A 131,350-nucleotide genomic window follows, 5' to 3' on the forward strand; every position below is an offset into this window, starting at 1 on the left:
CTTGGAGCCAGCAGGTAATACTTGTTTGAGTCCAGTTCTCATACAGATAGATAACTTGGATAGATCATCCGCATCAGGAGAAATTCAGCTGTCCAGTACACATTACACATACAACAATCAAAACTGGAAGTAAAATATAATAAACAATAAAATGCTTCCTAAAAAGATATTATAAAAACTCATGAAATGCTTGACAAAATCTAATTACTTATTCTAATTCCTTTTAGCGGCTGGGATAAAACGTCTGCGGAACCTTTCAGTTCTACAATGCAGTGAAATAAAACCTGTAACTACGGCTGCTTCTCAGAGACATCAAAGTCCTGTGCAGTAGGTGATCTGCATTGTCGAGGATAGCCTGCAACCTGCTCTTCATATACAGACAGTGGTGATGGACTGCCCCCATGACCTCCTTAAGTTATTCCAGTCTGAGATTTCCTTGCATTGGGGTTTTAGAATGTCCTCCGACAGAAAGGAGCCAAATCCCAACAAGGTCATTTCAGAGACCCAGAAAAAGCCGCTACAGCAAAGTCGTTCTCAGAAAATACACCTAACTCACATTTTGACTTCAAGACCATGATTTTGGAAAAGTTTAAAAAGGGGTAGAAAGATGCTTAAACTGTGTCAAAAAAAACAACAGCATTTGAGCACCCATTAATTCTGTCCACAAACATGCATGAACTGAAAAACCCCACAGTGCTTCTGGAAGAACCTGCCCCTAAAGTGCAGCAGTTACCTGGTGGAACCAGTGCAGGTGTTGCAGCAGCTGCGAGGCTCTCACCGTTAGCCTGGGGTAATGCGGTCCTCTCTGATGCAGATACGGCCGTCTGTTGGGAAACGTGTGCATTTAAAAACAGGCAGAGATGTTCTTCAGAAAGTTCTTTAAAAAGTTCCCTCTCTGCAAGAACAATTCTAAGTCTCTGAGGGAAAACACAGACTGGGGGTCTAAAGCACTTGTCAAATGTAGCTCAGAGGTCTACAAGCCTGGTCCTGGAGAGCCCCCACCCCCTGCTCGTTTTCCAGCTATCCCTGCTCTTCTTGCTTGCTGACTGAACACACCTAATCTTGTTATCAGCAGCAAGTACAGCGGGAAGATCTGGAAAACAAACTCGGTGGCCTTCCTGGATCAGGGCTGGACATCAGGTCTGTCATAGCATTTAAATGCTATGATGTCAGACCAAACTGACATGCATTATTTAAAGGAATGTGTTGGTTAAGCTGACCTGAGGAGGGGTTGGAGTAGAGCCAGTCCGGCCCCCTGACATAATCTCTTCTGTGATGTCTTGGCCTCCCCGGTTAGGGTCTCTTATTCTGATCTGTGGAGTCAAGAAAGAAAGACGTCAGATAAAGAGAGAATTGTTCGAATAAGAGCTACAGCAGAAACCAAACAAGAACAGAGCAGATTATGAGAAGAATGCAACATCTTCACCCAAGATGGTCCACACTTTCACAGTTTGTAGAAACCACAACACCATCTGGTTTACACAACAAATCAACAGCTTTATGTTAAACTGATCATCTTGAAGACAAAATGTTCGAGTGCCCTGCTGCTTTAAGCCGGCGTGAAAATGCCAGACTCTTTCAAAGACAATCAAAGGCAGCAGCACCCCATGTGTACACAACACTGCAAATAACAACAGCTGGGAGCATCTCTGCAGCCTTAACTGCGTCTTTTCTCTTTCAAATGCTCTGTAAAGGTCTGTAAACTCTGCTATGTAGGTGAGTGAAGCTAACACGCTGCTAACAGAGATCAACATTCAACAGCAGAAGCTGACGCTCCTGAGCTTTTGGACTCCGTCCTGCTGTGAACTTTAATGGAACTTTGTTTGCTCAACATGAATGACCTTTCCCTGATCGGACTGTTAGCAGCTCCTCTCTGGAAGCTCTACCAACCTCAACGGGCCTCTTTCATCCTGAAGTAGCAGCTTTGGAAGGCGTGGACTCAGATCCAGCGTAGTTCCACCCAAGTTTCCCTCACATGGTGATCTTCCAGAGTAGAGCAGGACTTAACGTCTGACACCCCAGCAACCTGACGACTCCCCCTTCTCACACACTAAGCAGAACAGGCGGGGAGAAAAGCAGCAAGCGACTGGCCTTGTAAAGCTCTGCTTAAGGAATGCGCACCCCCGCCCACTAACAGACAGTTAAAGGGGGTCAGAAACCGAGGGAGGGGCATGCTGAGGGAATGGGAGTGATTCCAGGGAGAAACACTTCATCAAATGAGCACTCGGTTTCAGGAGAAACTCCCCTCTGTCTGTTTCTGCTGCTAAGACGAGTTTAACTCTAATCTCCGTTTGTTTCCACCAAAGCCTCAACGATGTTCAGGAAACCAGCTCTCAGTAAGGGGGGGGCGCTGCCACAGCAGCAGAAGGAAGCTCGCCCTCCCTGCTGCCAGGTGGGAGGAGACCAGTGGCCACGTGGAGCTAAACTATGTGCTGACACGTCCCTGGCTTCCCTCCCCTCCTGATGTTCTCTTCACCATGGGGAGGGGTTGGGAGCCATACAGAATCAGAGTTCACTCAGTTTTTTCAGTCATCTGAAAAAAACAGAGCAGAGGGACTGATCCTGCTGACAGAAAATATCTTTCTCTTTATGCGCCGTGACGCTCCTGCAGGTCAGCCAAACACTACCACTTTGATAGTGGGTGATAATGGGAGAGGGGCATCTACACAATTATTTCCAGTGGTCTTTTCATTATGATTATGCTGTTTTTACCCCCCCCCCCCCCCCCCCAAAAAAAAAAACAACAACTCACTTTCTAGAACATAGTTTCTGCAGAGCAGCAGAAGTTCATCAGAAATTAGAATATCGCCCTTTGAGTTGTGGGCGGGACCGTTGGCACGGAGCAACCCCCCCCCCCCCCCCCATCCTTCCCCTCCCTATGGCACAGACCTCTCTGTTTATGCAGCCTCCCGCTAGCTTATTGCTCCTCACAACCCCAACCTAACATTACCAGTGCAACCAAAATGGTCAGCAATATTGCAGTCATCCAGACGTACAGTTTGGAGCCAAATACCAGCCCAGAGGAAGAAACAAAGACGTACATGAATCTAATCGTCTGCTAGCGATGCATCAGAGTGGAGTGGATTTTCTACATCACAAATAAGCTCTTTTTTAAACTGATTTTTTTTGTCCTCATCCTGATTCCTGCTTAAATTAATAATAATACTTAAAAAAGGCCAATTTTATCTTTATTTTCTTTATATATGTCCTCCATCGTGAAAAAAACGCTACAGAAACACTAAAAAACACTATTTTAATCAGGATGGGTTGTTGAAGAAATGCTGATCTTTGTCTGTAGATTTTGAAACAAATTCAAACTGAACTTTCTCGTTAGAAAAACATTAAATTTAAAAACTCTATTCTCAATAAAGTCTAGACCAGGGGTCGGCAACCTGTACCTCTCAAAGAGCCAATTGGATCAGTTTCCCACAGAAATGAAAGCACTGGGAGCCGCAACACTAGTGGTGTTAGAAAAAAAATTGTTTCGCCGAAATATTGCGATAGTTTATTTGGGAATACTTGTATTGATTCAAAATGCTGTCAGGATATTTATTTAATTATTTAATTTAATTATTTATGAGCGTGATGTGTCCTTTGATCTTTTGTCCATTTTCCACAACCTTGAATAGACTTTCGCGTCTGTCAAACACCCAGAGTTAAGATGAATGAGATGATGGAAACAAATTCACTTTGATGCAGACTCCTTTCTATTTTTTCTTCTTTAAATCCAGTAAACCTCATAAATTATAATAATTTTATGGATGACAACTATTTTTTATTAGGAAGCAGCTGTTAGTTTGTTGCGGGTCTGGAATCATAAGCGGTGAGTCTAAGCCCCGCCCCCGCCTCTCTACCTGTTCACACCTCTGCAGCTCCAAGTTGTTTTCCCCCGTGTGCAACCCCCCCCTCCAGCGTGAACTACACAGACAGCGCAACATACGGTCATCATAGCAGCAAGTTGACAGGATAGTAGGGGCGCCTTAACTAAATTTAATTTATTTTACGCGGAAATGGGTGGTTTTTGTCTAGGAACAAAATTTATTTTTTTGGGCCGCTCATGTGCCGCCTACAAGAATGTCACTCTTTTTAGAAGAACTTTCCATCCCATAACAGACTCTTGTCGGCGTTCACAGCTGCAGACACGCCCCCTTTGCACTCTCTTCCTTCTGCCCGCTTGCACTACTCGACGGTGTTAAAGGCACCACAACAATCGGAGAACATGATAGTTATTTTACAAAAACACGCAGGCCACAGCATTCGGCTCTGGAGCCGCAGGTTACCGACCCCTGGTCTAGACAAATAGCCCATCAGAGGTCAAAAATTCACATTTAACATAATTTCAGAACATCACAGCAAGACAAAGATGCTCTTTGATTTTTAACTGATCCCACACTGAGCCTGAACGGAGCAACAGGAATGATGGGCCATGAGAGGAAGCTTCCAGGCACAACTTTAAAGCTGCAGCTCAAATACTCAACTTTGTTTTTGTTCCAATATATTAATGATGTTCATCAAATCAATAGTGAAACTAAAATCAGGCCAAACAGAGCAGAAATTAAACAGCTTTGTTTCAGTTCCACCCATACATCAGAGGTGAATCATCAATGAAGACCTTCAGCAGAAACCTTTGCACCATCAAACGCTGCCAGGCATACCAAACAAGGTCAGAAGCATCACGATGTTCTGTGCAGCATTTTCCCCGATGCTGCTTCTGCTGGAGAGAAGCAGACCAAGCTGGTTCTGCAGGGAGACCAGCTCAAAGTGATAACCAGACAAATGAGATGCATTCCTACACCAAACCTTTAAAACTGGTGAAAATTATTGCAGCTTTACAATGACATAAATGCCATCATATTTTGAACAAAGACTGTATTCCCTCACTTTTGTGGGAATTGCATTTTTTAAATCTCCCACAAAAAATGAAATCTGCGAGGTATTCATCTTTATATCTTAGGATAATTGTTTTAAGGCAATAAAACCCATCACTTCACACTTTCTACACCTTTATCCAACAGACATGAACATTTTTACACATTTGTCTTTTCTTCAAACTCTCAAAGTTCAAACCTTCATAGAAATGAAAATGAAATAGAATGAAAACTAAGATAATCTCTGCAAGCTGATCAGATTTTGTTCAGGAGACACGGGACGGAGGACACTCACTGTCAATAGTCTACTACAGCCAATCAGGACGCAGAACACAATGCACGATTGAGAAAAAAGCATACACAGCTGCAAAACAAAACAAAAAATGTGTGAAACTGCGTGGCAGCATAGGGTGAACCACGTTATAGCGGGGGACCACTGTACATTAAAAAAGTGTCAGAGGGAAAAAGCTAAAAGATAATGTCTGTTAAAAAATGCACCCAAAGGAATTTTCATCTGACTCAACAGAACAATACTTAAGGATTTCAAAATGTGAACAACTGACAATGATAATGAGTTCTTATCATTATGAGCTACTAAAGTATTTTACAGATTGTTTTATAAAAAACAAAAACAAAAAGTGAAAGTGTCCTTTCCCTAAAGTTGGACTCATTTTCCTTTTAAAATCAATCTGGACTAGTTTATTTACTATTGGACACGTGTAAAACTCAGGAGACAACACTTCAGGAAATATGTAAAAAGAGTTCTGTGCTGCACAGGAACACCTGTACCTGTTTGCGTTCCCGCTTGGTTGAGATGTGCTGGGGGGGCTGGGGTGGTTGCTGTTGCTGAGGAGCTGGGTTCATGATCACCGGCCCAGCCTGAACGGGGGGGGGGAACTGAGGCTGAGCGGGGTAAAACGCCCCTGTTTTGGATGAAAAAGAGAAAAGGCACCAACATGTACACAGCTGTGGTTCTACTGTGGTTCTGATGCGTTTTCCAGAACAAACGTTCTTGGAATTTCTTTGGTTAAAAACTAAGGGGGTGTAACAATTGATTAATAAATCAATTTATATTCCTGGAATCAAACCCGACTGATCTGTCCTAGGCAAGTTATCAATCGCATCACATTATAAAATCCCTTCAAAATGAAATGAATGGATTATATTGAAATTGGAAAATACTATTTGGATTGAGACATGGTAAGTTTATTTACTATAACGTAAATAAAAATCAAGTGCATCACAGCAGACAACACACATGTGATGTGTAATGTTCTAAAAATGTTCCTTCTGTGTTAAGTTAATTTGATGTGGAAAACCAGTGGGCTGAACTTCATGAAACTACAATGTGAATGGATTTGCTGTTAATTCTTGTTTACTTGTTTTTTTGTACACATTTAATTTACACTTGATTGTCTTGCAAGAAATCTGGAAAACATCCGCCATACTGTTCAGTATCCAGGCATTTATCTCTGCGGCGCACTGGATGAAGTTTTGGCTAAAGATGTCCTGGATCGATTTTACCTCAGTAATTGAATCCAATTAGATCGTGAAGAATGAACCAATAACAACAGTGAATCATATTGTTAACCACAAATTATGATATGAATACATTTTTGGGTAAAATGAATCATCATACCCCTAGGAAGAAAAAAAAAGAGTTTACTGCCCTTTTCTCACAGACAAAAAATATTAATTGATTTGATTAAATAATTTGTTTATTTCTATTAATTTGAGCAAACAAAAAAAGGAAAAAGATAATAATAAAAAATACATATATTAAATCTATTTAAATATTAATTCATATATTGATGAGACAACTTCTTGATAATATAATTACTGCTAATCACAAATAAACATTTTTGCACATATTTGTACACATACACTGAATCTAATAAATATGATTATCCAATAGAGTTGAATTAATTACTTGAAAGGGAGTGGAAGTGGTGAATTTATATAATCCCACCCTTATTATGTTTTGTTGTGCAAGCATGCATGACATTTAATGTGCAAATGAAAAAGTCAGTCAACCCAATGCAGTATAACTTAGAGGCAGTGATCTCTGTGTCACATATTTAAAGGACCTACCATATATCATGCCTTTGCTAAGCTTTTCAAAGTAAACTATCTCCATATATGTGATATTATATCACTAAATAAGCCAAGTGGAAAAATGGCAGCAGTTTACTTACAGAGCATGACACAGCAGTCAGTGTTTGCTCAGACCTGCTTTGCTGACCCTCACCTCTTATGGCCATAGACTTATCACATCCACAGCCCCCGTTTTAGCCAGCCTGGTGAATAATGTCAACAATCCATGCAGCAGTTGAATGACATTACCTGCTGACTGCTCAGCATTTCAAAAAGAAGAAGATTCTAAAAGGCCTTTTTTCTTTAAGCAGGAGCTTGTCGCTGCTTCTTTGCCCTTCTGCGTTCAACTCGGTCTAACTCATGTTACTGAGTCTGCATTGTTGACCAGGAACTCAAGCCTAAATATAGTCAAAAAACCCACCGAGGTTCCTGGACACCGGAGTGCAACAGAAAAAGAAGAGAAGGGAGAAGGGGAGCGTTTTCTAACCCTCTTCTTAGACGGGGCCCCAATGTTGTAAATAAGATCCTTAAAACTTTACTCACAAACCACTGAAGCCCAAAGTTTGGGAGATCTGAAAAACGGGCATGTTGCCTACCCTGGGGGCCCTGCTGCTCCTGAGACCCGCGGTTGCCCATGAGGAATTCCTGCTGAGTGAAAACCAGCGTTTAGATGAAAAACAGAGAGGGGGGTTCCTTCGCAAACCCCCTCTCTACCTGCTGTCCTCAGTACCTCTCTACCTTTCAGGATTCTTTTTGGGTTGAGCCCGCCCCCTGACAGCATGGCTCCATTTTGCTCCTCCCCTGACCTTTCTTGGTTCCTCCCACCATTTCCTCCTTTGTGGCATGATGGAGTAAAACTGAACAGTCGGTCCAAGCTTTTACAGTCCAAGAGCCCCACCCCCCACCCCTACCTACAAAAGTCAGTCCATCCGTTATCTGATCTGCAATGTTTGGGACATAAAGATGCCGTATCCGAACTTTGTATTTGCATTTCTTTTAAAAATAAAATGCATCAACTCATCACAAAATATAACACAAACTAATGGCAAACATGAAAGTTTCATTTTGAAGTCTTAAGAAAAGAAGCTGATGTGTTTTGCAGGGGTGCCGATGGGCAGATCAGAGTTAAAAATAAAGCAGTAGTCACGTGATCATGCTACTAAATATTAAGTTACGGGTACCATCATTTATGTTCAGGCTCGTTTCTAGAAGGATTTAAAACGTTTTACAAATAAACATTTTCAGTAAATGTTTATCACAACTTTTCTCTCATTCAAGTTTAATGACTTTTGTGGGTTTTTTTCTAATTAACAGAGGAACACAAACTATTTCGTTCACGCGTGTTCACGTGTGCATTACTGCTTCAGATGTTCTATGACAACATCTCGCCTAACAAAGGTGGCGAAGCTCCACGAAGCAGTTCATGAGTCAGGAAGAATCTGTGTGTCCTTATAGAGACCGGGGCTGAGGAGCTGAAATGAAACCAACTAAAGGACGTGTTTGACATTCTTGCCTGTCCAATCACAGAGCTCCGTCTTTCCTCTGTTACTCCCTCCCTCCCTGAAATGTAAGACTGCTCAGCTACGGCACAAACTCACAAGGCAGCAGAGAAAGAAAACAGCACAGGAGCTTTTGTGATGACCTCATCCACCTCAGACTTTCTCCACCTTCAAAGTAAACTTTGAAGGTCAATTATAGATATATGAATATAAATTATAGATATTTTTTTGTTACTGACAAACGTGACTGTAATCTAGTAAAAAAAAACATCATTCAAAGATTAACTGCCTTTAAGTGTCATTGTTCTTCCTGCCTTAAAGGGACAGAGCAGGACATGAAAGAGTAAAATGGGTTTTTGTGTTGACCGGTCTGTCTGTGAGCATTGCTGATGAACCATGGGTCAACAAATAGTTCACATGCCTGCCAGTAAAGGTCAGGGAGTTTACCGTCTGACCTACTGTCACCTCTAGAGGGAGATGTAACACAAGTTTGCAAGACGACTGCATCAAGGTAAAGAAACAGTCCGACATATTAACAGATGTTGGTTTGTGTTATTTCATGTTGTTAAATACATTGAACTGACAGACTAGCAGATTCCGATGTTTGTGTTATTTAAAATCCCTGCATGACTTACAGTCTTCATTTACTTCTAGAATTTGGTTTTACAGGATAAACTGCATTACCTTCAAATCCTGTCATTTGATCCAAAGTAAAAATGTGGCATGAATGCAAAAGTACTGCAGGTTTCACTTCAATCTATAACCTTGGAGTTGACCTTAACTGTCCTCATGTAGACTGAAACGGGATTAGTAAAGCTTTAGGGCCAGTTTATACTTCATATCAATTGGCCATTGCATCAATCATTTCGCGATCCTCCTGGAATCGTGCAGTTTAGTTCGTACTAACTTAACGTACTAACTTACCCATACGAAGCCCATTGAGACGACTGTTATTGTGAATTTGGGCTATACAAATAAAATTGAATTGAAAATTGAATTGAATTGCATACTAAGTTAGCTGGCAACTGTTCTCAATACCTGCAACAAACTTCTGAGTGGTGTTTATCCTTTTCCAGCCTGATGGATTATCTCCAGCATTTCAGTGGTTTGGTATTTTATTTATAGTGAAAGCGTATGTAGAGATCTTTGAGATAGTACAACAGTGTTTTTTTCAAATGCCTCAACATACCAGATAACTTTACTTTTAAACAAAAGGTCATTTGAAATTATCCAAAATACCAAAAGTTGCATTATAAAGTAAATGTGTAGTGAGATTCTTGTGTTTCTTTTTTTAAACTGAGTCAGAATGACATAATAACCAACCCCTCATGTATTTAGAACGTGGTTTAGAAATCCTGGGATGTGGAAACAGCAATTTTCTGGATCAAGTTTGCTCCAAAGTCGTGTCTTCTAATTGCATGAAATAAGTTCTGGTTAAATGTTCACAATTGCACTATGGGCATTAAATTCAAATCTTAATTAATGTAATGAGTTTGTATCACAATTGCAGCAATTTGAGCAATCCCCTTCCTATGGCCTTGCAACCAACGCAACCCAAGCGATTACAAATCACTATGAAGTTTAAACTGGACCTTAGTCCTAACTGTCCTTAAAAGGGGCATACGGGTCGTCTGCGAGTGAAAAATGGTCAGACCTGTATGGGGCACGCACAGTATAACAAGGTGGTAGACTGCTCTGTGACCACGTAGGGAGAAAATGTTCATGCCCATTTTTTTCTGCATTGGTCGCAGTGAACACTTATACAACACATAAGGGAGTAAGGGTGATGTAGGTGAGACGCTGGCGTATTTTCACTTTTTCACCCCCCCCCCCCCCCCCCAAATCCTGCAGACTGCAAAAGGAGCCCATGTGGGAGTGCCTTCCGTGCAGCGAGCATTTGTGAACAGTCAGTAAGGAACCAGTACTAGCACCTTACTAACAACAAGAGTAGCATAAGGACACTGTACAACACCATAAGAACTCATCGTCCGTTTGTCATAAGTGCGTGCAACTTCCTCTAGCCTTACAAATACTTCATGATACACTTACCACACGCACGATAATGGTACGGTCCCTTTTTTTTCCATCCCTTGAGGTGGCTGTATAGGCCCCAAGACACACTTGCACTCCTCTTAGATGGGACCACTCCTCTCTATGGCCAGGCTGTTTGAAAACTACCGTAATTTCCGGACTATAAGCCGCTACCTTTTTCCTGCGCTTACAGCCCTGCGGCTTATTCAGTGACGCGGCTAATTTATGGATTAATTGGCGGCCGCCATGTACGTACTTTCGGACTCAGTGAATGGTTTGAATTCTCTATCTAACATCAAGCACAAGTCAATTGTTTTTCAACACACCTATCAGCAGCCAAACAGCATGGTGTTGACTTCAGGTCTTAGACATTTCAGTCATGGTTCAACAAAACGAAACACGCATGCCCGGCCGCATCCCAGAATCCTTTGGTGCCATTAGACCCAACGTGCACGTGATTGCCGCTACAATATGATGAAGCTTTCAAGTTAAAAGCAATCGTTAAAAGCAGCGTCAAAAAATCCACCATCACCAACGGGTTTGGAAAAGCCGGTTAGCTGCGTGACACTTTTAGCCCCTAAGACTCATGGGAAATGGGGAATCGCGGATGTAAATTTCCTCATCATAACTGAGGGATGTAATGTTGATTATATGGTTACTGTTTGTAATTTTATGTATGATACCTAGATTGTCAATAAGTAAAAAAAACAAAAAAAATAAAATAAAAAAACATAACTGAGGAACTTGTGAACAGAATAGAGGTCCATGCTGTTTGGCAGATGTAGGTGCACTCAAATACATGAGCCTGAGGCAATGCTGGCTCCACCCACAGTGTGCCAATGCATCACACTTACTCTGGGAGTCAGAATGTGATTTGTCAGGATGTCAATGCTGCCTAGTACATGCAGCTTGTATTCCGATGCGGCTTGTGTATGTATAAAAGTAGTTGAACACGTGAAACTGGGTGGGTGCGGCTTATAATCGGGTGCGCTTTATAGTCCAGAATTTACGGTAGGTCTTCCTCAAAACTCACCAAAATGAAAAAAAGCTTTATTTTGTGAAAAAAACTGAAAACTATAGAGAGCGGTGATAAAAACTGAAACCCAGTTTTGAAAGTCATTGTTGGGGTTCACGTACCGTAGGTATCATTTCCTTACACGCTATTTTCACCAGAAAATGATTGCGTCTCAGTTCTGTCTTTCAGTAAAAGAACAAAACACTGACGTGCTAGGTGCTGACTGTACAAGATATGATGTTCCTGTTCTGCCTGCTTGAATGACCCACTTTCATGTTATCAACCCCAGCCACTGGTTACACTGGGAAGACAGAACTCCTCTGTCGCAGTTAGCGCCGTGACAGAAAGGCTTCTAATCTAATTTCCTGTGTGGTTCTTCTCTTTGTTAAGGAAAAGTCATAACCCTGACAGTCATTAATATCCATAACTATAAAAGACCCCCCCCCCCTAAAAAAAAAAAGATTGGACATGTTATTTACATGCAGGTTTGCTGTTATAGTCTACTAATGTGAGTAATAAAAACGTGTTTTTCTTTTTAATGGATGTGTTTTGGTGAATAAGTGACAAAAGTGAGGCCCTGGGCAGAGCCTCTTACCAAAAGTACCATATTCAGCGGGGCTGGTTCCAGGGTAGAAGCCTGGAGTTCCTGCTGGGACTGGGTACTGCTGGGGTGTCGTCATATAAGCGGCTGACCGGTACTAAGAAAAATAGAACACAAAAAGGAAGGAAGGAAGACAGAAGCAGAGTCATTAAAATCCTGTTTTGCAGGTCAGAAAAGGCTGACCTCATTTTGGATGCCTTGCTCACCTGCCCAGGTATGAAGTAGGCCGGACCCTGAGGTGAGCTGGGGAAGGACAGCTGTTGCTGAGGAATCATCATCATTTGGGAGCCAGGGCCTGCTTGGTACACATGGGTGGGAGTCACGGCACGGGGGGCACTGCTGGGGGGGATTCCACGAGAGCCAGTGCTGGGAGCCAGCCCTGTCCTGCTGGTGTAGAATGGCTGAGGAGGTATTAGGAGACAAAGGAAGAAGAAAAAAACAATAGAATTTAAAATGGAGATGAGGAGAAGTGTGGAGAAACCAAAGACTGAAAAGCAAAAAAAAAAATCCAGGGGTGATGGCAGAACATGGACACGTAAAGGATAATGCCAGAGGAGTGTCAGAAACTGATATACATCATGGATGGTTGGTTCCACAAAGTCCATTAATTTCTGACACCTCAAAGGGCCTAGTTCTGGTTATCCCATGGTCCCTTACAAAAGAACAAAATATTACATCTATCATTAGTACTTTAATTTAGTTTTTTTAAATGTTTAAATCGTCTCCATAAGAAACAAACTATTGTGGTGAGACACGTGATGGTAATCTGCTGCACGCTCTGCTGCAGCTGGTGGATGAGGACTAACCAGTGGGGGGAAGTTGTATATGTGCTAAAGGTCATGTTAGGTGGACAAAACCAAGGGGTAAGAGGTGAACTTTCCCTTTAAATGATGGTTTTAGTCACATAGCATGACGTTAAGCTTATATACCACTATCTTCCGGTGCTTATACCGGCTGCAGTAGAGCGTGGTTGTTTCTGGCTCGGTAACAGTTACCATGACAATGCATCACAACGCATATCAAATAGTCTGCTTATTGTGAAAAACTATTTAAATGTTAAAATAACAAGATTAATAAAGTAGTATCTTAATAAATATGCTACATCCAATTATTTAATTTCATTACTTTAATGGTTGGCTGCAGGGTGTCCAATAAGTAAGGTATAATGTATCTTACTTAATGGACACCTTGCAGCCAATCAGAATTGAGTACAGTGGTCCTTTGCTGGTTTTTTTTTCTGTTTTTGTCAGTTTTTTTGCATGCTATTTTGCATGCTTTTCTTTTTTTCACAGAGTACTGTGTTCTGCATCCCTATTGGCTGTTGATCTTCACAAACAATCTCCTCCATACAGTGTCCCCTGTACAGAATGCGCTCAGTTTGTCACATATACATAAATCTTCAATCGTGATCAGGGGCCTCATTTATAAAACTTTGCGTAGGATTTGCGTCAGAAGTGGCGTACGGATGAAACATAGGACGTGCTTACGCACAAAAATATTCGGATTTATAAAACCGTGCGCACGCACATCCTACGCATCTTTCCCTTAATAAATCACAACCAATTCTAAATGCTGCGCAGCTTTTGCGGCTTCATGACACACCTATAGTTGCCCATAAATAGTCCGTGAAACGCCCACAAATTAATATTCATGTCTTGCGAGATCATAGCAAACACAGGGAGGAAATCAAAAAAACGTAACTTCACTCAATGTGAAGTACAAGTTATCGTTGGCGAGGTGGAAAAGAGGAGAAAAGTGTTGTTTGGAGGGCACAGTGTGGGCATTACTAATGCCAAAAAGGCAGACGCCGTAAATGCTGTAGCCTCACAACCTCGGACCGTGGCCGAAATGAAAAAGAAATGGTCGGACATCAAAGTCGAGGCAAAAAAACGTCTGGAGCTGCATCGCCAGAGTGTGTCTGCCACGGGGTGGGGGTGGGGTGGGGGGGCACCGGAGCGCCAGATGCACCGGGTGACACGCGTGGTTCCTCCGAGTGCTCCTCTGTAACGGCGGGCCCAAAAGCCGGCAGAGGTCCAAGAGGACGGCTCGAGGAAGTCGGAACCGGCTCATAAGCCACTCGTCCTCGTTTGCCAGCAAGTCTTCTTGTCTAAAGATGCGTTCTCTCCGAATTCTTCCATTTGCCACATCTTCTAAGAGCGCAAGATCAGCCATTGTGCGTCATTACGCATTGTGATGGGGCATTTTATTTCCCTCCATTTAATTGCATCTGACAAGCTACAGATGTCGGTAATAATCAACGTGGAAATGGTAAATTTTTCAGCGCAATTGTAATTTCTTGTTGCTTTGTGAATGGTTGAAAAATACGCCATACATTGTTTTATCAAAGATAAAAAAAACTAAAGGCATATGTATGAATACCATAATTCCATAGCTTATGAAGAAATGTTTTAATATGAAAAGAACTTTCCCCAGTGGACAATTAGTACGTCTGTCCGTCCGTCCGCACGCCCGCACCTATGTCTGCTCCGCCAGACGGACACACTGACGAGAACATCAGTTTTGTACATTATTTCGTTCTGTTAACTATTATTTATGAGGATGAATTGCACAACATGCCAATATTGCTGAACATATTTCACTTTTCTTTCTGCAAATAAGTGTTCATTTGAATTTCTGTTGTAATTTTCGTTTGATTTTTTTTTGTTTGTTTCACTGCTGATCGATCAAACGGGTGTTCGTGTAGGCTGTTAATTGTAAGACTTGCTTTGTGAGGTCGTCATGTTATTTCTGAGAGGCAGTATTGTCATTGTCACTTTCACGCGTTTCTTCCATCTGCCGACGGTGTCGCCGTTTCTCATTTCACCCGTTTTTGTGCGTACGCCTGGGTCAGAGCTTGCGTGAAGGACCGCACATTTTCCCATCAAGTTTGCTTTTTATAAATATCAACTACTGCGTAGAGAGTGGCGTACGCCTTCTTTTGTGCGTACGCAACGTTTATAAATGAGGCCCCAGATCTTTGTTTTTATTTTATACAAATATTTCATTCATTGAAAATACTGGACCTAGTTTTCAATTAAGATTTAAATTTTGATAGTTTCAACAAGAGAGAAAAGTGGGAAAATGGTCACGTCTGTCTGAGAAAAGTGTATAAAGTGTGTAATGGGGAGTTTTAAAACCTTAAAACATCTATATGCACAGGCTATTTATGGAATGTAACCTCCACTGTGACGAGGGACCACTGTTTTCACCCAGACCATGGTATAAAGTTGGATAAACCAGTAAAGGCTATCCAAAAGAGGCTCATACTAATTCCTGTTCATGCTGGGATGTTTTACAGATGAGAGGGAACCTTTGCTCGTTGTATGTCGAGGAATTTGTGGCTCGATGGTCACTAAAACAAGATGTGCCTGCCTATCAGCTGCTTCTTTCTTTCTCCTCATTGGCATTCTGCTGCCAGACTGAGAGCTAACCATCACTGCCAACAAACCCACATCGAGCCAACAAAGCACAGCACTGCATGCATATGCATGGTTGAGGGGGGATTGGACAGGAGAAGGGGAAGATAGAGAAAGCAGAGTTACCTGCAGAGACCTGAAGCTTCCCTTCAGCAGCACACAGACAAAAATCATATGAAAACAAGAAGAGGGTTCAAAGAGAAGGACTGAGGTGAGACAGTAGCACAGTCAGTCAGAGAAAGAGCCCAGAAAACAGCAAGTCTGTGCCAAGCAGTAAATAAAGGAGCAGCATGCAGGGAACAACAGACAACCCTGGTTCAGTCTGTGCAGCTGCACTGTAAAAACAAGTATGCTTACATTTCCAGAAGCTATTTTGGGGCCAGCTAACCACTTTAATGTTTCAACATTTCATGGTTTGCTTTTTTTTAACTTACTTTCAAGAAGTTAAAATCTAGTTCAGGTAGTGAGAAAAGACAACGGCTGTGTCCAGATGCACTCCATAACCCCTGAAGGACTACATAGTGGAGGACTATCAAATTCAGACAAACGCAAACTACTTTCTTTTTTAAACTCCAACTATGATGTCAACCATTTGCTGAATTAAAAACTATGAAAAATTTATGAAAACTCTTTAAGAATCCACTGGGTTCTGATGATAAAAACGTGGTTGTTTTAAATAAGTATTTTAAATGTAATTCAAATACTTTTTTTCAAATGACAAAAACTCAATGCAAACTTTAGTGAACATCAATGCATACTATTTTTTGCACAGAATTCTGGGAAATTTCCAGGGCACGTGATTTTGGAATTGTAGATTCGGAAACCATAAAACAAAATGGCGAATCCACAATAAAGTGCACTAACCGGGGAGGAGCAAGTGAATTCGGACACAACCAATGTTTTGTTGGTTAAAAATTTTGAACTTTTCCCCAAAAAAACAAAGAACAAATTTGGTTAGACAAGATTCCCTTTGGGCTAAAGGTGTTTGTTTGTAAACACCATCTTCAGACCACTAGCTTCCATGTTTCACTCTGCTCCAGCGCTTCCGAACATGAACTTAGGGACAGACAAACAGCCTCATTGACTGCTGTTAGGGAGCTGTTAGTACCTGTTGGTGTAAAGCGCGAGGCCCTGGAGCAAACTGGAGGAAAAGCAGAAAAAAGAAAAGCTCAGGGTTCATGCTTCCACTCACAAACTTCTACGATTTGGCACTTTTGAACCCTTCTGCTAAAAAGTTAACCGTAAAGGCTAACTGTCAAAAGACAACACATTCTACATTAATACTTTTCATGAAGGCTTTTGTTTTATAGAACTGAAAGCTCCACGACCTTTAAGGATATATTCAGACTGGGAAAACCGTTTGTTACGGAGCCAATATGCTTAAATTGGTACGGATCGAGTCCTGTACCTTGCGTTTGGTGTTTATTCAGACTACTGTCACACGGCCTTTCCTGGGTGGTATTCCAAAAGGCAGGTTATGCTAGTTACCACTGTAAGTTTGAGGCTAAGGAAGTGGATAACCTCAGCTTTCGGTTCCAAAAATGGAGGTATGTTTCAGGGTATGTCAAGTTGCCATAGCAACTCATGCTCTGAACATAACCTGGTCTGGAGCAGGTTTAGTTGAAGGTTAGTTTGTTTTCAGAGAGGTGAAGCAGCATGGCGTGTCTATTTGAAGATGATTTAGTGCAGTGTTTTTCAACCTTTTTTGAGCCACGGCACACCTTGACAAAAATCCCGCGGCACACCAGCATCCAAAAAATAAAAAAATAAAAGGAGAAACTCAGTCTGTATTGATCTACAGCCCCTCCACAATCTCACATACATTTTTGTGATAATTGTGGGAGAAAAAGCTGGAAGCTGCCGCTGTTTTTTCTAAAAGATGTAATAAAAGTTAAGTTAGAAGATTTAAAACTGTTTGATGTGTGTTCGTTGTGGTTTCAAGACGTTAAGAGGAGAGACTCATTCGCTGTTACTTTAACCCAATGCATCATAGGAGATTTAGTGCAAAAATACGCCGAACGCAGAAAGACTAGCGTCTCTGGGCTTCATTGTTTTGTTCACTTTTTCTACGGTCTGACACCGGATTCTGTGGAAAACTACACCACAGAAGATGAGTTTTAGCTTGTATTTTTGTTGGAACTGAGCGACTTTATCAGCAGAATTCAGAACAAGGAAGTGAAGACTTTAACCACTTCTGATTGGTCAGACTGATGACGTGATTAAGATTCCAAGAATGATTGGCGGAGACAGTTAAAGGGGCGAGACTTTTCAGAAAACAGTTATAGCTGCAGCTAAATCACGGTACCGTCATTCTTCTCAAAATGTCTTTAATAGAATCAAATAAACACAAAGAAAAAAGTATTTTCCGATCTTTCATATTCCTAATTTCTCAGTGTTTTGTCAGGGCGTGTTTGGATGAAAAAAGAACTGATATCCTGGAGATGGAAAATGTTGTTAAATCAGTTAATGAGGGAAATTTATTTCCCACGGCACACTTGACCATCTCCCACTGGTTGAAAAACACTGATTTAGTGGATGAAGAAGCTCAGATAATACTTTTTCCATGATAAGACCTTGTATGGATGTTGGAAAGATAAACTTTTGATCTAACATTGATCTAACTTAATTATTTTCTTCATTTAAGATAAATCATTTTTTTGAGTTCGGCCAACTTAAAAATAACATGTAGTTATCAGACAGTTATTTTTCTTTCATTCAAATTAATTCAATTAAGTAGGTGTAACTGTGGTGCTGCGGTTAGATTGGCACCGCAAGGAATTGTGGGATACCATTCCCTTTGCCTGTCTGGACGGATTTAGGTTTAAGTGTGGCTTTTTGACCAAATGTGTTTAGTTGTTTAGATGTTTTACTGTGTTTTGCGTAGTTATTTGTCCCGTTATATTTAATTCTTTCTGCACCATGAGTGAGAGGGAGGGAGAGGATGATGAGTTTATTTAGAAGCCCTACTGTATAGTGGTGTAATGATAAATTCAGAGATATGGTAAATGGTTTTATGTTGCAATTCCATTTTGTTTCATTCATTTTACTGTTATAAAAATGAGAATATCTGCAGGTTCAAACTAAGACATACGAGGGTTCTAGAAGTACAATAAATTAAGAAGAAAAAACATTTAATTGAATTGGACTAATATGACATTTAGTTAGATAAATATGTAAATTTGAGTTGTAAAAAAATATTGAGTTGGATAGACGTAAGAAATTAGATTGAGTAAATTTAACTCAATTACTTGTTACCAATAGAAGTAATTCATTTAAGTTGGATATGGGATATAATCCCATCAGATTGAAAAATTGTTCCGGATTATCGGGGGAAACGAACTCTGGTTCACTTTAAGCAAACCCAATGTGTTCAACTACTTAAGCAGCTCACTGCTTATGTCAGATGACCTGCAGACATCTTCAGTGCTCCAACTCTGACAGGAGGTTACACCAACAATAGGAGTTAAAGTGCAGAAGAAGAAAACCTGAGTGATCAGAAGTTCGGTCAGTCTCACCCCAGAAGACTTTAGCAGCATGACGGAGAAATTTTCTTTTGATGCTAACTCTTTTAAAATAAGGCCAATAAAAAATGTCTGGATAAACATCAAACCCCAGCACCTACAGGAGCGGGAGGCTCACCTGTCGGGCCTGCGGTGTGGGGTTCATTTGTGGCTGTGGTGAGGGTGCAAACAGAACAGAAGGGGGTTGGCCAGGGGGAAACGGTGGCTATAAGAGACAGAAAGAGTAGAATGAAAGAAAGCTGTTAACTGCAGAAGATTAAAAAAAAAAGTCATAAACAATAATATCCCAGCATCCTGTGCATTATTGTTAATGGAGAAAATTGTTCTTGAAGTGCTTTAACTGTTAATTATTTAACTTAATTGTCTTGAAAAAGACTAAACTGTCAAAAAATGTCTTTAATTTAGTGAATTAAATCATTAAGGATGTTAAACAACATCCTACAAGGATTTATTGGGCATAAGCTCAGTACGGAACGGAAGCTGTCTAATGGGAGCATAGATGGATCATGTGCTTTTCTTGAACTTCAGAATTCAGCGAAGCTGCGATTTCTATTCAAATCTGGTGAAAAATAGTGTCTGTAGTGGGTGGATGGATGGATGGATGTCCATACAGGAAGTAAAAGGTAATTCCTGGTATTTAAAGTTAAAGTCATGTTAGTTGTAATGCACCTGGGTGTGTGAAAGTTGTTCTTTGCATTTGACCTATTCTCTGGGGGAGCAGTGAGCTGCAGACAACACTGCACTTGAGAACCCTTCCTTTAGTGGTTTAACCCCCAAATCTAACCCGTTAAAGCTGAGTGACAAGCAGGGAGGCATTGGGACCCATTTTTAGAGTCTCTGGTATGACTCAAACCCACAACCTTCCAGTCTCAGGGAGGACACTCTCCCACTAGGCCACTGAGGTGGTTACTGTCATTTTAACTCTGACTAAGTCCATAAACCTGCCTGAAAGCATTTGCAGAAGCAGGGAAGTCCCTGTGTTCACCAACCCACCAATGATCATCTTCCCTTTCAGACTTTTCATCTGCATGGAACACCGTCACTCTTCAATGTTAAACACAGCACATCTTACCTGTGAAAGACCGGGCGAGGGGGCTGGATGGGGGGCGGAGGGGGGTCCCGTAAGAGGTTGTGGTGCTTTATTCATTTCACGGGGGTCTGCATGGGGAGGCAGATGTGGACCTGTGCACGACTAAGACAGGACAGAAGTGAGTAGAACTTCAGAGGTCTGGAGCAGACCTTCTGAAGATGTTCAACCTTACACAGAGGAATCCTTTAAGGTCCCAAGAACAGAAACACCAGCTAAAACACAAAGTAAGTAGCTTGTTTAACATCAAACATGTTAAAACACATTGAAGCACTAAATAACCTGTTATGTAAGCCTTAAATTACGGGGAGTACTACTATACAGAATCTCTAAGAAGATTTAAAAAAAACTGATTATAAACAAATATTAATAAATAACACAATTTCATATAGTAAACTCTGTTTTTTAGATGATGGTATCTTCCTAAACCAGTAAACAATGTAAATAGCTTTATGAAGGGAAATGACATTCAAAAACACCAGAGGTTTCATGTCTGTACACACAACAGAGATCGTTTACCTAACATTAAACAGCAGCTCCACCATCAAGACCATTTGAGCCAACAGAAATCTGCCCATCACCAAACAGGGAACAATCTCCGCCATCAGCTCAAAGCCAAGCTTCATGAAAATCTCAGAAATCAGCAAAAGGTCAGCCCATCCCGGAACTCCAACATCCTCCTGTCAGCTACATACTATAGGCAATTTCATCAATCAGGGTTCGTACATTTTTTAGCAATAGTTTTCCATAACTTTTACCATAACCTTTCACAGAATTTCAAAATTTTCAAAAATAAACATTCAGTCAGACTACTGTAGTCAGTGCCGCAAAATCAAACCATGACACATTCTGATACATCCAAGTTTGTCTCCCTTGTCGTTTAAATTGCAGCCAGAACTGATCACATTGATCAAATTCTTACTTCCAATTATTTCTCATTTCTCTCCATTTTCTTTTTGTTTGTTTCTCATTACCCAGCTGCACACATGTAAACAAAACACTCAGTGCACACAGGAGTTGGAAAATGTCGTTTCTGGACTTCAGATGCTCCTTTTCAAAGAAAATGTAACTTATCGCATCAAAAGGTTGAAGGTTTTGACACGAAAGGCTACAGTAGAAGAAATCCTGAAAGGAGCTCCATGACTCTGGTCCACTCCTCCATCACCTTTAGGTGTCTGCAAATCTCTGCCGAGTCCATTAACCCTGTGCGGTTCTAAATTATTGATCAAGAAAAGTAATCAGCAAATAAAACGAGCCAATAATCAATACTATTGTTCAGCTTTAAAGTGCTGATCAGAGCTTCTCCTCTGTGGGTCAATTATTCAGAACGTGGCTTTAGAGTAATTGTTGGTCTTAAGGAAAGCTGAAATGGTTGCATGAGAAGCTCAATCACCAGTAATCATGTAATAATCATTCTTTTAATAGAGTAAAAACATGGAAACATCTGCAGTCAAGGGACAAGGGGAGACATGGCATTTGTTCAGAGATGCACAGGAAATGACAATACAAGCGAAAGATCAGAGAGCAAAGGACCATCCAAAGTATGGATTCACGAGACCTTGGACTGTTATGAAATGACCCGATTCAAATGGTGTTTATAGTTAAGAATTTACAGTCATCCATACCCCCCCCCCGGTTATCACACAGAGGAAACTGGATGAAAGCCCGAGTCATGATGAGTCAGCGTTTTTTAGCATGAACTTAAATTACTCAAACAAAACATGACCAGTTATCAGGAAAACTGGAGGATAAAAGCCACCTTGAGGACAGACAGACTGACATCGGTTCAAAGACTTAAGTAAGGACAAGGACTGCAGGCATCAATAAGAACAGCTCATGCAAGATGATCATTAGGTGAGGAGAGAACTGTCTGAGGATAGATGTGACCTTTACTACACTCCCTTGAGTTCATGGAAACAACAAGAAAAATCTGTGACAGTAACATTTTTCTACCAACATTATGCACTTCCGGTGAACTCATGCAAAGCAGCCATACAGCTTAAATGTGAAACTTCGCCCTTTGAGTCTGAGAACTATGCAGCAGAAAACATATCCACAAACATCCCTGCACTGTAACAACCACTGATAAAAGCTCTATCAGTAGAGCTGAAACCACATTGACCTGTTCACACATTCTTTTAGTTTATACTTCACCTTTATTGATTTCTACTCAAAGAGATTGTATGTTAAGCTTAGATTCACACTCGTATCACGCAAACCAATCACCAGCGCTGGTGCTGAGCTGCAGTAAAGCCTTTGCTGCTGCTGTAGGTTATGTCAACTCCAGACTAAAACTCAGCTTTTAACAGTCAGAAATAAGCCTTTCACTGTAGAACACTAATATTAAATCTATGATATACCCATGATTAGACCTGCACAATAAATCCCAAATTTATCGTTATCACGATATCAAGCTGTCCAATACGCAAATCGCAAAAGTCTGCGTAAACTGTGATAAATGGTACAATGTTATTGCAGCTTAAAGTATTTAAAAAATCTAATAAATCCCTTTATGCATTTGACCAATCGGATGGACTCCTTTAATGTTAGATGGTCGCCTCTTAGGAAGACGAGGGTCATTTGGAATGTGATTTAAGGTATGTTGACTCCTATTTAAATTAAACTGTTGCAGTGAAATTGAAATGATCCATTGAGTTGTTTTGTTATTTGTTCATCATGTATCACAAATAACAATCGTCATCGCAATATTGATCATTAATATCGCAAATCGCGCGTTTTCCTCATTTCGTGCAGACCTGTGATACATCTATGCTACACCTATAATACATCTAAAAAACACATAGACCTATCCATAATACACATTATCAGCCATGACACATTTATAATACATCTATAATTTCTCATACACATAATACACCCATAATATAACCGTAGAAATATAGCAGCTGGATGGTTCAGATGGCTGCGGGTAGTACTGGCACATGGGAAAACAGGGGAACCAAGTCTGTGCTGGTCCCCAGCCTGGATAAAATACAAGGTTGTGTCAGAAAGGGCAGCCAACGTAAAAATCTCTACCAAACCACCTGTACAAAATAGTGAAAAGCTGACTCACTGTGCTGACCCCTGAAAGGATTTGACGAAAAGTGAACACATAAACCTAAAATGCACCCCTAATGATAATAATAAAAATGGAGTGGATTTATATGCGCTTATCCAGACGCTCAAAGCTCTTACAATGTGTCCATTCTTCATTCACTCCTCATTCATACTTGGTGATGGTAAGCTACTGATGTAGCCACAGCTGCCCTGGGGGACACTGTCAGGGGCATGGCTGCCAGTGTCCACCTCTGACCATCACCGTGACATTCACACGCATTCACACACCAGTGGAGCTACACTGGAGGCAGGAAGGGTGAAGTGTCTTGCCTAAGGACACAATAAAAGTTGACTGGGGAGAAGTGGGGATCGAACTGCAGACCTTTTGATCATTGGACGTTAGGGCTGCACGATATGAGGAAAACTTGCGATATGCGATATTAGTGATCAATATTGCGATAACGATAAATTTGCGGTAAATAAACAAATAGAAAAATAAACAAAAACATCATTCCCATTTCATTGCAACAGTTTAAAAATTATACTCCAAATGACCCTCATCGACATGGGGGACAAACGTCAGGGTGGCTAACCCTGGTCCTCAAGAGCCTCAACCCTGTCTGTTTTCCAATTCTACCTAGACTGCTCGATAATGATAACCAAAATCAGGTGTGTTCAGTCAATCAGGATGTGAAATCACTTGAGTCAGCCAATCAACAGCAAGCTGGTTAAGGAGAGCTGGAAAACAGGCAGGGTTGAGGCTCTTCAGGACCAGGGTTAACATAATAGGCCTCCATCTGATTGGTCAACAATGGGAAGGCGTCCATCTGATTGGTCAAAGCATAAAGGGATTTATTTGATTCGTTAAATGCTTCAAGCTGCTAGAAGATTGTTTTAACACATTTTGGGTTTGCGATTTATTGCGATATTCGCCGTCTTTTGCGATATGCATATTGCAGAGCTGGATATTGCGATAACGATAAATTTGCGGTATATTGTGCAGGCCTATTGGACGTCCTGCTCAACCGCCTGAGCAACTGCAGCCTAGAATATACCAAATAATACACCTACAGTGTCTTCAATGAGAGTTAAGTAGATTAAACAGCTATGTATTACTTAAACCATATTTTCCAATCATTTAGTTCAGTGGTGTTTAAGTCATGTTCAGTTTTGGCCCACATAAACCAGGCTGTGATCTGAACAGTCAAAGCTTTCCATCCCAGACTCCAGCGTTCTGACCCAAAGCAGACAGCCATGTTCAGAAGAACACCCACAACCTTCATTATGATGCACAGCTTTCATCCTTTAACCCCTCTTTAAACACACTATAATGATTCATACTCTGATAGTTTTCATCCTTGAATTGCTCACCGGTGTTCAGCTGTTGTGTGATTGCTGGATGGAACCGCTGAGCCTCTTTTTGCCTTTTTGTTAAAGTCCGGGTAGTTTAAACATGCTTTCTGGAATACCCCCCTAAATAAGAATTAAAAACTGTTGACCAAACAATATCCCACCATTATGGTATCTCTTAAATAAGCTGATATGACTTTGCATAGTTAAGGACACAAGTTTGTATTCAATTCTTTAAAAATCAAACAATGTGATTTACTGGATTCTTTGTTTACAATCTGTCTCTCACAGTTGAAGTGTATCTATGAAAAACATTACAGACCAACAACTTTTAGAACCAATGACTAACAAACCTGGCTGAGGCTGTTTTGCATGAACCCCTGAAGTAATGCAGTGTTGACAAGAAGAAGACATGGATGTTTCATAAAGACGTTCAGTTCTTACTAGACTATTGTTGCTATTCACAGGACTCTGAGAGTCAGGTGAGTTTGTTGGTCAATCAATGAATCGCTCAGAACAGGAAGTGGTTGTTTAGGTAGTGGGGGAAAGTGTCAGGTTGGAATATGAAATCACTATTTTCCAGAGAGTAGCCTCCCTGACATAGGCAGTGAGGAACTCCGGTAATTGGTCTGGATTCTTGCGCACAGAAGAACATCCTTCTATCCTTCAAACCAATAACCAGGAGGAAGAAATACAGGTCTGTGTGCACATTTAGAACCAATAAAGACCTTTTTGAGGAAACTAAGATGTTCTGTCATGCACCTGAACATGTCAAGCATGACCAGCAGCATCCATTTCTGACCCACGTGTTCACATGTTCTAAGCATGCGTTGCCTTGAGCAACATTCATCATGCATTGTGCATTATGATCAAGAACACCAGCCTTTAATTTTAAGGAACAGCACGTGTGTTTTGTGTGTGGGTGGGGGGGGGGGGGGGGGGGGGTCCAATGACTCCCTCCTCACCCCAGACTGCCGTCTGTTATGACACAGGGGCGTGTCCTTCTGTTTACTCACTCACCCACGCGACAAACCCGAAATCAGACTAAACATGTCCCTGAAAGGTTTAGTTCTGTAACAGTGCGGGTCAGGTGTGTAGCTAACTGTCTTAGGCCTGACCACCCGGGTTTAACTACATGGTTACACGTGCCATTGCCTCGTGGAACGGTGTCAGTAGCCGCAGACAGCCGGCCGGTGCGGCCGCAGCATCACTGATGCAGCGGGAACATGCACGTGCACGTGGGCTGTGGTGATGCTCGACCTTCACTGCAGTGGCTGACCTGCACGGAGTCAGTCCGGGAGACGTTCTGGGCTGCTTCTGTCACATCAGCATCCACTGCAGCAGGTTCTCCAGGAGAACCGTCACAGCTGCTGCTAGTTTTTCCCGGCGAACCATGACGCTGTGCTGTCAGACCGTAAAACCCTTCCGCGGGCATGTTACTAACTAGGGTACCGAACAGGTATCAAACTCTCTACTTTACTTAGAAACAGCTGTACGGCATCAAACCCCCTGCTTTCCGCTCCACGTCTAACCGTTTGCTAGTTGGAGCATCTTCTAACCAGCTGCAGCAGACCTGTCGGCCAGAATGAACGGTTACCGGTGTAAACACCTGCTCCCAGGCGCATGTTCTAGCAGCTGATACGGGCCAGAGCTGCGGCGTGAACCGGCTCCCCCCAGTCACGCTTTGGGGGAGACGGAACTCCCGCGGCGCCTCATCCTGGATGCTAGCAGCAGAGCTACGGCTAATCCCTGAAAACACAGCGGGAGCAGCCCCGGAGCGCGCGGCAAAAGTCCCAACAACAGGTCCGCGCGAGAGCCTCCGCAGTCCCCGCGAGCCCACGCCGCGCTTCCGCTGCACCGACAGCGAACATTTCACCGGAGGTTTGGGCTTAGGACGGCGGCGTTACCTTTCTCTCCTTGAGTCCGCAAAGACGGACGGACGGAAGCGCTTCCCGGAAGCCGGTATCTTGTAATTCCGGCAGGATCCCGTCACGTGCGGCTCGCGCCTTCACGTTCTTGGATGTGAGTCCTCCAGCATGCAAGAAAACAAACTCTGGTGCTCTATGGAACAAAACTGTTTAGATGTTACTGACGTTTCAGGTTTGGAATCAAATGAAATTTAAAAAAAAAAAAAAGTAAATTAAATTAATTGTTATTTGTGGCTTTTTTAACCCTCCTCTTATCTTTGGGGTCAATTTGACCCCAATTCAATGTTTGTCATCAAAAAATAATGGTTAACCTTTTTCTTTTTACTTCATATTTCATGACTTTTCCTAATTTGATCGGAACAACTGATTAAGCATAAATTATCATGATGAAATTTTTTTCAATGTGCTAAACACAAATGGCACACATTGGTGTTCCGCTGGGGTCAATTTGACCCCAGGCTGTTTTAGCTGTGTAAAACTTGTCTGTCTGTGTGTGTGACCTAGCATCCCCACACTTGCAGATGCGGAGTTGATACTTTTGCGTTGATACATAACAGGGGGGTAGGGAAAGCAACTATTCCCACTAGAACTTTGATATTTCTCATGGTGTGGTGTGAAATCCTGCCAAAATGAGGAAGCCAATGTAGGCTTGTGAGTTGATCACATCCAAGTCTTTCCAACACATGCTTCCCCACTAAAATTATCATCTCAAGTAAAATATTTTCAATTGATGGTTATATATTTTATTATATATATATATATATATATATATATATATATATATATATATATATATATATATATATATATTTATAAAAACGCCCCTCTCACCCTCCGCGGGTGGTTTCTCCTCCAAGCTCGGGTCCTCTACCAGAGGCCTGGGAGCTTGAGGGTCCTGCGCAGTATCTTAGCTGTTCCTAGCACTGCGCTTTTCTGGACTGAGAGGTCTGAGGTCTTTCCAGGGATCTGTTGTAGCCACTCCTCCAGCTTGGGGGTTACTGCCCCGAGTGCTCCAATTACCACAGGCACCACTGTTACCTTCACTTTCCATGCTTTCTCCAGTTCTTCTCTGAGTCCCTGGTATTTCTCCAGTTTGTCATGTTCCTTCTTCCTGATGTTCCCATCGCTTGGCACTGCCACATTCACCACAACAGCTTTCCTCTGTTCTTTATCCACCACTACAATGTCTGGTTGGTTTGCCATTACCATCCTATCAGTCTGGATCTGGAAGTCCCACAGGATCTTTGCTCTCTCATTCTCTACTACCTTCGGAGGTGTTTCCCATTTTGACCTTGGGGTTTTCTGTCCATATTCTGCACAAATGTTCCTGTGTATTATTCTAGCCACTTGATTGTGGCGCTCCATGTATGCTTTACCTGCCAGCATCTTACACCCTGCAGTTATGTGCTGGATTGTTTCAGGCGCCTCTTTGCACAGCCTACATCTTGGGTCTTGTCTGGTGTGGTAGATCTGAGCCTCTATCGCTCTGGTGCTCAGGGCTTGTTCCTGAGCTGCCAGGATGAGCGCTTCAGTGCTGTCCTGTAGGCCAGCCCTTTCTAGCCATTGGTAGGACTTCTTGATATCAGCCACTTCAGTTATGGTCCAGTGGTACATCCCATGCAGGGGTTTGTCCTCCCATGAGGATCTGTCCTCCAGCACTGTATCCTCTGCTCTCCATTGCTTGAGACATTCACTGAGCACACTGTCAGTTGGGGCCTTGAGCTTGATGTACTCATATATATATATATATATATATATATATATATATATATATACTCTGACTCTGGGCATGAAGAACTGTTACCGTAATGTTCTGACTATCTGACTTATGTTCTCATTATGATTTTCTGTTTCAAACAAAAACATAAAAAAAGGGGGAAAAAACTCAAACTCTGCCACTGCCGGTTCCAAGCCCAGATAACAAAAGAAAAGGGGTGAGTGAGACTTTATAGTGACCAACCACAAATATGTCACAAAAAAGAGATACAAATATGTAAATAAATATGTTAATAAAAGGAAAGGGGGTTACTAAAATCAGCCAATATGATTTATTCTGTGAGAGTCATGAATGTGCACCCCAAATTAGAAAAGATTTGAATGAAAATTTTTCAAGATCATCTAACTCTAAAACTGAAATTTTGACCTGATGGTGGCGCTACAGCAAATGTCCTAAAAACACCAACACCAATAGGGTTCCAACTCTTGTGGTCATTAATGTTGTCAGTACATTTGAGAAGATTTGAATGAAAACTTTTCAAGATACATTCATTTTAATGTAAATGTTTGGCCTGATGGTGGCGCTATAGAGAACAGGGTTATTTATGTATTCAGCAAATAAACAATGTGCCTGACACTAAAACAACAATTTGATGTAAATCATTTTCTGAAGGCAAATATCCCTGGGGTTAAATTGACCCCAAGGGTGAAATGTGTGAGTAATATTTGAGGATAATACGTGGGTTTTAATCATTAAAACCTGTGGTTTTGCCTCTTTACAAGTTAATGGACGTGGTATGTAAATGTTAGCCAGAATTTATTAGTAATCCCTTACATTAATTACCTCCCATAATCATAACTGATATCACCTCGGTCTTGTTTTGCATATTTGAATCAGAATCAGAAGGACTTTAAGGATCCCACACTTGGGAAATTTGTGCGTTACCATAGCAGTAAACATAAGAGAAGATAGAATAATATAAAAACAATAAAAAAAAAACAAATGTAAAAAAATAAGGCGGTATAGTTTAAAGACTATTTACAAACAGGTCAAAATATGCAAAAGTCATCTCTGAGTTATTGTAGAGTTAAATTGTGTAGAATGAGTTTCTTTATCGGGCACTTTTGGAGCGGAGCTGTCTGAGCCTCCTAGGACCTCTACCATTTGTCCAGAACAGGGTGGAGAGGATGCTCTGGGTTGTCCCTGATAGATAAGATCTTGTTCAGTGGTCTCCTCTCCATCACTGCTTCAAATGTTTCTTGTTTGCTGCCAATGACAGAACCCGCCTTCCTGATCAGCTTGTTCAGTCTTTTGGCGTCACTGACTGCAATGCTGCTTCCCCAGCAGACCACAGAGGTGAACTAGGTGCTGGCTAATACAGACTGGTAGAAGATCTCCACACATTAAAGGGCGATTTTTTTAAACAATTTATTTGTATATTACTGTGACAAATAAGTATTTGATCACTTGATTATCAGATAGATTTCTGACCAGCAAAGACCTGCTGTTCTGCTTTTAAACAGTCCAACTCCACTCTGCTCATGATTCTAAATTAGTGGCACCTGTTTGAGGTCGTTAGCTTGCATAAAGGCACCTGTGCACCCCACAATCAGTCAGAAGTCTAACTACCAACATGGGCAAAACCAAAGAGCTGTCAAAAGACACAAGATACAAATTTGTAGACCTTCACAAAGCTGGAAGTGGCTACGGGGCAATTGCCAAGCAGCTTGGTGATAAAAGAACAACTGTTGGAGCAATTGTCAGAAAATGGAAGAGGCTAATGATGACTGTCAATGTCCCTCGGCCTGGGGCCCCTCGCAAGATCTCGCCTCGTGGGGTATTGATGATGCTAAGGAAGGTGAAGAATCAGCCCAGGACTGCACGGGAGGAGCTGGTCAATGACCTGAAGAGAGCAATACATTAAAGCGTCATGGTTTAAAATCTTGTATTGCACGGAAGATTCCCCTGCTGAAGTCAGCCCATGTCAAGGCCCGTCTGAAGTTTGCCAATGACTATCTTGATGATCCAGTGGAGTCATGGGAGAAAGTCTTGTGGTCAGATGAGACCAAAATAGAACTTTTTGGTCTTAACTCCATTTGGCGTGTTTGGAGGAGGAAGAAGGAGGAGCATCATCCCAAGAACACCATACCTACAGTGAAGCACAGGGGTGGAAGCATCATGCTCTGGGGGTGTTTTTCTGCACAGGGGACAGCATGACTGCACTGTATTAAGGAGAGGATGAACAGGGCTCTGTATTGTGAGATATTGGGCAAAAACCTCCTTACCTCAGTCAGAGCGTTGAAGAGGGGTCGTGGCTGGGTCTTTCAGCATGACAATGACCCGAAGCACACAGCCAAGAAAACCAAGGAGTGGCTCCGTAAGAAGCATATCGAGGTTCTGGAGTGGCCTAGCCAGTCTCCAGACCTAAATCCAATAGAGAATCTTTGGAGGGAGCTGAAACGCCGTGTTGGTCAGCGACAGCCCAGAACCCTGACAGATCTAGAGAAGATCTGTATGGAGGAGTGGGCCAAAATCCCTGCTGTAATTGTTAACAAAAGCTTCTGTACCAAATATTAAAGCTGTTTAACTCAAGTAATCAAATACTTATTTGTCACAGTAATTTACAAATAATTTTTTTTTTTAAATCGTGCAACGTGATTTCTGAATGTTTCTTCAGATTCAGTCTCTCACTGTGGAAATGCACCCATGATGAAAATTTTAGACCCTTCCATGTTTTCTAAGTGGGAGAACTTGCTAAATCACAGGGTGATCAAATACTTATTGACCTCATTGTATATATGGTTGATAAGCTCAGTATGACTGCTGCTGGATGCTCTACACAAAAGATTAAAAAATAAAGAAACTCAAATACAGCCAGGTCTGAATACACACAATGGTTGTTTATATGTTTGTTCTTAACATTTTATAGAACTGTAACAAAAGGGGGAAAACCAGAAAAAGATCTGACGTGAACACAAACTTTAAAGCAATCTAATTACAAGAATGAAGGATGAGGGGCAGGGTTGAAGGGTGCGTCTGAACTGCTGCTGGGATTTTGGAGAAGTTATTCATTGAATTCTTGACTGAAAAATTGAGAAGTTTTAACTTCAATCCAACCAACCAAACTCCAGACACTCGTTTCCTGTAAGGAGGTGGGCCACAGAAGGAGCTCGATTCCTTAAGTTCAGTCACACAATGAATAACAAAATGCATCAGGTGAGACGTAGGGGGGGGGGAACTCAATAAAGAACAAAACAGTCTAGGTTTCATAGTTTGGGTTCTTGCGGAGGATGACAAAGCCCTCGAGGATGGGAGTGACGGGGATGTACTCTTCTGTGGCGAGCTCCGCCCTCTCGCCGTGAGCCAGCAGCACCGGCGTGGTGTGGGTCTGGAAACCTGTGATGGCCTTCGGTTTACCTGCCTGACCCACAACGTCTACCGCCTGCAGACAGAGCAAACGTCACACTCGTCATCCTCACCATGGGTGTCAAACGTTTTCTGGAAAATGTAAAGTTCTGCAGAATTTACCTGTCCGACCCTCACAGACACAGGGAGGGGTCGCAGCTCCTCGTCAAACGTGACCAACATACGTGGCTGCATGGCTGCTACCAGCCCATAAAGAATGTAGTGAGATTTGCCCAGGATTACTGTAATGCACAAAACGAACACCAGGGGGACTCAGTAACAGGACACGTCAAAGTTAAGAGTGTTGAGTTAGCAGAAGGGAGAAAAACTCACTGTTCTTGACATCAAGGAAAGACACGAGCACGGTGAGCAGCCCAGCCACGGCCACCTGACTCATCAGCTGCCGGTCACTGTGGTAAGGACAGAGGGTGAGCGTACCTTTGCCCAGGTGAGTCAGACCCTGTAGACGCAGAGAAAGTCAGAAATCAATCCCACTGCCTTGCTTTTGTGTACGTCTTCTTGATTTTGCCACCTACTTGTGCCAGTCGAACCATGAAGAGGTTGTTGGGATCTTTGGCGTGATACTGGGCCAGCTGCCGCAGCATGGCGGCGAGGCGGGCGTTATTAGTCCCTGAGGAGGAAGCAGAGAAACTGAAAACTCTGAAACGCAACACTGGTTCCATGAAAACAGTCAATGAATGCGACATGCAGACATGTGATTGCATACGGCTGTAATGTCAGCAGTTATAGTGGAGAAAGAAACATGAATCCTAGAAACCAAGCTTCTTCCTCATAAGAGCAGGAGCCTTAATCCAGTGAACTAGGGGCCCCTTCTGCCTTCATCATTGGATTAAAGGGCTCCATCAGAGATCTTTCTAAATATGGTGCATTTTTTCCATAAGGTAGCTAAGCTACAAACAAAAGTGTAAATCCTTTTTTGTTCTTTTCACTTCCCTTCTTTCACGAACATAGAAATGAGAAATGTCTTTCTGAAGCTTTTAGAGCAAACACTGGCCTGGAGTTACGGACACCTGCACAGGTAGCACAGCTTGTGATTACCCCAAAACATCCCACAATGATGTTTTCTGTCAATCTCCCCTCATATTCAAATAAAAATAAATAAATAAAAATGTATCCACTGTTTCATAGCTTTTTCATCTAATGACATTTCTTTTGTTTAAGCCATTAAATGAGAGATCCGTTGAAGAGTTAACACCATGTTTTTGTTAGACAAGTCTAAATATGGTTTCTGTCTTTTAATAAAAAGACATGCCTTCTTCTGGTTTTTCTTTATCTGTCCCTATTTCAAATCATGTGAAAGTACCAGGGGGTTAAAAAATGAAATAAACAAAACTCTGGGTCATTTTCCAAAATATCTTGTTTTTCTATCTGTTGAGCAGATGATAAAAGTTGTAGACATGTTTGCATCGGTCAGTTTGATGGCGGCGGATTGGTGCAGACGGCAGTCTGAAGAAACTCACCACTGCCCACCATGCCCATAGCAAAGATGGAATTGTGGGAAACCTCAGGGTCAGCATCGTGGGAAAACTTGCTCAGCGTGTCCAAGATATTCAGGCGTGGGTTGGACACGGAGATAAGAGCGAGGGCCAGGGGGACTGCTCGCCTCAGGATGGGCTCGCCATAACGCAGCTGAAGAAAGGCACCAGAGTTTAACCATTTGAGAAACAGACAAGGAAAAACTGAATGAGGCACTGGAGGGGCCATCACTGACCAGATGACCAAATGTCCGTAGGGCCATTTCTGAGCCAATCTCCTCCCCCATGGCAATCAGGGCAATCCCGAGAACTGCCACACCCTGAAGCGAGGCGCCAGAAGGAAGAAATTAAGTTAAGACTATTAAAGATATCTTGTGAACCAACTGTAGGAAGAGAACAGTAACATATTCTTTAGAAGCACTAAAAGAAAGTGTCAGGATAATCAGTTGACCTGGTGAGAGCCCATGTCTGCAGCGTTCTCCTTCTTGTCTTTATCCTTCTTATCCTTCTTGTCCTTGTCGTCCTCTTTCTCTTTCTCCTTTGCCTCATAGTGCTCACTACAAATATGAAGAAGCTGCTGCACCTTCAGCACATTACCAGAACCTAAAACAAAAAGAAACTTATTACTACTAACCCTTACTGCAACAAATGAAGGAAAAGGTTGTTCTGCTGTTAGATTTGTACAAACTTCCACAGCTGATTGGTCTACAAACAAGCACAAATCTACAGCCTCCATTGAGAAAAACTGACCTGCGTATGCACAAATGTCCACCAGTGTGTTGGCAAAGCTGCGGAAAGGTTCAGGGACAACCTGGAGAGCTGCGAGAGTCGTCTCGATTGCTTCTCCTTTCCCTGATGAAAAAGGAACCGCAGATAAACTCAACATTTCACTTGGCTGTTAAAACGGCAATCAAAAAACTTTCCCCAAATGCTTTCCATTTATTTATTTATAAGTTATCAAACTTCCCAGCAGTAATTTGCTGTATTCTTTACCCAAACAGAACAATTTTACTGAAACATCTATTAAGAATATAATGATTATTAAAGAAATAGTTTTTTTTCTTGAATTTGATTTAAAAAAAAAAGTTTCTCTCTTTCAAATAGAAGAATTGTTTGTAACGGCGTGATGCTGACCTAGATGGTTGAGCCCTAAACCCAGGGGTAACCAGCGAGCGTAGGTGTCTTTCAGCTCCTGCTCATTCTTCTCCATGATGGTCTGAACGATGGTGGAGGTGACGTCACCGTTACAAGACCCCACCGCAATCATCCCGCACGCCAGCGCCGTCACACCAACCACCTGAGGTTTAGACACCGATGAGTGAAGCGAGGATTATAAAATGAGTGACATCAAACCTAAACGTCCATCCGTACCTCCATGCTGGATTTGGAGTCTCCCATGACAGGAAGCAGCAGCGAGAGGACATCCTCTCTGTTGGAGCCAGCATAGGCCAGACCCAGGCTGGAACCAGAAAACACTCATCACTGCTGATGCTACTTCAGGAAACACTTCAGCTAAACAGCCTTACCCAAAGATGGCTCCTATCCTCATGACATTGCTGTTATGGAGAACATAGTCAGACAGCAGAGCGAGAGCCGGGTCACACTCGTTCCTCACGCCTGAGTTTACGATGCCACAGGCCAAGAGGGCGCCAGACTGAGCACACATACCGAACAGATTACCACAAAACAAAACAACAACTGTCCAACACACAAAACAAGTGTCTGTGTTAAAAAGCTGAGTCCACAAGTAACATCCTTTTAATCCCATCTAGAGATTATTATCACTGAATTATAATGACAGGTTTATTTGAGGCAATAAAAAAGGCTAAACTAAACAGATCACTTGGTGCATTTAAAGGAAAATTGTCTTTTTTGATAGAACAAACAAATTCTGTTGCTTATAAAAAGTAACAGAAAATCTGCTTTCAGAAGAACAGAAAAGGTTGTATCAAAAAGCATAAACAGCAGCAGATATTAAAAAAAAAAAATCTGCCAACCGGCTCATCTGTCTGTCACATCTGCTTTTCATTTCACTCAATTCAACAAAGAGCCGCAGAAAGAAAAACACATCAGTGGCCTCAACGTGAAGTGACACTGTTACATCATGACCCAACAGTGAACCGTAGATCCTAACAGTGACCAATAAAAACTGAGGAACTGAACATTTGTAATGCAGTTCAGAGTTTTTGACTATCGTCTTTCACTGGCACTTCACTGCCAGACACAGCAGCTGTCTGTCACCCTAACCTTCAGTAATCTCTAGGTTCACCAGTGAGTTCACCAATCCCAACACCTGTTTACAATAATGTAGGAATGACACCCCACCCCATTAATATAGTTTACGTTTAACATTTAAAATGAAAGTTTCCAAAAGTTTATAGCTTTAAAACAAACATAAGAGTTCTGACAAATTTTTGAGACATCTTTTAACCTCGCTTTGATCTCCTCTTTATTGTTTGATCTGAAATATTAATGCTTTAATAGAAAAAAAAGTTTGATCTCAACTTTTGTGATTTGTAGTTTTGGACAGGTTCAGATTCTTTGTGGATTTATTGTGTAATATAATAAAAATAGCTGTAAAAAAAAAAAAACTCAGGTCGTACTAAAGATATGTTAATCAAGCACTTCCCCCCCAAAAAAACTGCTTTAAAAGATAAATTATTAAGGGGAAATGTTTAGGTAGAAAAAACCTTCAAAAAGGCCCCAGACTACTTTAGATTAAATGTGGTCAATAAGCTTTTCTGCACCATATCAACAAGACAACAGGAAATGACATTCACACGTAAATGTCTCCATATTTTAGGCATCTGTGAAGCCTCGCACATTCAGAGGCTGAGGAGCTCCATCATACTGCATCTACCTCACCCTGACTTTTTATTCGTCTGCAGAACAAAGGGTGTTAAAAAATCTTTGAGGTTTGTGATTCACTTTAAGCAGGAAAATGAAGTTTAACCCTAAGCCCCTTCTTAAAAAAAACAACAACACTTTAATGGATAAAAGGGCTGATTCAACTGACAACAGATTCTATTAAATAGTTTTTTTTTCTTCTATGTGAACATTCAGAAGTTTTATTCCCTGTGAAGCTCTGTATTTGATCTGTAGTGACGTGTGTGTGTGATTCCCACAGGACAATACCTTTATGTAGTCTTCAGAGGAGTACAGATATTTGTCAATCTGAGTCAGCCCTCCATCCACATCCCACAGAAGAATCATTCCCAGAGAGGCTGCAGCGCTCAACATGCCTGAAAAAACAAAAAAACAATCCAACTATTGTCATTTCCGGGTTGTCCAGCAGAAACCAGGTTCAGATCAAATCTCAGTTTGGATTTTGTACCGTGGTCTTTGTTTTTGTAGAGCCACTTGTTGCCGTCATCCGTTAGTAGCTTATCCTGCCCAAAGGCTGCGTTGACGAAACCGTTCACAAACGATGAGGCCAAGTTCATGCGCGCGGAGTCCACCTGGGAGCCGCTGCCTCCAAACCCTGTGACACGCCGCACACGCGTGATGTAACACACCGCACACATGTGATGTAACAAGGCCAAGCCACAAATTCAGAACAAGAGAGGGGAGTTTAAAGCATCACAGCAAACACAACCATGGGTGTTACGTCCATTTTTAATGGGCCAAAGTATATTTCTCCTTAAGAACTGATTGATTCTTGATCTAATCCTTTGTTCATCATACTAATTCTTAGCCATCAAAATTCCAATAGATGTCACATTCAGACTCACTGTTGTTCTCCAGGTGGGTCTTGTAAATGTCATCTGGGACTTTTGGCTCCATGATGTCCAGCTGAGAAGAAAAGTAACAGATCATGAGGAACAAATATCACCAGAGCCGACAAAATAAGTAAAGACCCTCAAAACGTTAAACATTTCAGAGCAGTTTGTGTCTAAGGAACTACATAGACCAGGTTAAAGCCCCTACTTGGGTCAGTCCTAGCAACAAATTTAAAGCGTCTCAAGGACTCAAATCCTTAAATCAAACCATTGTTCTAGAAAACAGTTTAAAGGTTGTTACAGTGCATTACCCAACTATCATTGCTTATTTATTTTGTTACTTAATTGCAGACTGTTATGCTGCAGCAGAGCTCAGAAAGCTGTTTTAATTAAAAAAGGAAAAACCAAAGGTGTTAAATAAACCACAGACGAACACTGTCATCATTGGTGCATACATGGAGGTTGGCGTCTTTGAGATTAGATAACAGCAAAAACAGATCACTTTTAGTCTTTTAGTTACATTTACAGCTGTCTCGGGTCTTTACAGATCAATAACTGCAGTCATCTATTACTACTAGAAGTAGAGCAATCCTCTCTTTCCTACCTCTCGGGCCAGGGCCAAGAAGTTGCTGTTGAGCTGAACGTTAGACATGATCTCTGTTAAGTCCTCATAGTCCTCTACGTCTTCGTTCAGCTCGAGGAACATGCCATGGCGTCCCAGCATGAAGGCCATCTGTTTCTGGATGACTCTGCAAAGTCAAAAAGAGCCAGGGGTACGTTTTAGAAAGAGCAACATCAACTGTGAGCCGGAAGACAACTGTGCAGTAATCCTCAGGAGCAGCGGAGCTCTACAGAACTTACATGTCTTTGCAGGACGTGAAGATGTTTTCTACCAGCTCCACATCGTTAAGCATCAGAGCCAGACGGAGAGCCTCTGGAAAACGGTTAAACCTTCTGAAGATGTTCAAGGCAGATCTAAGGAGTGCTGAGTTTTCTGGCTCGGGAACGTAACTGACACAGCTGAAGAAAACAAGTCAGAATTCAAATGTTTGTACTTGACTCAAACTTTATCCACACTTTGCTCTAGAAATTACACAAGAATACAACCATTGGTTTATTTGCTCCAAGTATGATTCTGCACAAACCTGGTCAGATAAAGGCAGACTTTGCCATAAGCGTTTTCATCTATGTAATCCTCCAGCATGTCCAGCCTCTCGATTTCCATTAAGAGGTCGCAGGCCTCGTGCTCTGCATTGTGAGCCATGTTGTAGGGCACGATTTCCTTAACAAGTTTCAACAGCGTCTCCTGCTGGGTTTTATCATTCTCCTCCACCTCCTGCCACTCCTTAGCCACCTCTCCAGCAAGATGCCTGAAAGACGCAGAAAACTTTTAGATAGAAGCAAGCAACGACAAAAAAAACCCCAAACACGTTATATTGTAGACTTATAATACGACATTTGGACTGTTACAGTGAGGTAGTCCGACTTCATTCATTTACCTGACATACTCATGACCCCATGATGCCAACTCTTCTTGAGAACCCAGCAGGCGATACTTTAAACACTCTCTCTCACCGCTCATGGTCATGGCAAGCACCGACACCACATCAGCACAAAAATGCTGCAAATGTTGAAAAGAAAAGTTCACTTTAGTGCATGTAAACTCAAGATGGAAGAAAGACATATTTCAGTTCTCAGGCCGGATAGAGGTTTACTTTGTTTTCCCCAGAAGCCATGCTGTCGTAGATTTCTTTAAGCTTGGCATAGTGGGGGCGCAGAAACTTCAAGGGCTTTGGTACTGAGGTCATGGAGGTGGTTGAGGAGCGGATTAGTCTTCGCAGCTCCTCCAGCGCAGGACGATACAAAGCTGTGTTCTTCTCCTGTTCAGGTTCAAACGAGAGTTATCGCGTTCGCAAGAATGATCAGATTGTAACAGACAAAAGAAAGTTGAGCCTGTTCAGAACTTACACTCAGCCTCTCCACCATCATTTCCAGATCTTCCTGTAACTGTTTGTCTTCCTCTGACTAAAAAGAAGAAAAAATAAATCACTAAAAATGATCACAAAAACCCGAAACAGACATGCTGTTCTCCATCACCCACACTGGCTGACAAGCCTTTGTTTTTGCCTCAAGAGTTGGTAAAAGAATATATCTGTACTTCTAGAGGAATAAATGTATTGTGCTGCTGAAAAAAACTCAACTACAAAGATGATTTTGTTTTGATTGGAAACCCTTCAAAAGCAAAGCTGTGTTCTCATTTTAATCAATTTACCAAAATAAAGACATTAAAATGATACCAAATACATTTATAGGATTGTTTTTACTTTGCAATCATATGCGGTGATGTTGAGGAGTCCATATGTTGATACTAAACATTTGGATGTTTCTTAAGCGCCATGACAAAAGAGGATTTTTTTAATAGGAGTGTAACTCATTTTAACAATGATTCGAATTATATCAGAATTTGTGACTGACGATACGATTTAGGTTCATTTTGAACAATCCGATTGGATCCAGTTCACTGAGGTATATTTCATCAAGGACATCTTTTAGCCAAAATCTCAACCCAAGTGACTCAGAGATAAATGTCTGGGTACTGAACGGTGCAGGGGAAGTTTTCAATTGTAAATTAAATGTGTACAATAAGTAAACAAGAATGAATAACAAATCCATTCACATTTTAGTTTCATAAAGTTCAGCCCACGGTTGTTTATCCATTAGCTATTAATACAAACAGAACATTATTAGAACATACTACCACACTGTATGATATGGTATTTTCCAAAATTCATTATAGATCGATTAATTTCATTTAGAATTTTTTTATTAAGTCGTTTCAATTTGACAAACACTTTGCCTCAAACAGATTAATCTGGTTGGATAAATTAGCTAATTGATTAATCGTTACACTCCTGGTTATTATTCACCTTTTGGCACATGCCTTCAGTGGTTGTCATAGCAAATCAGCTATTAATGATTCAAACAGGTGGTCTGACAGATTTTTATTCTGGATGTGCAGGGAGACCCAGACTTAGGCCCCCTTTTGACTACATATTGATATGCACTACCAATTTTTAATTATACTTCATAGTGCAAAAGAGTCTGTGACAGAGAATAAAAACTTGATATTCTTTTGTGGCAAAGCACAAATTAAATTATATAAACGTGATGAGATTTTAAAAAATCCCACAGTGCTAGATCTGTTCATATTTTCTTGATCATCAACTTTAAATGTAACTATTATTTGATTAATCAACTTTAACTCAATATCTGCACTTTTAGTATTATTGAGTGTCATAATTGTTTATGTATGTCCCAATACCAGACAAGTTAAAGAACGGTAAGTTTCACAACTAACACAGAATCTTTTAAGGAAGAAATATCCGCTTGGGTTCGGCGGCACGTTGGTTTTGAGTCTCACTGTGAGGGTAACTGAAGATGCTAGCAATGCTAACTTGGATGACAGTGCAGGCAGCGAACAAAACAACTGGAAGCTAACGTTAGCTTACCGGTTCTTAGCACGAGCCTTGTGTCCCATACTTAGAGATTCATATCAATTCTTGTTATAACCCTTGTGGGCGGAATTTTTTGATTTGTATTTAAAACGTTTACAATAATCACTAAGTTACGAGACTGATGTATGTAAATGCCGCCTACGTCGGCCTGTCTAACCTGCAGTGACTAAGCCAAATAAGAGGCTGACTCCTGTAGAGTTAGCTTAGCTAGCACATCTCTGAGTCTGAATGACAGAAAAAGAAAAACGCACCAATTCTTGCTCCTCTTTCTTTTCTTTATCCTTCCCGGATGACTGTGGTCCCTGATCCTTTTCCTTTTCTTTTTCGTCAGTCTTTTCAGACTGTTTAGTCTCTTTCTTTTTTGCCTCTTCCATGGTTGCGGCTCTGTGAAGGATTGATTAGCTAGCGGATGTGGACTCTCGTTTGACTTCTTCGGTGCTGAAAGAGGATCGTCTTTGACTCTCCAGCGCCCCTCCTGGCGGTTAGCAAGCATGTCTCAAAACCTGTCAATGGGATGACCACAATTGCGAACAGTAGACCTTAATTTTTAGTTTCTTCATGTTTGGAACAATAGAATAAGCATAAAATAATTTTTTTTAATTATTTGACAGTTATAGCAGATGTTTTACACTTATACTGTACATAACACATTAAGGGAATTAAATATTAAATTCATCAAAAGCAATTGGCTTAAAAAGGAGCAGGAGAAGGCATCTGAAAAACATGAGAATTAAGAAAAACAAAGTACATTTTAATTATGTGAAAAGACATAGCATTATTTCAAATCTCATTATTACATATCACAGATCAAATATCAAAACCAAGAGAATCTTGATTTGTTGTTAGAAAAAGTCAATGCATTGTTCCAGAAATGACTACAAATCACACATCAAGTAATCATCAGGAACCATCAGGAAACAAAGTGGAGACTTGCCAGAAAAGGGATTAAGGTAATTATCCCTTGTTTTATCATGTCTATTGGAGTGTTTTAACATATTGTAGATTAGATCCTAGATTATCCCAGAAGTGCTTGTAGAAGTTACCGATACTCGTTATGCCATCCGAGCCAGGAGCTTTATATAACTTAAGCACTTAATTGTTCCTTGATAGAGTCAGAGATCTTTAGCATCAGCTTTTCAATAGGAGGAGGAGTATAGTCTGCTGTAAAAATGAAAGGTTTCCTTTGAAGTTCTCACAGGATCAGTACATTTTTGGTGTTCAATAATCAAGTGCTTTTAATTACATTTTGTTCTCGTCTCTTTCTTTCTAGTTTATAAAAATATGCTGAAATTTCACCCTTCTCTATCCACTTTGCTCTCTTGACCTTGAAAACAAACATTTTGTTCAAAGAAGTGTATAAAAGGATTAGCTATTGTTTATCGTTTGCATTTAACTGTATTTTATTGCAAGTGTACTTTCAGTTTCTTTTTGTTTATTGTATTGATTCATGAGCTTTACCATGTGAGATAGCAATGCACTGTGTCCTATATCTAACATACTTCAATTTAGTTATGTCATTTGCTAATGACTCATTTTTAATTAAGCTTTCAATTGCTCTTTTTATATCTTAATGAAAGAGTTCATGGTTCAGAAGATTTGAATTCAATTTCCAATAGGCCTTGTTTCATTGATGAGAACCAGGAGAGAAAGTGAGTCTAATACCCAATCATCTGCGAGCAGTCCTGCTCGTCTGTGATTGGCTGGTTTGGTGGCTCTTGCTGTATATCATAGTCACCTCAGAGTTGAGAATGCAAAAACAAAGAGAAAGATAGTGAAATTGAAGACAACACATTTTTATTTGTTACTTAGAAACTTTTGTTTTTAAAACTGAACATTTTGTTATCAATTTAAGACATTTTGAATTTAAATTTGAGTTTGTTTTCAATGGAGCGACACAAATATTACTTCATACTATGACAAACATTTGAACAGAATCACTTGTGGTTTCTGTTTATTTCAGCAAAAAGCAGACGGCATTCCAAAAATATCAGAGGTATGAATTGGACTCATGGACCGAAATGTGCGAGTTTGGCCGAATCCATAGTGCTTCCCTACCCCTCTGGCTCCTCCATTATGATCCAATTGCAGGGGCATTTGAAGATATAGTGGTTTCTGACCATGTTTTTTAAGGAGGAACCAAAGCAACTCGGGGCTGGCTATCCCTCTGCTAGTAGGGTGTTCCACGCTGTGCTTGTGGGGCGAAGGAGAAGGAGTTTTTGTTTTTGCATGACTTTTCAGAGAGTTAAAACCAATGATGTTATTTATTTTCCGAGCGCCAACATAAGAGGATTGGCGACTATTCATGACGTCATCCAGCGGTAGTAACTTCCGGATTTGAAGGCACTATTTTTTTCTCCTGTATCTCTGCTAGGAGGGCTGAATGTAGTGATAGGGTGAAGCCGTAGGGGTAGAACAGGAGCAGGGATTCTTCAACCTTCATCAGTCCCTCCATTTTCTGGTGCTGGATTTAGAGGAGAGACCGTTTAGTTAGAGCAGGGATGTTCCGCTCATGTGCCTGACATTAAAGTAGATTCTTTAGTGCTCTCACCCGTTGCCAGCAAAAGGTTCCAGTCAGCCTGCAGCCTGCTTCTCAGTCTCTCCACAGCTTCAGCATCCTCCTTCAACGAAGCCGGAAGCTGTCCCAATGGAGGAGCAGGGTTCCCCAGCAGGATGGAGGCTGTTGGGCCCACACATGCCTTATCATCCTCCTTAAGGAGAAAAACAATAACATTGTTCTCTGATTCTCCTCCCAAAAGGTGAAATATTACCCGTGTCATCACACCTGCAGTAATACCAGCGTGTGTCCTTGAGCAAAGCTCTGCAGCAGGGCCGTCAGCTGCTGCCACATGATGTCACACACTCCACTACCAGGCATCCGAACCAGCAAGACAAGACTAGGGTTGTGTTGATATCCGAGGGGTAAGAGGAGGCTAAACATTGCCTGTGCAAAGCCTGAGGTGTCGGTGCAGCCCTGTGAGGGAAAAAGAAAGTATAAAGTATAAAGAAAAATGTATATCACTGCATCATTTTTAAATGGGATGATCTTATGAGAACCTTTTGTAACCTTTTTACATATTAAACTACATGTAACAAAATACCTTCTTTAAACAAACAGGAACATAGTATTTGCTGCCCTGTTCCTCAGTATCTTCACCGCTGATCTGCACCACAAGTGTTTTCCTTAGAAACAGACAAAAAAAAAGTATAAACAACCTTTTTGTCCAAAATCAAGAAGCATTGTCTCTTTTTCCCCCTTAAACATAAATGGTAATCACCCATCTTCTATGATGTGACCTGGAATGTTTCCATTGCCGACACAAACGAGGAAAACCCTGCAGACGGACAAGAGTCACTCCATCAGGTTAAGGTTCAGACTGTAGTCCTAAAAGGACTAATATTCAATAAAAGCTGCTCAATATACTAGAATGAAGATTTTTATTTTCTCTGTCAGGTAGTCATCTATCTAAATACATCCATATGTAGCATCCTAGGGGTTGAGAATATCGCAAACATTTGGTGTCTTGTTTAAGACAAATATATAAATTATTCATAAATACACTATAAATATACAGTAAGCCATGTTTTTAAAACTATAAAATATACATTTTCAAGAAAGATAGAAAAGAAATAAGTGAGGGCGCTATAAGAAGCTTAATACTTGTCCTGGAACAGAAACCCTAACCTTCTAGTTTGTTTGGTCAAACATTTCACTTGATCACCTTTACCAGGAGTCTCACCCTTCTTCCAGACTACAACAGACACCAAGCATTCACATTTTCACTAATGTTGTTCTCCATTTTTTTTACTGAATTGTTTAGAAATAAATGTATCTATAGATAATCCAATGAAAGGAAACAACATTTTCAGCAACTTTTGATCAACTCATACCGGCTGTCGACTTCAGCAGCAACATGCTGGACAACACATGTCATCGTCATGGCGGCATCACCAACCAGCGCCAAGCCATTACGGATCTGAATGGTATGATGATCTCATTATGGTTTGTTTATTTTTCTCGTCAAAAAAGTATTTAAAAAAAGCAAGATTTGATTCTTTACCTCATTGTTTTTCATTTTGTCAATCAGGGAAAAAACTCTTGACAAAGCTGTGACAGCACTGTCATCGGCATCTTTGAGGAAATCCTTCCTTTGAAAATAAAATGAAAACATATTTTGATTTATGATAATACCAAACTTAGGGAATAATCTTAATGCTATTCACTTCAGGGTGAGCAGATGTGGGCCGAGATCCTCAGATGAGCTGAGGCGCTCACAGGCATCCGGACAAACCACGCCATCAGGAAGAACTACGGCAGAACAAACACGAGGAGAGACGCGCTTTGGAGGCTCAGGCCAAATCTTTTCCTCTGGGCTCTTCTGCTCCTCCCAAACTTCCGCTTCATCTTTGTTCTCTTCTCCAGATGATTTGATGCGTATGGTACTGATCTCAAAGGTGGGCAGATCCACTGGAGAAACAAGTGATTTCAGGTGGAAATTAGTTTTAAAAAATCAAAGTGGTTGAATTAAAAACTACAAACAGAGTTTAAAGAACTTTCAAAATAAACGGAAACTACAATCTTTGACATCCTGAAAATGTGAAAGGATTCAGACACATGCTGTACCTGCATGTCTGAGGCAAGACCAATGTTGTCTGTGAGCTGCCCTGACACACTGAAGGGACTCGAGCGTGCTGGAAGAGAGTAACAAACTGCAGCATTTATCAAAAACACTCAGAAACAAGCATGTTTGGACGTTGAAGACATTCACCTTCTGCAGGGACCAGTGAGATTCGTGAGCGGAGGAAGAGGATCTCCAAGTAGAGTCTGAACTGTCTGACACACAGACTGTGCCAGGGAAGTCAGGTTGTATCCTCCCTGAGGAATTCAAAATCAGATGATACGACCTTAAATATCTCTGTTTGTTTGTTTTTCCACCTGGAAGGAAGAAAACTGATTCACGTTTTTTTATGTTATATGTTTGAGAAATGATCTGACCTCCAGAACAGCACACAGTTTCCCTTCTGCCAAGTTCATCAGCAGATAAGTCAAGTGGGCAAAGATGTCAGGAGTGGCACACATTTCCCCCTAAAGATGGAGAAGGTTTAACTATGTTTTGTGTAAATAAAAAAAGGAGGACAGTAATAAAATCTGAGTGCTTCATGAAACAGCAGGTAAACCAGTAGAAGAAAAAAATGCCCCATTTCCTCTGCAGTTAAATCTGTCTCCTCTAATTCTTGTAATGTACGGCTTTTATGTTGGCCTGACTGTTGCAGGCTGTTTTTGTTTTGTTTTTTAACAAAACACAATATTTTAATGCTAACATTTAAAATAAAATTAGTTAAATAAATGGCATATCTAACCCTGAAATATTTAAAATGCCAAAAAAAATATCTAAATAAAATTGAAAACAAATAATCTAATTAAAGAATTCCAAAGTTTCCTAAAATTAAAGAGAAAAAAATCACAATGTTTAAAAACAGTAAACATAAAGCAATTATGCTATTAATCCAATATGTTTTTTTTTTATTTAAGAACGTTTTGCTAATAATTTTACTTTGACAGATTCATTTCATGATTTGTTCTTTGCTTCAAAAACATGTATTTCCAGAGAAAAAACATCATGAGATAAAAGAGAGCTGAAACTGCAGGTAGCAGAGACAGCATGAGGATATTCAACTTTCTGATAGGTCAATTACAAATTTAAAATAAAAACTAAAATCCAGTAACATGCTGTGATAAATTTTAACTGGTACCTCTAGGTCACCAATGGCTGAGTCAAACCCTGCACACACCAAAACCAAATCTGGACAAAACTAGGAAAGAATGACAAACAAATCATTAGTAATTCATTAAATCGTATTTCAACAAATGTCATTTTTTCCCCCCACAAACTGGCTTACCTCATAGGCGATTGGCAGAAGGACGTGACAGAAAACTGAGAGGTAATCACTGTTCTCCATTCCCACCTGCAACATCATAAAGGGGCCTCAAATTTATACATGTTCACGCAAACCTGTTTACAGCAAAACTGAGATTTACTTTAAACCACAAACATACAGAACCACAAGACGAATTGCTGTTTGCAGCGACTCACAAACGAGAACAATTTCTCAGCATAACATGATGCATAGAAGCTTATAGAATAGATTAAGATCGCACTTAAAATCTGCCTTTGTTATAAACCTTTTGATATAAACCCTTCAACCAAAATGTAAATTACAGTCATCATGGATGTGTTTCTAGTGGAATAATCTATAAATAGCTTCCAAAAAGTACAATATAATATCAAATCAGCCTGATATTTGGGATAATCTTAAAAGTAACCTCATCAGAGCTGCCTTGAACTAATTTCTTAATTATTGTGGCTCTTTATAATGTTTATTACTTCTAATATTTTCTAACATAGTGTAGAACTTGTATGACCCCACAATACCATTTTTGTATGATCCTGCATACTAGGTTATAAAGCATAACTTTATTACAGTACTACTAAACTACTTATATTTGGTTGAGATTGCTTTAGTTTAGAAAGAAATAAAAGGCCAAAACTGTCCTAAAATAATTCAAAAAACTGTTCAATTTTAAGATTTTTTTTTAAAAATGAACATGCAAAAAGAAATTACATAGAAAGTAAGGTTTTTCTATTCCATTACTTTGATTTCAAATGATCCGATAGTAAAAACTCCAGCAGATCCGATTTTAGATATTTCCTGGTTAATCTGAGTAGCTAGGTCTTAGGTTTTGTTGCAATAATCAATCAAATACAGTGTTGTATTCTATTTTTTCCCTTGACAACAGCAAATAAAACCACCTACTGCCCTTTGACACAAATCCTTGACGGTTACATTTTTTCCTGCTTGAGAATTGTTTAGTATTGCTGACAGGAGAAGCACCGCATGAAGCCCCACATTTCCCGATATTTTGAGCTATAGCTGACCTTGTTCCATGGCACGTTTATGTTGAACCCAGCTCCTTCCCCTTTGCCAACAATGTCATAGTCAGAATCTTTGAGATTGGGCCAGAATTTCTGATGCTCATACCGGTGCCAAGAAAAGTAGAGAACACTAAGAGGAAAAAATTAAGAGAATGTAGAACTTAAAAAACATAGTCTGATTTAGCTACGGAAACTTCCATCGCTAAAGCCTCACCTTGGGTCATCCTCAAAGCAATACTGCACTCCTTGACCATGATGGATATCCCAGTCGACTATCAAAATCCTGGAAAAAACAAACAAAAAAACACATTAAACTGTTTTAAAAGAGTCTGCTTTAAAAAAAAAAGTGCCTTCCAGATAGTTACCAGGAAGGACTCAAAATTAAAGAAACCTTTTGACTCCATATTTCTGCTTTGCATATTGAGCTGCTATGGCCACGTTGTTGAACACACAGAAACCGTTGGCTGCACTGCGCATGCTGTGGTGACCCGGAGGTCTGGGAAAAAAAAAAAAATACATGAAATATAGTGCTCTTTGGCAATGTTGCACTAAAGATCCATTACAGCAAGCTGCAATAAAGAACCAAAACAAGTTTTGCAACCGATGAATCCCCTCACCTGACCAAAGCCATGCCGTTTTTCACCTTTCCCATCAGAACGCTGTCCACCAGTTGCAATGCAGACCCTACAGCCAGCTTGGCACAGTGATAGATGTTCTAGGGCAGCAAGTGGCAAGAGAGTTTTAAAAGGGGCTTCAACATCCACATCTGACAATGTTTTGACAGGAAGTAACACTAACAGGGTGGAAGTAAACGTCACCATACTGGAGAGTGAACTCTTTCAAGTCTTCTAAAGTCATATGAGGAGTCTGTTTCACTGCCTCCAGATATTCCTCACTGTTGGATTGAGAAGAAGGAAAAAACAATGCTTAACCTTAAAAGATGGACCATCTTTGACTTCGGGAACTATAAAAGAGGGAGGATTCAGGTGATCCTTCACACAGCTGACCTGTGGACCAAAAGAATCTCTGCATCCACCGCCTCACGGACAGGAAGACAGATACAGCGATCGGTGAGCCCATTTCTGACCAAAGCACCGTGACTCACTGTCAAGCGCTCCGGTACTTCAATCTTACATGCTGGACTGAAATGCACAAATAAAGAATGACAGTTCATGTCTTTACAAAAAAAAACCATTTAGCTTTATTGTTTTCTGGCACTTTCTAATATTTATTAAGTACTTGGTAAACCACATAAACCAAAAAATACCCACACTTAAAACTAACAGGTAATTTTTAATAATAATGTTCTAATCTTAAATTTGATACTTTGCTTCAATTTTAATGTAAAAACTAATATTTAAAAATAAAACGTTAAAAACATAATCTATCATCATATGAAGGCAGTTTATCAACAGGAACAATAAACAACAGTAACAATAATCTAAAACAATAAAACATCTTTCTTATAACATAATTTAAAAAAAATCAACGTACAAATATGTAAAATGTAGGTTTATTAAACAAACAAAGATAAATTAAAAAATGTTTATCTGTAACTCAATAAAGGAAAATGTCTTAAAACATTTCACAGAACTTTTACTCTTGAGTATCATTCACAAAGTAAGAGACCACCTAAATCTGTTTCTTAACAATAAACAAATATCCAAAAGCTCGTGTTTTAGAACAGGGGTACAGTAACACATTTTAATGCTAACATTTAAATTACCCGAGTTAAAAAAAAATCAAGCGTTTTCCTTAAGTGTATCACTATTAATTGTCCGCAGTGCGACATCGAAGCATTTCTTTGGTTCCTACCACTTCGGCTTTAGAAATTGTTCTCTTGTTTTCTTAATTTGCTTGTTTAACTAGATTTAAAGTAGGCTAAATAAAACAAACAATTTTAATACTTGCGAGTTTAATTAAGCCAGAAATGTTGGTATATGAGCTAAGCATCTCTCAACTGTGAAATACTGTCCAAATATTTGAATTGAAATGCTTGAATATTGAAGCATGAAGTCAGGAGCCGTGTTTTACTTACTCAACCCAAAGCAGTTTGTATTTGGTCATTTCCTCATCATAAATCAGAGCAGTTCCCATCGTGTTGTATTGCTTTCTTTTCTTGAAAACACTCCAAACGTGCAAAAGATAGTTAAATTTTAATCACTTTACAGATTAAATAATGACGAAAAGTTTTATACACAACTGTCAGCAACTGACACGTGTGCTAAGGATCTTCTGCTAATATTTGAAATCGCAAAGAAACTCATTAGATAAAGACAGAAAATAAAATAATGCAACTATACAGAATTAAGTTTCTAATTTAATTTTTATGGTTAAACGGCACCCACTGTCCAACCCAGAGTTAAACAGGACCAACCGCACATCATCTTCTTCTTTTTGGAGTTTAAACAGCAGTTTCACTCTAAAAACATCTCATTACTGCCACCTTTAGGTTTCATTCCGGAAATACAGGGAAAACCGAGTTCCAAGAAATGTCGTTTAGTTGTTAGAGTTTGCTGACAACAAATCTGATATTTATTCCCTTGTATGAAAAGACGTTCATAACTTTATGCAAGACCACACATCTATCCTTTTGTTTTCATTAGTCTTATATTTAAGGACAAACCCGCATTGCATCAAAAATGGTTTGATAAAATAAATTTTGTTACAAAAAAAACCCCGAAGACAAAGATTTTTTGAAACAACCTTTATGCTATTATTACTATTTTTACACTTTCAAAAATCAAATATATTCAAGTGATTGCTAAATCAGAAGCTCGTGCTTCCTGAGTTTTTACGAGTCATTAAAGCGGCACACAGACAAGTCATATGACCTGATTTGTTTCCGTCACGTGACGTCTATGGTTTCCTCATTTGAACCATTGACTGGTGGGTTTTCTACCACATACTCGCAGAAAACGTTTCTATCGGTATGGCTTTTGAGACGCGCGGGCTCTTCGTGTGCAAACTGAACGTAGTTTTCATTTTCGCGCTGTTCGCTGCGGTGGAATGTCTGTCCAAAGGCTTCCGGAGTCACGCGCGTGAAGAAGGTAGCCGCGAGGCTGAGGAGCAGTGGTTCACGCAGAAGCTTGACCACTTCAATGGTGCGGACAGCAGAGCGTGGAAGCAGGTTGGTTCTGCGCATTTCTCAGGAGGTTCTATGGTTTACTAACGCGGTGAAGTTAGTTTTAGGTTGGATATTCGAGTAACTTCACCGCAGTCTATGGTTTTATTAACTAAAGCAGGTGAGTGAGTACAGTAGTGTCGTCACTTCGCAGAGATACTTTTTGAATGAAGCCTTCTACAAACCCGGCGGGCCGGTGTTCCTGATGATCGGGGGAGAGGGTCCAGCTAACCCCGCATGGATGAAGAACGGAACCTGGCTGATCTACGCAGAGAAGCTGGGAGCCCTGTGCCTGATGCTGGAGCATCGCTACTATGGGAAGAGTCACCCAACGCTGTACGTGATGTTGGTCACTGATATGTTTTTGAGTGGAACCCATCAAACAAAACATACAAAAACTAACGTCCAAAAAGCTCTTCTGAATGACCTGTGGTCCACTTTTTATCTTTTTCTATCGGATTTTTCTGTGAAATATGCACCTGAGAATTAGAAACTGTAACTCTAAAGCTTTTCAGACGAGGAAGAGAAATTGTTTGGAAGCCTGTCGCATTGGATTTTTTAAAAATCAGCTGGGTTTTGGGGGGGGGGTCTTTATCACAGATAGGCTCCGCCTCCTGCACGTGAAGCTACAGAAATAGGCGGGGACTGTCAGTAAAATACACCAAACATCCCAGAGCATCGATTTCATATGATGCAACTCACAACAAATCATCAAAACTACATCACCTCACTCATTGCTGTTTAAACAAACGACACAGACCTTGTTTGTTACAGTAAGCCACAATTATAAAGCACTTTGTAGACGTTTCCTTGTCCCTTTGCTCTCCTTGCTCTCCAGGTTGGTTTTAAAATCCTTTTTTGGTGTATTTAAAAAAAAGTTCTGGATACATATCTTTGTTCATCAAGATCTTTTTTTTAGATTTAAAAACAAAATAATTTTCTTATTTGTAAAAGTATTTTTCACTCAAAGATTTTCCGTAGTGATTTTTTTAAATTATTTTTGTAAGAACTAAAAGCTTAAAAAGAATGCAACAAAAAAATATTTTTGTTTTTTTTGTTGTTTTTTTCCCTTTATGGTAAAAATTTCAGTCAAGTCTATGATGGTCATTTATACAGCAGTTCAGGGCTGGTTTGGTTTCTAAACGTCTTTCTTTAGGAATGGCAGGGATAGAACATCATTTAGTGGGTAATCAGGAAGGAAAAGTTTTATTTCTGACCCGTAACTCTAAAGCAGAAAGGTCACCACAAGGATTCCTGCTACACTTTACTGTTTTTCTGGAACATTAAATAAGAACATCAGTTAACTCTAATCCCTATCATATTTCTTTAGTATCATCATTTGTGCATGGCATTGAAGATGCAATAGAAAGACAACGGCAGGTCAAATCTGGTTGGTGAGCCAAATGCAATAGAAATAAAAACAGTTATGCAAGGACATTTTGTGCAAAATAGCAGTGAAAGGCAAAAACCGGTAGACATTGGTGGATGAACAGGAAATTATAAAACCTGTTTTGGTGAGTTTTGGTGGCCGTGGGGTAGAAGCTGTCATGAAGCCTCACTGTTCTGCAGGGCAGAAGGTAGGGGGGGGGGGGGGGGGGGGGGGTCCATGCGGGCTGAGTGGGGTGATCTGTGTTGCCCTTGTTAGGCAGTGGCGTTTTGTCAGGTCCCCCATTGGTTGACGGTGTGACCCCAATGATGAACGCCCCACTCGCTCTAGTGCCTTTTTGTCTGAGGCCCTTTCATGCCACAGAGAGATGCTGCTGCTGCTGCTGCTGCTGCTTAACACACTCTCAATGATGCCTCTGTAGAAGGTGGTGGGGATCAATGGATTGACACTTGCTGTCTTTAGCTGTTGCAGGAAGTGCAGGTGAGCCCTTTTTAATTTTTTTTTTTTGCAGTGGAGGGGGGGGGGGGGTACATAGGCTGTTTCTTCCTGAAGTTGATCACCAGGTCTTTGGTTTTCTCCACATTCAGGATCAGGTTGTTGCTGCTGCAGCATTTCTCAGGGAGCTTTACCTCCTCCAAGCAGCCACTACGATGAAATTACGTGATTTTTTTTTTTCAACCTGGCGCTGCTAAAGTCTACCGCTAGATGGCAGTGCTGGACTTTTGTGTGAATGAACAGATGGTTGGAGATTCAGAGGACTTAACCTCCATGATCTGTTTGTAGAATTTACCTAATAGTTCAGTTTACAGGATCGTTTTCTTGTCGTCTGTTTATCTATAAATTAATTCCGGCCCAGAAGGTCTGAGATGTGTTCACATTTTGAGGATTTTTTGGTTTATTTTCTGTCAACTCTGCATCAAACTGCTCGTCGGAGTTAGTTTCCAGTTTGGAAATCTCACTTTCATCTTTTGTTCTACCTGACATTCCAGCACGTTCTCTGAACATGACGCCCGTCTGACTGAACTTTTGTTTGTGGAGACCTTAATAGAACTGTTTGGAATGTCAGGACCGCCTTAAAAAATGAGGAAAAATAATCCTTGAAGAACAAAAAAGGTGAAACCTGGAAGGTGTGAAAGCAAACTGAAAAATGAAGCTGAAGAATCCTTATTACAACAATATTTTGATGATAAAATGTTTTTTTTTTCTCCACATAGATTTTACTTAATTATTTAAGGGGCACGATGACCTTCCTTCTTTATTAAAACTGTTTTTTCTCTCCCGGTTTGGTCATTATAACACTTATAACTCCTTTTTTCTTCTAAAATCTGGTCACTAATTACTGAGGCAGTTCTTTTTAGTTTTAGATTTTACAAACCTTCACATATACCTCTGAGAAAAAAAAACCCAACTTGTACTCTATTGACGTCTCAATTCCAGACTTTTCTGCTGCTAGTCAAATCATTAATCAATTTTGGCAATTCAACACAATAAGTGGATGAAAGAAGACTAAAATTTCAAAGATAAATCTTTTAGAATCTGCTTTCCAAGCATTTTTCTGTGCTTCACCAAAGAGCTTGTTAGGGTAAAATGTGACAATGTGTTTCTCTGTTTTCCTCACTCATTTTGGACCCAATCCATTCCCATAATTCCTTACTTTTCACGCAGGGACCTCAGCACAAACAACCTGCGCTACCTCAGCAGCCGTCAGGCCCTGGCCGACCTGGCCCACTTCCGTACCGTCATGGGCGAGGCCCAAGGGCTGACCAACAACAAGTGGGTGGCGTTTGGCGGGTCGTACCCTGGCTCTCTGGCTGCCTGGTTCCGGCTGAAATACCCTCACTTGGTGCACGCCTCTGTGGCCACCAGTGCACCCGTGCATGCAACCGTCAACTTTCCAGGTATGGGGAGGCGTCGTGTCATGTGAAAGAGGAGTTCTGTTGTTTCTTCTACTCAGGTGTAGGGGATGCAGGAAGCAGACAGGACAGACAGGAAGCAGAATTTGGATGGACAAAGATCATTCACAGCAACTTTAGCTCCTGAGTTCCTGTTAGATCCAAGTTGTGTTGATTCTTTACATCTGTTGTTCAGCAGAGCCTTTGTTTTCTTCCAGAAGGCTGGAATCAAGGTCAACTTTGAATCAGAGTCTACGTGTTTTCACCCACACACACACACTATCCAGAAAACACTGTAGCCCACATGGACCCACATCACTTCTGGCAAAAAAAAAAACACTGAGACAAAACATCCAAGCTGTACTGATGCCAAGTTTCTATTTTTCCCTCCTTTTTTTGTTTTTATTTCAGAACTGACTGTTGCCAGGAAAAGGCCGTCCTTCACCTATGCAGAAAAAAACCTCTAAAACTGAGTTTTTCTTTCCTTTGAATCTCACTCCGACCCCTTTAGAGAAAAAAAACCCAATACAAACAGATTACACTCACTGTTTGAACAGCGTGACGGAGTGTTGTAAGCTTTTCATGGTTTCTGTAACTTCCTCTGCTTCTGTGTTTTCCCCAGAGTATCTTGAGGTTGTGTGGCGTTCACTGGCCTCCGAAAATGCTAAATGCCCCTTGTTGGTGAAGAAAGCCTCAGATTCCCTGGTGGAGAAGCTGAAAGATCCTGAGACATTTGACAACATCACCAAAGACTTCAAGTACAGTTCTTGATCTTTTGGGAGCTACTCCTCCTGTCTTGCAGTGTTTTGTGAAATTTGAGCAGAAAGTGAAGGTCGCAGAGCAGAAGTTCAGTGTAACCCCAGGCTGTATTTAAGTCCAAACAATGACAAAGCAGATTCTGCTCTGCTTTTGGAAGAGCTTTTACTGTTTGCCCTGCTAATTATAACTTTAACTTTTTTAAGCTTCATGGGGTTTAGTGAACTTTACACAAGTCCTTTGTGATTGTTGACATGACAAAACTACCTCACTTACAGAAAATCTGATTCCCCTTTTTCCTTAATGACTTTATGAAGTTCATCCCTACGCAATCTCTCCCCAATAATCCAAGTGTTTTTAAAGAATAACTGTGGTTTAATCTGACTGAAGAGCATTTCGTGGTAGTTCCCAAACTAAGAACTGAAATCTATCTTTTACTGAGAGATTCTTTCTTCATAGTAATTCCAAACTGGTTTTGTTTGGAAAACAGGGGTTCTCCTTCCAGTTTAAGTCCCACTCCGATCATCTATTTTCAAAGTGTTTCTAGTGGTCTTTTAATAATGATTATACGGTTTTTTGTTTTAGCTAAAATAGAAAACCCCTGGTGTTTTCTAGGACATAGTTTCTGCAGAGCAGCAGTTCATTAGAAATTCAGCGGGACTGTTGGCGCAGAACAACCCCCACTTCCCCACTAAGTCCTGAGAGCTTCTGAAGCAGGGAGCTTGTGGCCCGCCCAGCGTATTTTCTGCATCACAAATACAATCTTTTTTCTCAAACGGCAATTTAAATGATTTAAAAAAAAAAAAAGAAATACCGGTACTCAAAAATGTAATTTTAAGATGAATTTTCTTCATATGTGTCCTCCATCATCAGAAAAATGCCACAAAAACTTGTTAAAAAAAACACAATTTTCATCAGAGTGGGTCTCTAAGGAGGCATTGCTAGATTTTGATAATAATAATTATAATAATAATGGATTGGATTTATCTGCGCTTTTCAAGACGCTCAAAGCGCTTACATTGAGTCCATTATTCATTCACTCCTCATTCATACTTGGTGATGGTAGCTACTGTTGTAGCCACAGCTGACCTGGGGCAAACTGACAGAGGCGCGGCTGCCAGTTCGCGCCTACGGCCCCTCTGAACATCACTGGGATCATTCATGCACATCCACACACCAGTGGAGCCACACTGGAGGCAAGGAGGGTGAAGTGTCTTGCCCAAGGACACAACGACATTTTGGCTGGTGGGAGCGGGGATCGAACCGCCAACCCTTCGGTCATTGGACGACCCGCTCAACCACCTGAGCCACTGTCGCCCTTGATGTGCACATTCAGCATGGAGCCGGTTCACTGTCGGTGCAGCTTCATCCTTTCTGAGCTGCTGTCAAAGTACGTTTTGATTTGACAAAACACAGTCAAGGCATTTGAAAAATGTAGACAACAGAATGATGAGATTCTCATGTGAAGGTCTTTCCAACAATGCGACATGAGTCCTCTGGTTTTCAAGGTGTACCTGCAATGCACTGCAGACCCACATTTAGGGTCATAGATGACATAAAACACTCAACTTTTCAGTCTGCCATGAAATAAGGGAGTTAAAGCAGGTCTGCTAATGTCATCATCTTACAATATGTTGTTCAAAAATACTATATAAACTCCATGGGGATATAAGAGCAATCAAATCATTTATTTGATTTTTCCAAAGAGGATGATTGAAGCGTCTGCTGACCCAACAGCAGCTTTAAGGACAGAAGTTCTTCTGGGTTTATTTTTGTGGTTCTGGCCCTATGGCATCACTTTCTTTTCTTTGCCTTTCATTGTATTCAGTTGCAGCCGTGTTGTGCTTGTTAAAGTGTCTGCAGTCACCACGTTTGTCTCTAATGTTTATTTTATGAGCGTTTATGATAAAGTGCAGTGACCAAAGTCAGGCGAAGTGACGAAAATGGAAACTAAGTGGTTTTTGTTCTCTATGAAAAGCGAATGCGGTCATGGAGACAAAAAAAAAAAGAGCGTCTCTAAGAGGCTTTGATTCCTCTGTCCTGCAGACACGTTTTCATGCACAAACACGCAAACGTCACAGAGGCGGTTTGGAGGTTTGAACGGCGTCCAAACCAGCAAGCGTCCGGGAAAATTCCCCGGCTTTCACCGTGACTTTATTCTTTCATTCGTAATCAGTTGGAGGTTTTCTTTAGACGCTCACATAACTCACGATCACAGAATCGGGACAGATGTCAGGAATTCAACACCGTCGTTAACCTGACAAGTGACTGGGATGAGATTTGATTAGATGAAGTCAAACGCTCTGAATATTTCCTGTTGGTCTTGATGAGGATGAACACTAAATAGCTTGACGATGCTTCTGTATTTTGTTTCTGCTCCATTATCTTCTCTTCTTCATCTCATTTGCTCTCTGTGTGTTTTGTTCTTTTTTCTCTCCATCATCATCCTCTTTTCCTCCTGTCGCCGCCATCCAGCCTGTGCTCCAAACTGCAGATCCAGACAGAGATGGACTCTGCTTACTTCCTGGAGATGCTGGCTGGTAATTTCATGGATGTCGTCCAGTACAATGAAGATAACCGAGAGTTTGAGGTAAGATTAGGGAAAAATAGATTTCACAGGGGGGGTTATTATCGATTTTGGATCTTTTACCACCCAGAGTGATGGCACATCCTCCATTCTTCTTCAGCTAAAGGAGACTTGGGGTCATGAGATTGGAGATAAACAATAACAAAGGAAAAGCAACGGTACAAAAACCTCAACTGTAGTAATTTACATGCTTCATACACACATAAGATATTTTATACAACATGGTTGCACTTCTGTGGCTCAAAGAGCCAAGATAAACAGATTTATTTGAAACTTCGACTTTGTTTTGATCAAATGAACTGAAGAATTAAAGTGGATTTTAAGCCATTTTTTGAAAATGCGTACATATAAACAGACATGTAGAGTCAATAAAGTTATTATAATAGTATTATTTCTGTCCTGCAATGTTTTCACAATTCTTCTTTCTTATTGCACCTTGGAGCAAATATTTGACCTCTGCCAGCCACAGACACAAACAGTCACCAAAAGATGCACTCGTGAAGTTTAAAAAAAATTCACCTTTAGTGCCAGCTATAAATTTAAACCCTTCCTAAGGGTTTCTGTCTCCGCGAGCATCAATGGGAAGCTACTTGGGGAAAAAGTGTTGGGTTTAGAAGTTGTAGATCTTAAACTGCATTAGAGTGGTGATCTAGTAAAAACGCACTTTCCTTGTTGCTCACGTATTTTTTACCAGAATATTGTGAACGTTTAATACATGGATGCTTGGCCCACGCAGAAAAACATGATAACATACAATATGAGCATATTAAGAATGTGGGCGTGGTTAACAAAAACCCCTGTTGCCAAGCAAATCCAAAGTTAACTTTTGCTATTTCTTTTAAAAATGACACCGGCCTGTTTGTCACTCTTAAGCGACCCAAACATAAAATGGTTGTTATAATAAAAGCCGTCAGGGGCGAGAAGGGTGGAGTGAGGGGCATGTAGCAGCCACTCAGCCAGTGAGGGCAGGTCTAAAGGGGGCACCGAGGCCAGGTAGCACCTGCGGGATGTACAACGCCACTCACGGCTTTAACTTGGACTAATTTTAGGAATAACGGAGCTGAACGTGTGTGGTACCCAGACTGTCTTTGTATTGACCAAACTATTAAACCTTTTGTCCTTTTTCTGGACTTAAAATGGAGACCCTGATGCACAGATGGGATTGACTTGTTAGAGAATTGTTGCGACAGCCATCAAGTGGATGGTAAAGGACATCTGGGGCTTCAATGGTCTTCTCCAACAATGTAATGTGAAGAAGTCATAACATGCAAGCCAAGGTCTGGGACTTTGGTGAAATGTGTAAACCTCAAGAACGCCCTTGCTGAGCACATTTCTGTTTCTGCTGAAGGATGAAAACGTTTCCCTTAAATGACTTCATTTTCCATTATGCTCACTGAACTGTTTAAAGGAACATTAGCCAAACTTTCAAAAGGCTGTTCAAGTTAGAGCAGCAGCCTCAGGAAATTGCAACTGTTCAAAACTGTTCATTCCCATTTTCTCGTTTTCCTTCCTCTAAGGTGCCTCTCTTTATTTCCCCTTCCCCCCGCGGTTTTTGCCCCCATCCCTGTCCCCTCTGTGCAAAGCCCCCGATGGCTCGACGGGACGTGAGTCTGGTTACCAATAAGCTGATGAGAAGAAGTAACAAAGGAGTCTTTGGTCTCTCCAGTTTCCTGTTGCCCTGAGCTAAAGAGAGGCTTGTAAAAGAAGTGAGAGCAGCAGCAGCAGACGAGCTCAGCCCACAGCTGTCTGCGGCACAAAGTCACCCACCGGGTTTTAGGTACCGCTCAGGAATGTTGCTACGATCTGGGACGGAGGTGTAACCCAATCAGCAGTCAGACCTGCAGGGTTATCAATGGAGGGCTTTTAAATAAAGAGGGATATTATGTAACACCGCAGCTTTAAGAATCAGTCACAGCATTTTCCTCTTTGTAGGCAGAACATGCAAAGGTGGGAGTCACTATGAGACATTTGTAGTTAGCGTTTCAAGTACCACAATCCCTGACAATTATTTACCTGCTCCACCATCATCCCAGGAAATGACACGTTTGGCTTTTTGGAACCAGGAATAAGTCAACTGGTAGGTTGGTGAGCAGCCAGAACATGACGGCTTCACAAGGAGCTACAATTCTCTTGTTTGGAGCCACAAAAATGTGACAGTTTCTCATCCAAAACTGGAATAAACTTCTCAACAAAAAAAACTATAAAAGCTTTAATCTCTGCTAAATGAATCAGTGGCTGTTTTTAGTGCTTAAAACATTTTCAGTCAGCTGTGAAAAAGTAGAATTTTGAAGCAGAACTTCTTTGTGAGACAGAAAACATTCAATTAGCATTAGTCAGGACTGTGTTCCTCATCTTCTTTGGTTTGTGGCTCCTCAGGGTGTGCAGGGGGGGAACATCACCATCAAGGTGCTGTGTGATGTGATGAGTGACCCCTCCCTGGGAGATGCTTACGCTCGATACGCTGCGGTGGCCCGGCTTCTGATGGACACCTTCTCACTCAAATGCTTGGACGCTAGCTTCAGTAACTATTTGAGAGACATGACCAACACGTCTTGGGAGGGGCCCTCTGCAAATGGAGGTGGGTGAGAAGGACTGTTTTCTCTCTGTTGTTACATTTGAAATCATTTGTGGCTGTTCTATCTACTGCTTTGGTTCCTGGTTTTCTTCTGTTGCCAAACTTAAAGTCCTGCCAATCTTTTTGTTAAAATCTATTTTTTTAAAGTGTTCCAGGTGGTCTTTTAATTATGATTAGGCCATTTTTAGCCAAACAATCAAACAACTTGTGTCATTTTGCAGTACATGCGCTACGTTCACGCTGCAGGCTGAAACGACCCAATTCCAAATTATCTTTTTTGCCCCTATGCGACCTGTATCTGATCTTTTCATGACAGTCTGAACGACACAGATCCGATCTTTTAAAATGCGACCCAGGCCACTTTGGTATGTGGTCCTGAATCCGATACGTATCCGATCTTTTGAAATGCGACAGCCGTCTGACCGGCCAGGCCACATGAATCTGACCCGTACGTCATTGATACGCTAAAAACTTCATAATTCTACGTTGAAGTAGGCGGGAACGAGAACATAAACATCAACCATGGCGGACGATGCTGCTGAGACCAGTCAGTGAAAGGGAAGCGAGGTCACCGATTGGATTCATATTTGGGGTGACAGCTCTATTCCAGGGCTCTTATCGCAACCGGGCGGTTTTTGAAAAATTTTCCAGCGAAGTAGCCGAGCGTGGTGTTGAACCTTTTCCGCGATTACTTTTTTTCCTTTCCAACCGTGGTCAGAAGTGCGGGAGACACCTTCTCCAGGGCCGAAAGCGGATCCTCCTCCGTGATTCACTTCCCCGTTCGGACCCTCAGATTCTCCAGGATTCTCTAGAATGGGTTAATAAAGAGTCCATAGCAGTTCTGCTGGGGGAAGCCTTCTTTTATTACCGTTCTCCTTCCTCCATAACACACAACATGAATGCTCGCCCACACTGCCCCCCCATTCTCTACTTCGCTGCACGCGCTCTCTCTCCTCTCTCTTACACACATGCGCGGCCCCAGCACATCCACATCCACATCCCCATTCCACTACAGTGGGTACAGACAATGCCTTCTTAAAATGAGAAGATTGTTATTGTGCTGGCTCCTTTGTGAAAATAAATGTATTAATGCAAAAAGAGCTCCGCTGTTGACAACACTGTTGTTGACATCCATTGTTAACGATAGCCACTTCCGCAAACAACAAGTGACGTTGTTCACCGTTGAGTACTCTTCTGCGCATGCGGGTCACTTGTGGGACATTTCACGGTCACACATGGATCACAAAAATTCGCATTTAATTGGAAATGTGAACGGCCTTGCAAAAAAATCGGATTTTTTTCAAAAAATCGGAATTGAGCACGAAGCCCTGCAGTGTGAACGTAGCCATAGTTTCTGCAGAGTGGCCGTTGTTCATTAGAATATCACCCTTCAGTTGTGGGCAGGACTGTTGGCACGGATCAACCCTGCCCTCTCTTTTCTTCTTAATTGTTGAGACGCCTCAGTTTACACACTCTCCCATTAGCTTACAGCCCATCACACCCCCAACCTAACATTAGTGTTGCAATAAAAATGGCGAGCAATATCGAAAGCTGCCCAGCCAAACAGTTTTGAGCCAGACGCCACCTCGGGTGAGGAAAACAGAGACAAAGATGGATGTAGTCGTTTACAACAGGATGCATCAGAATGGAGCAGAGCAGGGAGCTTGTGGGCCGCTGATTGTAGCACCTACGTAGCTGCTTCAAACTGTTTCAAACGGCATCTTTCCCTCTGCTCCAGATTTCAAATAATTTGAATAAAGAAATACTCAGAGATGAGCTTCATTTTCTTTATACATGTCATCCGTCATCAGATAAATGCCACAAAAACATGTTAAAAGCTCCAAAAACACCATTTTCATTGGGGTAAGTTTTGAAGCATGCACCAACTGCAGGAACAGTTGAGTTCATGCTGCTGCAGGATGTAAACCTCTCAAAACGCATGGGTACTAAAGGTTTGATTTAGGTTTTTGAAGTTAAAATTTTAGGACCATGAAAACCATCACGGAAATGTGATTCTTTTGCAGCAGATGAGTAAAAACAACAGATCTATCAATGTTATCTTAAAACGTCACTACAAAATTCTTATTGAGTTTAAAAAGATGGTTTATTGACTCCATGTTTGCAGATAACTTTTGACAAAGCAGTTTTTTTTTGTTTCCTAGCTCCTGCTTTGTAAGGAGCTGATGTATGTGTGATTCACCTGCACCAACAGGTGGCCTCTCTTTGCTCATCAGCAATATAGTGTTTCTTTCTGTTGTTCCCTGTTAGCTCACTCCTTTTCGCAAATGTATGTAGGCAGGCAGTGAGGAAATCTGTGTGTGTTGCCAGGGAGACAGTGGGTCTACCAGACATGCACTGAATTTGGATTCTACCAGAGCACAGATTCACCCAACCAGCCTTTCACTGGCTTTCCTCTTGAGTGAGTTCTTTATAAATTCTCAAACTGACTCATAAATATGTCTTCTGTGCACCTGCTACCCCTCAACCTGCTGGTACTTCAACATTGAATTCTTTCTGTTTGTTTGGATTTTCTTCAGTTCCAGAGGCTGGTTAAGTTGTGTCCATCCTTTCTTTGATTTCCAGTTATCAATTGAAACAGTGTGCAGATTTCTACAATATCAGCGCTGAACAGGTGGCACAAGCCGTGGCCCAGACCAACGAGTACTACGGGGGCTACAATATTAAATCCAGCAGAATAGTGTTTCCCAACGGGTCCATAGATCCCTGGCATGCTCTAGGGATTACCCAGGACATCACAGCCGACCTCCCCGCTGTTTTTATCAAAGGTAGGAATTGAGAGGATGATGCCAACTTTCAAAAAACAAAACATTTGCTGCTCTTTGCCTTGAATATTGTTCCGACATTCAACCCTGCAATGATGAGAGTGAAAAAGTTTGGGGGGGGGGTTCTTTCTTTTAGATATTGGTAAATATAAAAATGTATTGATGGGTCTGAACATGAATTAACTGCAGCTTCAGTGACACGTTCCAGCACGTCGTTTTTAACAAGGTTTAGCCGAAGCGCAGCAGGAGCGTTAGAAAACCGTAACCCTTGTGCTATCTTAGATGACCCCACCCTTACATTCACGTGTTTTCCCTACCATGAAAAAGGTGGATAAAGGTGGAAAGATTTCATGTAATCCATGGGCACTAGTGAAGATCAGAAATCATGGAAGGAAAAAAGGTTCAGAGCACTGTCTAGTGGGTCTGGATGACCCAACTCCCAATGTTAAAGTGCCTAGGATAGCACAAGGGTTAAACATCTAAAACCCCGTCAGACTCAAGAGATCTCATGAGGTGTCTTCTCATATTTGTTTAAATAAATCACAAAAAACAGCCGACGTGGAATTGCTCTTGTTTGACAAATACCTAAAACTCCGTACTTTTTTTGACCAAATTTTACCATCTGGTAAAACTCAGATTTTCACGAGTAAGATGTACAAATGAAAAAGTATACTTTTAAATTAAGAAGATGCAATTGCAAAGGAAAATCTATTATAATAATCAACCTTTTTTGATGTCTTTTGTAGTTTCCGTAAATGCCATAAAGTTTCATGTAAAACAGCTTAAATCTTTTTCTTTTCTTTTCAAATGAATGAAGGAACAGCCCACTGTGCAAACATGTACCCGGCCAGGAGCCAGGATCTGCCGCAGCTTTCTCTGGCGCGTGACCATGTCCTGCTGCTTCTCCAGCAGTGGCTGAAGAACTGACCTGGGGGCTTTGCAAACCTAAAAAACTTCAAGAGGAAGAAGATTGCCCAAATCTGTCTGATTGACATTTGCTTCAAATGCCTTTTTGCACAAATCTTTGTACTATGAAAGAAATTGAATGAGATTTGAAAATGTAATAAAATCATATGTTTACCAAAAAAAATTCAGTAAAATGTGAGTATTTTGATATTTATTTTGAGGTAGTGTAACCTCAAAATAAATAGATCTTTAACCATACATTTTTGGGCATTGGTTAGATTTCTAAAGGCAGTCTGATTAGTATGGAAGAGCAGAAATAACTTGAGTTGGAGGTTTTGTGCAAAGGTTGGCCTGCTGCAGGCAGCAGCTGAATGCATAAATGTAACATCGGCTTTTCCTGGTTTTGCCTGAATCAATAAAGCGTTTAAAATGATTTTAGTCCATGAAGTTTGTCCCAAACACAAAAGATTATAGATTTTTCTGGCTTTATCCGGCTTAACATTTGCTTCAATGCAGTGTCTCTTTAGTTGCATTCTTTATAGTCCGTTCATCGCTTGACTAAAACACAATAAAAAAAACTTCAGGTTTCAACATGTTCCCATCTTTTAAAATGAAGGTTATCAGTAGGTTCAATTAAGTTGTGACCACAAAGTCATACTAAAATGATTTAACTGAACTGAAATGGGAAATGGCAAAAACGTTATGCTTTATCCCTTGTGCTATCCTAGGCACTTTAATGTTGGGAGTTGGGTCTTGTAGACCCACTAGACAGTGCGCTGAACCTTTTTTCTTCAATGATTTGTGATCTTCACTGGTGTCCATGGATTACATGAAATCTTTCCACCTTTATCCACCTTTGTCATGGTAGGGAGAACACGTCAATGTAAGGGTGGGGTCATAGGATAGCACAAGGGTTAATGAATAACACATTTTTAAGTATTTCTTCACTATAACTGACAGTTGTGAAATTGTTTTTCAATAAAAGACACTTTTAAAGTTTGCACTTAGGTTTTTGGAAAATCAATTAGGTGTAGAAACTGTCACAAAATTAGTGTAGAAATAGGAGACAAACCCTCCTCTCCCTGAAATAATCCCATGGAGCTGCCTCACTTATTGTGTGGCTCACCAGGTGTTTACAGGTGTTCATATCTGTCAACACAACTTAGTTTGTTAGCAAATTCTATTTTGAGGAAAGAATTAGAGGTAGAATGTACATAAAAACAACTCATTTTTAAATTTCACTTTTAAATTATAGTAAATTGCTGTTTTGTTTTAATTTGTAGGGGAAATCAGGAAGTATTTCGACCACTGCAAATGCTTGAAAGCGTGCTACGCATCACGTTATGACCTGAGTATTGCTCTCAAACAGGTAACTGCACCTGAACTTCATGACAAACACTATACCGGAAGTAACTCTGAGTGTCATCCCAAAACTATAACCTTAGTCATCCATAATTTCTGAATATAGCGCAAAATGTCATGAAATAAAACGCGTATTAGAAACATATCTAGAGCCCACGTATACGTTTGTATATAAAGTCAAACACATTAGGATTAACTGTTTATTGTGTTTTATTTTGAAATTCCAACGGATGTGAGTGCTTCGCCGTTTGGCTAGTTACTGCACAAGAGAGACGCGCTTCGCGTTCGGTTGTTTGGCTGGAAGGCGGAGCCCGGAGCGATAAAGTCTTCCGAGAAACAACGGCGAAGTCAGAAATAAAACTGACTGTCGCCGGGATCAGAACCGTCAACCCCCAGCCCGGACCAGGTTAGCTGCCTACTGGATAGGAAGGCGGACGGATACGGTCACCGTTTACCTGAGTGATAAAGTCGGAGCAACTCTCCTCGTGATGGGTAAGCGCAGCCGTTTCATCTGCAGGGACGTGATGCAAACGATCTCGACGGCCCGTAAAAACGGACTCTATTGGGGTTAAACTAGTGACTCCTGACATTTGACCCCCCTCCCCTCAGAAAAAAAGGCAAATATCTGATGGGGTGGGGGTCTTGTGAGTAAATAGCCGTCTCATTGACGCGGCGCGTGAAAGCTTTGGGAAGTGGGGCCGCACCCCGCTGTGGGACTGACCATTCCGGGGGGGGGGGGGGGGGGGGGGGGGGTGTCACCATGTGCACCAATTGGGGGGAGAAAAAAAATGTTTCAGCAATTACTTATACATAAAAACTTTATTGAGACGTTCCTTGAAGACATTTCCTCTTTTGAAAGCGTGTTGCGTTAGTGGGTCCTCCTCCTGAGGATACATAGAACTACGGCGCAAATTCCTGCTGCTCAACCGAGAGACCGAACGTAGATCCCTGTCGGTTGGTGCAGCAGCTTGTTGTTTCCCGGGATGACAGTTAAGTCGGCAGTTAGTCCAAAGTAGTGAACAGCAGTGTTTTCTGTTCAGGGGGGGTGGTATGAACCCCCACAGACAGGAATGTCCAGGTAACCTTCATCGGTCATTTCAATGGTTTCACGGAGATGTTTTTGGGGGGGTTGGAGGGGCTGCCTCTGACCTGTTGTTGTTGGCTCCTCCCTCAGGTGCAGTGGGGATCATGAAGAAAGGCGCATCACTAGTTTGCCTTTGTGCACTGATGAACCTGTTTGTATATAAAAAAGTGCTGTGCCAAGCTCCATCATATGGAGAACGAGGTTCTGATCTTGGCATCCAGGTGTTTCAGGAAGTAGTCCGCTCCAGACCCTTGGAGAACGTGGTGCTTTCGCCCCATGGAGTGGCTTCCGTCTTAGGCATGCTGCTTTCTGGAGCCCACGGGGAAACACGGAGGCAGATCATCAAAGGGCTGCGGTACAAGAAAAATGGTAAGAGATGGATCTTCTGTGGAAGAAGAAGATCAGGAGATGCAGTTGAACAAACACTGACCCTAAGTTATTTCTCACAGTTGTTACTGTTTTTAAATGAAAGATTATTTAAGGAGGTAAAGATCAATCTAATCCTTTTTTTCTGCTCAGGACCCTACAAGATGTTGAGGAGGTTGCACAAAACTCTTACTTCCAAGTCCAACCAAGACACGGTTCTGATTGCCAACGGTATCTTCAGCCAGAAGGGGTTCCCCATGGAGAAGACTTTTGTGAGCACAAACAAAGCCAACTTTCAGTGTGAAAGCAGGATTCTTGACTTCAGCAACCCCCACGCTGCTGCTGACGAGATCAACAAATGGGTCAAAAACATGACCAAAGGTAGGAATGTGACATTCAAAAGGTTTTGAAGAACGTAGAAAACCGCTGAAGAGGGTTCAGATCCCAACAGAACTGACTGAAACCCATTAAATATTATGCTACATTCAAACCGGGCTCAAGCTAACATCTCCAATGAAAACTCAATGTAAACGTGCGTACAGTGGGGCAAAAAGGTATTTAGTCAGCCACCAAATTGTGAGGTTTCCCATTTAAAAATGTGAGAGAAGCCTGTTATTATCATCAAAGGTAAACCTCAACTATGAGAGACAAAATGAGAAGAAGAAAAAATCAAAAAATTATATTGTCTGATTATTTATTATTATTATTATTTTTTTTTTTAAGGAATCTATTTGTAAATTATGATGAAAAATCAGTGTTTGGTCACCCACAAACAAGCATTATTTCTGGCTCTCACAGACCTGTAACTTCTTCTGAAAGAGGATCCTCTGTCCTCCACTCGTTACCTGTATTAATGCCACCTGTTTGAACTTGTTATGAATTTATAAGACACCTGTCCACAACCTCAGACAGTCACACTCAAACTCCACTATGGCCAAGACCAAAGAGCTGTCTAAGGACACCAGAAACCAAATTATTGATCTGCATCAGGCTGGGAAGACTGAATCTGCAATAGGTAAGCAGCTTGGTTTGAAGAAATCTACTGTGGGAGCAATTATTAGGAAATGGAAGACATACAAGACCACTGATAATCTCTCTCCATCTGGGGCTCCCTGCAAGATCTCACCCCAAGGGGTCAGGATGATCACAAGAACGGTGAGCAAATATCCCAGAACCACACTGGGGAACCTAGTGAGTGACCAGCAGAGAGCTGGGACCAAAATAACAAAGGCTACCATCAGTAACACTACGCTGCCAGGGGCTCAAGTCCTGCAGCGCCAGACGTGTCCCCCTGCTAAATCCAGTATATGTGCAGGCCCGTCTAAAGTTTGCTAAAGAGCAGTTGGATGATCCAGAAGAGGTTTGGGAGAAAGTCCTATGATCAGATGAAACCAAAATAGAACTTTGGAGGAGAAAGAATGCTGAGTTACATCCAAAGAACACCATACCTACTGTAAAGCACGGGGGTGAAAACATCATGCTTTGGTGCTGTTTTTCAGCAAAAGATCAGGACGACTGATCTGTGTTAAGAATGAATGGGGCCATGTATTATCAGATTTTGAGTAAAAACCTCCTTCCATCAGCAAGGGCCTTGAAGATGAAACGTGGCTGGGTCTTTCAGCATGACAACGATCCCAAAGACAAAGCCCGGGTAACGAAGGAGTGGCTTGGTAAGAAGCATTTCAAGGTCTAGGAGTGAACCAGCCAGTCTCTAGATCTCAACCCCATAGAGAATCTTTGGAGGGAGTTGAAAGTCTGTGTTGCCCAGCGACAGCCCCAAAACATCACTGCTCTAGAGGAGATCTGCATGGAGGAATGGGCCAAAATACCAGCAACGGCTTGTGAAAACCTTGGGAAGACTTTTGACTGCTGTCATTGCAAACAAATGGGATATAACAAAGTATTGAGTTGAACTTTTGTTATTGACCAAATACTTATATTCCACCATAATAAAAACTGGAAGAAAAAGCCTGGAGCAAGATTTGCTGAGTTTTGACATTTTGCACTGAGCTTTTTCCAACTGTGAGTACTGTTACATGCGCAAGTATTGGGTAGTGACAGTCCAGTGTGAACGCCGTATGCTTAAAGTGTGTTCAAGAATGTCCATTTAGCAGGTTCTTGAACGTGCATCACATGTCCGGTGTGTATGTAGCCTCAGAGGTTTCTTTTTTATCCAAATGCAGTTGTTTGGTTCAGTCTTCAAACAAACTCAAAGTGCATTAGAACTTGATGAGTCATAAATGTTTCACTTGGTCCCGGAGCGTCTTTATTGGGCCGGACTGTAGACCGGCCCAATGACTTGGCGATTTCTTGTTGTATTTCCATTCAGGTCACATCCCCAGCTTGCTCAAAGCAGACCTGTTGGATCCAGCAATGACCCGTCTGGTTGCCATCAACTCAATCTACTTCAAAGGCCTGTGGAAGTCCTGCTTCAAGCCAGAGAACACCAAGATGCGACCCTTCCACACGGCTGACGGAAGCGTTTCTAAAGTTCCAATGATGTCCCAGCTGTCGCTCTTTAACATCGGTGAGAAGCTCTGGCAGAAACTTTCTGCATGATGCAAATTAAAAACAGGCCAACAGGATCAGAGTTCCTCACCATGAAGTAAGGAACAATGTCCAACGAGGTGTCATCTCGGATATGCATGGGCAATTATGAAGGAAAGAAATATGAAATCATTTATATTAGTAATTTATTTTTTAACATTGAAATTTTTTTTCACAAGAAGCTGACTATTTGATATGCCGTGTGACGCATTGTCATGGTAACCTGCCTCTTGTTCTGCTGCAGCTTGTGTATGAGAACTAACCAGTGGAGGAAAGTGGTATGGCCTTCTTGTTAAACATCATGTTAAGTGTTCCAAAGCATCGTTTAGTGGGAAAGTTCACCTATTACCACTTGCTTTTGTCCAGAAGATGAAGCAAAACTGCGTGTTATAAAAACAAAGTCCAAAAGTAGTTTCCTAGATTGCTTTGATGTCAAGAAATACTCTATTTTGGGTAATAAAGGTAAGCAAGAGAAAAGGACAGGAAGACAGACCTATGTTACCTGTTTCTGTTGCTAAGGTCACCAACTGGTGTTTAAGCTGGCGCATTAATATAGAACATTCAGGCTAATTAACCAGAACTTCTTTTTATAGGTGCAAATTAACACATTTTAGTGGACACCCAGCAGCCAATCAGAGTCCAGTATTCACCCAGACCATGGAACAAAGGTCAGAGTAACTGGATGTTGGATTGTTTGGTTCAGATGTTTTTTTAGCTCAGTTTGTGGTTCATCCAGAAGGTGTGGTGATCTGTGAAAACACAGCAGAGGAACAGCTTCTAGACATGCCATGGAGGTTCGACATTATTTGGTCTGGTGTGAAATCAAATGTCATACTAATCAGTTGCTATATTTAGACGGATGGTGTATGCAGGGAGCAGATAGTTTTCACACGGCACTGATGTGAAGCTGAGCTCATGCTTAGCTGTCAGGTTGTGTTTGGAGTAGGTTCACGTCTGTCTTTGGCTGTCCAAACGAAACCATCGGGGACTCCTTGATAATCCAGTTGAGGCTGGCCTTGCCTTTTGATTCTAAAGTGCATTTTTGTTCCTACTGATGGAATTCAGGACAGGAAGTTCAGAAGTGCATGCAACAAGACAAGGAAGCACTTTATTTAAGCTGTTTTAGAAATGGGTATTAAGATAAATACCCCCACCCCCCCACCTTTGAAGAACATGACCAAACTTTAAGTCTCTGACAGCAAAGCTCGTGTTTGCAGCTTACAGGTGATTTATACGTCTTTTAGTAATCCCAGTTATACCTGTAGGTTAAAGTAGTCATACTGTTAGTTCCCAATAATGTTTTTGTATACCCCCCTATTATGAGTGTATCATATACGTTGAAACTGTCTGTTTGAAGCATTACTGTATAAGAGAACTGGACTGAGGGACCCCTCTCCCTCGGCGTACAAAGGCTTTTTGTTTGTTCAGGATTGATCACAAATGTCAAAGACTTGAGCTGAATTCTTTTCTGCTGCTATAAACGGACCATTTTGGCTGAAATGTCTGCGTCCTTCTATTTTGATCTTTACTTTTCAGGCATGGCCACCACCCCTGAAGGGAGCAAATACAAGGTGATCGAGCTGCCCTACCACGGCGACAACATCACCATGGTCATTGTTGTGCCCTCTGAAGAAGACACGGCCCTGTCCAGCATCACCCCCCATATCAGCACAGCCACCGTGCAGACCTGGTCCAAACTGATGCACATGAGGAAGATCCGCCTGTTCATCCCAAAGTAAGACACATACCGGCTCTGAGCAACTTCCAAACAGCCCGATCCGCTCATCTGTGTGTGTTCTTCTGAAGGTTCACTGCAGATGCAGAGGTGGACCTGGAAGCCCCCCTCTCATCCTTGGGAATATCGGACATTTTCAGTCAGGACAAAGCTGACTTTTCCCACATCAGTAAGTAAGAGCAGCGCTCTGAACCTCATCTCTGAATGTTCTCACAGCGTGAAGGTCCATTAGGGACAGAACAGCTCGTTTGAGGCATCCTGCTGTGTAGAGTGTAGCTCTGCTGCCATCATGTGTACAGTGAAAGGGGGGGATTGTTCAATTAGAAAATAAAAACTACATTTCCCTGCTGTTCCAGGCGCTGAACCTCTACACGTGTCCAAAGCTCTCCAGAAAGCCAAGATCATTGTGAATGAAGATGGGACACAAGCTGCAGCTGCCACCGGTTAGGGTTTCTGCTCTTTTCTCTACACATTGGGAGGTGGATGATGGCATTTCTTCACAATCTACTGCTTTCGTCCACAGCTACCATTCTGCTGGCACGGTCCTCCCCGCCATGGGTTACTGTGGACAGACCCTTCCTCTTCCTCATCCGGCATAAGCCTACAGGTAGAGCAGTTCATGCACAGGTCTGCGCAGATGTCTGGAACGTTGTTGGATTGAGCTTCTCTATCTGCAGGAACCATTCTCTTCATGGGCCAGATAAACCAGCCATGAGGTTGCCTCCTGACCCCCTGGGGCAGACTCCCATGAGCCCCTCTGACCAGCTCATGGATCGCTCACAAGCTGCCTTACGGGAACTGTTATGTAAAATGTGGACGCTGGATATTTGTTTTAAATATTGCTTTTTATGTTACTCATTTTGTGGATCGCAGAACGCTGGATAAAATGTTTTCCAATTGTTTTAATTTTGTGTTTAAACTTTTTTACTTTATTGCATTTTTAAAAGACTTTGAATGTCATTTATTTTATTTTGTCTCGCTTTGGCTGTAAGAATTTTTTTTTTTTTTTTTGGTGCCTTTTTTGCCATCCATCTTTACACTCTTAAAAGCATGTTCTTTTTGTTGGTGAACCTTTCTGTTAAACCTGTTTGAATAATGCAAGCAAGAATAAAAGGCTGAAAAGTGTTTTCGTGTTTCAAAGATTTTAATTCTAGATTATTTTAAAATTATCCTGATGTATTTAGGACTCCGTGTTTTAAAGAACCCAATAAAATTACACGAAAGTAAACTCCAGATGAAAATATGCAGCATCCAAGTTTGTTGTTTTCCTTTTTATATTCAAATGCAGAGAAGAGGGTAGACCCTATTGGTTATCAGATGAATGTGTTCCTCCATTCCAGTAGCGGTTTTAGGCACGGGTCATACGGGCGATCGCCCGGGGCGGAAAAATGACGGAGGGGCGGCGCCAGCGGCTCAGCTCTTGTAAAATACTTTATGCATCACTATTGGTTTACTTATATCACAGAGTTTGTAACAGCCTGAAACCTGGCGGCGCCCCCGCCCCGCAGCTGCGCTCTCTTTCCTGTCTTTGAGAAGTAGACGCAAATGTGTGTGAGAAGGAGAAGGGAGGGGGCGCGGGGTGAAGAAGGAGAAGGGAGGGGGCGCGGGGTGAAGGATGCAGGCTGAGAGGTGAGCACGGAGCGCAAAACGCATGCGCAAACCTGGCTGGATCTTCTTCCAGGGGGGCAACGGTCGCGGGCCGCGGCTCAGTGCTTGATGAAAAAATAAAAATTGCGCCGCCATGTAGCGAATTGGCGCCCCTGGGTGCAGCTGCACGCGCTCCTTCTGGAAATGTATGACGAACGGGGGGGGGGGGGGGGGCTGCGGGTATAAAAAAGGTATAAAAAAATCATGCTTTTTTGGTTATTTTTGTGTGAAATGCCCAAATAAAAAATGGGAAAACAAAAAAAATTCTTCACTTAGATGACAGTTGGTTTAGTCGACAGACTTGATACCTATGTCAGGACATTTATGCTAAATGCAAAAACATCTGAAATATGGAGAAAAAAGGTCAAAGCTGGTGCCCAATTTAGAAAGAAAAGAGAAGAAGAGGAGAAAAGAGACAAAGAAAAGGGTAATATCGCATAACTAGATGCACGTTTTCTAAATTCGAACGCTACCTGCCCTACAACAACGTTGCAGAGGAAAAATCTCTTGTTTGGTCTATCATGACCAAAACTGAAGGAGGCCCAAATATTGCAAATAACGTCATTTTTAAGATATTTATTCTTAAATGTTTGCTCTGCCTTAACTTGTTACATTAGTTATGATTCGTGTGTCTGTCTGCTCTGCTGTAACACAAAGTTTTTGTTGTGTTTTATTGTTGTATATTAGTTCATAATGTTAAATAAGCTGTGATGGTAGCATGCTGCTGCTGCTGCTGCTGCTGCTGCTGCTGCTGCTGCTGCTGCTGCTGCTGCTGCTGCTGCTGCTGCTGCTGCTGCTGCTGCTGCTGCTGCTGCTGCTGCTGCTGCTGCTGCTGCTGCTGCTAGCTTTTCAAAACTCCAGTTGATCAAGTCATACCTGAGATCAATGTCTCAGGAGCAACTCACTAACCTGCTGTTGTTAGTATCAATCATTCAGGGGGGGAGCAGATTTCATATGATGACGTTATTGACAAGCTTGCATCAGGAAGGCCACAAAGGTTAGGTTTTAGTTAGTGTTTTCTGTTCTTAGTGCTGCAGTTACATTTATTCTAGTGTATTATTTGTGTGATTTGTAGTTTATAATATTTATTTCAGATTATTTGTGTTTATTAAATATTTCCTAACTGTATTTTCAGTTACAATAAATGGACAAAGTGACTCTATGGGGGGGGGGGGCAGAGGAGGGTCTCGCCCGGGGAGTAATTCAGGGTAGAACCGCCACTGCTCCATTCAGTTTGGAGTTGGTACTGTTGCAGTCATGAACTAAGACACTTTTTAAAATTGAAAAAAATACAAAGACATTTGAAAGAATCTGAAGCATCTGATCTTCACATGTAACAAACTGCTGGTTGTCTGTGGATTATGATTTTAATTTCAGGTGAAACATCTCAGGCTGCAAAAACCTTTGTTTTTTATGTTAGCAGAGGAAAAAAAGTTATCTAAAGGAATTCAGTGCCACTCAGCACATCTGTTTCTATTGTTGAAATGAGTTAAAATCTTTTTAAATGGGGGGGGGCAAATGGGTGTGTAGTGGTCAGTGCTCTTGCCTCAATGTGTGGACTTTGCATGTTCTCCTGGTTCACGTGTGGGTTTTCTCTGGCAGTCCAAAAACATGCTTCGTAGGTTAACTGCGTCTTTGCATTGCCCCTGTGTGTGTGTGGGTGTGTGTGTGTGTCTGTGTGGGGCCCTCGACAGACTGGCAACCGGTTCAGGGGGAACCCTGTCTTCTTTCAACAATATAATGGGGATAGGCTCCAGGAACCCTGTGATCCTGAAAGGGATTCAGCTGGTTTCTGTAGATGGATGGATGGAATCTTTGGCAGACACATATAGGTCAGACATGACCTATAGTAGATGCTGGGTGTCTCCTTCAGTAAAAGTCTTTACCCTCTGTTCATGCTCTCACTTGGTTTGGGGATCTGTTTGTCTTCTTCATCCATCTTTGCTCCAAAGTCAGAACCTGGACCAGAAGTCTGGAGAGTTCATACTGTATTTCCTGACTGACTCTGCTTCTGAGATCAACTTCACTCCTCTGAAGCTGCAGTGAACTACAGGTCAAAGCTGATGATGATGGCATTCATGTTCCCGGGCGTTCTACCATCATCTTCTGTATTTTCATTTGATTTATTGGTATATTTCAAGCACTAAAAAAATAATGCAACAGTTCAATAAAATATTTTTTAAAAAGTCAGATCAAAAGTAAGAGGAAATCATCTCCAAGGTCTTTAAATTTGCGTTGAAGGGATTTCCCCTCTTTAATTGTGCTCCCTAAATCGCTCCTAACCCCAATCACGTGGTAATCCCTATCAGAAAAATGCGATCAGAGAGAGTCGCGAGCTTTGTCGGCGCGCGCGCCCGCAGTCTTTACGGTAATCGCAGAGGCTGTGGAGTCAGCTGATCCGCAGTGGCTCGCGCCTTAGGAGGAACCTCATTTGTGGGAAAACAAACGCTGTCGGTTCCGAAAAACCATGGCTGCGGAGATCCACTCGAGGCCCCAGACCGCCAGACCGGTTCTGCTGAACAAGATCGAGGGCCACACGGACGCTGTCAACGCCGCCGTGCTCATCCCGAAGGAGGATGGAGTGATCACGGTCAGCGAGGACAGGTGAGTCCTGCCAGCAGGCTAGCTGCTAGCGGGATCAGTCTATTTGCTGGTTAATGCCCGTTCATGTTCGTGCGCGCGCTGCTTTTAACACAGACAGCACCAAAAGAAGCCCCCAAACCCCCGACCGTTTCTGTTCGAGTTTTCCGTAAATCCAACGAGGAGGGCGTAAAACACCGGAAGAGAAATCCCAGCAACTCCCAGCATGTATAAACAAACAAACAGAAACAGAACCAAACAGCGATTTTCTGACTATTTAAGGTTTCCATTACGGTTCGTTCTGACCCGGAGCTCACGGATTTACGCAAAAACTTTTCACGAACCGAATTTTGTTCATACCGAATCCAGATTGTTGACGGATAGCAGAAATACTGACTTCACAAACATCTCACGCTCTCACGAAGGATTCTATACGACACGACGGCAGCACGGCTGTGGCCCCATCGTCATAAGGGCCGTTCACCACCAAATAAGAGAAAAGGTTTCCTCTGAAGCAGGAATTGAGATGAGCTTCTTCAGAAGCCTTTAGAGAAGAGTGTTCCCCACCAAAACGTCCCCTCATCACTAAGAACCATGTTTTCTGTGAGCAACCTTAAGGTGTGAAGTGTAGAAATGTGTCACTTTCCCTGCAGGACCATCCGAGTGTGGCTGAAGAGAGACAGCGGTCAGTACTGGCCCAGCATCTACCACACCGTCTCGTGTAAGTAAGACGGCCTCGCACATACCTGAACCTTCTATTTTTGCTCAGTCCCACTCTCCTGTCTCCTCCAGCGCCCTGCTCCTGCATGTCGTACCACCATGACAGCAGACGGATCTTCATAGGACAGGACAATGGATCGGTCGTGGTACGTGAGGGGTTCAAACCCATGTGCTTTCGTTTCTCTGTGGTCTGAGACTGAAAGCGTTTATTTGGTAGGAGTTTCTCATCTCTGAAGATTTCAACAAGATGAACCATGTCAAGACATATCCAGGTGAGACGGAGGTCATGAATGAGTCTGGGATGTTTGGAAGGGAAGGTGAAGCTGTGTGGAGAGGAAGCCTTATGGCCTTACGCTCTTGGAGGGAATGTGGCTCACATCATGCGTTCGGGGAAAAAAACCTTTTGTTTCAGATCCTTTTCTCAGCAGAAACCTTTCAAGCCCAGTTTGGTCTGTGTCATGGAGTTTCAACTCGTGCTGCTTTGATTTGATTGAATCTCCTGACAGGCATATACCACACATCAGACCCTGAGAAGGTCCCCGTTCACCCCGTACTTTTGGTTTCAGTTTGGGAGACATAAAAAAAAAATCCCCTTTGGTTGATCCTCATCTTCCATTCTCAGAGGAACCTCCAACGTCTGCTCTCCGTCATCCGCAGCAACATTTAGCTTCGTAGTTCCAACATGAACAACATTTTGAGTTTAAAGATCGTGATGTTTGCACCTTTACTCCACGTGTTAAACTACGTTCACACCGGGCATGTGACGCGCATTTGAGATCGCAACAACAGAACGTATATGATGTTCACACAGGACGAACAGGGGGCAGTGTCTTTTTTGTTTTCTCTACTGTTTACCAGCGCATGTCGTCAACCTACAATTGGAAGAGGCTTGGTCTGAAAGGTTGAAGCGGTGCAAATATCCCAAATCTTGCTGCAGGGTTTTTTATTTATTTATTTATTTATTTTCACAGTTCTATTCCGACATATGAAAGACTTGCTGTTATATAATTCTGGTTGGGCACAACCAACAATTATTAATTTCTCCTCCAGGGGCATGTTTACCGAGGTTGGCACCTCTGTGACTTAAAGAGGACACCATCCATACGTCACTACCATATCTGAGTTCCTGATTGGTCAAAGTTCAACCAGGTTTAGCGTTCAACACTTGTCCAATGGCTGCGCGTTTTGTAGGTGGAGCCCACAAACAAGCTTAAAAACGAGCGTAGGTATGCGTGAACGCAAGAGTTTTGAAAGCAGAAGCCCAGAACCTGCTTTTATGCACATTTAAGTCAACTTTTCATTGGAAGTGGTCGCTTGAACGTACGTCACTGTGAATGTAGCCTTAGTGTGAAGAAGCTGATGATTCATCTCAGCGTCAGTGATGTTCAGAGGCTGCTGGAGGAACACAAACACATGAACATGAGTCTGCAGGGGCATGAACATACACGAAGAATGTAGTGGATGCAGAACAAACGGATGGTTTCAGGATGACCACCTATAGATGAGGCTTTGAGGAATGATCATACAGGAGTACTTTGTTGACTGAAGATGGGTTCCTGTCCAAAGAGCGGTTCTGCTCCCTGAAGAAGCCACTCCAGTCTTTCCAGTTTAACTGCAGTTCTGTAACTCGGTTTTGTCGTTGCAGCCCACCAGAACCGCGTGTCGGCCTTGGTTTTCTCCCTGGAGAGCGAGTGGCTGGTGAGCACCGGCCATGACAAGAGCCTGAGCTGGATGTGCACACAGAGTGGCAGCATGCTGGGGAGGCACTGCTTCTCCACCTGGGCCTCCTGCCTGCAGTATCCTTCTGGAACAATGATCCGCTGACTGGAGACAGGAACAGGAAATGACTGTTGGAGCCCTGACTCTGTGCTCAGATACGACCACGAGACGCAGCACGCCTTTGTGGGCGACTTCTCTGGACAGGTCACCATGCTGAAGCTGGAGAGGCAGACGTACTCCATAGTCACCACGCTGAAGGGCCACGAAGGTAAACGCACGTGCGCACACGTACACACGTAGTTTTTTGTGATTTCTCCAGGACTTGATTCCACAGGAGAACAAAGACCAGATACTTCCTTCATCTTCATAGTCTTTTGGCTTCTTCCACACTCTCCGTTCCTCCGTCACCCCGGACCTCCTCATCCAAACCACAGCTCCTTCTGATCATCTCTGTTCTTTTCCAGAAGAACATCCTCAAAGCAAGCATCTGTTGTTCTCTTTGTCTGCATGAAACCAAACTGCTGTTCACAGATGTTCACTTAACCTCAGTCTGGCTTCCTCCACTCTTCCCCATAACTTCATTGTGACTCATCATCTTCATTCCTCAGCAGTTTCTACATCTCTGAATGTCTCACTTTCTCTGTTTTATTTATCTAAACTTTGTCAGGTTTTTTTTTTATTGTGACGACTGTTTAGCTGGACTGATGTTTATTTTTTTTTAGAAAACCTTCCATCCAGTGGATGTGTTTAGATCTGGATCTGCTGAAATAAGATCTTTAGGTTTAACTTTCAGAAGCGTTTGTCTCTCCACCATCGACTCTCAGAGTAAAGCCGTCCTCTGACTTTTTAAATTTTTTTTAATTAAGTATCTCTAACATATTACCACAACACATGTCAACACAAACTAACATTACGAGGAAGTGTGTGTGTGTGTGTGTGTGTTTGGGGGGGTCATATAGAAGCTCTTGGCTGTTTTCGGCAGTTTTTGCTGACCTGAGTCTGCAGAGTTCTTTGGGTTCTTCAGTCAGATGCATCAGCACTTTCAGAACCTTGAAGCTTTAAGTAGTTAAAAAGCAACACAATTTAAATGCATTCTTAGCTTTTACTCCAAATGTAAAGGTTTTTCTCTCTTTTAATCCGTGAAGAAGCGTTTTCCTTCAGGAAACGGTGGATTCATTCCTGCCCACTAGTTTCAGCCTCACTACCATCACACTTTCCAGCAGCATCAGATCACCAAAACATTTGAAAGGCGGCTTTTAGCCTTCAGACGTGTGGTTCTCTGAGGGTGAGTCAGACCAGAGAAGCTTCAAGGGTCGTTTAGATGTTGTCGCTCCACAGCTCCAATGAATGCCTCCCTTATCAGCCCGGCTCTCGGCGTGTGACTGCCGTGAAGGTCAAAGGGCCTTTGTATTCCAACACAACATGCGTCTCTGCTGATAGGCTCCAGAAAACATGGAGTCATCGCTGATAAGTAGGAACTTCCAGAAGTTGGTTGTGATTAGAGCCCATTTTTTATGGGAAATTTAAGTTGTGGGATCAGACAGAACATTTATTTGGACTTATGTTTTAGTAAACTCAGATTTTTGGGCCTATTCAGTCTTTGCTGGAAATGAAAATATAGGTTTGATTTTTCAAAATAAAAGGGTTAAATATGAGGATAAACATGATAAACAGGAAGTGCTCCAAAAAGGAGTGGGTAGAGGAAAAATTTGATTCATTACCACCGTTAATCTTAAAATATTTTATACATCTATTTGTACATGTTGAACATAAATATTTACACAAAATAATCCCCCAAAAAATGCCAAAACAAAGTCATGATTGTCTGTACATTATCCCTTTTATATGGAGAGAAATTAGACTCAGTCGGATTTGTGCGTGCGTAATTCTTGATTTGTGCGTAAATTAGGATTTGTGTATGCATATTCTTGCTTAGTGCGTGCGTAAATTAGGATTTGTGCATAAATTTGGATTTGTGCGTGATTTGTTACTCACATAATACGTTTTGTGTATAAGTTCAAAAAATATAAAATAAAAAAAATACAAAATGCAATTTACGTATGCACAATTTAAGATTACAACAGCTTGAAACTACTTACACACACACGTCTTTAAAAAACACGCACGAATCCCTTGTTACGCACACACGAAGCCAAAGTTACGCACGGATCTACCGTGAGACTCTTTTCACGTCTCACAAATTCGTCTGTAAGTGCTGCGTTTAAATACCAGTGGAATGCTCGGTCATTAGAATTTTCCTATCAGCCGTCCCTTCTAAACGTATCCAGACAATGACTCAATCAATACATGAAGACAGTAGATGTTAGTGTTGAACATAGAGGCTACTTACTTCGGGGCGCTGACCACCGAGATGGGCCGCCATTCTTCCCGTGACTCTCTCAGTGTGACTGCCTTTGATTTTTCCAGAAGAAAAAAAACAGTGCCCCCTACTGGTTGTTCCTGTTACGCATTTTGTATCAATTTGGTGTCTCGGAGAATAATATACTTTTAATATATATATTAGCGTTTAAAATTGAACGTCATATTCTCAGATAATAATTATTATTTTCCTTTAAAGTTTTTTTAAGCCCTGCTACACCCACTGAAGGAAATACGTTTAGAAGGGAAGGCTGATAGGAAAAGTCTAATGACCGAGCATTCCACTGGTATTTAAACGCAGCACTTACGGACGAATTTAAGGGTGATTATAATAGGATAAGGGTGATTAAGGACAGAGATGGAAAGGTGCTAACAACCCAAGAGAGTGTACAGAAAAGATGGAAGGAGTATTTTGAGGAGCTGATGAACGAGGAAAATGACAGGGAAAGAAGGGAGGAAGATGTGGTTGTTGTGGAGCAGGAAGTAGCAGAGATTGGAAAGGATGAGGTTAGGAAGGCTCTGAAAAGGATGAAGAGCGGAAAGGCCGTTGGTCCTGATGACGTACCTGTGGAGGTATGGAAGTGCTTAGGAGAGACAGCAGTGGAATTTCTAACAAGGTTGTTCAATAGGATTTTAGAGAGTGAGAAGATGCCTGAGGAATGGAGGAGAAGCGTTCTGGTCCCAATCTTTAAGAACAAGGGTGACACGCAGAACTGCAGCAACTATAGAGGAATAAAGTTGATGAGCCACACAATGAAGCTGTGGGAAAGAGTAGTGGAAGCCAGGCTTAGGAAGAAGGTGGAGATTTGTGAGCAGCAGTATGGTTTCATGCCCCGTAAGAGCACCACTGATGCCATTTTTGCTTTGAGAATGTTGATGGAAAAGTACAGAGAAGGTCAGAAGGAGCTGCATTGTGTGTTCGTAGATTTAGAGAAGGCGTATGACAGGGTGCCGAGGGAGGAGCTGTGGTACTGTATGAGGTCGTCTGGAGTGGCAGAAAAGTATGTCAGAGTAGTTCAGGACATGTATGAGAGAAGTATGACGGTGGTGAGATGTGCTGTAGGTCAGACAGAGGAGTTCAAGGTGGAGGTGGGACTACACCAAGGATCAGCTTTGAGTCCTTTTTTGTTTGCTATGCTGATGGACAGGCTGACAGACGAGGTAAGACAGGAATCTCCCTGGACAATGATGTTTGCGGATGACATTGTAATTTGCAGTGAGAGTAGAGAGCAGGTGGAGGAACAGCTAGAGAGGTGGAGGTTTGCTCTGGAAAGAAGAGGTATGAAGGTCAGTCGTAGTAAGACAGAATACATGTGTCTGAACGAGAGGGATCAAGGTAGAAGCGTTAGGTTACAGGGGACTGAGGTGAAGAAGGTGCAGGAGTTTAAGTACTTGGGGTCAATAGTTCAGTGTGATGGGGATTGTGGAAAAGAGGTGAAGAGGCGAGTGCAGGCAGGTTGGAGCGGTTGGAGGAAAGTGTCAGGAGTGTTGTGTGACAGAAGAGTGCCAGCAAGACTCAAAGGAAAGGTGTACAAGACAGTGGTGAGACCAGCTCTGCTCTATGGGTTAGAGACGGTAGCAGTGAGACAGAGACAAGAGGCTGAGATGGAGGTAGCAGAGATGAAGATGTTGAGGTTCTCCTTAGGAGTGACCAGGTTAGACAGGATAAGGAACGAGTACATCAGAGGGACGGCTCATGTTGCCTGTGTCAGCGACAAAGTCAGAGAAGCCAGACTGAGATGGTTTGGACATGTTCAGAGGAGGGATAGTGGATATATTGGTAGAAGGATGTTGGAGATGGAGCTGCCTGGCCGGAGGGCAAGAGGACGGCCAAAGAGGAGATACATGGATGTCTTAACAGAGGACATGAAGTTGGCTAATGTTAGGGTAGAAGATGTCCATGATAGAGTGAGGTGGAAAAGGATGATTCGCTGTGGCGACCCCTGATGGGAAAAGCCGAAAGAGAAAGAAGAGAAAGAAGACTTACGGACGAATTTGTGAGACGTGAAAACAGTCTCACGGTAGATCCGTGCGTAACTTTGGCTTCGTGTGTGCGTAACAAAGGATTCGTGCGTGTTTTTTAAAGACGTGTGTGTGTGTAAGTAGTTTCAAGCTGTTGTAATCTTAATTTGTGCATACGTAAATTGCATTTTGTATTTTTTTTATTTTATATTTTTTGAACTTATACACAAAACGTATAATATGATTAACAAATCACGCACAAATCCAAATTTATGCACAAATCCTAATTTACGCACGCACAAAGCAAGAATATGCATACACAAATCCTAATTTACGCACACATCAAGAATTACGCACGCACAAATCCGACTGAGTCTAATTTCTCTCCATACTTTTAGCATTCAAATTTTTTTATTTATATGTTTCTAAAAATTTCAATTAGTATTTTTTTGTTGTTAAAATTGTTTGACATTTTTACTCATTTTGATCATTTCAGGTCAGGTTGTTGATCTGGAGCTGACTGCAGTTGTCCCTGCAGACACTAGGGGGCGCCACCACGTTAGAAAACCTATTAAGGGTGAAACAACATGTTTGTTTGCAGGAAGCGTTGGAGCCTTGTGGTGGGATCCCGTCCAGAGGCTGCTCTTCTCAGGCGCCTCGGATCACAGTGTGATCATGTGGGACATCGGCGGCCGCAAGGGGCGGACGCTACTGCTGCAGGGACATCAGTAAGTACACCCCACCCCCCATTAATGTAGCTTGAAGAAGAAAAAGCAAAACTGCAAAGCTCTGAATGTCATAAAACAATCAAGTGGAATGTCAGAAATGGTCAGAAGAACATTCCTGACGTCTTCATCCTCTTTTTAGAAAGCCTCGGATGTCTGCAGACACCAGCTAACAATGTAAAAACAGTTTTGCATCCTGATTGGCTGTTGAGCTTGTCAATCAATCCCCTCCGTGCAGTGTCTTCTGCAGAGACACTGCACGTGCAACTTGCCAGAGTTGGATAAATCCTCATTCTGATCAGATCTTTGTATTATTTTTACAAAACTGGATTTAATTTGAATGAAGTTTTGAACTGAGAGTTTAAACAAGATAGATAAGTGTAAAGATGCTCACGTGTGTCTGAGAAAAGTGGATTGAGTGTGTAGTGAGGAGTTTTCCTGCTTCCTCTCTAATCCTGCTTCATGGATTTCACATATCGTGGGCTATTTATGGAACGCATCCCTCACATTCAACGAGGGAACGCTGTTTCTCCAATCCTCAGCTGTTTGACAGATTTCTCGAATTCTTCCCCACCTCCTAGATGCAGACGTCATCAGCAAATATTTATTATCAATATATCTATATATTTATCAACATCAATTTACAAAATCAGTAAAAATGTTTTGATGGCTTTTATCGGGACCTATGTATAAAAAAAACCCACAGGATTTAAAGTTCTAGAGTGTGGGATTTAGCTGTTTCCTGCGATAAGTTTAGATACAATTATTCAAGTTAGTTTTTAGTTTTATTGCTGTCATTTCTGTTTTAACGGTAAGTAAAGGAGGAATTGATGTTGCATTCTCCAACCTCCTCACTAGAGGGCAGTAACAGACCTTTTCCAAGTTGTCTCCAGAAACGGTGCCTGTATTTACATTCTATTAAGTCATGTTTAATGTTTACATGTCACACTTTGGCAAAATGTGACGGAACTGAACTGAACAACTTTTTGAACGGAACTGAAGCGCGATAATTCACATGACGGGGTGATTGAACTGTTTTTGAGAAAAGAGAGGATGAATTGTGTCTTCAAATAATCTGATTTTTTGAAGAGTGAAATGATAAATATCATAATAAATAATATTCCAAATGTATGTGATTGATTTTCAATGTTTTGTGCTGCCTGTAGTTGCTTAATGAGATTTGTTTACTGTTTTGTTTATTTAGTTTATTTGGAGGCATAAAAATGCTTATTAAGGGTTTGAGTGATTCAGGCGTGGCACTACTGAAGGCCCAGCTGTGTAATGCAGGGTCTGCCACTGCATTCTGCTGATGTGATGCTCATTGTTACAGCTCCATCCTGTGCATACAATCCCAGCTAATACAGAAAGATTTGCTAATTTGAAATGAACCAATTAAATTGTCTATCTATGTCTCAAAGGAGCAGAGAAGGATTCTAGTTTTTTTCCAACAACCCTTTAAATCTGATTTCAGCTTTTATACTAAACAGATGTGTTTAGTATACAAGCTTTAGGCTGAAGCACATTCATGTCGACCATCATCCTCTATATTTAAGTACCAATGTGAGAAAAACCTCCCTATGCTCCTAACTGCTGTGCAGTATTCAGAGGCAGGCTTTATGCTCTGAATGTACATGGTTGCCATGGAGGTTGGAATTATCTCCAGCGTCTGAGCTGTTGGAGGAATGAGCCTCCAAAACCGCTAAGCAAGCAGAAATAACTTTGAAATGCGACTGTGTGAATCCTTTCCCTCTTCAGCGAGCGGGTTCAGGCCATCCGTTACCTCCAGTTGACCCGGCAGCTGATCTCCTGCTCAGCAGACGGAGGCGTTGCCGTGTGGAATATGGACACCCAAAGAGAAGAGGTTTGCCTCGCCTGAACCTACATCCTTCACCTGAGATGTTTTGGGTGCTGGAAAGCTGCTCTTTCTTGCAGGCGCCTCAGTGGTTAGACAGCGACTCTTGTCAGAAGTGTGAACAGCCGTTCTTCTGGAACATCAAGCAGATGTGGGACACAAAGACTTTGGGGCTCAGACAGGTGGGGAGAAGCTCTCGGTCCTCATCCAATTGTGGGGCATTTTCCTAAAATCTCTCCATGTTTTTTGTCTGCAGCATCACTGCAGGAAGTGTGGCAAAGCGGTTTGTGGAAAATGCAGCTCGAAACGCTCTACTTTTCCAATCATGGGCTTCGAGTTCCCTGTGCGGGTGTGTGACGACTGCTTTGCTATCATCAAAGATGAGGAGTAAGTGAGGAGCTGGTCTTCTTCAGCGTAGTTCTCACAGAGGAAAGATCTGATTGCTGTCCTCGCTGTGTCCACAGTCGAACGCCTCTGGCCACGTTCCATGAGGGGAAACACAACATCGCCCACATGGACATGGACCCCTCCAGAGGCTTGATGGTCACTTGTGGAAGCGACCGCATTGTTAAGGTCAAAACAGTCCTCAGTGGCAGATAGTTCATGCATGTGAACCACAAAACATTCAGAACTCAAGTTGCATGAAACTAGGGCTGCACGATATGAGGAAAACTCGCGATATGCGATATTTAAGATTAATATTGCGATAACGGTATAATTTGCGGTATACAAACAAATAACAAAATAAACAAAACATCATTCCCATTTCATTGCAACAGTTTAAAAATTATACTCCAAATGACCCTCGTTGACATAGGAGACAAACATCTAACATAATAGGCCTCCATCCAATTGGTCAACAAGGTGAAGGCGTCCATCCGATTGGTCAAATGCATAAAGGGATTTATTTGATTAACGTTAAATGCTTCAAGCTGCCTTAAGGTTGTATTAACACATTTAAGGTTTACGATTTATTGCGATTTTCACTGTCTTTTGCGATATGCATATTGCAGAGCTGGATATTGCGATAACGATAAATTTGCGGTATATTGTGCAGGCCTAGTTGGAACCATTAATTAGTCTTAAAGAATGATTACCCATACACCTTTTCTGAAACGCATGGATGGATAAAAAATGATCACACTGTAATGGTCTTCAAACTCTTATCTGGTGCATCTGTTTCTGTGACAGGTGAAGGGATGGGTCTAGATTTTTATTCAGCACTTTTGAAACGGTACAGGTGCCTAAACAGTGCTTCAGTACTGAAAAAAACCTGCCCGTTTTTTCTATAAACATTTAAGTGTGATGAAGCAGCGTGACTAAGTGAAGGGGAGCACTTGAATGAGACTAAGAGGCTTTATTTCCTTTTTTCCGACACTGCGGCGCTGCATCCCTATTTTTGCACACCCTAAAGTTAATACATTTCCTTGCTAATCGCCACGACGACTGTCTTTTTTTCAGAGCACTGATCCATCAGGTCGCTGATTTACAATCTTTTGGTGTGAAGTACAGAGAAACTTTCACTCACTTTGCGATTGGCATTTTTGCTGATGCTCCGCCCACCTTCACAGCCACACCCATTCTTACATGAGCCTGCCCACAATCACTGGAAAGGTAAAATGATTGGCTAGAGTTGTACAGCAAACTAAATAGAAGACAAGTATTTGACATGTCTGAAACACAGTATCAAAACTCCCATTTATGTATGGTACTAGTAGTACCTTATGTGTTTTGGCACCGAATTTCAGTTCCAATCCCTCAGCCATCTGTACTTTTGCTTCTTTTGCCTTTTCCTTTATTGCAGTTTCATAGCATACAAGGAGAATTCCTTTAACACATTGATGGGTTACACTGAAACATGTCCGCCCTCAATTAAATTACTGGTCTCATTTCAAAAGAACATATTTAATGATTTGTTGATCCAAATTCTGTTTTTCCTCTTTGACATGAGTTGATGGCCCCTGTAGCATCATTCCTAAGGAATAAAATGTATTTTTTTATCTGTTCTAACTTAAGATGGTTTTCTGCTCTTTGCCCAATCTTTACTTTAGACTTATTAGTCATTTTCTTTCTAGTTTTTCCATGTTTTATTTACTGTTGTCATGTAGTTTTGATTGCAGAAAGAGTCTGAAATGTGGTCCAGCAAAACTCAGACTGGGATGTTAAAGTCCTGAACTGAAACCCTCCGGAGGTATCCAGGTCATGACTCTCATCTGTTTGTCTTCACAGATCTGGGATATGACACAGGTGGTTGGCTGTAGCTTAGCAACAGGCTTCTCCCAGCGCTGATTGGCCCGGCCCACATGGTACCCACTCTGGCTCAAGCCCACCCCGCTTTTCTCCTAGTGTCATGGAAACCCCCTTTGTACAGTTTCCCCCCACCCTCAACGCCCAGGATCCTCAGCTCTTTGGTGTACAAGTACACGTGTGAATGCGTGTGTGTGTGTGTCTGTGTGTCTGTGTTTGCATGCATGGTGCGTGCTTGTGTGTACGTATTCATGCACGTGTTTGCGTTTGTGTGCTTCTGTGTGTGTTTGCTTGCGTTTGTTTTGATGCGTGTGCGTGTGTACGAGTTGATGGCTGCGTGCATGTGTGTATGCGTTAGTGTATGTATGAATTTGTTAGTGTGTGTATGTGTTGGTGCATTGGTGTATGCGTGCATGTGTGTATGTATTGGTTCATGTGTGTTGGTGGGTGCGTGTTTTTTGAATGCGTTGGTGCTTGCGTGTGCTAATGCGTGCATGTGTGTATGCATGCGTGCGTGCGTGCGTGTGTGTCTGCGTGCGTGTGTGTGTGTGTGTGCGTGCGTGCGTGCGTGCGTGCATGCATGTGTACATTTGTGCACACATGTATATCCGTCAGTGTGTTTATGTCTGTATGTGTTTGTCTGTGTTTATGTCTGTATGTTGCTGCGTGCCTGCATGTGTGCGTGCGTGCATGTGTGTGTGCGGGCGCACTACTCTTTTTCTCAGTAAACATGTCACTAATCGTCCGTTTGAAAAAGTTGGATTGTTCTGGGTTTTTTTTTTCGTTGCTTTTTTCAATGACCGAAGCACAATGGGCGAGTGTGTTGTCATGGTTTCTCCTTTGGGGGAATGGTATTGATGGAAGTGTTTACATTCAATACATTCAATGCTTTTGACAAAGGTCTCCTGTTTGCACTGTTTTGCGTGTAGTGCTGTGAAGTGAATGTGTGATGCACCAACGTCCCTTCAGACGCTCTTCATTCCCGTCACCTGGAGATTCTTGTGTACAGGAGAAATGACTGCTTCTCTTTCACTAGCTGGCCTTAACTCACTCTCAGGAGGTTTTACATTTGTAGATGTTCAGTAGTTCATGCCATCCATAACTGTTCATCATGAGGATATGAATCACCGAACGTCTGTCTGGAAAGATGAGGGAAAAGCTGCAGATGTTTGCTCCACCGTGATCCTGCCTCCACCTCACAGTCCCCAGCGAGGTATGGGAGGCGGTTACCTGTTGCCACAGCAACCAGCAGGAAGAGTGTTACCCCCTTTAGAAGCATAAGAAATTTTTTACAAGTTTTCTTGGTGTAAAATTGGCGCCCGTCCCTAAAGCCCAGAGGAGAGGTTCTGTGATCACTGAACAGAAGCGGACTGAACTCCTCGCCAACATCGTGGCTCCTTGTGTTTTTTTCAGAAGCCTTAAAGACGGAACTCAATCTCAAAACCTTTGATGCGTTGGCTTTCTGCTTTCCACCTCCTTTCTGACTGTAGAGGTTGTGTTTTCTGCTTGTCCCTAACAGTCGTACCACAGCGTGGGGGATGCACAAATGATCTGTGAGGAACCAAACAAATTAGGTGTGAGGGGGGATCCATGTAGCATGACTGTAAATAGCAGCTGCAGATCATCTGATGTTAGACTAACGCTTGCCTTACTGTGAGTGGAGTTAAAAATGTAGTCACATTCCAGTTTTGTGTGTATTTATATTTGTAGTAAAAACACCCTGTTACCTCCACAAACTGTTGTTTACTTTTCTGTGCCCCACCCTCCACTCGTCATTTTCAGTGCTGTTTTTTTTCTTCTTTTTTTTAATTGATCGGGAATCATGGGTAAAAGGAGCCATCATCTCACCCCCTCATGTTGTCTTCAGAGCTGAAACTGAGTTTCATATATAAACGTGAAAATTGGTGATTTGTCTTTTAAAGATGCGTTCCTGTACAGAAGGTCAGACGGGTTTGCTGGCGTGATCACCTTTTGGGTTTGTCCAAAAACAGGCCAGAAAGAGATCCCATCAGCCCCATGACACCTGTTCCTGCCTGCTGGAGCATCTGTAATCAGATCATTGATTTCCACAAATGAGGATTCATCCCCCCCCCCCCGCACGTAAACGCTTCCTGAACCGCTGTCACAGACGTGCGGGTCATTAATCGCCTCGGTGCAGTCAGGAGCTGCCATGTCTGACATCAGAGCCTCTTCCAGTCAATCCATCTCATCTGGTCCTTGAATCAGACCCATCTTTATGAAGGCAGGATCAACGCCCTGATTGGCTGTTTGCAGGAACAGTGCTCATAATTCATCAGCAACAACTGCGAGAACGGAAATGGATTTTTGCCTCCTTATCGGAGCTTGTTGTCATGATGGAGCCATCTCCTGAATTCTCATTATTTTGATGGAAAGATGATTCATTTTCCAAGACACTATGACTTCGGATCTTATCGTCTTCCCTATACAAATGCAGAAACATACCCCCTCCCCTGTTCTTTTTCAGATTTCTGTGTTTTTAAAAGCTTTTGTTGATCATCCAGGACTAATGTGGATCTCTCCATTGTCCTTTCCACCAGAACACAAAGAGGAAAAATGACTGATCTCTAATAAAGATGTTTGAAAAGTCTGGCTGCTTTTATGTTCATTTTCTAAAGAATTGTATTGGATCTGGTAGCAATCTGTAAGTTTCTTTATTCACACATGAAGACCAGTCAAAGTTACAGCGAGCGTTGGGGAGGTGCGCGGCAGAACCTTAAATTGGTGATAGATGCTGTGTTTTATAGAGTAAGCATGTCCAGTTTGGGTTCATTTTTGACTGAAGAGAAGCTGAACAACAGAGCTGACAATAAGCTGACCCCCCCACACACACACACACGCACACACATGGCAGTAAGGTGACACTCTTTTCGTAAGCGTGCAGAGCACCACATGACGTTGAACCCACACGAGGCGAAGAGATGGAGGTGATTTTGGTCATCAGATTCCCATCTGGATGACTGCTAATGAAATCACAGCGACACTGAGTGGGCGGGGTCTTCTCTCAGAAGCAGCTTTACGCTCAGACGTACAAGCCTGTTATGGTTATGTTGACCTATAATAGTTACAAAGCCCAACAATGACACAGCAACAACCACACTGATAGTTAGAGAGCATCACATGTCAGCTGTAAGTTCTGCTTTTGGAAGGCAGGATTTCCAAAGCATTCAGAGTCCCCATCAGGTGTGAGGAGGATGGAGCTGAGCCCCCCTCTGCAGAGTCTTTGTGATGAACCTCTGAGTCCAGGTTAGTGCTGGTGGGGCCTCCTGCAGGCTTAGTGTGGCTGGAACTTCTTGGCCAGCTCCTCCAACAGCGACATGAACTTCTGCTCCTCCAGAGGGGAGCTGTGGGTCCACGCCAGCGGCAGGTGGGTGGACACCACCCTTCGGTCTGAGCAGGTGGAGAAGCAGAGAGAACACAGTTTATCAGGACAGATTTAAACGGGCACTTTTCTGGATTTTTATATGCATTTTTTTTTACATTTTTAAGTAGAATATTGGACCTTTGATGACATCTGAGCCTAAGTTTTCCCATTAGTCACATGCACCAGAGGCTTTCGCATACAAAGTCTCAGTCAGTTTAAGTACTGCATGGTTCTTGGTTCCGATTTTGCTGAACTGATTCTGTCCAAATTCTGTCATTTGTGCTCATTGGCTCTGTTTGATTGACCATTCTTTAGCAAAGTCCCACCTCAAAGCGGATTTGGCTCCACAAAGTGATGTTTTCTTTAAATGTGTGACATTTCAGCAGTTTTGGAGAAAAGTGGAATGTCTTTGTGGGAAAAAAAAATAGTTTTCTTTTTCATTGCAGAGATGCACTTTAACTTTCGGCAAACGTCTAAAATCTTTGCAGAGAACCTCAGACTTACAGAGCATCCGATAAACACCTTTAAAATCAGCCTTTCTCTGTAAAACTCGCCAACCCTTCTCATCCACAACCACCTGCCTGCCTGTTTCTAGCCCCCCCACCCACCTACACACACACACACACACAATGCTTGCTGCTAATTAGCTGACTGGTGTTTTTACATTCAGACTGAACACACCTGATCCAGGTAAGGAGTAGAGAGCAGTGCAGGGGGAGGAACAGTAAGGCTTTATTCATTCAATTTCTAAACCTGTTTTGTCCCTTTCTGGGAGCTGGAGCCTATTCCAGCCACTTGTGGGCGAAGGCTGGGGACATCCTGGACTGGTCGCCAGTCTGTCGCAGGGCCACAATCACACACCCATGCAGACTCACATTCACACCTAGGGACAATTTAGAGTAACCAATTTACCTATGAAGCATGTTTTTGGACCGTAATGCTTTAGAAACACTGAATTCAAAAAGGTCAAAGAAAGAAAAACTACATTTTCTCAAATATTTTATAGATCTTTTTCAAATGATAGTTTAGTATATAAAAACAAATCACTGTTTTGCATTCATGAGCATGCAGCTCACTGGACTAAACACTCGGGACGCATCCACAGGCTTTTTGTAGGATGTGGGGAAAAACAATAAAGAGAACAAAACATTAACAGTTTATTCATTTCCTGTTATCATCAGACCAATCAAAGGAAAGCACCAGTGCTGGATGTATACATCCTTTCACATTAGGCTGCGACCTTTTTCTGTCAGGCCAATAGAGGACAGTACGCATGAGAACAAAAGGGCACATTAGAGTGATCGCAGAGGCTCTCCTCTCTGGCAGTATCTGGCACCAAAGCAGACCACTCCAGCTGCAGTGGACACCAGCCAAATGTCCTCACACATGCACATGCACGTCCACACTCCAGCCCCATTGTTTAGGCTCATTCACATCAATCAGCTTGTTTTCATTTCCTTTTTACTCTGAAATGCATAACAGTTTTACACCTTTATGTTCTGTCCAATAAGTTTTTATTTTCTTCTTCTTCATTCTTTCTGCTGCTCCCTTTTGCTAAGGCAAATCCTCATCTAACCCTCTCTTCTGCATCCTCCACCATCATGTCCTCCATCTCTACATCTATAAACCTCCTCTTTCGTGGTATGTCCAACCTCAGCCTCCTTTTACCAACATTATCCCTGCTCCATGTCTTAGTGTGTCCTAACCATCTCAATCTGCTTCCCTGCATTTATCTCCAAAACATTCTGCATGATCTGTTCTTCTGATGGATTCATTCCTAAACCTATCCATGCTGGTCATTCTCCAAAGAGAATCTCTTTGGTAAGTGCTGCCTCCAGCTCTGCTTCCTGTTTCTGCATCAGAGTCTCTGAACCAACAACATCGCTGCTCTCACCACAGTCTTCCACACCTTTCATTCTTTTGTCACTCATCACACCTGAAACCTTCCTCCACCCGGTCCAACCTACTCCAATGTGGTTCTTCACCTCTCTTCAACTCTGTTGTTCTGGACTGTTGACCTTTGACCTTCTTCACCTCTGCTCCCTGTAACCTCACAATTCCACTTGTATTTTATGGCTAACATAAAAAACTCATGTTGTCTCTGGAGCCTAGATTTCACAATAAAACTGTTAATCATTTAGTCCGGTGGATGTGAATTGAAGTGAGCTGTTTTCTGTCCAAACTGTGTAAAGATCTAATACATGAATGTAGAAGCTGTTAAAGATCATCATTGTTAATACCAGTACACTCAGAGACTAATAAGTATGTCTCAAGCTCTTTAAAATGTTTTCGCAGCATACCCTGGTAGAAACGTCCACTCGGGTTTGTGATGGCAACCTCGGAGATAGCGAGCCACACCACCGTGTCAGCCCCCTGATCCGGAGAGCGCAGACTTTCCTTCATGGAGCGATGGAAGTCTGGCATGGCATTGGCTACCGCTAGGATACGGCGAATATAAAGAAAGGAAGCAGGTTTATCTTGTTAGAGCAAAGATGGTTCAGATGTGTTTACAGGAAAAAGGTGAAGAGGTGGGGGCTACCTGGAGTGTCCACCCAGCCAGGATGCATGACGGAGAAATGGATGTTAGTGTGAGTCTTTGCAAACTGCTCTGTCATCACAACCTGCTGCCTCTGGAACACAAACAGACACAAAGCTGTTAAAGTGCAAAGATCTGAAGGACACTGACAGCTGCTCCCTGAGGCTGTTTGTGTCTGTGAACACAAAGAGACAAAACACACAACAGGACTGCAACAAGACAGAAATCAACTGGGTTCTTCAGGAACTCTGAGTTTGAGTTCTGTACCAACTAAAATTCATTCTCATTTCCTTCAACGTGTGTTGTATTTGTGTCCTGTAACCTTAAATGTTATCATCCTTCCTCATTCTTTTTCTTATCTTAATGTAGGCATTAATTGTGACATTTGAGGTTCCCCTTAAGATCTATGATTTTAGAAGCAGCTCTCTCAAGAAGAGGCCCATCCATCCCTAAGTCCATGCTCCGCCCCCATGGCCAGAGTCCACGCTCTACCTTCAAAGTACAAGTTCATGCTCCGCCCCATGCCCTGTTTCCTGGGAGACATTTTAAGGACTTCTCTGCTCAAAGGCATCCGTCGATGTGGAGATGGAAATGCCCAAACTACCTCCGTCGGTTCTACTGCAGGCTAACTGTTGAAAAAGTGAGCGGCTCTTACTTTGTGCTGGGCGTAGACCATGGTGCCGTCGTAGCGACCGCGCTCAGATTGTAAATTTCCTATTCTGAGCTTTTGCACCAACATTCCTCCTGAGGTCACTGAGATCTGAACATGGAGAAAAAAAAAGGACTTTTGTAAAAGAACACATACTAATAAATCAAAACTTTCAAAAGCTCATTAAAAAATAAATTCAAAGTTCCTTTTTAAATAAATCAATATTTTATTTTAATTTTCCAGTAATATTTTATTTTGCTTCAGAATAAAGTAAATTTTATCACTGAAACACATGTTTGACACATTGTAGACTTAATATAAACATTTCATGTAGATTTTGTTTTATAAATACAGTTGCAATTCTATGATTCCATTTATATCCATTTAAATTAGAAAGTGTTGTTAATCTGAAAAAAAGCCATTGGATCCCTTTTCATGAACTTCCTCTGTTTTTCTCAGAGTGTAAACTGGATAACTGACCGTATAAAGCACAGACTCACCACTCTGGGATCTGGACTCTTCTCCAGCAAAGGAACAAGGCTCTTGGTGAGGATGTAAATACCTGCAGAGGGTTTCAGAATCATTTCCATCCTCCCCTAATGGTCATCGTCTTCACACTTCATGCTTGTGTTGTGACTCACCAAGAACATTTACAGCAAAACTCTTCTCCAGGCCTTCTGCGTTCACATCTCTCTGACTCATGATGGAGCCTGCGTTATTGATCTACAAGGTCGTGTTAGATTATCATTTGCATAAATGATGAATTGCAAGCTGTGAGGCTAATACTCTGTTTCTGGTTCTGAACTTGCACCAACATTGACACTAGAAATGCCACTTACGAGCACATTGAGAGCCTTGTACTTCTTCTTGAAGGCCTCAGCAAACTCCCAGACCTTCCTGGTCTCAGACAAATCCAGAATGTGAACATAGACTTCCTGTAATAAAACAGTCAAAATTAAACCATATTGAGCTTGTAACCAAGCTCTAATACCAGTTTTGTTGGGTAAATTTGACTTTCACCATACTTTGTTTCCACTCTCCTTGACGATGTCAGCTCTGGCCTCCTCAGCTTTGTCCTTGTTCCTGCAGACCATGTGGACCGTTCCCCCTGTCACAGAGATTAGCCCATAGAACCAAGTAATATGGAATATTTGGTATTAAATGACTTAATTTGATGAAATGGAGAACATCCTCTACTCAGTCTGTCCTGAGGATTTTCCCATTGGTGTTTGTCTGAAATATCTCCCTTCAAAGTAGTTTTGACATAATCCGAACCAATTTCCCTGAAGGCCTTTTTCTTTTTGTACATAGGATCAGCGGCACTACTCCAAGACTCATATCAGCTGCTTATAATCACAGTCTCCGACTTCCAGTTACCACACATAACTCCTGACCACTAAAGAAATCTGCAGTGTAAACATATTTGCCCTTCAGCTCTCTTCAACACATCAGCCAATCTCCCTTTTCATTTCCCCCCAACGTGTAAATAACCCCCTGAGATCACGAACTCAGTCTCAGCAGAATCTCAGTCATCCCCTCAAAAGATCAAGTTAGTTTTTCAATAGAGACAAAGTGAAAGTCATCTCAGGTGATGCCGGTCTTCGCTTAAAGACTCCAATGAGATCGTAGTTCAGTTCTGACAGAAGTGAAAACACGTCTTTATCCACAGTCTATGAAGGTTTTCCACCAAAGGTAAAAAAGGTAAACAGGAAGTGGATCGCTTATAGCCTGTAAAAATACTCAAATAGGAATGTACAGTCAGTCTTTTGTTTAATGAAAAAATAAACTTTACGCTATTCTCTTAAGACCTGGCATCAACTTGCATGGACATCACATTTAGGGTATATCGCCACAGTTGTTAAGTCTGCTTAACTGTGACTTTGTGACTACATGTGTAGAGGGTTAGCTCAAACATAGCTTTGGAGGTTAAAGCAGTGTTTCTTCCACTTCATGGTTCTGCTAAGACTAAAAGAATGAAAAAAACTTTGAAGGAAGTTAAAAAATGTTGACAGAAACCATGGAAAATATGAAACACCAGTGAAAGTTTCGAGATGTTCCAGTCCTGGTGAAACCATTTTGGTATCTGTACCACTGATTCCAAAGTAATTACTAGAAATAAATCATTCATTCATTCATTCATTTTCTGTACCGCTTTGTCCCTTTCGGGGTCACGGGGCTGCCGGAGCCTATCCCGGATTTATTAGAAATAAATCAAATAATCTAAAATTACAGAATACTAACATTATATATTGAATTGTAATGTGTGAAGCTGTATGATTCCCAGCGTAACCCTTGTGCTATCCTGGGCACTTTGACATTAGGAGTTGGGTCATCTAGACCCCACAAGACAGTGCGCTGAACTTTTTTCTTCAATGATTTGTGATTTTTACTGGTGTCCATGGATTACATGAAATCCTCTTCACCTTTATCCACCTTTGTCATGGTAGGGAGAACACGTCAATGGTCATCTTGACCCCATAGGATAGCACAAGGGTTAAAATGATTCCAATCAACATCCTGATAAAGTTACAGGAAGACAACAGAGCTACAGTTGTCAGCTTCCTCCTTCCTCTGAGGCGTCACACTCTCTGTGGCATTCATGAGCTCATCTGTTAACAAACTTTCAGACTGATCATCCCAGAAAGATTAAATTAAGTTTTTTGTGCTTCTGAATTTTCCTTTGGGACTCCTAAAGCTTGAACCCTGTTGCCAGAGTTTCTGCACACACTTTGAAGGTTTGCAGCAAATCAGGAAGACAGTCAGATTTGCTGCAGGAGGTAAAGTGGTTGACCTCTGATCAGAGCTTTGCAGGTTCGGTTCCTGCCTGCCCATGTATTGAGCAAGACACTGAACCCCACATTGCTCCTGGTGCTTAAATGTTGGCACCATTGTTAGGCAGTTGAGCCACGGTGTGTGCATGCAGGTGTGTGTGAGAGACTGTAAAGCACGGTGGGCCTCCAAGGAAGAATTCACCATTTACCATTTCACCTTGACCCATTCTTTATTTAGCTTCCTTGGGTCAGGAAGTGAGACAAATGAGACAAAAATTGGAGTGAGGTTGGTGACGTCTGACATTGGATCATAACCAGGTGCAGACAAAAACTGAAATCTGGCGCTGGACCATGTAAACACTGCTGCTGAAGCTCTCCTCTGTGTCTATGGCTGGTTTTAGGATGTTTGAGTCCAGTAAAATCCCAACTTCATCTTCAGTGACATCTATGATGATCTCTGACATGAACTACAACCTGGAACCACAGAAGAACATTGCGAACTTCTTCCTTTATTGTTTCAATCTGTATTTGGTTCTGGTATCTTTATACATATCTCAATAATATTGTATTCATAATTTTCCAATTCTTAAGTTTTTATATAAATTAAGTTATAACTATGCTTTCTGATTAATTTCTTATGATCAGTAAAAGCTGAAATATGGATCATAATTCTGCATGTATGTTCAATTCTTTATGTTTTCAAAGTGTTACTGTATTAAAATACACTACAATGCACTCTTGTGATTGGACGCAGGACACTCAGGCAACTCTAACCCTGTGAACATGTCTATCCCTGTCTGTCAAAAGCGACACCTTCAACTCATCATCATCAGTATCTCTGCACATGTAGTTGTGCTCATACAGCTGCTGTTCCACTGACGATGATGTTACCTTTCTTAGCAATCGCCATGGCAGCAGCCTTCCCAATGCCACTGTTGGCTCCTGTGATCATGAAGGAGCGTCCAGCCACGGACACATCCAAGTCCTTCTCCACAAATCGCTTGGAAGCTGTCAGGAAGCCATTCCTGCAAGACAGCAGCACACGCAGCTTCAGCAGATTGTCAGCAGCACATCTCAGTTTACTTCTGTGTGTGTTAGAGATGGCGGCTGTTTAAGGTCAGCCACGCCCACAGCCTTACAGTACAGGGACAAAGGAGGATGGGGTGTGCCTGGCATCGTCTCTGATGTGAGAGGGTTCGGGGTCAGACTCCGTGTGTGAGCCTGTGCGCTCCCAACAAGCTCAATTCCCTTCATTGTACTGCAGATAGTATTGTTGACGGCATCTGAAGGGGGGGGGGGGGCGAGCAGGGAGGGGAGGGGCTTAGGTTAAATGGCGGCTCTGTTCGTTGGTGTCATGCAGAGAGTAATTAGTACGGAGCGGCTGCTCTCTGGGAGAAAAGATAACATCAAACAAAGGGAAGGAGGGAAACGGCAACAAAAGCACCTCTTCAGACTACTTGGCATGCTGGGATCCAAAGGGGAAGACCCCCCCTATCTGTCAATATTAAATAATGATCATGATTCAGGACCATTTATTGTCTAACTACAGATAAATATCTCTGTGACTCCTGTTAAGCCTTATTCATTAATCTTTAATGTTGATCAGTCTGCTTTTTTCAATTCTTTTCTGTTAATCAGTCTTTTAAATCGTTTTTTCTGAGTGAATGAATTACATATTCACTATATTATCACCATCATTACTGAGGTAGATGTTAAACCTGTCAAGGCCCTGGGACGAATTGGTGATCCATCCAGGCTGAACCCCACCTTCACCAACAGCTGGGATAGGCTCCAGCAACCACATGAAAAGGGTTCACCTGGTTTACAGCTGGGTTTATTAATGGATGGATGGATGGATGGATGGATGGATGGATGGATGGATGGATGGATGGATGGATGGAGGGATGGATGGATGGAGGGATGGATGGACGGACAGGTGGATGGATGAATGGATGGATGGACGTTATGCCAGTTGTTAAAATGCATCCTCGTCTTTGAGCTTTTTCTTCTGTTTTTGACTTTACTTGCTGTGTTTGTGAATTTCAAAAAAAAATATAACAATATAATATAATATAATATAATATAATATTTTACAAAAAAGTTCGTGCTAAAAGATGTGCAACTTCTTGAAAGCATTAAAGCAAAAGTAAATAAGCATTTGTTTTACCTTTGCATCTTCATATGTTTGGATCTTTAAACAGCAGAAGACCCCAAAAGGTCAATTTTCAAATGAAATAACTGCTCTTTATTCTGATCTTTTAGACGTTGATTCGTTTTTTTTTTTTGTTTGTTTGATTACAACTAATGGATGGTAAACTCATCTTAAGAATTCGTTTATTTAAAAAACAGTCAGTTTCAGTAAATAGTTTTCTATAAAAAAAAAAAATCACTGAGCATATTTAGCAAAAACAGCATTGACCTTCTCTCTTGGGTCTTTCCTGCAAAGTAAAGCTGTTAGGAAAACCCCTGAGCTTCTGCCTGCAGATGTGTCTGTAAGTCCAGAAAAGTCTATTGGGTCCGCACTCAAAGAACAGGACAGGTGTCTCACCTGGTGAACTCGGTCAGTCCCTTCAGGAACCAGGCGGAGTTGCGGTACAGGGACATGATGCTGCTCCGGAAGCTTCTCCCTCTCGGAGTTTCTCTGCTCTGCTTTTACGCAGGACCAGAACCACGTGGAGCTCCACGCAGCGCATATGACCGGTCCCGGTCCGGACCGCGCTCCAAGCAGCCGCCCAGCGGCAGCACGCAGGGATGCACCAGTCTGCCGGTCTGAGGAGGGGCTTTTATTGTGTATAGTTTCATTTTTTGACATGGTTCTCTGCCCAACAGTATAGGAAAAAGATCAAAAATGACATTAAAGCTGATTATAGCTTTAATTATTTCATAAAGTAATAATAAGACAATAACTATAGTACAAATGTAAGGTGTTAATAGTAAAATAGTAAAATACTAATCTGGAGAGTATTAAATACAAAAATTATGTATAAATATTTGTATGTAATATTGTATATGTTTTTAGTTAAAAAATCTAAATCTACCAAAAAATTAGGATGGAAATAAATAAACAAACAAACAAATAATGACATCTGTCACACCTGTCACACCTCAAAGACCTCGACAGTCAATCAGATCCTGAAGGAGTAACAGGGCGTGTACCTGTACTGAGAAGGTGTGCGCACGGACAGCCCTCTGGGAAGGTTTAATAATGTCTTGTAGCGCAGCATAAAACCTCTGACAGACAGATGGATTACAGCCTGACATACTTTCATTTTTAATTTGTTTTGTTTGTTTGTTTGTTTGTTCATTTTGCAGAGGCTGAAATAATGGTGAGTTATTTCACTGTGTTCATGTTCTGATGCCAGTCATTCACACTCAATGAGAGTCTCCTAATGGAGTAAATGCTATTTTGAAGTGACCTGGTTTAGTTTGTCTTTGGTCTGCATGAAGGTTATTCATTTACTCTGTTTCTCATAAATGTTTAGGGGGAGGGAGGGTCAGATATCCTGCATAAAACGAGTCCCATTCATTTATAATGTCTGAATGAAGTTATGGATCTGAGTGATCTCTTCACACCTTCTTAAGTATTAAACTGACAGTCTGGCTGAGAACATTTGTCTGATCAATACCCAGAAATAGATGTGTTTTTGTAGATTTTATCCTTTTCATCAGTAAACCTCATGTTAAAGTGTGGAAAGGATTTTGTTTTTCTGCTCTTTCTGCGTCTGTCCCTCTGCAGACCTCCACAGCTGCACCCTGGGCAAAGAGCTCTCCATGATTGCTCTTGCTCAACACAAGCTTTGTGTTTGCTCTTTTATTGCCCTCAGAGCTGATTTGCATGCTCTGCTCTGACTGCCAGTCTCCATCCACATTTGTTTTGTGGCTTTATGTCGCTGCAGCGGCTTTGACTCCATTTAGGGTCCATGGCCTCTGCAATAGATCAACCCTCGTCTTCTTTGATTCTTCTTTGTTTGTTCTTTCAGATCCACTTCCTGTTGCTGTTCAGTCGGCAGGGGAAGCTGCGGCTGCAGAAGTGGTTCACACCCCTATCAGAGCTAGAAAAGAAGAAGGTGATCCGGGACATGACTCTGATGGTGTTGGCCCGTCCACCACGCACCTCCAACTTCCTGCAGTGGAGGGACCTGAAGATTGTTTACAAGAGGTGGGTGAAGGCACCCCCCCACCCCCCCATGGGAAGTCTCACATGTGCTGACTGATACTGTTGTGGAGTGGGAAAATCCTGGTGAAGGTTTAAAGTCCTTGGTAGTAAATAGTATTCATCTTTATCTCACTTTTGTTCCTTAAATGTTCGTTTTACGATAAGAAAAGCGTAAACTCCAAACATCAGCAGGGAACAAGCTAACCATGACATGCATCAGTCAGCTGGAGTTTCGAAAGAAGACATTAGGACAGCAGTTTAACTTTTCCTCATATGGGAAAAAAGAAGTGAAACATCTTAAATACATTTCCTGCTCCTGGCATCACTATAGGGTGACGAGGAGCAACATGAATCAAAAACACTAACAGTAAACACAGGAAGGTGGCAGGGATTTTAGATTAAAAACACACATGCTTCACATAAACTGTGTTCACAAAAAGCTTTGGAAGTCTGAACTTAGTGCATCATTTGAGAAGTTGGAGGAAAACACGTGCGCTGGCATGAATGTTGTCTGCTTCACTAGTTAACCAGTGTTACAACAAAAAACATATAATGGGTCCTCATAAGCAAAAAATTGATAAGATAACTTCATACGGACGAACAACCTTTGTGGTTACTCTAGGTCGTAACCAACACTGTACGGCTTACAATGACTCAACAGCAGAAGAGGAAAAATGCTCCCCAAACATCTTAATTCCCTCTCTCATGCACCTCCCACCATTTCCCATAATCAGTCAATACTTGAACCCTATCAGGCCAAACCCCCAACAACAGGTTGAATGAGAGAACCCAACGCCTACAAGTCTCTCTGGCTGGTGTGTTCACTGAACTCCGGAACATAAAACATTAGCAGAACCCCAACAGCCACCTAGCCCAACTTAGACCGCTACAATTTATGCAAAGTAATAAAAAATATTGCAAAAACATTCAAAATTGACTAAAAACAAAACTACAAATCACAAATACTTTAAACATAATCAAAGAACTATGTGCACTCCACCATCCTCACAGCAAAAAGTCTCTGGGTCGTGCACGATGAAGCAGAAAATCAGCGAGAACCCTGTGCAGGGTCTCAGGACGTCCACCTGAATTCCTTGCCCCACCCCTCCCCCCTGATGGCCAGCAGGAGCTTCCATCCAGGTCACCTGCGCCATCTCTCAATCCCAATTGGTAAGGCCCTCCCCCAATCCCCCTCAGAGTTCCACACCAGGACTTTACAGTGTCCCTTAGCTCCTGCAATAAAGGCAAGTCAACAGGAAAATTGAGAAACATGTGCTCCAATGTCTCAGGGACAGTGTCACAGACAGGAAATGTCCTTCCATACTGTGCTTTGTTGGTCTGATGTAGCAAAGGATGGAGTATATTTTCATGTGCCGCATTCCAAAATCCATGCTCCACACCACATGTGGAGACAGATGCCCTTTCAAACTCCTCCAAATCTCTGAGGGATCCCTACCAGGAAGTCAGGGTGCCTTCATGAAAAGTTCCTGGGAAACCGACTTCCAGGACCAAAGAGAATGCAGCAAACACAAACTTTGGAGTTTACTAGGTTGTTGAGCTTACATACCAGAAGTCAAACCTGTTTTAGAGTAACTTCATCCACACGTTTCTAGTTCACACTGATGTTAACCAAAGACCCTTATGTCAGAACTGCGTTGATTTCACCACCTGCTGCGTGACTTTTAGGCTGACAGAAGTTCTGTTTTTATCATCCTGTAAGTGGTTAACTCAGGTGACCTTCACTTGCTTCCGTTGCAGGTATGCCAGCCTGTATTTCTGCACTGGCTTGGAAGAGAAGGACAACGAGCTGCTGGCTCTGGAAATGATCCACAGATATGTTGAACTGTTGGATAAATACTTTGGTAATGTAAGTAAAGCTCATTAGGATAAACCAAAATATGTTTTAATTTCATTTGCGTGTGCGCGTAAGGAAAAGCTGATTATTAAATCAATGTAATGTCAAGATTTATAATAATAGAGCTTTTTGTAGCTGGACATTTCAAATGTTCAAAATGTTCTTGCTTCCATTTATGTTCATCACTCTGTAGAGAGAAAGAAAGAAATAACAGGTTGTTCAAAATTTATCAGAGGATGTGAACATGTTTATTTGATATTAAAGACAGGAAGTGGAATCATTAGTGATTCGGGGTTTCACCTGTACCTTTTTGTTGGGTCTGTTTGCTCTCAAGGAGCTATAACTGTAACTTTGACTCCATCCCAACCCTTAGTTAACGTCACCTCCCTGTCCACCAGATGATCCTACTCTTTCACCCCTGAGGTGTTAGTTACGATAAAAAAGTGACAAACCTTCTCATCTCCAAAAACCAAAGTGTGAAAGGACAATTTTGGTTTTGAAATTGGATTCGTTTTTAATGTGTTGTTGGAGAAATGACAGCATCTTCTGCTTCAGGTTTGCGAGCTGGACATCATCTTTAACTTTGAGAAGGCTTATTTCATCCTGGATGAGTTTCTGATGGGCGGAGAGATCTTAGAAACCTCCAAGTTTGCTGTGGGTGGGTCTGTGGAGGAGGCCGACACCCTTCAAGAGGTACAGGAGCCGTGAAGAAGTCTTCAGCGGATGCAGGTTTTGTTGCGTCGCATTCGTTGCATTTACATCTGTTTGCTCCACAGACGATGGAGGAGTATATGAGCAAACCCGCCTACTGAGCTGAGAGAACATGACAACAAATCACGTTTCTGTCTTCATGAACTTCATCATCTGGACGCCGTGTGACTCAAAAATCATTTTCTTTAAAGTTTTAAAGCCCCCTCTACTCGCCCACACACAAACTAGCTTAATGAGGTGTGGGTGTGCGGATGATTAACTGGAGAAACACTAGACAGTAAGGAAAAAAATAACATCAATGCTTTATTCATCTCAGGTTTATCACATATTACCACATTTAAGAAAAATTACCAAAAACACAAATGAGTGTGAGCCTGGTGAGCCTGTCTGCGTGTGTGTGTGTGTGTGTGTGTGTGTGTCTGAGTCTGGTGGGACACATGAACAAGTCGTCAAGCAACAAATTTTTCACTTAGAGAAACTCCACGTGAATGTGGCAACACTCATTTCTGCTAATAAATACAAAGTTTTGTAAACCTACGGAATAATTAAAGTTGACTGGATGGTTTATTTCTCAAAATACTCTGTTTTTCCTCCATGTACATATGTATTTACACCACTTTGTTCATATTTCTTTGTCAGTTTTGTCAGTTTCTCCGGGCTTTGGGTTCAGGTAGCTCAGCAGTTTGGTCACGGCCTCATTCTCCAAACTTTGTGTGTCGTCACTCCTAACATCTTCAGACGGTGTTTGGTTTTTTTTCTCTGAGTCCACTATAGCTAGATATTCCGTCACTGCCTTTTCGAAGGCGTCTGTGGCGCTCTGTCCATCCTCTTCCCTCTTTTGGGCCACCTTGTTTCTAAATGCAGGTTTGGGATATTGTGCCAGCATCTGAGCGGCGAGATAAGCTGCCAGTTCGTTCTCATCCACTGAGTCATCGTAGTCGTCTCTGAAGGTGTAGGGAAGACGCCGCAGTGTGGGAGCGGATTCCCCCAAACGCCCAGCGGTCTGAGCGTGAAGTCGTGACAGGGAGCTGGTACGCTGTCTCTGCGTCCTGACTGGATCTGCCGCCTCCTCGCCTCCCAACCCCAGGATTCTAAGGATCTCCTGTTTCCTCAGTTCCTCTGCGGTCTTTCGTCCGTAAGGCAGCCGTCTGGTGGAGAATGTGGCAACAGGAAAATTCATCTTCTGTGGGGATTTCTGAGAAAACCGGCTTCCTGCTCTGTATAATTCATTGCTTTTACGCAACATGTCTTGATTCTTCTGATATCTAGTTTTAAGCAAGTTCATGAGGTCCTCAGGGGAGATCTGGTATTTTTGGGACATGGTAATAAGCCGGTAGATAACCCTTGGGTCTACATTATCTGGATACTGAGATACCCTTCTCTCAGCCCTCTGCTCTTCCTCTTCTACATCTCGCTTCTGCTTTTCTTCCTCTGTTTTTTCCAGGACTTTAAAAAGGTAGTAATCAACTAAATTAACAGCATCATCTGCATTATTAGACCTTTTCATTGGGGAGTTTTCTTCTTCTTCATCTTCATCTTCTTCTTCATCATTGTCATCAATATAATCAAGGCCTCGATCATGTCGGTCATCACTCTCTTCCTCGTCATCCTCTTCTTCTAGTGGACCCCACTGTGCAGGATCCATGTCGTTGTACTCGTCATCCCTCACATTGAAAACGTCTCCGTCCTCTTCTGTATCATCCTCCTCCTCCTCCTCATCCTCCCTCTTACGGATCCCCTTTGCAGCTGTCATCTTTTCCAGCTCGTCAAACACAGACTGCAGCGTGGCCAGGTTCTGAGGTGTGTACTTCTCCTCCACGTTTTCTTTGGTGCGTTTAAAGAGGCTCTCATACCGGGGCCCCTCCGCATCCCTGTCATCCTCACCTTCCTCCTCATCTTCAAACATTAAGGGCAGCTTCTTATGAAACCTGCGGCCATGTTGTTCTGGCTGCACAGAGCCTCTGTTTGTTCCTGGTCTCTCTGGGCTGAGCAGGGCTGGCTTGGAGGCCTTCTCCGTCTCCTGGAGTGTGCTGAGCACAGCCTGGAGCAGCTCTTCACTCTTATCCTGTCTTTGCTCTTCCTCCTGTTTCTCCTCATCTTCACTTTGAATGGGGTTAGAATGCAGTTTCAGCAGCAGTTGGAGCTTCTCCATGTCATCCATGTGGCTGACGTCTTGCCCTGAAGCTCGGGGGCTTTGCTGCGGGGAGTCCCCACCACTTCTCTGATGGAGACTCTCAATGTACTCCAAGGCTTTCAGCATGTCTGCATTAGGAGGTTGGAGGCCATTTCGTCTCAGGGAGTCTGACTCACTTCCCAGCATCCTGTGCTCTCTAAGCGAAGCCCCATAAACGCCAGCAGAAGCGAACACAAGAAGCAGGTTGGCTAAACAGACGAGGAAAGGCTTGCACATCGGAGAAGTCTGAGAGAGGGATGGCATTGTGATTCCTGCAAAAAAAGAGGAGGCATGTGTCAGCTGGAAATTACTTTGATGTGTCTCTAAAAAGCCACGGTCATGGTGATAACATCGCAAATAAAGATGGAGTTAAACCTGGACAGGCAGGTCTCAATTTCTGTTTGACCAAACTCCCAAGATTCTTTGGGGAAATGGTTTTGCATTAGTATTTAGCATCAATTAACAACAAGAATAGAAGAAAACTGCTCATTTTAAATGATGAACCCTGAAATTCTCTTGTAATAGACTAAAACCGGGAGTTTGTAGGTGGATGGAGCTCTGCCTGCATCTGTTTCCCTGCCTGTTGCTGCTGTCAGACCTTCAGACTGGGATCATCATCAGTGCTTTAATCCGCTCCTGTGCAAAATCGTATTACCCCTCAAAATGCGTCTGTGTGTGAGTCATGGCCACGTTGTCAAGGGAAACCAACCAGACTGAGGGTCCAGAGAAACATCCCATAATATGCAAAATCTGTTTTCTGTCTAATTATTGTTAATATTTTGCCACAAATAGATTTATCATTTTGGGGATTAGATAACATGTTTAAAAACGTAATATGATATTATTGATGTTTTTTAAGGGAAAATTTAACTTCAGTTTAAATAGTTGTTAGAAAATAAACTTTAGAAAAGAAAACATTGCATCAAATAAACGATAAAACTCTTAGTGTCAATTTTTTCATTTTTTTTCTTTTGTTCATCTGATTTTACTTAAACGCTGAAGCAAAACGGTTTTATTGTTTGACAGAAAAGTAGAGTAAAAATTGGCGATGAAACCTGATGAATTTTAAATGAGCTCGAGCCAAAGAGAACAAAGGATGACTGCGGGCAAAAACAACACAACGTCAACATCTGCGGCGGCGCATCAGGTTGGCAAACATCTAAAGTTCCTCCGAAGCAAACCCTTAGTTCCTTCGATGATGAGGAGGAACCCGGTCTGAACTGACGAAGCGCCTTTGAGCCTCAGAGAAAGACGGTAATCTTACCTTTCGTAATTATTTGGCGCGGAGGCTCGCGGGGAATCTGAGCATCTCTCTGCCTTGCGCGGTGACTGCCGTTTCAGCACCGAGGACAGCTCTTTGCTCCCTCAGAATAACCACCTGACTCGTGCGTCATGAGGTACGCAATAGACTCGCGCACGGGCCTTTGCCTGGCACGCGCTCGACGCACGCGAGCAGTTCACACGAATAAGCCAAACAAAACGAATGTCCGAAGTTTGTGCTGCAGAGGGCCGACACGCGCGCGCTCATTGCGCTTTCCGGGACAGGAGACATTTGTGCTGTTTCATCTAAAATTTTTTACATTTTTATTCATATAGATCAGAGTCAGGTCTGAACATCTGAAGGATGTTTTAGATCATATTAGTGAAGACTTCATGGCCATCATGACTGTTGCGTCCGCGACCGCGGAGGAACACTAATGGTTAAAGTCCGCCGATGACTCACGGACGGCGGCGGCCGGGACGGGCGGGGTGACAACAGGACTGTATGGGTGCGCGCGCATGACAAAAAGAGAATGACTTTCTCCGTCAGCAGGCGCGCTCTCGTCTCTATTTTTGGCACCCTATCAAATCCAGTCAAGTATTGATCTGTGTGTGCGGCGGCTCTTTCATTCATAAATCCTCCATCCTCAGTTGGAGAAGTCCTCCTCTGACCCGCTCGTTAAGTTCGTTTTTCTGTCACTAATGTTTTGCTTCAAGAAACTCAAATCTTGCCGTTCCTGCAGTGTTCCCATGAGCAGCATTTCTCTGAAGTGATCCTCTGAACATAATCTGCTTTCCCCCCTTTATTTACAGCCGGTTTTTGCTTGGAACAGGCGGCTGCGGCACAGGGCTCAAATGTCAGAGTCACAGCCAGGAAAAGGCGGGATTAAGAAAAAAGAATGTCTCAAAACATCAAAACTCAACATTAGAAACAAATCACACAAACGTGCTAGAAAACCAAACAACAAGGGGTTAAGGAAAATTATGTTTGTTTTTAAAAACTAATCCCCACATTAGAAAAACAATATGTAAATAAAGAAAATATTCATAAAAAACACAATCCACAGATTAATCAAGGAGATTTGGATTATTTGTTTGATTTTTTTGGTATGTTGGATCCTCACTAACAGCATGTGAATGTATAGTTCATTCTGGTTCTACAAAAATGCCCAAACACACAAGTAAATAAATCTATTATGTACTAAACATAATAATCTTGTTGATCATATTTGAAAGTTTTCCTCTTTTTTTAAAAACACACGTATTTAAATATTCAAATTTAATAGCAAAAATCTTAAATTTCCTATTTGACAAAAGCTCTTTGGTTAAGATAAAACAACAGTTTTTTGTTAAAATATTCTTAACCCAAACGGGTAAATTAAGATATATAACTCATATTATAATTTAAAACTTTGGATTTTCTTCACAGTTTATTGACACCCAAACAAAGGTACACACAATTTTCCAAAGGTTCTTATGACTTTTTGATGAAACAGGTATATCCTGGAGATTATTTATTAAATGTGGATCAGTTTGATTACAATTTATTTCATGTTAAAAATTAAACCAACACTTGAGATAAAACTATGAAGAAGTCTTGAGCTTTTCACACCTTTGAACTCTACAAATCTAAACATTGGACTCCTTCAATTTTACATTTTACTGTATTTTTTCCTAAATAGAAAAAAACTTAAAGGCAGAAACTGCTCCGATTTGTGGATAAAGCATATTTGTCAACAATTGCTTCACAAATCCGTAGGCGGAAATGACTATGGAATCCTCTCAGACTCATCAGGGGTTTTGGAGACTGTCCTGCTGCATCCACATCTTCATGTTGATGTTTCCTCTCCTTTATTGCAGGAGCAGCAGCAGCACGTTATAACTCATGACCCTAGATGCTTCTGCAGATGCAAAAGAGCAAATTTTCTGCTGGTGTTTGAGAATGAATGCAGCCGTCTGTGTAGTAACATACGTTTAGTGTAACACATTCCACACACACACACCCACACACAATGTGTCAGTGTTGTGCTGATGAAGCCGAGCTGTCGGGCTAATTGCCGGTGGTTGTGTTGGTGGGAGGGTTGCTGGTAAACAGAAGCCAATTACAGCTCGCTCTCATCCCTACTTCCACTGCCAGGCAACTGAAGACAGAAAGATTTCTTCAGGTCAAAGTTATCGTTTCCTCTGGTAATCAGCAGCTTTGCTTCACAGTACTGGAACTTTTTGACTTTTACCACAAGTTATAGTGGATTTAATTCTTCTGCTTTTCGCTTCATGACCTTTTAATCAAACTGTGGTGGGTGTACAGATTTGAAATAACTTCATTTTTTTTGGATTCTCTTCCCTTTCACACTTTGTGAAGCTCCTTCATGTTTCTCATTTCAACAACCGGCAGAGAAAAACGTGTTCCCCAGATACCAAAAGTGGCACTTTTGACATTTTGAGATGAATAAATAATGTTGTTTGTGGTATCGTGAGCCCAGCAAGGCACAAGTGAATCTTTTATCATAAGTGCTCGTTACACACCAGCTCTCATCTGATCGGAAAAAGCTGTCTCTTATTCCCTCGCCTCCGTGTATGTTTGTCCCCCAGCGACTGACCGGCTGCTTCCCATTCATCACCACCGGGCCTGACATCCAATAATGTGGCTCCTTAACTCCGCCTGTCAGGATCCTGGCAGGGAGGAGGCAGAGGGAGTGGTTGTGAATGGGCTTTGACGTCAGCGAGCTGTGTGTGTGTGTGTGTGTGTGTGTGTGTGTCTTTGTTTTACTGCAAGGAAATGGATGTTGAGGATGATGATCCAGTTTTGCTCTTTTGTGAAATTCGACAAAAAAAAAACGTTCAAAATAGAAAAGTGTTGCATTAACCACCTTTTTCTGAAACTGTGTATGCTGTGAACAAACCCTGTTCTGATGAAAGAAGGAGCACAAACAGCTTCAGATTGAGAGATTAATTCTCTGACAGCCATTAAAAAAACCCAGTGGGCTATTTTTTCTCACAAACATGTGACGGTTTCCCGCTGAACACAAAGAAAGGTGACGGAAGGTTCTTTCTGTCAGACCAAGATCAAAATGTCAAAGATAATCCTGCGAGACCTAATGAAACAAACAGAGCAAACAAAATACAAACAATTTGGCTTTTTGGTTAAATATTTAACAGAGATAGTGGCATTGAATGAGAAATACTGTCTCCCACAATCCATTGGAGCAGATACACTTACTGTTCAATTGTTCTATGGGAACCCCAACAGTTTAAAGCTTTTTCCTTGTCCAAAGATGAAAGATCAATAAAATAATTTCTGTCATTGAAAGTTAAGTCTATATTTAAGCATCCCTTTCGTTGCTTTTCAAGGACCAATGTGTCCGTTATTAGCCTTCACTGCTAATCCAGACACAATTATTGGAACTTCTTACTTGAGGCTCTTTAATAATGCAAACACAAAAGTGATTTCTCTGCAATTTTGTTTGTCTGGCTTCAATTCACAAGATGACTTTGAATAAAAGTGTACTGTTTACCTTTCAGTTAGATCTTCCACAGGCTCCTAAAGCAAACCAGAAATTTTTCCCCCGAAAAGCCAGAACAAATTTTCAGTCTGAATACACCCAAGCGGACCCTGATCTGGAACCAGAAACCCCTCTCAGATCCTTCTTTTGAGGTGGTCTCGGTTTGTGTTCAATCGGACTGAGCACCAGTCTCAGTTTCCTCAGTCTGAATAGACTCTGTGCTCAAAGCAGAACAACTGGACCAAAACCACCATAGCCAGGCATTATGGGATGTAAACACAGAAGTGGGGCTGCACGGTGGCGCAGTGGTTAGCGCTCTTACCTCACAGCAAGAAGGCCCCTGGTTCAAGTCCCGGCTGGGGGACATGAAAAATACATCAATGGGGGACCTTTCTGTGTGGAGTTTGCATGTTCTCCCCGTGCATGCATGGGTTCTCTCCGGGATCTCCGGCTTCCTCCCACTGTCCAAAAACATGCTTCATAGGTTAATTGGCAACTCTAAAGTGTCCATAGGTGTGAGTGTGAGAGTGCATGGGTGTGTGATTGTGGATGTTCTACCCTGTGACAGACTGGCGACCTGTCCAGGGCATCCCCTGCCTACGCCCAAGTAGCCGGGATAGGCTCCGGCAGCCCCGTGACCCCGAAAGGGACAAAGTGGTACAGAAAATGAATGAATGAATGAACACAGAAGTGGAGCAACAATGAGACATAGCAACTCATTGAAATTTGGTTGGATGAATGCAGGCTCATTACAACAACTTTTAACGTGATACACATCCCTTCTTACTGTTTCACATAAGTCTATGTCATAAACACTTATCAGTGTACCTTCTTAGTCGTCACCTCCACTGTAACCACCTTGCAGCATGCGTCCACCGGACCAATGTAAAAATTGTTGTACTTGATGTTGAGACAGACATTCAAAATTGGACAGCGAAATATGAAGTTTGAATAAATGAAACATCCCAACAAGGAATGCAAAGCGTGGGGCTTCCATTATTCTTTCTCTCGTTGCTTTGCCCCGCCCTCGTAATTCCTGGCCAATGACTGAACAGATCTTTTGTCAGGTGGTTTTGTTTACAAGGTTTGGTTTGGAGCAGAAATGGTCATTCGACAGCAGTCTGAATACAGACCAAGCGTAAGGTTCAGGATTCGATTCAAACCAAATTAAGCAAACTCGATCTGGACCAACAGACTTTACCAGTCTTTACCAGAATACACTCTCAAAGTCTTTAGTGGACTTAGTGGAGACAATTTTAAATAAACCTCAGTAAAATCAACAACTTACTCTTTTACTCCGGATCCTGAACACTGGCGCCCCCCAGGGGTGTGTTCTCTCCCCTCTGCTCTTCTCCCTCCACACCAGAGGTGGGCACTGAGGGCCGCAGTCCTGCATGTTTTCCAGCATACCCTGCTCTGGCATGTTCTGATTGGCTGGACACACCTGAACCAGGTAATCAGCCATCAGTAGGGCAAGAGTATCTGGAAATCATGCAGACACACCGGCCCTCGAGGCCTGGAATTGCCCACCCCTGCTCTACACCAATGACTGCAGATCAGGAGCCCCCTCTGTGAAACTCTTGAAGTTTGCAGACGACACCACAGTCATTGGGCTCATCCGGGATGGTGATGAGACTGCATATAGAGGAGAAGTGGAGCAGCTAGTCCTCTGGAGCAGCCAGAACCACCTGGAGCTGAACCCACTTAAAACAGTGGAGATGACAGTGGACTTCAGGAGGAACCCCACCACCACTCCCCCCCCACTCACAATTCTCAACAGCACTGTCCCCTCAACAGACTCACACAGGTTCCTGGGGTCCACCATCTCACGGGACCTTAAGTGGACCGCTCACATTGACTTGGTCCGGAAAAAGGCTCAGCAGAGGTTGTTCTTCCTGCGACAACTCAAGAAGTTCAACCTGCCTCAGGAGCTGCTGACCATCTTCTACACGACAATAATCCAGTCTGTCCTGACCACATCCATCACGGTCTGGTTTGGTTCAGCTACCAGACACGACAGGAGCAGACTACAGAGAATCATTAGATCTGCTGAGAAGATTATTGGTTCCAGCCTTCCCCCAATTCAGGATCTGTACCGATCCAGAGCCAGGAAGCGGGCTGGCAGGATCGTAAAAGACCCCTCTCATCCTGGACACTGCCTTTTCAGCCTCCTCCCGTCAGGACGGCGCTTTTTCGCGCTCTAATGCAAACCAAAACCACTCGCCACAAAGACAGCTACTTCCCCCGAGCTGTCACTCTTATGAACTCCTGACTCCGGACTACTCAGGGACACTGTACAACCACAAACTGTCAAACTGGAATTACTGCTGCTGCAGTTTTTGGACCTTTTTAACCCTTGTGCTATCCTAGGCACTTTACCATTGGGAGTTGGGTCATCTAGACCCACTAGACAGTGCGCTGAACCTTTTTTCTTCAATGATTTGTGATCTTCACTGGTGTCCATGGATTACATGAAATCTTTCCACCTTTATCCACCTTTGGGGATAGGGAGAACACGTCAATGTAAGGGTGGGGTCATCTAAGATAGCACAAGGGTTATTTTAATCCATTCCTTTATTTAGTTATGTTTATTTATTAAAACAGCTACCTTATATCTACCCTCTTTTTATTATTTATCTTTTATTATTTATCCTTTTTTACCTTGCTAGTTTGCACGAGAGCACAAGTAACCAAGTCAAATTCCCTGTACATGCGCTGTACTTGGCAAATAAAGTGATTCTGATTCTGATTCTGATTTTCTTCAAATAACTTTGTATTATATCTCTAAACAGCAGATGGCAGCATTATTGCTGTAGCTGGAGGTGATGTAGCATAAAGCTGTTATGCGAGTATCTGAACATTTTGGCCTATTTACATCTTTCAGCTTCTTGACCCCTTCATGCCTGGCTTAATTTCCAATCAATAAAAAAATGTTCAATCTTCAATATTTTTGCCGTTCAAGATGATGTTAAATTAGGAAAGATTTAATGGTACGTTGCGAATTAGTGACATAAGGCATGAAGAGGCTAACTCTTCAAAGTTTGATTAGAACGAATAATCCAGATTGCTGATCATATAACAAGGATTCTAAATCTTATCTCTACTCTGCAGTAATTCTCTTAATGCGTGCATCCTGGGCGTGTGAGTGATGGACCATCTGAACAGCAAACTGAGTAGCTGGAAAGCTCGTGAAGAAATAAGACTCATTTCTGAGGAAGTGTTTGTCGGCTTTCATGCTGATTTGATGCACAAACACAACCAGCATCCCTGAGGGAGAGAAGGGCTGAACTTCAGCGGACAGACACTTTTCATGCACTTTTCATTTCTGTTTTACTCAAAAATACATATATTATTTATCTGATGTTAAAATTCATCCTGCTGTGTTTCAACCAGCATTGTAAATTCTAGCCAGTTGAAGAGAAATTAGATAATTTAAAGTTTAGAACCCATTTGAGATACAAAACTGAACAGATATGCATGAAGAACAGCAATTTCCACGGTACAAAGCCGTGAAATGTTTTTTTTAATTTAATAATGATGCCTTGCTTCTGCTGTTTCCACTCTTTATGTGGTTACCAGTGCATTGCTGGTAAAATTAACGATATTATTTAAAAATCCAACTTCACTTCTTTGATTTCAAAATAGTATTATCAGGAAAAGCTTGATGTGGGATGAATGTTTATCATGTGTTTCTGCTCGACCTTTGTCTGCTTTCAGAAATCAGAATTAGAACAAACTTTGTTGCTGCTCTTGGTTACAGATAATAAGAAGCTAAATTTGGTAACTGTTGCCATGGTGTTATTTTTAAAGAGAGGTTTTAATTCAAATTTGAGCTTTGAAATGAAATAAACATGTAAATGTACTTTATTGGTCTGCAATGCAGCACTGATGCTTCTTACTTTAGGTCAGAATTTTAGATTCCTGAATGTTAAATAAGTACAATCACTGACTTTATTTTTAGATCTCTGTGAATGTTTTTGTAGAAAATTAAACTAAAAATATGTCATTTCAGATGCGGCCTGCCAGACTTGATTACAGCCTAATGAGATTTTTCTGTCCATATCTCCATCCCTCCACAAAGGAAAAAGGACACATTTGTAATCTCTGTTCAGATCTCCAGCTTGTGGCTACCAGCATCACCTTCAAAACCCTGATAGATTTTTTTTTTGTGATTTGAAATGGTTTATTTCAAGCAATCAAATTGAAATGATACACAAAAGCAATACAATCATCAGTTATACATTCATACAGTAACTAATCAAACTTAGGATAATTAGGCATACCTAATTGCAGATACCTGCAGAGGGGTCACCTACACAGCACCTTCTCACCTAAACACCTTCATACAGGTCTAATGCCCCTCCTCCTGACTGATGGATGAAGTTTGGGATCCTTGCATCAAAAATCCCCAGACTTTGCCCCCCCGCCGTGGTGGAATGAGCCGTCCAGCTCTACACCCACAACCGCCGCACTTCAGACACTCTTGCTGCTTCTGATGCAGAAAGAACATGATTCACCGTTCTTAAAAACAGCATTTATAAGTTACTTTGGATAACAGCACCCAACGACAGTCACAGAGCAATTCATCCAAACTTATCTGTTAAGGTAAGGTAACAAACGCAGACAAACAGATAGGAGCGGAAGGCCTAAACCCTGATTTTCTAATTGAATTTGACGTCTACTTTTCTTGATAGCTGCTCTCCTGATAGAGTCCACCTTCCCTGCAGGAGAAACCGAGATTATCTGTCAGGTTATTCCCTCAACATGCTAGTTCCTGCCAGGAATCCTGGCACCTGAAGGAACAAAATACTTATTAATGGTGTATTTATTCCTGTAAATCCCTCCCCATTACATAATGTTACCCCAAAGCAGAGGAAAAAAACAACAATTGTTATGGTGGAATAATTTTTGCACTCATCTTCTATCAATTGATTGGTGATGGATCAAGTGTTTGCACACACTCAGGTCAAAATGTTCTCTTCTTGTCTGAGATGAAAGTTTGTGCTCCCTGTAAAAACTCAAAAGCGGCAACAGCAGATGCTGAAAACCAAACAACCTTTCTGTCAGAAAATTCTGTGAAGGATATTCCCCCTTCATCCTTTGATGAAGTTCTGCTGCACTCAGTGGAAAGGCGGAGCCTTGGAGAATAGAAATGTTTTTACTATATGACTGCTCTCTATTTTTAAACAAGTTCTAATAAAATCTGTATTTTCTTTCTTTCCAGAATCCATGGTAAAGTTTTCCACTGCAAGTTCCATGTATTTGGAAATGTTTTTGACTCATGTTAAGGTAAGGTAACAAATGCAGAAGTTCGGTAAAGTTTGTTATTCTCTCTCCTGCTCCCTCTACTCCCTTCTCTTTTTGTGTCTTTTCAGTCTTGTTCTGGCCTGTAGTTCATCATCTTCCTGCTTTGTTTAGTCTTTTCATCCGAAACCCAGATAAGGAGATTGTTGAAGGTAATAATACTTTAGGGAGAACTTCCTCTTCCTTCGCATGTCTTACAGTTAATGCATCATTCAGCAGTTGCAGCTCAAATATTACCAATTCATACATTTGAGTTTGTTTGTGAGCAGAAAGAAAAATGAGCTGAAACACAGAGGTGTTGATACCTATTCTGGGCCTCATCATTATTTCACAGTACAAGATCTTTGAATGCTCATTGTTTTATAAATAAATGTTTGTTTACTGCTTTTATCTTCTGTCTATAAAACCTTCTGACATTGCAAACCACATCATGGAAATATCTAAAAGAGAAAAAAACAACAAAGATGTTTTATTATGTCAGAAATAGACTTGAGTTTTTCTGCAGGGATTTGGCTTGAGGTTGCTAAGAACTCCACTTTTATCTGCTTTCTCTGAACAGATGGTTGATCCTCTGATCCAGGACTATGCAAACAAAGACTTACATTTTACTGAACTTTATTCCCATAGAAAATCTCTTGTCGCTGTTATACAGCCTTTGACATGTGTCCACTTTTACGGTCAAATCTTTATCTTTATCTGCATATATAGATGAAATGTGCGCACGTATACGGCGAGGGTAATGGTAAGTCCACCCCTGTTTGGGAAATCCATTACATGTTAGCATCAAGCTGGCGGACTTTGGCTTTACTGCTGTTGTGAAAATTACACTGTAGAGGTTTCTGTGTATATTGGTAATGTGCCATGAACCTTCCTATTGTATTTTGCAAAATGTCTAACAGTTTTACAGTTGTTTACCACGATTGTTTCAAAGCTTGATCTCGCCAAATCTAACAAAATCTCATGAGAGTAGCGAAAGGCATAAAAGATCGCTCTCTACTTTTATGGATCGATTTTTGATCTATTAAGCTCAGGTTGATTCAGATCGGTTAATTAATTTCATCAACCCAGCCCTAATATTTACAAAGCATTTTATTACCTTCTTAGAAGGCCCAAAGTGCTTTACAGTCACAGTCACACATTTACAAAGTGATGGCGGCTCCACTGCCCACACTGGTGCCAACCTATAACAACCAGGAGCAATGTGGGGTTCAATGCCTTTCTCAAAGACACTTTGGGCACAAGGGCAGGCAGGGCAGGAACTGAGCCAGTGATCTTCCTATCAGAGGGTTGACCCCTCTATCTCTGCACCATGGCCGTGAAAATGCATCAATCTATAATCCAAACTATCTGAATCCCTTTTGAGGTCATTTAGTTGCTGGAGCCTATCCCAGCTACTGTTGGGAGTAGGCGGGGCACACCCTGGACAGATCACATATCTGTCACATGGCCAGTAAAAAAGCCACAGTTCAGTTTCATAAAGACAATAATTAGCTCTCTGTCTCGATCAGCCGAGAAGACTGTGTTTCATGCAGGATTGTGAAACAAGAGGATTCGTATCTTATTCTTGCTCTATGTCTCAATATTTGTAGTTTATGGTCAAGAATGATGTAGAGTTCAAAGCATTGTGCACACTCACCATGTGAGTCCGAAAAGAAGCACGAGTTGAAAGCAAAACTGAAAATAGTTTTGTACTGATGGCCTAAAACAAAACATAAAACTTATTTTATTAAGCGGAAGTTAAATGTGATTTATGTGATCCACTCCAATAAAAAGTTATGTTTTTGGGGTTATTAACATGTATATGTTTTCTTATGATGAAGTACATATGTAAAGAAAATTAAGATCAAAATTGTATTTCTGAGTATTTCTTTATTCAAATTGTGGTCAATCAGGAGAAGATGAAACACTGTCATTTGAAAAAGATCGTATTTGAGAAGTAGAAAATATGGTAGTTTGAACAGGTCACCGCTAGAAATCACTTTTATAATGGATCCTAAAGATGATTGGAGTGGGACTTTAAGAAAATAAATCTATGAAGAATCTATCAGTTTTAAAGCTGGTTTTCTTCATATGATGATGGCTACAGGTTCATTTGGCTTTGACGCTTATGAATTCTGAAATTCAGGCGAGCACAACCCGCTGTGTTCCAGTACATCTGCAGTCACTCATCTTACCCTGTCCTCGCCAAAAAATCCCCTTTGAAGCTGTTGATGAAGGTCAAATGTCTTTTCCTGTGCGCTCATCTGCTGCCGTCAGACCTTCTGCTTGGCAGGTGACCTGTCTCATATTGAGACCCTGCTCCTATGAATTCACATCAACAGAAATTTGCTTTGATGAAGCCAAAAGAGACCACGTGGGCAGCCTGTCAAGGATGCAGAAATGATTGCACTCATCGGAACACACAACCCCAGAGTGACACTGAACCACAAATGTGACGTTCAGTTCCTGTCACATGTTGAAGTGCCCCACAAGAAAGACCTGGAAGGCTGAGTTGTTGCTGTGGTTTTGGCCAGCAGTGTGTGACTATACAGATGTTAGGCAGCATAACAAGAGGTAGATAGGAAGACCGTGTTTAGCTGTGGAGCTTCAATTCACTGTCATGTCTTGATGTTAGTAACCTAACCTCTGAGTCTGAAGAGTTCAGAAACAGAATCAACCCTTAGGCTGAATCCAAATTCTTCCCCCACACCTACACTTCCAATTGTGGGGGCATTTGGAGGGGTAGGGTTGCCCGATATTGTTTTTTTTAAAGGCTAGCCCTCGCAACAGAGGGATGCTGAGCCCTCCGCTTCGAGGGTGTTCCGATTTGAGCTGTTTATGTTGTTGTGCTCTGAAGCACAGAATTTAAATGTAAGTACTGACTTTTTGTTTTAGCATGACCTTTTTAAAATTATAAAACCGATGTTATTAGGTTTTTCTGAGCGCTAGCGTAGCTGACCGCCGACCATATATGATGTCATCAAGTGGGAGTTACGTCCAAATTTGAAGAAATTACAGAACACATGAAATACCAAGGTCATAGGCTGCTCAGTGAACCTGTGGAATAAAAATGTTCATGAACATTTTTATTCCACGGGCATGCTATGAAGGAAAGGTTGCAGTAAACACTTACCATATACACCATAGGTTATGCAATCAATCAATCAATCAATCAATCAATCAATCATTATAAAAACACTTCTACGTTGCATAGATTGAATCGCTTTACAATTAAAAACAAAAACATAGACACCAAAATTAAAATAAAAGCCTGCATGCCCCGTACTTGTGAGGTAGACTAGAGTGTGGCGTAAGGACATCATACGACAGCATCATCCATAGATCACAAATGCATATAACTTCTATTAGCCTTACAACTACACAATTCCTTTACCACATGCATAACAATAGTTTGTTCCATTTTCATTACATCCCCTGAGGTGGCCGTATGAGCCTCAAGGGAACTGCAAGACACACCTGTGCTCCCCATAAGATGCAGCCACACAGACGGGACAACCTAAAAACCTGCAGTACCCATACAGGTCAACCCCCCGTATGGGTCCTGTGCATAAGGCTTCACCAGTTTTCATTTCCTATAAACAGTCTGTCTTTGCACTAAATTTATTTCCAGAGTTTGGGTTTTTATGTTTGTGGTGCTGCTCTTTCTATCTGAAGTCCAAAGAGGACAAATATGTCCTTTAATTGCTGCTTTGATTTACTCCTCACTGAGTGGTTGCTAAGTGCTCAGACAGGAAGCAGCATTAAGAGTTTGCTGTCTGCAGCATCCATCTGTGACATCCAGAGACACTAAAGGGTGTCTGGTCGCAAAGCCGGCATGACTCATAGGTCATAATGTGGGTGTGAATGACAATTTATTTATGTGAGTGTGTGCTTATTTGCTGCTTTGCATTTGTGTTTTTTGCAGAGTTTTCTTGTGTGTTTGTTCCTTTCAGAGCAAAGAGCAGAGACACTCTCCCCTCTGATTTAATCCATCACCACATTTTGGTTTATTAGTCTGATTAAAAAGCACATTAAGGGAAGGTTTATTTTGATGGAACATTTTCTTTTTATTTGTATTTTTAATGAGCATCCTTTTATGTACTAAACTGAGAGAGTCAACTATCTTGACAGTTATATGTCTATCAGGTTATTTATATTATATCTTACGAGAAACTCTTTTCAGTACTTGACAGCCTGAGTTTCTACTAAATCGCCTGGTTCATGTGAAGTTCTCCAGAGACCATCTGAAGGATCCAGAGGAGCATTGGAAGAAAGGTCATGTGGTCAGATGAAACCAAAATGGAATCCTTTGGTAGAAAAGCCACTCGTCGTGTTTGGAGGAGGAGTAATACTGAGTTGTATCCGAACACCAGCAGAACCTCATCTGCTCCTCCTCCTACTCCTGATTTTGGCATAAAGGCCTTCTTGACGCCTCCCTGATAAATTCTAGTTTTCTTTTTTTTTCAGCCTCTTGGACTGTTAAAATGTCAACAAGCTGCTCATGTGTACACAGAGTGTGTTTGTTCCTAGTCTCATTAAAAAAGGACTGCAGTGTAAACTAATCCGTCAAAGCCGGGAACTCCACTGAACAAACCTGACTAACAATACTCTGTGAATACATGAAGATGACTGTCTTATAGGCTGCTGAATCAGATTTATAGATCACACAGATTCTCCTCGTCTTATTCTTATTTGAATAAGCGGGTTAGAAACACGCTCAGGATGGCTGCAGCCATTCAGAACAACGCTGTTAAAATGTCACCGTCAGGATAAACAAGATTTAGTGTTTGGAGGTTCATCCACGGCTGCTTCACTCGCAGAAGAAATCCATTTAAAAGACAACCAAAGGGTTTACTGTGAATTTCTGTAACTTCAGAGAAAAAGTCAGGAGAAAAATCTCCAAGGAAACACTCTGTTGCTCTATAAGGGAAAAACAATCTGGTGACGTTAATTTGAGCATTTACATGTTCTCAGCTCTGTAAGGGCAGAAGTAACCCAGATAAACAGGAAGTTTGATTACAAAACCGAAAGCAAAGTTTTAACCTGAAGTGTAGATCAACAGACAGCTCATATTATCTAGTAAATGAGTCCTAGTTGGTATATGGACTCGTTCTGTTGTTCTGTGCTCCCTTCTCTGTAATGATCACACTGATAAGGATGAAAACCAGAAGAGTACTGGTTCCAATGTGTGAGGATTTTTTTCCTCTGGTTTGTAAGAGTGCATTTGTGTTGAGCTGGGCAGTCTCTGAGTGATGTTGAATGTTAGCGGCTCCTCAGGAGCTCACCTCCCATCATGCCCTGCATCTGATTCCTGCCCACATTAGACATGTTCTTGAGCAAAATGTCTTGTAGGAAGGAAGTGAAAAAGGGAATGAGAAATTATGCATGAGACACAGTGTTTGCATGTGATAGTAGACTGAAGCAAAACATGAATGAACACTTTTGTGTAGTATTGTTTCACAGAATGTTGTGAAACATTTGGCACACAACAAAGTCTGTATTTTAAATACTTGAGTTTGTGTAGCTATTGTAATTTGGGAATAGTTTTCATATACAGAGGGCTTAAAAAGTATTTGCCTCTCTTGATTATGCAGCTTCTTCCTTATAAAAAACTGAGTTTGGTCTGAAATTTTCATCATAGAAAAACTTTAACGGAGATCAAATGTAATAAAGGAATCCAGGAAATCACATAGATTATTCAGTTGTCTAACTTGGTAGGAAATTTTGAAGCGTTCAGCTCAGCACTTTGAAATGTAACCCTTATTGGTAATGATAGGTCAAGACTTTCCTATTGGTCTTCTGCAGGTTTGGCCTATTCTTCCATGCAGATCTTATCAAGAGCTGTGATGTTTTGGGGCTGTTGCTGGAAAAGACAGACTTTCAACTCCCTCCACAGATTATCTATTGGACTGGGGTCCAGAGACTGGCTAAAACACTCCAGAAACTTGAAAACACTTCTGTTGCCATGTCGATGTATTTGGGATCACTGTCATGCTGGAAGATCCAAGCAGGCTTCTTCCTCAATCCTCTCTCTGCTGAAATGAGATTTTTTACCAACAACTCACCATACATACACTGACCAAAAATATAAACGCAACACTTTTGTTATTGCTCCCATTTTTTATGGTATGAACTCAAAGATGTGAAACATTTTCCACATACACAAAATAACCAGTTCTCTGAAATATTGTTCACAAATCTGTCTAAATCTGTGATAGTGAGCACTTCTCCTTTGCCAAGACAATCCATCCCACCTCGCAGGTGTGCCATATCAAGATGCTGATTAGACAGCATGATTATTGCACAGGTGTGCCTTAGACTGGCCACAAGAAAAGGCCACTCTGAAATCTTCAGTTTTGTTTTATTGAGGGGGCCAGGGGACTCAGAAAATGAGTCAGTATCTGGTGTGACCACCATTTGCCTCATGAAGTGCAACACATCTCCTTCGCATTGAGTTGATCAGGTTGTCTATTGTGGCCTGTGGAATGTTGGTCCACTCTTCTTCAATGGCTGTGCAAAGTTGCTGGATATTGGCAGGAACTAGAACACGCTGTCGTATACGCCGATCCAGAGCATCCCAAACATGCTCAATGGGTGACATGCCCGGTGAGTATGCTGGCCATGCAAGAACTGGGATGTTTTCAGCTTCCAAGAATTGTGTACAGATCTTTGCAACATGGGGCCGTGCATTATCATGCTGCAACATGAGGTGATGTTGTTGGATGTACGGCACAACACTGGGCCCCAGGATCTCATCACGGTATCTCTGTGCATTCAAAATGCCATCAATGAAATGCACCTGTGTTCGTCGCCCATAACATACGCCTGCCCATACCATAACCCCACCACCACCATGGGCTACTTGATCCACAACATTGACATCAGAAAACCGCTCACCCACACGACGCCACACACGCTGTCTGCCATCTGCCCTGAACAGTGTAAACCGGGATTCATCCGTGAAGACAACACCTCTCCAACGTGCCAGACGCCATCGCATGTGAGCATTTGCCCACTCAAGTCGGTTACGACGACGAACTGGAGTGAGGTCGAGACCTCGATGAGGACGACGAGCATGCAGATGAGCTTCTCTGATACGGTTTCTGACAGTTTGTGCAGAAATTCTGTGGTTATGCAAACCGATTGTTTCAGCAGCTGTCCGAGTGGCTGGTCTCAGACGATCTTGGAGGTGGACATGCTGGATGTGGAGGTCTTGGGCTGGTATGGTTACACGACGTCTGGGGTTGTGAGGCCAGTTGGATGTGCTGCAAAATTCTCTGAAACGCCTCTGGAGACGGCTTATGGTGGAGAAATGGACATTCAATTCCATAGCAACAGCTCTGGTGGACATTCCCGCTATCAGCATGCCAATTGCACGCTCCCTCAAAACTTGCGACATCTGTGGCATTGTGCTGTGTGATACAACTGAAGATTTCAGAGTGGCCTTTTCTTGTGGCCAGTCTAAGGCACACCTGTGCAATAATCATGCTGTCTAATCAGCATCTTGATATGGCACACCTGTGAAGTGGGATGGATTGTCTTGGCAAAGGAGAAGTGCTCACTATCACAGATTTAGACAGATTTGTGAACAATATTTCAGAGAACTGGTTATTTTGTGTATGTGGAAAATGTTTCACATCTTTGAGTTCATACCATAAAAAATGGGAGCAATAACAAAAGTGTTGCGTTTATATTTTTGGTCAGTGTAGATCCATTCCTCCTTTCCTTAAAATCAGTTGCCTTGTCCCCTTTGGAGCATTCTGAGGAAATCCTGAACTTAAAAGCAGTGGGTGAAGGTGGAGAACAAAAACCGACTCTAAATGGAAGACTGCTGAGACGTATCTAGAAGAACCAGACTCAAAAAAAGATGGATCAACAGAATAACACTGGGACGGTAGAGACTGTACATATGACACAGACCAGTCCAAAGTCTGGCTCATGTGGCAAATGTGACCTGCATTCAATTTTCTACTGGTCTGCAGGTTCCAGTCATAAAATCAATGATATGTGGCCTGCAGCACTTTCTAAAAACTGTGTTTACAATTGCCTGATTGTGATTGGCTAAATTCCGCAATTAGCCATTGTAAACCTTTGGCAACACTGTCGTGGGACACTTCTGTGAGCCTTTTAGCTCAACTCTAAAATCTCGACAGTTAATAAAATGAACATATTTATCTTTTTCTCTGATCAAACCCACAGTGGTTTGTGCTTCTGAATACGATAACTATGTGTAGTTTTCCTCTTCACATGGTTTAAATTGAGAAGTTTACAGTGAGCATTTAATAATGAATAATATGCAATATCTAATGTGAACCAAAATCTATTGTTGACGGAACCGACATGAAAGTATCTCAGAGGTGTCCATCACAGACCGCTGCGCGCTTAGAGGTGATTCTAATAGAGACGAAGCTTCGGTTTAAGGTTGAGGTTTCCAAGCTTGGAAATGTCGTGCTTTATGGCTCAGTGAGTTGCTCTCCAAACACCTCTGTAAGTTGTATGAACTTTACAGCAGCAGCACCTGTCTGAGATATGCATTTAACTTGTTAAGAAAATCTAACATTAATGCAGAACTTCTGCTTTTAGTACATTTTGTTGAAATCTAGGATGACTCAAAGACTGTAAGGAATCAGCAACTTAAAGAAACATTTTACAAGAAAAGGGTAACTAAGGTCACAGAGGAGGAATGGTGTCAAGTATGTCTGAATCCAGTTCACCAAATATGCATAAATAGAAGAAGCTGGTTGAAAAACTTCCAAGAATGCAGAACTGTCAGAACTAAAGAATGTGAAAATTCAGAATATCATGGAAAAATGTAGACAGGGTTAGATGGAGGAAGCTGATTCCCTGTCGTGACCCTGAAGGGAAAAGTGGAAGAAACTTCCACAGAATATAGATTCTGGCTCACTGTGTAATTGATTTCTATTGTTCATTTATTTGTTTATTTTTTACAGGAATCGGGGTTCCAGATCATGAAACCCACAAAAACTGGATTTTGGAAACTTAGAATACTGTGGAGAAATCTCTATTTACTTCATATGTCCATTTCCAATACTTCATCAGTATGGACAGGGGCCAACGTCCTGCTGAAAGATAAAATCTGTGTCTCCATCTAGAACCTCAGCAGAAGAAATCATGAAGTCCTCCAGAACATTCTGGTAGACTGTTGCAGCCCAAACCATGACTGACTGTGGAGATTTCACAATGGACCTCAAGCAGCTTGGGTTCTGCTCCTCTCAAGTCTTCCTCCAAACCCTTGAACATTGATTCCCAAATGAAAGGCACGCATTCCTTTCATCCAAAAACAGGACCTTGGACCCCTGGCCAACAGTTCAGTCCTTCTTCTCCTTGGTCTAGTTGAGACGTTTCCTCCGTTGGTCCAGGTTCAGAAATGGCTTGACCCGAGGAACCGACAGTTGTAGCCCATCTCCCAAATGCCTCCAAATGTGGTGGGTTTTGAAGCTGTTTCTCCACCTCACTGTGGATGTCTGCCAAGTTCTTAAATCTTTTGATAATCCGCTGAAGTCTGTCTCTTTTGCCGGTGCAACTTCTCCTGCCACATTTTGTCCTTCCATTGGACACTCAGTTGATCTGCTTGGACACAGCGCTCTGTGAACAGCCGGCCTCCTTAGCCATGGACATTTGCAGCTTAGCCATAACTATGGAGGGGATCAGTGATGATCTTCTGGCTAGTTGTCAGGTCTGAAGTCTTCCATATATTGAACTGAACTGAAAAAAAATGAAACCAAACTGAACCAATATAGTGCCATATGGGGAACCTTGGCAGGCGCTTTGAGATTCTCAGAGGATTAATTGGTGAAACTCAGTTTAAAAAATTCAGGCCCCGGAAAAATTGGAAGCATTTCTCCATGTTATTCTAATTTTCTGGAAGTCTGTTTTGTGAGTATTATAAGCTGAAACCACAATTTGTGTGAAATTAAATAAATACTTGAAATTATTAAGCAGTAGGTCCGGAATTTATATTCTATGAAAGTAACATTTTATGAATGAAATGGGAAATGAACATCCATTTCCATGATATTTACATTTTTTTGGAAAGATCACAGAAGCTGAAGGAAGGAGTCTTTAACTAATAGATGTTATGCTGAAAGCTCAAAGCACAAAGTCTCCATGCAGAAGAAAAAGAAACACAGTTATCAGTTAGTTCTGAAGCTTCACTTGTATTTTCTTCAGCTCCAGTCCAGGTTAACCTGTCCTCTCCTGTGAGTCATTTGACTCTGAAAGTGTCGTTCATCGTTTTGTGGTTTCTGCTGAAGAGCTTCATGTTCCTTATGTTCTTTTAGGTCACTCACACCTCCAGAGCGACTGAGGTCAGGAGGATCAGAAATGCAGTTCAGCACACTGATCAGAGCAAAAAGCTCAAGGGCTCTTTCTGTGAAGAAGAAAGGAGGTTTGAGCTCCTGCTCATGCACATCGCGGCTGAACTTCCACACTGCATGTTACAAATCCAGGAAAAAGAACCAAAGAGTCACTGTTGTCGCTTGCTTTTAAAGTGTTGTGTAACAGCCACGAGGAGCCCTCAGCGCTCTTCTGATTGATTGATTGATTTATTTAAGGCATTAATTGTAGACAGTACAATGAAAAATTGCACAGATTTATCAAATGCATTACAGAAATGATGAAATGCATGGGTAATAAAACTAACAAACTAGAGCAAAGACACGGTTAAGTCACGTTTGATTAATTAAATACAGTGATCATGTATCTGTAGAGGATTTCACAGGGTTATGAAACTGGAATGTGGAAATTTCACAGCAGCTGATCTCTCATGAGTGACAAATATGAAAACATCTCATGTGAGATGAAAGTAGAAAGTTTGTTGGACTGAATGTCTTGCTGCTGCTTTTTCCAGGGAGAAGATTAGCAGGAGCTTAGGTAGACAGCTGCACATGGGAAAAGTACAAACTATAGTGATGGTTGAACTTGGTTTTGGTTTCATCTGTGATGTTATATTCTCCTCTTCAGTAAACTGGTCAAATGATTTGTGATGCTCAAGAGCAGAACCTCATCATGAAGTCATCACATTGAATTTAAGTTCACATACAGAAAGATCTTCAAGGTCAAATTTCTGAAATTGATTTTCATGGTTACAAGTTGTGAAGGTTTCCTCCTCAGACAGGTGGTTCAAAGACATTTCAAAATATGAATTGCATCTTTGCTGTTGGTAGAAATTAAAGCTCTATCAAACACTGCGTGATTTCCTCGTATCTCTCTGTTGCTACAACCACTGGAAAGTGATTACAATGAGCATTTTTAACTGCAACTGTTCCTAAGCATGTACAGGTAAATGATTTTAACCAGGTGTTTAATTGTGATAGAACTCTTTTTATTGTCATGACTGAAAGCTCCTGACAAAAAGATCCTTGACTTCTCCCTCTATAAATGGGCTTGTCATTTTGCATAGACTTCAAAAGCACAAAGGTGATGCTCATTGTGATGGCAGCATACCCTGCCACACCCACAACAAAATGGCGAGTGGACAAAGAGTGGACATTAGCTGCAGTTTTTCATCTGTCCACCTGAGGCTGCAAGTACACAACTGAGCAGTTACAGTGAAGCTCAGATGGATCCTTTCATTTTCCTCCTTCCAGAGGGATGGTCCACTCAGGACAATTTCCCAAAAATCTTTGATGCTTTAACTCTCTGCACTGGCAGGCTGTACCTTCTTCTCTATTCTGATTAATAGGTCTTTCAACTGTGAACAAAAGACAGAAGTCCAGATTGCAGGTTATTATCTTCATTGATGAAGTTCAACAGCACAAAGTCGTCTCTCAGCAGCTCCGTTAAGTGAATTATCTGCCAGCATGAAATCCACTAATTATCTTCTTGTCTTCTTTAACTTGGCCTAACCTTCCTTTTTTGGCTTACATTAAATTTTGTAACCTGAATTTCTTTACTAAAAATGCTGACTTTCCCTTTAATGACCATTTCCAACTGTCTCAGTTTTGCTTTCATGGACTCATCTGTAAAAATCTAACATTGTGTGTTCCTCTGATGTTCACATTCCTGATCTTGTGGTAACTCCCAAAGAGAACCTCAGCATCTTCAGCTTGAAAATTCCATTTTGCTCTGTCTTTCTCTTTGATCCAATATAACCATACAGATCTCCCCACAATCTCAAACACCTTTTCTTTCTTCCTGACACTTCTTTGCTTCACAATGTCTGACACTCGCCCCTGCGGTCCCGGCCTGCTGTCCGTCATGTTCCACAGAGATTCCTGTCTAACCACATGTGTCACTCTGTCACAGCAAGAAACAACATGATGGAGCTCAGAGCTGATCCTTGATGTAGTTTCTTCTCCGCTCACAGAACATCTCACCACTGTCTCACTGCTCTCATACATGTCCTGCACAAATCCACACCTTTTTTCTGCTTCTCCAGACTTCCTCCAGCATTTCACAGCTCTTTTCTCTGGATCCCATAGAAATCCCTTTTGAAAGACAAAGTCTGTTCAAGCTATTGTTGATGGAGTGTGAGGTTCTAACTGAGACACATGTGTGCAGGAAAAGGAGAGGAGGTTAATTGTCTATTAAGCATACAACTATTGTTATTTCAAAATTTCCTGTCGACCTGAATGTCTGCCATTGTTTGTCTCTGTGAGTCAGATTTATTAAGAATAACATGATTAACAATTAAGAATAACCATCCTGAAGAGTCTTCCTGAAGAATCCTCATGAATAAACATCATGAGGAGCCAGCATTAAGATCTGTTGTGGAGAATCATGAAGAACTATCATAAAGAACCATCATGAAGAACTATTATGAAAATGAACCATTGTAAAAAACCATCGTGAACAACCATCGTGATGAACCGTCACGGAAAACCATTATGATGAACCATTATGATGAACCATTATGATGAAACATTATGAAGAACTATAATGAAAAATCATTATGAATGTTCGTCATGATGAAGAATTTGGGGCATTGTAAAGGTGTATAAAATTTATTCTAACACTTGTTTTGTTCTGTTTTTTCACTGCACATAGGAAAAGACTTGGATTGTTTGAACTACTGGTGATTATGAAACCCTCAAAAGCAGAACTTGACTGAAACCCTCATTTCCAATGTGTTCTACATGAATCTGAACTTAAATTTACTGTTTGTAATATGCAGCGGAACCACTCTGGTTTTTTCTTTTCTTTATGGTTGTTGCACATGATCCTCCTTGTCTCTTATTTCCCTGGACACTAAAGCTTGATGTTTGTAGAAATGGAATCCAGTAGATCCGCTTTGATCCAGTCGATGAAGACATCATTTTAGTGTTTCTTTTCATCTCGTTTTTAAACTACTGCTTTCAAAGTTGAAACCTGGAGGATGTTGAGGAACACAAAGTACAATGGTTGTATTTTTTATGGCTGCATGACTGGACACAGCAGTGAACGTGAGTGAATGTACAACAGCACCCTCTACTGGTGAATTCAGTTCAAGAAAAGAGAGCTCACAGGGGAGCTTGATCAGGTTTAAACTGCTTTTATTGTTTTCTGTAACTTTACAAACCGCTTTAAATCAAGCTTGGCGTGTGGCAAATACGCACAGGTTTCGCCAACAGTGCATCATCTCTGTCATCAAGTAATTCACTGAAAGCAGTCATCATCCATCATGAAGCTGCATGCAAGATGGTCTACAGACAAGGTTTCAAGTGGCTTCCCAGTCCGGTTAGAGTGAGAGCGGGTTCAGCGAGTCAGAAGTTCAAGCAGCCAGTTTTGTGATGAGTCCCCTGCAGGATGAGTCATCAGGCCAAAGCAGCCATGCAGGAGGGGGCTCAAGCAGGGAGGGGTCACCACAAAAAAAAGCAGACTCATGCGTGTGCACTACAACATTATGTTAGGTTAAATGTCTGTCAAAATGATGGCTCTAAAAATGAAAATGTTCGTTAAATATCTTCAAGTCCTAAAATCAGTGACGTGTGGTTTCATGCTGCCTCTGGTTTGAAAAAGGTAAAATAAGTAAATAAGTTAAACTATAAAACAAAGGAGCAGCAAACAACGCATGCAGACATCTTTCTGATTGATGCCAAATGAAGATCTGACATGATTTACACCAGTTGTGACTTCCCCACTTTCATTTTCATTTTCACGTCTGACAGATTTTTTTAAACAGAAACAGGGCTGAATGTCAGTCCTCTTTGGGCTCCTGAACGCCTCTTGCTCCCTCCTCCAGTCATGTTTGTGGTGGGTTCCCGGCGCAGAGTGTCATCATCCGGGCGTCAGGATCAGCCAGAGTCGCTGCGCTCCGATCCGCCCTTGAGGTGTTCCCCTGCGTGGCCGCCGTCCGACTCCTCCTCGATGGTGACGCGCGTCTCCGCTGAGGAGCACTGCGAGCTGATGCTGCTCTGCTCCGCGCACAGCGCGCACGCCAGCGGAGACGCCGACGAGCTCTCATAGCGGCGTAGTCCCAAGTGGTTGCCATGGTTACCACAGAAGGGCAGGGACATCTGCGCAGAGCGCAGCCCCGCAGCGGTGGCTGAGAAGGTGAGGCTGTGTTTTTTGGGCAGGGTGCCCCATTCTCTTTGCTGCTCCTCGTGCACAAGGCGCGTGAAGATGTTGACCCTCCTTTTTTCCTTCCTCTTTGAGCGGAAGTAACCAAGCATGATGCCGCACAGAAACACGCCATAAAAACTCATGACTATTAAAATGTAAAGGTATGCGTTTCCACCCGCTTTGTCTGCCTGGGATCCCACGGTGCTTTGGGTCTGAAGGATGACGCGCTTGGGTGATGGCGTTGAACTTTCCATGTCCTCCATGTTCCAAATTCTCTAAATAAACGAAAACAAGTTCATGAAAAAAACAGGCAAGAAAACCTTAGTCTAAAAAGAAATACTAAAAGGCGCACCTTTACGCAGTTTTTACGCACAAAAGAAAAAGTTTTACCAAAGTTTAACCAGTCTCTAAAAACAGATGTATATGAATAAAGACAGAGTTCTCTGTTTGTTTAACTTTAAGTTAGTTCAGGTTGCTTATTGATCCTCTTATTAACGACTGGTCCCATCAGATGAACGCGCGGAGGAGCGCCTCTACTAAAATATATATGGATATCTTCTCAAGAAAACCCATTCCACCTGTGTAACATCTTTTGTTCTTCTTGTAAAGAGAAACACAAACAAACAATTGGAGAACTCACCAAATAGGACACTTGAGTTTCAGGCGACTTTCTGCCTTCTGTCAGGAGTTACGGAGTTTGGCAGAACTTTCGCTCTGGAGGTTTTTTTTATATGAACACTATGGTGTGTCGTCATGAGTCACGTGACATAGTTTGTAAACTGAGATCTGAGTGTGTGGAAGCTGCTGGAGGGACACTAACATGAAATGCAGAAAGTAAAAGAGAAAGATATTACCTGTCGTCTGTTACCTGCAGCTCATGGAGATTCAGCTGAGAAATCCATGGCGGATGCAGCAAATCCAAAAAGTGATGATTTTACATTGTATATATTTATGCAATATATTCAGCCTTGTCATGCAACATTCTGGGATCAGGGTTTTTAATAGATGCCTGTGTTTCAGACAATGATAGTGTCAGTCACACCACAGATGCCAACAGAAACTCAATGTCACAGTAAGAAGTCAGTTTTTAAACACACTTAGAAGTGTTGCTGCTTTCTCTGGGCAAAGATTGGTTGAAATTCTACTGTTTCCCATTGTTAAACTGTCTGAGTTTTTACATAGTATGGACAGCTAGCATGTTTGGACTGAACAGGGAAAGGTAAACATGTAAAGCGTTAAAATTATTTTAGAGCAGTTTAACCCTTGTGCTATCCTAGGCACTGTAACGTTGGGAGTTGGGTCATCTAGACCCACTAGACAGTGCTCTGAACCTTTTTTCTTCAATGTTTTGTGATCTTCACTGGTGTCCATGGATTACATGAAATCTTTCCACCTTTATCCACCTTTGTCATGGTAGGGAGAACACGTCAAAGTAAGGGGGGGGGGTCATCTAAGATAGCACAAGAGTTAATTGAGTTTCATGAAAGTTCTTGTGTATTTGAGGGGTTGTTGTAAAACACATGAGCATCAATGGTAACCACACTAAACTGTCAAAATGATATGAAGACTTGTTGGATCAACCTTTAAAAGAGCTTAGTCAGTGGATAGAAGTACTAAGTTCTTCACATTTACTCTCAATCAAAGTTAAATATTAAAAAAACCCTGTAAAGGGTTTATAAAATTAGAAGACTGATACTGCAATAGCAGTTCAGATTATATGTCCAGATTATTTATTGATGATGAAGATGATGGACAATGTTGCTGTCTTGACTGGCAGCTTTTCCACATTTGTTCAGCCCTTTTGCACATGTGCTGTCATGAACATTTAATGCTAACAGGCCAAAGATGAACTGACAAACCTTCTATTACAGAGGAGGAAAAACTGTTCCTGTTGATTTGAACACCAACATTTCTCTAAGATGATTTGACTTCCTGCATCTGAGTAAACACACTAACATTAATCTGAGCTCTCCAGACTGACAGAAAATAAAACTTCAAGCTTTACCAGAGTGAAAATACCTACAGGTCACGTACTGGATAGTTTGATAAGGAACTCTCATATTTGTGATGTAGAATCACGGACATATTCTTCTTTTTTTCTTTCAGTCCAGCAATGGAGCTCCATCCTTTACCCTCTCACTAAACCAGGAGTTTATTTATGAACTTCTTTTTGTTTTTGAAGATAAGCTGTATTTTAATTAATTACTTAAATATTTGTTGTTTCCCCCCCCCTTAAAGCTCTGAACAAGAAAAATAAGGGAATGAGAAAGATTTACGTGGAAGAGTGAAGCAGAATACAGATACAAAAAAAGTAAAGATAAAGAAGACAGAAAACATAGAAACAGATGCCATTTCATTACAGGAAATAAACTTATCTTTATCA

General features: G+C 41.8%; 10 protein-coding genes across 29 annotated transcripts in view; 4 read left to right on the plus strand and 6 right to left on the minus strand.

Annotated features, from left to right (window-relative positions):
• The window catches only part of eif4g1b (eukaryotic translation initiation factor 4 gamma, 1b), a 41,094-nt gene extending 14,513 nt beyond the window's left edge, over window positions 1–26,581 (minus strand). For 4 of the 17 annotated variants that reach the window (XM_078956558.1, XM_078956557.1, XM_078956551.1 and 1 more), the window contains exons 1-10: window positions 26,447–26,581; window positions 20,118–20,237; window positions 19,164–19,250; window positions 16,633–16,665; window positions 15,651–15,671; window positions 12,315–12,509; window positions 12,103–12,205; window positions 5,658–5,791; window positions 1,221–1,313; window positions 734–824 (exon numbers count right to left, since the gene is read on the minus strand). In XM_078956558.1, the coding sequence (XP_078812684.1) occupies window positions 734–824; window positions 1,221–1,313; window positions 5,658–5,791; window positions 12,103–12,205; window positions 12,315–12,509; window positions 15,651–15,671; window positions 16,633–16,665; window positions 19,164–19,250; window positions 20,118–20,192 (832 nt within the window). In that variant the 5' untranslated portion in view covers window positions 20,193–20,237; window positions 26,447–26,581. Of the gene's footprint in view, window positions 1–733; window positions 825–1,220; window positions 1,314–1,890; window positions 2,339–5,657; window positions 5,792–7,211; window positions 7,343–7,558; window positions 7,732–12,102; window positions 12,206–12,314; window positions 12,510–15,650; window positions 15,672–16,632; window positions 16,666–19,163; window positions 19,251–20,117; window positions 20,238–20,307; window positions 20,348–26,446 lie in introns of those variants that run through there. The other 13 variants (XM_078956566.1, XM_078956564.1, XM_078956554.1 and 10 more) reach the window with 12 other exon arrangements.
• A 4,497-nt stretch (window positions 26,582–31,078) lies between these two features.
• psmd2 (proteasome 26S subunit ubiquitin receptor, non-ATPase 2) lies at window positions 31,079–40,832 on the minus strand. Its single transcript, XM_004075470.5, has 21 exons — window positions 40,571–40,832; window positions 38,773–38,829; window positions 38,520–38,684; window positions 38,304–38,425; window positions 37,950–38,174; window positions 37,666–37,824; window positions 37,409–37,553; window positions 36,817–36,877; window positions 36,420–36,566; window positions 36,221–36,327; window positions 34,612–34,739; window positions 34,457–34,544; window positions 34,220–34,382; window positions 33,836–33,937; window positions 33,537–33,688; window positions 33,322–33,405; window positions 33,071–33,239; window positions 32,126–32,220; window positions 31,923–32,049; window positions 31,713–31,831; window positions 31,079–31,626 (listed from the first exon to the last, which is right to left on the minus strand). Exons 1-21 carry the CDS (start codon window positions 40,691–40,693, stop codon window positions 31,444–31,446), a joined length of 2,721 nt encoding a protein of 906 aa, XP_004075518.1. The 5' UTR covers window positions 40,694–40,832; the 3' UTR covers window positions 31,079–31,443.
• Window positions 40,833–42,096: 1,264 nt separating this feature from the next.
• On the minus strand, window positions 42,097–54,253 carry LOC101158373 (polyamine deacetylase HDAC10). 3 transcript variants are annotated; one of them, XM_078956567.1, is made up of 20 exons: window positions 54,201–54,253; window positions 48,259–48,393; window positions 48,050–48,146; window positions 47,869–47,966; window positions 47,643–47,747; window positions 47,466–47,534; window positions 47,255–47,381; window positions 46,218–46,283; window positions 46,071–46,130; window positions 45,313–45,402; window positions 45,086–45,192; window positions 44,941–45,008; window positions 44,541–44,784; window positions 44,378–44,465; window positions 44,208–44,293; window positions 43,595–43,651; window positions 43,418–43,499; window positions 43,102–43,290; window positions 42,868–43,027; window positions 42,097–42,780 (listed from the first exon to the last, which is right to left on the minus strand). In XM_078956567.1, the coding sequence occupies exons 1-20, from the start codon at window positions 54,236–54,238 to the stop codon at window positions 42,749–42,751; spliced, it is 1,998 nt and encodes a 665-aa protein (XP_078812693.1). In that variant the 5' UTR covers window positions 54,239–54,253; the 3' UTR covers window positions 42,097–42,748. The 3 variants fall into 3 exon arrangements, with proteins under 3 accessions (XP_078812693.1, XP_011480964.1, XP_023817765.1); XM_011482662.3 differs by lacking the exon at window positions 54,201–54,253 and adding an exon at window positions 49,290–49,675; XM_023961997.2 differs by lacking the exon at window positions 54,201–54,253 and having other exon boundaries at window positions 48,075–48,146; window positions 48,259–48,301.
• prss59 (serine protease 59, putative) lies at window positions 50,071–63,694 on the plus strand. Its single transcript, XM_004075471.5, has 9 exons — window positions 50,071–50,381; window positions 50,530–50,711; window positions 53,428–53,660; window positions 54,277–54,412; window positions 56,886–57,000; window positions 59,374–59,575; window positions 61,901–61,991; window positions 62,156–62,358; window positions 63,173–63,694. The coding sequence occupies exons 1-9, from the start codon at window positions 50,184–50,186 to the stop codon at window positions 63,280–63,282; spliced, it is 1,470 nt and encodes a 489-aa protein (XP_004075519.1). The 5' UTR covers window positions 50,071–50,183; the 3' UTR covers window positions 63,283–63,694.
• A 1,127-nt stretch (window positions 63,695–64,821) lies between these two features.
• Window positions 64,822–71,480, plus strand: serpine2 (serpin peptidase inhibitor, clade E (nexin, plasminogen activator inhibitor type 1), member 2). 2 transcript variants are annotated; one of them, XM_004075472.3, is made up of 9 exons: window positions 64,822–65,115; window positions 65,798–66,076; window positions 66,227–66,454; window positions 68,403–68,600; window positions 70,157–70,355; window positions 70,427–70,524; window positions 70,712–70,798; window positions 70,879–70,962; window positions 71,033–71,480. In XM_004075472.3, the coding sequence occupies exons 1-9, from the start codon at window positions 65,112–65,114 to the stop codon at window positions 71,068–71,070; spliced, it is 1,215 nt and encodes a 404-aa protein (XP_004075520.1). In that variant the 5' UTR covers window positions 64,822–65,111; the 3' UTR covers window positions 71,071–71,480. The 2 variants fall into 2 exon arrangements, with proteins under 2 accessions (XP_004075520.1, XP_078812694.1); XM_078956568.1 differs by lacking the exon at window positions 64,822–65,115 and adding an exon at window positions 65,119–65,701.
• A 2,837-nt stretch (window positions 71,481–74,317) lies between these two features.
• On the plus strand, window positions 74,318–88,794 carry wdfy1 (WD repeat and FYVE domain containing 1). Its single transcript, XM_004075716.5, has 12 exons — window positions 74,318–74,606; window positions 75,236–75,303; window positions 75,375–75,448; window positions 75,520–75,574; window positions 76,948–77,098; window positions 77,177–77,289; window positions 81,964–82,090; window positions 83,843–83,948; window positions 84,020–84,121; window positions 84,196–84,326; window positions 84,404–84,512; window positions 86,169–88,794. Exons 1-12 carry the CDS (start codon window positions 74,470–74,472, stop codon window positions 86,226–86,228), a joined length of 1,233 nt encoding a protein of 410 aa, XP_004075764.1. The 5' UTR covers window positions 74,318–74,469; the 3' UTR covers window positions 86,229–88,794.
• Window positions 88,795–88,836: 42 nt separating this feature from the next.
• Window positions 88,837–98,255, minus strand: dhrs12la (dehydrogenase/reductase 12-like a). Its single transcript, XM_011482661.3, has 10 exons — window positions 98,073–98,255; window positions 96,416–96,549; window positions 93,779–93,861; window positions 93,593–93,688; window positions 93,395–93,476; window positions 93,254–93,315; window positions 92,760–92,864; window positions 92,108–92,198; window positions 91,869–92,006; window positions 88,837–89,594 (listed from the first exon to the last, which is right to left on the minus strand). Exons 1-10 carry the CDS (start codon window positions 98,126–98,128, stop codon window positions 89,479–89,481), a joined length of 963 nt encoding a protein of 320 aa, XP_011480963.1. The 5' UTR covers window positions 98,129–98,255; the 3' UTR covers window positions 88,837–89,478.
• A 445-nt stretch (window positions 98,256–98,700) lies between these two features.
• ap1s3a (adaptor related protein complex 1 subunit sigma 3a) lies at window positions 98,701–102,823 on the plus strand. The gene is made up of 5 exons (XM_011482660.4): window positions 98,701–98,850; window positions 99,505–99,683; window positions 101,439–101,547; window positions 102,091–102,228; window positions 102,312–102,823. The coding sequence occupies exons 1-5, from the start codon at window positions 98,848–98,850 to the stop codon at window positions 102,345–102,347; spliced, it is 465 nt and encodes a 154-aa protein (XP_011480962.1). The 5' UTR covers window positions 98,701–98,847; the 3' UTR covers window positions 102,348–102,823.
• On the minus strand, window positions 102,537–105,821 carry scg2a (secretogranin II a). The gene is made up of 2 exons (XM_004075713.5): window positions 105,684–105,821; window positions 102,537–104,691 (listed from the first exon to the last, which is right to left on the minus strand). Exon 2 carries the CDS (start codon window positions 104,681–104,683, stop codon window positions 102,869–102,871), a length of 1,815 nt encoding a protein of 604 aa, XP_004075761.1. The 5' UTR covers window positions 104,684–104,691; window positions 105,684–105,821; the 3' UTR covers window positions 102,537–102,868.
• Window positions 105,822–127,941: 22,120 nt separating this feature from the next.
• On the minus strand, window positions 127,942–129,695 carry kcne4 (potassium voltage-gated channel, Isk-related family, member 4). Its single transcript, XM_004075469.5, has 2 exons — window positions 129,608–129,695; window positions 127,942–129,242 (listed from the first exon to the last, which is right to left on the minus strand). The coding sequence occupies exon 2, from the start codon at window positions 129,228–129,230 to the stop codon at window positions 128,700–128,702; it is 531 nt and encodes a 176-aa protein (XP_004075517.1). The 5' UTR covers window positions 129,231–129,242; window positions 129,608–129,695; the 3' UTR covers window positions 127,942–128,699.
• Window positions 129,696–131,350: the final 1,655 nt, after the last annotated feature.

The sequence above is a fragment of the Oryzias latipes genome, chromosome 13 (assembly GCF_053564925.1).
Source record: "Oryzias latipes strain Hd-rR chromosome 13, Olatipes_Hd-rR_3.1".
NCBI classification, from domain to species: Eukaryota; Metazoa; Chordata; class Actinopteri; order Beloniformes; family Adrianichthyidae; genus Oryzias; species Oryzias latipes.

Excerpts from the sequence above, each read along its gene's own strand:
- dhrs12la (XM_011482661.3), bottom strand. The coding sequence starts at position 98,128 with ATGTCCCTGTACCGCAACTCCGCCTGGTTCCTGAAGGGACTGACCGAG. Across the intron at positions 96,550-98,072 it reads GGACTGACCGAGTTCACCAG|GAATGGCTTCCTGACAGCTT; the intron begins GTGAGACACCTG and ends GCTGTCTTGCAG. Across the intron at positions 93,689-93,778 it reads TCAAGGAGAGTGGAAACAAA|GAAGTCTATGTTCACATTCT; the intron begins GTATGGTGAAAG and ends GTTTTATTACAG.
- ap1s3a (XM_011482660.4), top strand. Across the intron at positions 101,548-102,090 it reads TGGATAAATACTTTGGTAAT|GTTTGCGAGCTGGACATCAT; the intron begins GTAAGTAAAGCT and ends CTTCTGCTTCAG. Across the intron at positions 102,229-102,311 it reads AGGCCGACACCCTTCAAGAG|ACGATGGAGGAGTATATGAG; the intron begins GTACAGGAGCCG and ends TTTGCTCCACAG.
- prss59 (XM_004075471.5), top strand. The coding sequence starts at position 50,184 with ATGGCTTTTGAGACGCGCGGGCTCTTCGTGTGCAAACTGAACGTAGTT. Across the intron at positions 50,712-53,427 it reads GGGAAGAGTCACCCAACGCT|GGACCTCAGCACAAACAACC; the intron begins GTACGTGATGTT and ends CTTTTCACGCAG. Across the intron at positions 54,413-56,885 it reads AACATCACCAAAGACTTCAA|CCTGTGCTCCAAACTGCAGA; the intron begins GTACAGTTCTTG and ends GCCGCCATCCAG.
- serpine2 (XM_078956568.1), top strand. The coding sequence starts at position 65,674 with ATGAACCCCCACAGACAGGAATGTCCAG. Across the intron at positions 66,077-66,226 it reads GCTGCGGTACAAGAAAAATG|GACCCTACAAGATGTTGAGG; the intron begins GTAAGAGATGGA and ends TTTTCTGCTCAG. Across the intron at positions 70,356-70,426 it reads ATCCGCCTGTTCATCCCAAA|GTTCACTGCAGATGCAGAGG; the intron begins GTAAGACACATA and ends GTTCTTCTGAAG.
- wdfy1 (XM_004075716.5), top strand. The coding sequence starts at position 74,470 with ATGGCTGCGGAGATCCACTCGAGGCCCCAGACCGCCAGACCGGTTCTG. Across the intron at positions 74,607-75,235 it reads ATCACGGTCAGCGAGGACAG|GACCATCCGAGTGTGGCTGA; the intron begins GTGAGTCCTGCC and ends CTTTCCCTGCAG. Across the intron at positions 75,449-75,519 it reads AGGACAATGGATCGGTCGTG|GAGTTTCTCATCTCTGAAGA; the intron begins GTACGTGAGGGG and ends TTTATTTGGTAG.
- LOC101158373 (XM_011482662.3), bottom strand. The coding sequence starts at position 49,348 with ATGGGAACTGCTCTGATTTATGATGAGGAAATGACCAAATACAAACTG. Across the intron at positions 44,294-44,377 it reads ACAAAATGAAAAACAATGAG|ATCCGTAATGGCTTGGCGCT; the intron begins GTAAAGAATCAA and ends CATACCATTCAG. Across the intron at positions 42,781-42,867 it reads GAACCTTTTGCTGGCAACGG|CACCAGAAAATGGAGGGACT; the intron begins GTGAGAGCACTA and ends CTCTAAATCCAG.
- scg2a (XM_004075713.5), bottom strand. The coding sequence starts at position 104,683 with ATGCCATCCCTCTCTCAGACTTCTCCGATGTGCAAGCCTTTCCTCGTC.
- psmd2 (XM_004075470.5), bottom strand. The coding sequence starts at position 40,693 with ATGGAAGAGGCAAAAAAGAAAGAGACTAAACAGTCTGAAAAGACTGAC. Across the intron at positions 36,328-36,419 it reads CTACAAAAACAAAGACCACG|GCATGTTGAGCGCTGCAGCC; the intron begins GTACAAAATCCA and ends TTGTTTTTTCAG. Across the intron at positions 31,627-31,712 it reads TGTCTGTGAGGGTCGGACAG|GCGGTAGACGTTGTGGGTCA; the intron begins GTAAATTCTGCA and ends CTCTGTCTGCAG.
- kcne4 (XM_004075469.5), bottom strand. The coding sequence starts at position 129,230 with ATGGAGGACATGGAAAGTTCAACGCCATCACCCAAGCGCGTCATCCTT.